This window comes from Staurois parvus, unplaced genomic scaffold (assembly GCF_062004578.1).
Source record: "Staurois parvus isolate SC_StPar_1 unplaced genomic scaffold, SC_StPar_1.0 ptg000538l, whole genome shotgun sequence".
Classification (NCBI taxonomy): domain Eukaryota; kingdom Metazoa; phylum Chordata; class Amphibia; order Anura; family Ranidae; genus Staurois; species Staurois parvus.
The window spans coordinates 9,486,365-9,612,500 of NW_028318334.1; the positions used below are offsets into that span (position 1 = coordinate 9,486,365).

General features: G+C 42.0%; 1 protein-coding gene across 1 annotated transcript; it reads right to left on the reverse strand.

Moving 5' to 3' along the window:
• Nucleotides 1-33,836: 33,836 nt before the first annotated feature.
• On the reverse strand, nt 33,837-110,084 carry RNF157 (ring finger protein 157; the record flags this gene model as incomplete). The annotated part of the gene is made up of 17 exons (XM_089690620.1): nt 33,837-34,440; nt 53,013-53,108; nt 53,996-54,041; nt 64,549-64,602; nt 64,679-64,875; nt 67,282-67,393; nt 74,790-74,895; nt 75,020-75,252; nt 78,053-78,165; nt 78,598-78,757; nt 82,257-82,328; nt 82,407-82,454; nt 90,219-90,262; nt 92,443-92,509; nt 105,386-105,503; nt 108,670-108,816; nt 109,996-110,084. Coding segments are annotated over 17 exons (1,824 nt in total), but the record flags the coding sequence as incomplete, so codon positions are not given.
• Nucleotides 110,085-126,136: the final 16,052 nt, after the last annotated feature.

Sequence of the window (126,136 nt, forward strand, 5' to 3'; positions counted from 1 at the left end):
GGGATGCTGACAGCAGAGATGACAGGCTGGCAGGTCACTGGCAGACAGATAGCAGGCACTTGGCAGACTGAGGGGTAGCTGAGCACAGATGATAGCCACAGGTTCAGAATACAGAGCAGAGTCAGGCAAGCCGGATGAGTAACTGGCAGGCAGGTCAGAATCAAAACAGCAAACAGGAGAGTAGTCAGAGTTTAGGCCAGGGTCAGTAACGTTAAGGAAGGTAGGCAGAGGTAACCTGACCCCTGCATTAACCCTAACTGTAACCTGACCCCCACACTAACCCTCCCTGCAACCTGACCCCCACACAAACCCTCCCTGTATTCTGACCCCCTACACTTACCCTCCCGTTACCATACCCCTCATTAACCCTCTGTTATCCTATCCCCTCACCATCCCTGTAACCTGACCCCCACACTAAGCTTTCCTGTAACCTAGGCCCAACACTAACCCTCCCTGTAACCTGACCTCTGCATTCACTCTCCCTGTAACCTGACCCCTGCATTCGCCCTCCCTGTAACCTGACCCCTGCATTCTCTCTCCCTGTAACCTGACCCCTGCATTCGCTCTCCCTGTAACTTGACCCCTGCATTCGCCCTCCCTGTAACCTGACCCCTGCATTCACTCTCCCTGTAACCTGACCCCCTGCATTCGCCCTCCCTGTAACCGGACCCCTGCATTCTCTCTCACTGTAACCTGACCCCTGCATTCGCTCTCCCTGTAACCTGACCCCCTGCATTCGCCCTCCCTGTAACCTGACCCCTGCATTCTCTCTTCATGTAACCTGACCCCTGCATTCGCTCTCCCTGTAACCTGACCCCTGCATTTGCCCTCCCTGTAACCTGACCCCTGCATTCGCCCTCAATGTAACCTGACCCCCTGCATTCGCCCTCCCTGTAACCTGACCCCCTGCATTCGCCCTCCCTGTAACCTGACCCCTGCATTTGCCCTCCCTGTAACCTGACCCCTGCATTCGCCCTCCCAGTAACCTGACCCCTGCATTCGCCCTCCCTGTAACCTGACCCCTGCATTCACTCTCCTTGTAACCTGACCCCTGCATTATCCCTCCTGCAACCTAACACCCATACTAACCCTCTCTGTAATCTGACCCCTATGCCAACCCTCCGTGTTACCAAATCTCCTCACTAGCCCTGCCTGTTACCCAATCCGCTCGCCATCCCTGTAACCTGACCCCCACACTAACCCTCCATGTAACCCAACCCTACACTAATCCTTACTGTAGATGTGACCCTCACATTAACCCTCCCTGTAACCAGACCCTCACATGAACCCTCCCTGTAACCAGACCCTCACATGAACCCTCCCTGTAACCAGACCCTCACATTAACCCTCCCTGTAACCAGACCCTCACATGAACCCTCCCTGTTAGCCGACATCCCACACTAACCTTCCCTGTAACCCAGCCCCCACAGTAACCCTACTTGCCACCCAGTCATCATAGTAATCCTCCCTGTAACTAACTCTTACTCTTAATCTTATAAGTAAACCAAGATACTGTGTGACCGGCCCACTCACTATTATATGGACACAAAAACAATAAACAGATATCAGCAAAAATGACAGCGCTATACAAGTACCTGAAATAAATAAATATAAAATAAATAAATGTGTTCAGCTGTCTCTTTAAAGTATAAATTCAGAAGATATACATCAAAAATATCCATATTTTAAGCACCAGCAGCAAAGTGTACTGAAAAATGCAAACTAGTAAAGCAAAATACTGCTCTCAAAGTGCGCAAACTCTGAAAAAAATAATTCTGTGAGACAGCTGTTGAATAAATGATAATAATAGGAATAATACCAGTGTTTCCTCAACCTTTTTTCAGTCATGGCTGCATTTAAAAGTATACAAAATCTTGAGGCACACCAGTCTAAAATGTAAAAAATGTAAATGTTACTTATCAATACTAAACCTGAGCCTGGAATGATGCACACAACTGCCCTCTTCTGGCAGGGTTGGACGAGAAGCCGATGTGAAGCTTTCGGTCCACAGTCTTCATCTACTTCATGTACTTATTCTTGATTAGAGATGGGCTACATGTTCAAGTCGAACATAATTCAACTCGAATATTATTATTATCATTATACAGGATTTATATAGCGCCAACAGTTTGCACAGCACTTTACAAAATGAAGGTAGACATTACAGTTACAATACAATTTGGTAGAAGAGGACACAGAGGGCCCTGCTCGTTAGAGCTTACAATCTAGGAGGAAGGGTTGAGTGATATAAAAGGTAATAGCTATGGGGGGGATGAGCTGATGGAGGAAATAAATGGCGGTTTACTAGGTAGAAACAGGACAGGCTTCTTTAAAGAGAATGGTTTTCAGGGATCGTCTAAAGGTGGATAGATTAGGAGACAGCTGGACAGATTGGGGTAGGGACTTCCATAGGATGGGAGAAGCTCGGGAGAAGTCCTGGAGGCAAGCATGGGAGGAGGTGACACAGGAACTAGAGAGCAGAAGGTCTTGGGAGGATCGAAGAGAGCGGTTTGGTTGATATTTTGAGACCAGGTTGGTGAACATTGGTCGTTCATGAACATTGGTCGAACACATGAACAGTAAGGCGGGCTGTTCACCAGTCGCACCCCACAATACACTGCACCCTGACAGTGCATTGTGATTGGATAAAGCAATGCACCTAATCACAGGTCAGGTGCAATGCTTTGGCCAATCAAAGTTCATGATGACGTCACAAGGGGGAAGGCATGAGCCCACCCCTTGTGACGTCATCACAGTATTTAAGAACTTGCATCCCGGTGCAGCTGTCAGACAGCGAGCGCCAGTGTGGAGAGCGGAGTGGGGGTTTTTTCTGGTGGTGGCGGGTATCGTGATTGATGTTGGATCTACTTTCTTTTTAATAAAGGACTTTTCAAAGACTGTCTCCTGTCATTTTTACACTACACTTTTTTTTTTCTGTGAATGGGTAGCGGTATCATGTACCCCATACTCATTCACATGGGGGGGGATCTGGGGGCAAGCAAGCTGATAATATTCCCCCCCCCCCCGCCCATGCCCCTCTCCATGACGTTTCCATCAAGATCAATAATACAACTATCAGTCCCTCCCCTCATTTCAAGATACTAAGTGTAATCCTAGACTCTGACCTATCCTTTCAGCCCCAAATCCAATTGCTCTCCAAAGCTTGTAGACCTCTCGTTCGTAACATCTCTAACATTTGAACAGTGCTCTAACGCCAACAGGGCAAAAGGTACGCCCACGCAGGGGCTATCGATGGCACATAAGTTACAATAAGATTAATGTAACTCTGACTATAACAGCTAAAGGCAGCTGTCCACTGTCATACCAAAAACAAACAGAGAAAGAGAGAAAGGAAAAAAAAAAACAAAAAAAACCCCCAAAGAGCAGGGGTCCAAGAGCGCCATTACATCCCCAGACTAGCCAGGGAGAGCATGGGAAAGGCATATTGCAACCACGGCTCCCATATTTTCAAAAATTTACATTGGGAGTCGTTGCAGATACTCGACATCTGTTTGTTGAGCATCATAGTGGTCATACGATCCCGCACCCCCTGAAGAGGGACAAACGGACTCTTCCAGGCCTGAGCAATTGTTTTAGTGGCCGATAAAAACAAATAGTAAGCCAACTTCTGCTGGTGAGCCAAGATGCCCGGTATGGGGCAATGAAGCACGGCATACTGAGCATCCCGGCATATGGAGAGATGGAACAAGGTGAAAAGGAGGCCAAACACACGAGACCAAAAACGAAACAGTCTTGGGCATGACCACCAGATATGCAATACATCGCCACGATGGCCTCAACCCCGTAAATATCAATCACTACAGGCAGGGTTAGCCTGGGCTAAACGAGCCGGAACCCAATGCCAACGAAACAATACCTTGTAGGCAGCCTCCAGCGTGGTTGTATTGAATGAGCATTTAGCTATGAGTGACCAGGCCTTATTCCAGTCCTCCGGATCTACAGCCACTCCCAGGTCGCGCTCCCACTGAACAACATATGAAAGAGAAGTATGCGACGAGCGTCTGTTCAGAACTGCATAAAGAAGGGAGATAAGGCCCATAGCGCCCCGATGCTGTTGGCAAAGCTGTTCAAAGGCAGATTTCTGGTACGGGAAAGCAGAAGTGCCCCACAGCGAGAGCAGCCAGTACCGCAATTGAAGGTATCGAAAAGATTCCGCCGGGGGAACATCCCGGGACTCCCGAAGAGAATTCCAGGTGGGGAAGGACCGAAAGATCAAAAAGTGTCGTATTTGTCCCATTTTAACTGATGAAACCACCAAGCTACTCATTCGCCCCCTTGTTATTTCTCGCCTTGACTATTTCAACCCACTCTTCGTAGCCCTACCTCTCCATAGGCTATCCCCTCTTGAGTCTACCATGAATGCTGCTGCCAAACTCATCTACCTTACCAACCACTCAGTGTCTGCCACCCCTCTCTACCAATCCCTCCACTGGTTTCCGGTGGCGCAGAGAATTACATTCAAAATACATACAACATACAAAGCCAATCACAACTGCCCCAAGACCTCCTGCTCCCAAGTTCGTCTCCAGGAATTCTCCAGAGCTTCTCCATCCTCTAGAACTCTCTACCTCAGTCGATCTCCTACTCTGGCTGCCTTTAGGAGATCCCTGAAAACTCATCTCTTCAGGGAAGCCTATCACGCCTCCAACCAAACTTTTATCACTTTCATCAGCTCATCCTCCACAATTACAACCTTTTGTACCACTTGCCCCATCCTGTTAGATTGTAAGCTCTTATTAAGCCCTCTTAACCCTCTTGTGTTTTGATGTATTGTATCTGTATTGTCTCCATACCAGTTCTTCCAGTTTAATCCCCCTGTTCAAGATACTCAGTTGACACACACTAAGAATTCTCTTGTTTTGTTAAGCATTGATATGCAAAATAAAAAATTCTGGCTGATATGGTACCCATCCAAGAAACGCAAATTTGCTAAGAGCTGAGTGCGCCCATTGACACTGGTTGCCTTGCTAACTTCAAAGAACAACTTCCCACTAGATCTCATTTTTTCAAAAACCACATCTTCAGTATCTGCAGGTATGTCAGTGATTTATGTTGAGCATTTTGTTGACCATTGCTGTCCATGCTGGCAATACAATAAGTAAATATTTGGCGCTGGAGGGGTATAATAGAACTTACTAAAAAGTCCACCAATCTAAAAAGTAAGTCCAACTGGTAAGGGAAGGAGGAAGGGGAGAGAGGGGGAACAGGCTGTAAGTGTTCCCAAAAGGCAGTGGACAACAGACAGCAGCATCAGTGACAGCACCGTCAGAGTAAAGCTGGACTCTGTAAGCAAGGAGAGAGAAGAGAGGGGCACCAGACTAAGTGCAGCAATAATCGCAGCAATTTATTGCAAGATAAACAATTGGCAACTCACTAGAAGTATGAACAATATAAGCATGTCACCTGTGACGCGGTCCAAAAATAATCCCAGGAGCCGGTGGAGGAGAAGGGGGGTTCTAGGATCTGACTGGTAGCTGGAACGGATCTCTTGGAGTGGCCGGCCACTGTAGGGAAACCAGCTAGGAATGCAAATGGCGGACGTGACATCAGACATTTGAGCGTGGTGATGTGAATGGGCGGTAACGCGTTTCGAAGTGGAGCTTCTTCCTCAGACCTGATTGGCCAGTGGCGATGGCCATCTAAATAGGGGACGTGAGGGGCAGGGATAGTGTCCCCTCACCCCCCACGTCACCGTTGCTATCCCCGCCTCTCACATCCCCTATTTAGATGGCCACCAGCACTGGCCAATCAGGTCTGAGAAAGAAGCTCCGCTTCGAAACGCGTTACCGCCCATTCACATCACCACGCTGGAACGTCTGATGTCACGTCCGCCCCAGCGCCATTTGTGTTCCAAGCTGGTTTCAGCTACCAGTCAGATGCTATGACTCCCTTTGTCCTCCACCAGCTCCCAGGCTTCTTTTTGGAGCACGTCATGGGTGACATGCTCATATTGTTCATACTTCTAGTGAGCTGCCAATTGTTTATCTTTCAATAAATTGCTACGATTAATGCTGCACTTAGTCTGGCGCTCCTCTTCTCTCTCCATGCTGGCAATCAGCATACTGTCTCAGCAATCGCGTGTGACCTCTAGCCTTGTCTACTATAAAGCCACTAGATGGCTAACCTCCAATACTTTCTGTAACACTTTTGTACATTTCATCGACACTTGCTCGTGTTGACTTTTCAAGAAAAAAAAATGTATTCTAGTAACAGATTTGCTGTTAGGTGTCTTTTAACCACTTCCCACCCTTAGGATGTACCTATATGTCCTCAGGTTGGAGTGGTTATACAAGGATCAAAGTTGCAGCCATGATCCCGGTATCAAAATTTTGGGAGGCAAAAAGGCTTACCTGTAGAAATGGTCTGAGCGGCTCCATAGCCTCTGGATCACTTCTACGGGTGTAAAGTGCCCCCCCCCTGTGCTGCTGTTTTGGGGCTCTCTGGTGCGATCGGGAAGCCTGTGACCTGTCTGTCTGGCTGTCCAAAAGAGAAAAGGCAGGTACATCTATACCTGCCCATGCTCTTCAGCATCAGAAACTTTTGTCAATTCTAGTTTCAGTTTGATATTTAAAGACATTTTTTTAAAGCGCCCCCATCAGTGTGATTGGGGGTGCCTGTGACTGCTAACACCTGTCGGGTCCGGTAAACATACCAACCCCCATCCCCCTGCCCCCAATGACGTAAGAAACTGGAAACGACGAGGATCTTTTCTTCTGGTTTTGGTTTATTGTGTGCAAGCCGTTACTGGCTTGTAAAGCATCTGATGAAACCAACCTTGGTTTCATCAAATGCTTCTGTGGGCAGAGGAGAATAAAAGACCCCAAATCTCTCAGTAAAGAGTACCTGTAACTACCCATGCTATCACAAGGGATGTTGTTCATCCCTTGTGATAGGAATAAAGTTTTTTCAAAAATAAATAAAGTGTAAAAAAACCTAACTAAACCATAAAATCTAAAAACTATTTAAAGTGCCCCCACACTGCCATGCTCACTCACAAATGCAAACGCATATGTAGGTCCCGCATGCATGTGTAAACGGTGATCGCATCACACATGAGGTATCGTCATAAACATCAGAGTGAAAGCATTAATTCTAGCACTGGTAACCTGTAAAGGCTTTTAAAGTGTCACCTATGGATAATTTAATGTACCATAGTTTGTCATCATTCCACGGGCGTGTACAATTGTAAACTGTAACATGTTAGATATCAATGTACTTGGTGTAACATCATCTTTTATATTTTCCATAAATATTGGGTATTATATTGTATTTGTGTGCACTACAATTCCCCAAATTGTTTGCATTTGATAAACCTCTGTGCAAATATTGTATGACAACAAAATTTGCAACAGTCACCATTTTATTCTTTCAAGCAATGTATAATGTTTGGGGGTTATAAGTAACTTTGTAGCAAAAATTCACTGTTGGAAATTCATTTGAGAAAAATGTTTTCATAATGAATTTTCTCATCACTGCAGTCAAAAACAAACATTAACTTGACCCCACTAAGAATTAGAAAATTGAATGAGCGTTCTTAAAACAAAAAATTTAGAGTGAAATTCTACGAGTGTATGGCCAGCTTAACTGGCAGAATTAGTGGGTAAAAGGACTGGTAAGGTATAATATATACAATTTTTGATTTTGTGTTTAGATATACTTTGGATTTTTAAAGATTCGCTTTATTACAAAATATCAAACTAAACTTTGTACAAATAATTATTTGTAGAAAAGTCCATATGGCCAATATGGAAAAAGGAAAAAAGACTCCTTCTGTCATGTTCGATAAGTGAGCTCAGGCTCCTGTAATGTCTGTGCAGCAATTACTATACTTTGATACATGTATGTTCATCTCAAATATCACATAGAGAAACTCTAAAGTCTGCTTTGTATAAAGGATATGCAGCTTTTGTGACAATGTAAAGGCTAATGATTTCCTTGAGCAAGTAGATCTTAGAGTCCTATACTTACGTTGCACCTGCAAAGCTGGCAGAACAGGTCTGACCTTAATGGGCTAAATGGGGACAATGACGTCCAGCAATGGGTGGAGAACCAGGCCTTTAGCCAAGTTTATTGCTGCTATTTACACTGTATATCTGTAATAATGTAAATTGTTACCATTGTAAGGCTAAAATTGATGACAGTTGTCTGCCACCCACAGAAGCCATTTTACAGAACAATAGAACAGAAAAACACATAGCAATTGTAGTTCATGCAACCTGTACCAATGGGGCTTTTTGTATAGGAACTGGCAGCATCTAGCCCAGGGGCGTATTTGCTACAAGGCATTTGCCTAGACCGGCATTTCTCTGGGGGGGGGGCGGCACCTCCCCCTGGCAGAAGTGGCACAGTGGCAGCTGATGACTAGGGAGCAGTGGAGGTAGAAGAACAGCAGGAGATGGCTGGTGTCAGACTCTCCTTCCCGATCCGCCTCATGGTTTGAGTGGTGCCCAGCAGATGTCATTCTGCAAGCTGTGCCGGTGAGTGCTGGAACGGAAGAGGATGTGACAGGCTGGGGGCTGCTGGAGGGTGTCCGATTGCCCTGCAGGACGGTGTCTGATTGCCGCTTTTTGTGTTGCCTAGGGCAGCCAAAAACCAAACACACCACTGATCCAGCCACTCCTAGGCCTAGACATAAATATGAGCGTTTTTCTATGCTATGTTTACCTGTTGGCAGTTGGGCTGGTTGTGTGGTACCTGTTTGCAGGAGGACTGGTTGTGTGGTACCTGTTAGGTGGACTGGTTGTGTGGTACCTGTTGTTAGGTGGAATGGTTGTGTGGTACCTGTTGGCAGGTGGGCTGGTTGCGTGGTACCTGTGGGCAGTTGGACTGGTTGCATGGTACCTATTGATAGGTGGAATGGTTGCGTGCTACCTGTTGGCAGGCGGGCTGGTTGTGTGGTATCTGTTGGCAGGTGAACTGGTTGCATGGTACCTGTTGGCAGTTGGACTGGTTGCATGGTACCTGTTGGCAGTTGGACTAGTTGCATGGTACCTGTTGCCAGGTAGAATGGTTGCATGGTACCTGTTGGCAGGTGGACTGGTTGCAAGGTACCTGTTGGCAGTTGGACTGGTTGCATGGTACCTGTTGGCAGTTGGACTAGTTGCATGGTACCTGTTGCCAGGTGGAATGGTTGCATGGTACCTGTTGGCAGGTGGACTGGTTGCATGGTACCTGTTGGAGGTTGGACTGGTTGCATGGTACCTGTTGCCAGGTGGAATGGTTGCATGGTACTTGTTGGCAGGTGGACTGGTTGTGTGGTGCCCGTTGGCATTTGGACTGGTTGTGTGGTACATGTAAGCAGGTAGACTGCCCTTTATGGGCATCTTAGGGCTAGTTTGCACTAGCAGTTTGGGGCGGAGGTAAAATTCTGCATTGCTGCACTTTTACCATCTATAACTGCTGTGCTACCCCCTTTAGCTGCAGAATCAGTGGCTGTAGATATACTGCTTCATGGCCAAGGCAGGAATTTCTCCCCATTGTTTTCAATGGGTATAGTGCCCACTGAACACGAATCATTTAAGTGAATGATGATGCTCTGCAAGCAGAGGGCTAGTGTGAGGATTAAGGGATTAAAGCAGGCAGGGAGGAGGCGATCCAGCGGGCATGTCAAATGCTCTTTGAAGAGCAATCTGATTGCAGATCATTGTTCAGGGAGTATTGCAGATATGAATAAGCCTCAAAGGCACAATCATTGAGCATCACTGCTAAGCAGGAAGCACTGCCTGCATATTCATTAAGCAAATATCAATGTCCCAACAGCTAGGTAATATATCATGTTCATATAATTATGTTTAAAAAACAAACCAAGATTTCCTGTAAGCTGTGAAGCAGTGGTCAGACAAAACCAATCCATATCCTTCATCATGAATGAATGAGTGTTGACCATTTTGACCATATACAGTTGTGTTCAAAATAATAGCAGTCAGACATCACTAACCTGATCAATCACTGTTTTTGGTAGAAATGATATTTCTACATGGCAAATAATTTACTAGCAGGTGTAGTAGAGTAATAGAAATCCTACAGACCCAACAGTCATGACATGCATGCTGCGGATTCTGTGTAATTGAAATTGAATCACTAATTGAAAGGGGCATGTTCAAATAATAGCAGTGTGGAGTTCTATTAGTGAGGTCATTCATTCTTTGAAAAACAGGTGGCAATTATTGCCCTTATTTAAGGAAGGAAGGCAGCAAATGTTGTACATGCTGGTTACAGTGCATTTCTCTCTGAAATTCTGAGGAAAATGGGTCGTTCCAGACATTGTTCATAAGAACAGCGTACCTTGATTAAAAAGTTGATTGGAGAGGGGAAAACATATAAAAGAAGTGCAGAAAATGATAGGCTGCTCAGCTAAAATGATCGCAAATGCTTTAAAATGGCAACCAAAACCTAAAAGACGTGGAAGAAAGTGAAAAACTACCATTCGAATGGATAGAAGAATAGCCAAAATGGCAAGGACTCAGCCACCAATCAGCTCCAGGAAGATCAAAGAAGGTGTAAAGTTACCTGTGAGGACTGTTACAATTAGAAGACGCCTATCTGAAGCCAAGCTATCTGCAAGAAGCCCCCGCAAAGTCCCACTGTTGAAAAAAGACGTGCTGAAGAGGTTACAATTTGCCAAAGAGCACATTGACTGGCCTAAAGAGAAATGGCGCAACATTTTGTGGACTGATGAAAGTAAGATTGTTCTTTTTGGGTCTAGTGGCCGGAGACAGTTTGTCAGATGACCCCCAAACACTGAATTCAAGCCATAGTACACTGTGAAGACAGTGAAGCATGGTGGTGCAAGCATCATGATATGGGGATGTTTCTCATACTACGGTGTTGGGCCTATTTATCGCATACCAGGGATGATGGATCAGTTTGAATACATCAGAATACTTGAAGAGGTTATGCTGTCTTATGCTGAAGAGGAAATGCTCTTGAAATGGGTGTTCCAACAAGACAACGACCCCAAACACACCAGTAAACGTGCAACATCTTGGTTCCAGACCTACAAGATTGACGTTATGGAGTGGCCAGCCCAATCCCCAGATCTTAATCCCATAGAAAACTTGTGGGGTGACATCAAAAATGCAGTTTCTGAGGCAAAACCAAGAAATAGAGAAGAACTGTGGAATGTAGTTCAATCATCCTGGGCTGGAATACCTGTTCACAGGTGCCAGACGTTGGTTGACTCCATGCAACACAGATGTACAGCAGTTCTCAGAAACAGTGCTTATACAACTAAATATTCATTAAGTGATTCAAAGGAAAGCAAAATCTTCAAACATTTTTCAGTTTATATAGTGAATGTTTGAGTTTGTAAAGAATACAAACACTGCTATTTTTTTGAACAGTCTAATATTCACTTTTCTTCAATTTTTTTTAGAGGAACAACACAAATGTGATCTATTTTTCTTCATGTTTTGATTTGGAATAGAATGTGTAGTGTTCCCAATGCATTTGTACAGTGGGGCAAAAAAGTATTTAGTCAGCCACCAATTGTGCAATTTCTCCCACTTACAAAAGATGAGAGAGGCCTGTAATTGGCATCATAGGTAGACTTCAACTATGAGAGACAAAATGAGAAACAAAATCCAGACAATCACATTGGCTGATTTGGAAAGAATTTATTTGCAAATTATGGTGGAAAATAAGTATTTGGTCACCTACAAACAAGCAAGATTTCTGGCTCTCACAGACCTGTACCTTCTTCTTTAAGAGGCTCCTCTGTCCTGCACTCATTACCTGTATCAATGGCACCTGTTTGAACTTGTTATCAGTATAAAAGACACCTGTCCACAACCTCAAACAGTCACACTCCAAACTCCACTATGGTGAAGACTAAAGACCTGTCGAAGGACACCAGAAACAAAATTGTAGACCTACACCAGGCTGGGAAGACTGAATCTGCAATAGGCAAGTAGCTTGGTGTGAACAAATCAACTGTGGGAGCAATAATTAGAAAATGGAAGACATACAAGACCACTGATAATCTCCCTCGATCAGGGGCTCCACGCAAGATCTCACCCCGTGGGGTCAAAATGATCACAAGAACGGTGAGCAAAAATCCCAGGAACACACGGGGGGACCTAGTGAATGACCTGCACAGAGCTGGGACCAATGTTAGAAAGGCTACCATCAGTAACACACTACGCTGCCAGGGACTCAGATCCTGCAGTGCCAGACATGTCCCCCTGCTTAAGCCAGTACATGTCCGGGCCCGTCTGAAGTTTGCTAGAGAGCATTTGGATGATCCAGAAGAGGATTGGGAGAATGTCATATGGTCAGATGAAACCAAAATAGAACTGTTTGGTAGAAACACAACTCGTCGTGTTTGGAGGAGAGAGAATGCGGAGTTGCATCCAAAGAACACCATACCTACTGTGAAGCATGGGGGTGGCAACATCATGCTTTGGGGCTGTTTCTCCGCAAAGGGACCAGGACGACTGATCCATGTACAGGACAGAATAAATGGGGCCATGTATTGTGAGATTTTGAGTGCAAACCTCCTTCCATCAGCAAGGGCATTGAAGATGAAACGTGGCTGGGTGTTCCAACATGACAATGATCCCAAATATACCGCCCGGGCAATGAAGGAGTGGCTTCGTAAGAAGCATTTCAAGGTCCTGGAGTGGCCTAGCCAGTCTCCAGATCTCAACCCCATAGAAAACCTTTGGAGGGAGTTGAAAGTCCATGTTGCCCAGCGACAGCCCCAAAACATCACTGCTCTAGAGGAGAGCTGCATGGAGGAATGGGCCAACATACCAGCAACAGTGTGTGCCAACCTTGTGAAGACTTACAGGAAACGTTTGACCTCTGTCATTGCCAACAAAGGATATATAACAAAGTATTGAGATGAACTTTTGATTTTGACCAAATACTTATTTTCCACCATAATTTGCAAATAAATTATTTCCAAATCGGCCAATGTGATTGTCTGGATTTTTTTTCTCATTTTGTCTCTCATAGTTGAGGTCTACCTATGATGCCAATTATAGGCTTCTCTCATCTTTTTAGGTGGGAGAACTTGCACAATTGGTGGCTGACTAAATACTTTTTTGCCCCACTGTATGTATGGAAATAAAAGTTATTAGAAGGATTTTGAACTGTATTCACTTTTTTCAACACACTGCTATTATTTTGAACACCACTGTAAATTTAGTTATTTTCAAAATGCAACTCCAAATAGATCCAGTAGGTTGGTACTGATGATGTATGTTCATGGCACACTTTCCTGTGTATCCATCCTTTATTTGAGAGTTTATGACATAATGACTTCTCTTTCCCGTTTTGCTGGCCATAGGTCAGTAGAATTTTGTTTGAAAGTTCGTATGGAAGTTCTGAGAATTTGTTCTTCAATTTATCTTGCCATCGAGTTAATTAAATTAATTTGAAAGACCTTACATTTTTATCCAAACCTGCACATTGCAATCACTTGTTTGACCCCACTAACCAGTAGAAAATGTAATAAACATGCTGGAAATGTTTTGAATGCAATGCTAATGTATGGCCAGCCTTAATGTGCAGCTGGATTTCTCTGCACAAAGTTTTGGATTCTGAGGATCAGAAGATATGAAATTAGTTTGTGGTCTACACTTACCTCTGCCTGCTCTCCATTGATCCCTGCTTGGAGGGTGGCCTGGGGAATGGAGCAGGGGTAAATTTAAGAATACAAAAGTAAGGTATGCCTTGATGTAAGTGGGTCCACAAAAAGCTTGGTAACTAGCATTTGCCAAATGATAAATCAGTACTATCATTTTCATATCCAGAAAAGGGTTTCTTTCAGTTTCTTGAGACTTTCAGCCCAGTTTTATTTAACTTAACTTAATTTATAGGCCTTCAGCAAAATCTCTCTCTACAGCTCTGTGCTGTAGGCTCTACCATTCATGGTGGAGGCTCTCATTCTCCTTTTATTTTGATTTACGTAACAGAGATTACAGCAGAATGAAAATGTATGGGAGTGAAGATAAAAGTTGGTAGAACATTTTGCTGGAGAATCTGAAAAGTATAAGATGCTTGGAAGTCATTTAGTCCAAGTGTCCATCTTAGCTGGAAATTTACTTTTGGCTAGACTAGGTCTAGTCTTAAACCAGCCACCAGTAGAATTTTCTTAGAATTTTTTTGTTTTAAGAACGTTTGATTTTCTAGTCATAAGTGGGGTCCAATCAAGATTCATTTTTGACCATATTGATGAGAAAATTCAAAGGAGCAGGATTAAAAATTATTCTCCAACAAACTAATTTTTAACAGTGCATGTGGTTTTTATTTTGGAAAGTCAATTTGTTCCAAAATTGAATGACAAAGGCTAATGAGATTTGGAAGTACTTTGAAGTCATGGAATGTACTAAGAATTTTTGTACTAATTCTTGTTAATTCAAAAATACAGCTTTAGGGATGGTCCCAGTCCATAGGTGCTGTGGCATCGGTTATTACACAGGTGAGGATCTCTGACCTGAAAGCCACACGTACAGAACCACCTAGAGGCACAAACCGCACGTGGAATGAGATCTAGCCTTAGGCAGCAACAGCAGATAATTACATGTGGTGCAGAAAACTGATCCTTCCAGTTATGTCCTCTAATTAAGTAGATTTAATTTTATCAGATATTTTATCTATTATAAAGATTGTATGTTGTATTTAGAATCCCTGGATACATAAGTAGCAGCTATAAAAGCTTTGCTGCACAGACAGCTCTGGACTATTCAACTCAGGAATTGCATGCTCCCCAGTACTGGTTCTGGTTGGTAATATAACAACATTTAAATACACCATGTGGTTGATTCACTTTTGACTTTGTAAGGGAATTTCACATACCTTAATGAATATTGTGAAAATTCAGTTTGAAAACAATTCACGTGCAAGGAAAATAAAGAAAAACTGCATTTTTGCTTGCACGTGATTTGATGAAGGTGCAATTTCATCTCATTCGCCAAGTGAAAATTCACTTTCCAAAGTGGACAGGCTTTTCCCCTTTAGTACATCACCTACTATATGTCAAAAAGTTGTGGACACCTGGCCTCCACACCTACACTGCTTTGAAAAGTATTTGCCTCCTTCCTGATTTTTTGTTTTACATATTTGTCACAATTAAAGGATTCAGATCAAACAAATTTGATTATTACTCAAAGATAATCCAAGTAAATACAAAATGCAGCTTTTAAATGATGATTTAATTTATTAGGGGAAAAAAGCTGTCCAAACCCGCCTGGTTCTATGTAAAAAACGAATTGCCCCCTAAACCTAATAACTGGTTGTGCCACTCTCGGCAGCAACAACTGAAATCAAGCGTTTGTGATAACTGGCAATGAGTTTTCACATTACTGCGGAGGAATTTTGGCCCACACTTCTCTGCAGATTTGTTTTAATTCAGCCATGTTGGAGGGTTTTTGAGCATGAACGGCCTGTTGAAGGTCATGCCACAGCATTTCAATCAGATTTAGACTTTGAGTAGGTCACTCCAAAACCTTAATTTAGTTTTCTTTTTTTTAGCCATTCAGAGGTGGACTTGCTGGTGTGTTTCGGATCATTGTCCTGCTGCATAACCCAAGTGCGCTTGAGGTCACGAACTGATGGTCAGACATTCTGCTTCAGGATATTCGGGTAGAGCGCAGAATTCATGTTTCCATCCATTAAAGCAAGTTGTCCATGTCCTGAAGATGCAAACCAGCCCCAGACTATCACACTACCCCCACGTTTGACTGTTGGTACGATGTTCTTTTTATGAAATGCTGTGTTGGTTTTACGCCAGAGGTAACGAGGTGAACAGCTTCCAAAAAGTTTAACTTTTGTCTCATCAGTCAACAGAATATTTGCCCAAAAGTCTTGGGGATAATCAAGATTTTTTTTTTAGCAAATGTGAGAGGAACACTTGTGCTCTTTTTGGTCAGCAGTGGCTTTTGCCTTGGAACTCTCCCATGGAAGCTATTTTTGCCTAATCTCTTTCTTATTGTTGAATCATGAACACCGACCTTAACTGAGGAAAGTGAGGCCTGCAGCTCTTTAGATGTTGTTTGTCAGTTCTTTTATGACCTCCTGGATGAGTTGTTGTGCTCTTGAGGTAATTTTGGTAGGCCGGCCACTCCTGAGAAGGCTCCTCACTGTTCAAAGTTTTTTACATTTGTAGATAATGGCTTTCACAATGGTTCGCTGGAGTCGCAAAGCCTTTGAAATGGTTTTGTAACCCTTTCCAGACTGATACATGTAAATTACTCTATTCCTCATCTTTTCTTGAATTTCTTTCGATCACAGCATGATGTTACATAGTTAGTCTGGCTAAAAAAATACAAAAGTCCATCCAGTTCAACCATATTAAAAAAAAAAAAAAAAAAAAAGTTTAAAATCCTATACCCACAGTTGAACCAGAGGAAGGCAAAAAACCCAGCAAAGCATGATCTAATTTGCTCCAGGGGAAAAAATTCCTTCCTGAACCCCAGAGAGGCAGTTGGATATTCCCTGGATCAACTTTACCTATAAATGTTAGTATCCAGTTATATTCTGTGTATCTAAGAAAGAATCCAGGCCTATAAAGCAATCCACTGAGCTGGCCAGAACCAACTCTTAAGGGAGTCTATTCCATATTTTCACAGCTCTCACTGTGAAGAAACCTTTCCATATTTGGAGATTAAATTTCTTTTCTTCCAGACGTAAAGTGTGCCCCCTTGTCCTCTGTGATGACCTCAGGGTGAATAGCTCTACATCGAGTTCACTATATAAACACTGATGTATTTATACATGTTGATCATATCCCCCTTAATCTCCTCTTCTCATGAGAGAATAAATTCAGTTCCTTTAATCTTTCCTCATAGCTGAGCTCCTCCATGCCTCTTATCAGTTTGGTTACCCTTCTCTGTACTTTCTCCAGTTCCCCAATGTTATTTTTGTGAATTGGTGCCCAAAACTGAACTGCATATTCCAGATGAGGTGTTACTAATGATTTGTACCGGGGTAATATGATATCTCTCTCTCTGGAATCTATACCTCTTTTAATACGAGAGGATTTTGCTCGCTTTAGAAACCTCAGCTTGGCATTGCATGCCATTATTAAGCTTGTGATCTACCAGAATCCCCATATCCTTCTCCACCATTGATTCCCCCAGTTGTACTCCCCCCAGTATGTATGATGCATATTCTTAGCCCCCAATTGCAGAACCTTACATTTATCAACATTAAACCTCATTTGCCACATAGTTGCCCAATTACACAGAGCATTGAGGTCAGCTTGTAAATTGGAGACATCCTGTAAGGACGTTATTCCACTGCACAGCTTGGTGTCATCTGCAAAGACTGAAATGGGATTTTTATTCCCAGACCCTATATCGTTTATAAATATTAAAAAGTAAGGGTCCCAACACTGAACCTTGGGGTACACCACTGATGACCGTAGACCATTCAGAGTATGAATCATTGACCACTACTCTCTGAATACAATCTTTTAGCCAGTTTTCTATTTACATACGGATTTTGCCAAGCCTGTAGACTTTACCTTACACATTAGCCATGTGTGGGGAACTGTGTCAAACGTTTTCGCAAAATCCAAGTATACCACGTCCACCGCCACCCCTCTGTCCAATTATACCACGTCCACCGCCACCCCTCTGTCCAAGTATACCACCAGATTTGTTTGACAACTTCTGTCTTTCATGAATCCACGCTGTCTGTTGCTTCAAATATTTTTTTCCATGTGTTGCTTTTGAGATCTTTTAGCTTGCTTCATTTTGTCATACAGCTTCTATTTAAAGAATAAGTTCAAATTTTAGAAAAAAAAATTATAAAACGCATTTTTTTGCAGGTAAAAAAAATGTGCATTTATTATTTTTGTCTATAGGAGCCTGGAAAGCATTGCACCAGTGATCAGTAGATCACTGGTGCCATGCAGGTCTCCTGCAGATCTGTCAGAATATCTGCTTGCCGTACAGGATGTACGAGCAAGCAGATATTCTGACAGGAAGAATGAATGAACTATCACAGCACCTTGGTAGTTCATTGAGGACTACAAGCTGACAGCTGCTAAGGCTGTCGGGACTTGTAGTCTCTTATTCACAGATGACTGTGAATTAGTGATGCGGCCATGTGGGCGAAGCCCCAAACAGTCATGTTTTTTTTTTAAATTTGAAAGCTAGCAAGGGGGAGAAGATGCGCCGCTAGCTGTCAAAGCAGGGATTGGGGGGGGGGGGGGAACTGTCTGAACGTAACATGTTACACCCTAAATATGGGTGTAACATGTTACAAAAGGTAAACTTATCCTTTAAGTGATTTCTTGATTCTATAGGTCTGGCAGTAATCAGGCCTAGGTGTGGCACGTGAAATTTAACTCAGCTCAAAAAATGTGGTTAATCACAGTTCATTCATGATTTAGCAAGGAGGGGGTGTAATGACTTTTTCATATAGGGACAGGCAGGTTTGGACAGCTTTTTTGCTACGTGTTTCCTCTAGAAACCCACTACTTTTGGGCTTTTTTTTCCAGCCAAAAAATGCTGATTACAGTCTATGTGTGCATGGACACATAGGATAACATGCTGGGGAGTTTATTGGCTGTAGGAAAAAAACACCAAAAGCCAAAAACAGCCGCTGTAAAAATGTCCAGTGTGCATGAAAACTTAAAGGCAGAGATGTTGTACAGCCTAAACTTCTCTTTTAAAGTGATCCTGTGCTCAGATTATGCAAACTAAAGTATTTACATATTCTGAAGCACTAAAAGCAGTTTAAAACAAGTCCTCATTCACCTCTGCAGCTACAAGCATTATGAAAAAGTCAGTTATCTTTGAGAATGAATTACTCCACAGTACATGCAGCTAGGGAGATCAGATTTTCTTTTTAAAAAAACTCTTTTAGTGCTTTGTAGGAATATGTAAATATGTTAATGCCTAGTCTGTGCACAGGTGCAGTGCATGCAACCACTTCAGCACATGTAGAAGATAGGTTCTAAAAAAAACTTCAATAAAGTTTCTAGGATATATCCTCTTTGTCTTGTTCCTTAACCATAGCTTAGCTCGTTTGATGTCTTAAGTGATGACAAAATTAGTGAAAAAGTAAAAACTGTTCCAGTCTATAAGGTGTATAAAAAGGTACAAAAGCTGGAGTACAACAAATGGCCACTGCCCCAAACTATAACTGGTCTTCACAGCAAGGAGCACATGGACGCATGTCAAAAAATAAAAGGGAAAAATTCCCAGCTCAACTTACCAACCAGCTTGCAAGCAAACCGAATTAGCCTGTCTAACAGTATGCGTTAAAAACAGGGGTTTAGTTAGCACACATTTGCAAATACATACGTAAGCTACAGAGCCTCGTCACGGCACCCCAATATTCTGTAGTTCCTGACTCTACACATTTGAGAGCCCTCATAGTGAAGGCACAGGTATTTAATGGATAGACCAAGGGCAGGTGGACTTGAGGGAGCCCACCCCTCATTAAAGGTATAGGAGCGCACTGGACACCCAGTATGTAGTACAATGGCAGCCAAGGTGTCCAGTGCGCCCCCTCGACCAACAATTCAACAGTACAAAAAAATGGCCACTGCCCCAGTCTATAAATGGCCTGCACATCAAGGAGCACTTGGAAGGGCAACGCATGTCAAACAGTAAGAGAAAAATTCCCAGCTCCTTACCAGCTGGCAAACAAACTGAATTAGCCTGTCTAACAGTATGCATTAAAAAAAAAGGGGGTTTAGTAAGCACAAAAGCTAGAGTGGTTGAATAGGCATTGCTAAAAATGCATCAGTATCAGAGGGAAGAAAAAAGTGCCCCAGCATTGATGGGAAGAAAAAATTCCTGGGCATTGGTGATCAACCCTCGAACCTTGACCTTTAATTAGCTTGGCCAAGCAACTGCTCATTCATTTCTATGGTGGACAGCTTGACTCAACAGTAGCCCGTCCCCTTCTATGGTGTGGCATGTCCCGGACGCCCTGAAGTCTGTTCCAACACTGGGCCAATCCTGTGGGATCTGGAATAGTTGAGGGGCATGTCAAGAACTGGTTTAGAACGATAAAATGTACAGCCTTTATGAAAAAAAATCTATAGTATGGCTTCCATTTAGACATACTATATTTTTTTTTCATAAAGGCTGTACATTTTATCGTTATAAACTAGTTCTTGACATGCCCCTCAAAATTCCTGGGGATTGGTGATCAACCCTCGAACCTTGACCTTTGATTAGCTTGGCCAAGCAACTGCTCATTGATTTCTATGGTGGAAAGCTTGACTCTACAGTAGCCCGTTCCCTTCTATGGTGTGGCATGTCCTGGACACCCCAGAGTCTATTCCAACACTGGGCCAATCCTGTGGGATCCGGAATAGTTGAGGGGCATGTCAAGAACTGGTTTATAATGAAAAAATCTATAGTATGTCTAAATGGAAGCCATACTGTAGAAACCTTGTACCTATATTAGCCTGCCCCCTGCTGTTCGTACAACACAATTGCAAGAAACCACACTTGAGTAGAACAGAAGGAAGTTCAAGGTTTATTCATTTGTGTTCATGCAGGGATCTAAATACACATATACATATTGCATTGATACAAATTAGAAGAGCGGAGGGCAAGTATTATCCCCATCTGGAAATGTTTTGAATCCTCCTATAGTCTGAGGTTGCAGCAAAGGTAAAACTAGCAGGGCATTCTCCGTAGTGGGCTGATCGTGATTTCACCTATGCATAGAAAGGCAGGACACGCCACCTGTTCTCTATAGTACACAGATGTGCAATGCCCTGCAGTTACATACATGTATTATTACATATTGCTCTATTTCACATACATAGGTACAAATGTACAACTGACAGGGTGTTATACAGAATTGGGTATACACAGTGAGGGACAACATTGGTGATTAAATCTGGCATTGGATGTGGCCAGCCTCGTGTGTTGTAGGAGCACGGTGATGTGATTTGGTGTATGCATACAGACATGTGCAGGGTCTATGGCTTAAGCATTGCAGTTTTCGGTTCCTAGCACAAAACATAAAGGTGATCTAGCATTCTTCAGTGGTTTGCTCAGCTGTATTCCTGTTGGCTGGGAGTTCACATACCTAATGCCTTTTATTCTGCGCTTACACCAAAACAGACATTTCATTAATTAATAGGCTCCTCCAATGCCCCTATGTATTTTGAATTTAGCAGCAAGATCTTCTCCCCGAACAACCTCCACTCCCTGCGGTCATTGTTATTACCTTGTTAAGCTTCAGGCAAAACGACAAAGTCAACAAATGACTCTTTCCAATGCCTAAAGCTGGACAAGATCTTATCGGAGACAGTAAGGAGTTGTGAAGTCCAGTTGAAAGATCTTCCAGCGGGATTCTTTCAGAAAAACAAAGCAACATAAAGATTGTTTTATCTTCCAAATCTTCATTTAAGACCAGAACATTAAGGAACAGTCAGATAGTTTTAAACTGGCCATACACTAAGTCCTCATGCACACTGGATGTTTTTACAGCGGCTGTTTTTGGCTTTTGACGTTTTTTTCCACAGCTAGTAAACTCCCTAGCAGTAAAAGTTTAAAAAAAAAAAACCTTTGATCTCTTTAGCTGTATGTACTCTGGAGTAATTCATTCTCAAAGATAACTGACTTTTTCATAATGCCTGTAGCTGCAGAGGTGAATGAGGGCTTGTTTTAAACTGCTTTTAGTGCTTGTTCAGAATATGTAAATACTTTAGTTTGTGTAATCTGGGCACAGGATCACTTTAAAAGAGAAGCTTAGGCTGTACAACATCGCTGCCTTTAAGTCCTCATGCATACGGGATGTTTTACAGCTGTTGTTTTTGGCTTTTGATTTTTTTTTCTACAGCCAGTAAACTCCCCAGCAGTAAGAGTTTTAAAAAAAACATCTCTGATCTCTCTAGCTGCATGCACTTTGGAGTAATTCTCAAAGATAACCAACTTTTAACTCCCCAGCAGTAAAAGAGTATAAAAAAAATCTCTGATCTCTCTAGCCGCATGTACTGTGGAGTAATTCATTCTCAAAGATAATGGACTTTTTCATAATGCCTGTAGTTGCAGAGGTGAATGAGGGCTTGTTTTAAACTGCTTTTAGTGCTTGTTCAGAATATGTATGTACTTTAGTATGCATAATCTGGGCACAGGATCACTTTAAAAGAGAAGTTTAGGCTGTACAACATTGCTGCCTTTAAGTCCTCATGCACACTGGATGGTTTTACAGCGGCGGTTTTTGGCTTTTGGTGGTTTTTTTTCTAGTTAGTAAACCCCCCAGCATGTTATCCTATGTGTCCATGCACATATAGGCTGTGATCAATGTTTTTTGTCAGGGGCGTTTTTTGGCTGGAAAAAAACCCCAGGACTATAGGGTTATTAGAGGAATTTTTTTTAGCTGTAAAAACGCTCTAACTCTGTAAAACGCAATAAACCAGCTTTTTTTGAGCAAAAATTTGTTTTTTTTAAACAAAAACAATACAAAAAAGGCAGGCGCAAACACGGAAAAACATGGCAAAAACACTAAAAACTGCTGATAAACTTGCATTTTTAACATGAATTTACACAGCTAACGCTACCATTATTATTAAAACGCCCGGTGTGCATGGAGCCTCAGGTTCTTGATGAACTACACAAAATTTGCCCCATCAGCATGCTCTCACCCAGCTTTCTTCAATTAAAAAAATAGAAGGAACAAGATGGAAATCCAAGAGCAAACATCCAATCAGATGCAACCACTGTCTGGGTATTCCAACAGCCACCACTGTCAGAATACAATAGCCTAGCAGATAGGCTCATCTATCTGCAGTGTATAGCAGGATGAAAGACCCAGTTACATTTTTTTTTTTAATCTGGTAGTGTATGGCCAGCTTAACACCATTTCTTTCTACATCGGTGCCATGATGCAGCTCTGTAATGATGCAGCTGTGTATCTGGCTTCCTGAGAGTTAACCCAATTCAAGGTGTAAATGATATCTTAGAGTGGAATTAGGAAATCTTAACATGACCCTATTAGTAAGTGCACAGAAGTAAACAAAGCCAGCATGGAAGATGATGTATACTTGCCTTTCTGGTGGCCCATGTCTTACAGCAGTGGTCTCCAAACTGCAGCCCTTTGCTTTCCTTTATCTGGTCCTTGTGGCACTATTTAATCCACTGACACCAACAAATTCCTCCCAATGATACCAACGATGGGGGCCCAACTCCCAACAATGACACCAAGAATGGGGCAGAGTTCATCCCAAAAGACACCAAGAATGGGGCACAGTTCATCCCAAAGACACCAAGAATGGGGCCCAATGACACCAATGATGGGGCACAATTTCTCCTAATGACACCATTGATGGGGGCACAATTCCTCTCATTAACACCAAAGACAGGGCATTACTCCCACTGATGCCAGGACATTTTCCGGTCCGGCCCCCCTAAAGTCTGAAGGACAGTAAACTGGCCTTTTACTTAGAAAGTTTGGAGACTCCTGTCTTAGAGTATGTAAACCCTCACCTTGTAAAACAACCAACTCAGTTTAAATAGAAATAAAAAAGCAAAACATTTCTGTATACATAAAATAAAAAAAAAAAAAGGAGAATTAAGGTATCTATAATTGTTTTTATAAGTGATCGCATACTTTCTGTTCTTAGCTGGATAAGGAGCTTAGAGAACTGATGGAGGAGAAACAGCAGTACAACGATCTTCCTGGTGAATGGCTGTGTGGGGAGGGGAGGAATCAGCACAGGTCTGATCATTGGAGGGGAGCAGGCCAAGTGTGCCCAGTCTTGAATGGGAAAGCAGAGGGACTGGCAGGAACACCAGGGATGTCACACAAAGGAAGCAATACAAAGAGAACAGGATACTTTTTCATACAAGGACATGGTACAGCGCATATCAGGAATATGAAATTCTGGGTTGACGTTTTCTTTGTATACATCTACAGGACATAGAGGCATCCAGAGTGTGGTGTGGGGGGGGGACAGATTCAGACCACCTGAAAATATCAGAATGGAGAGCAATGACATCAGAGATTTACAACAGTGTTACAGTTACAAAAATAACCTTACCTCTTGCACACTTGTACAGCCTATATTGAAATTACTTACTCCGATTTCACTGCACACTGAGTTTCTCACAGTGTGCATTAGAAGCTGAAGCAAAACATCCTGCCTCATTATCTCCTGAACTTTAAAAATGTAACTAGCATGTTGGTGGGGGGGGAGGGGAAATCGAGGAGGCAAAATATAAACAGGTTAAACTTGAATTTTTAGAAAGTTAAGTATACATTATATATTTTTTTTACAAGCTGCCTAATTTTTCTGTGCACTTACTGACAAGGTCACTTAAAGATGTCATGTATTGTCGAACTGAGTTATTCATGTATGTCTAAGAAATATATTATCCATACACACGACAATACAACCATTCAATATAACAGATTACATTTTCCAGAAATCAAGCGCAGTAAAACAAAAAAAAAAAAAAAAAACCTCAATCTACAGTCAACAAAAGGGACAATCCATCCTGCGTGAAAATCCAATCTATTACCAAAAAACTGTGGGATAAAAGAATGATCGATCACAGATTCAATGATTTCAATCAAGTTTGCGTGTCAAGATGAACTGAAGTCCTCTAATCTGTGATAATTGGTTCTTCCATCAGTATGTGTATAGCCAGCATTAGGCTTCCATTAGGTTTCCATGACCCTATAACCCTAGGTTCACACCTATGCCTTTTCCACAGCATTTTGCAGAAACGCACAGCAGTCCATTTAACATGATTTCCTATGGGACAGGTTCACATCTCCGCGTATTTACGCAGTGAGTTTATTGGAAAGGGTCAGGGACTTTTTTTTAAATGCAAAAAGTTGTGTTTTTGGTTCTATAGACTTCAATGGAGATGCTGCAGGAAAGTATGTAGTGTGTTTTTCCTGCACTTTTGACGCAGTTTGCGATTTAATCTGCCCAGCAGCAAGAAAAAAAAACCACATGTGCAAAACGCCTCTCTGACCAAATCTGTTGCTTCCATTGGATCTATCATAATTCACTGCAGACTTGTTGAGCCAGCATCCCTATAGTTTATTATTTATGTCAGGTACTTATATAGTGCCATCAATTTACACAGTACTTTACATATATATCTATATCTATATAGTACATTCATATCACTCCCTAACCCTCAAGGGGAGTACAATCTAAGGTCCCTAACTCACATCCATACATACACATATTAGGGACAATTTAGACAGGAGCCAATTAACCTACCAGCATGTCTTTGGCGTGTGGGAGGAAACCGAAGTACCCAAAGGAAACACGCACAGGCACAGGTAGAACATGCAAACTCCAGGCAGGTGGTGCCGTGGTTGAGATTCGAACCAATGACCCTAGTACTGCCAGGCGGAAGTGCTAACCATTTAGCCACTGTGCTGCCCATATTCAGCCACTGTGCTTTCCTGCATAGGTGTGAACCTAGCCTTAGAGAGATTTCTTCTCCCTTTCTGTACCAGTGACAGCAATAAACATCCTACAGGGGCACTAATCTTTCCCGCGCTATCTAAAAAATAAACCAAAAATGTTTTGTCTGGACATTCACTTTAAATATTAGTGGACTGACCCTTTAAAAAAAAAAAAAAGCAAACAAATAAATATTGAAGGGAACGATGACAGGTCAGAGCGAAGCAGGGAACAACAAACCAGACAACCATGAAAATTGTATAGAACCAATATTATAACAGCTCTTTGCCCTGAAATAAATAGAACGATTATTTAAAAAAATATATACACATTAAAAGTCTGCAGTATCTACATATAGAGCATGTAAACATTGCATATATTTCAATTTCTTTCTCCATTTCCCGTCTCTTGTGAAGATCCGGCCATCCAGGGTTTCCTCCATCAATCTCTTGCTGCTGTTCAACATTAGCTCCATTGTCTTTAATAGGAAAACAGAAGGGTTTGGTGATGGAAGCAGTGAGGGGAGAACACCGGCTGGGGAACTTCACAGCGAGGCCACTCTAAGCATGCATGAGCCAAATGTTATGGGTAGAGATCGCACAGAAACAGCCGCCCGTCTTATTTAAGCGTCTATTTTGCGTATTTTAATGCTCCCATGGTCTGGAGCAGTCTGTACTGTACACATAAGAGATATAGTCTGGAATGAGGGTTGACCCATATGTTGGGAGTTTGGCGATTGAGCGATTCTTGCTTACTCCATATTAACATTGGATTTACACAGATATATAATAAAAGTATAGAGTGCAATCTGTACATTAAAGCAGTGAGTAGAAGATAAAACTTGTGCAATCGTTCTTGTAGAAGGGGTTTTGTTGAAGGTCATTGTATGAAATCTGACAATTTGGGCCAATTCCGACCATTGCGCTGTGATAGAGCATGTTTTACCGTGTGTTACTGCAAAGCATGAAACGGTCTCTGTGCATTGCCATTTATTTTAAATGGCACCCACACAGCGCAACACAATGCATTAGTGTGTGTCAACCATCTGTATGCATGGCGTTAAAAAAAATAAATAAACAATTTGTGCATGTCAGTTGCATTGCAATGCGTTGGCAGTCCAATTATTTAATCATTTGAAAACAACAACTGCCTTAAAGTGCAATAAACCCTACCATCCTTTACAACCGAGGAAGCTGCCATTTTGGCCTCTATATCAGGGGTGTCAAACTGGTGGTTCTCCAGTTGTTGCCAAGTCCCATCAGGCATTGGACGATTGACAGTCACAGGCATGACTCCCAAAGGCAGAGTCATGATGGGACTTGTAATTTCGCAACAGCTAGAGGGCCACCAGTTTACAACCAAGGAAGCTGCCATCTTGGCCTCTATATCAGGGGTGTCAAACTGGTGGCCCTCCAGTTGTTGCCAAGTCCCATCAAGCATGACTCCCAAAGGCAGAGGCATGATGGGACTTGTAATTTCGCAACAGCTGGAGGGCCACCAGTTTACAACCAAGGAAGCTGCCATCTTGGCCTCTAAATCAGGGGTGTCAAACTGGTGGCCCTCCAGTTGTTAGCAAGTCCCATCAGGCATTGGAAGATTGACAGTTACAAGCACGTCTCCCAAAGGTAGAGGCATGATGGGACTTGTAGTTTCGCAACAACTGGAAGGCTACCAGTTGACACCCTTGATATAGAGGCTAAGATGGCAGCTTCCTTGGTTGTAAACTGGTGGTCCTCCAGTTGTTGCGAAACTACAAGCCCCATCATGCCTCTGCCTTTGGGAGTCATGCTTGTAACTGTCAATCTTGCAATGCCTCATGGGACTAGTTTGGCAACAGCTGGAGGGCCGCCACTTTGACACCCGTGCTCTATATGGTCTGCAGTTGCCATGGTGTTGCACATGTGATCTGTTATGACAACAGACATTTGATGGCTTGACTGTTCAGTTCAGAGCACATGCAACTGTGAAAATGATCATTCACAGCATACACTGGATGTAACCGTTTTAGGAAGCCATTAAATTGATGGGTTTAGTTCCGATTTAAAGGAAGTGTGGTAACGCAGTCTGAATGGGCCCTATGGCAATGTTTGTATATATGATGCCAAAGTCAAGATGATTTTGGTAAGAAATTTGATTTTGGAAATGACTTTGGTTTACACTTCTCACACCTCTTTGCGTAGGCTATTCCAAAGCCTTTGGGGCCTGGATTTCTAGAGAAGGAATTGATCCATTTAAAAAAAAGTATTTTGAAGTATGATTATACTTTTTTTTTTTAATTTTACTTACCTGTCTCCACCTCCCCGAGAGCTGCTCAGCTGAACAGATCTTGCTCCAACAATGGCTGACCTCGTACTGCATATGCGCACTGCAGACCCATGTCGCTTAGATGCCAGCTTTCACATAGAAATGAATGGTGTTGTAAATGTGCATGCGCAGTACAAGACCACTTTCAGAGAAAAAGTTGTGCAGCTCAGAGCAGGGCCACACTGTGAAGATTGGTGCATCGTGGATGAAAGCATGTATAAGATCAGGGGAGACCGAGGCAACCAAGTAATAGAAAAAAAAAAAATTAAGTTCTTCCCAGAATGCAGTGACCTTCTCTGGCTCCCAGATCTCCACCTACCCTTGAAGAACTATAGCAGAATACGTGCAGCTTTTTAACCACGGTCACATTTTTTCCTACACACCACCATAGTCTACATGTCCTCCATACACCTCTATGTAAGGTCCACAGGACTTTCGGTAGACTCTCCATAGGAATACATGGAAAATATACCTTGGCTGGCGAGTCTAGCTTTTTGGCTATAAAGTCAAACTTGGCTCTCCAATGCCATACTTGTGGGTGATCGTCCTTCCAGGGTTCCACCCAAAATGCAGAAAAAAAAAAAAAGCTACAAATAGCCACTGCCTTCTTTACTATCCTCCTAGCAGTTTTTTTTTTTTTTGTTAAAGCATTTCTCTGCATTGCACCACACAATGAATCTGGTGATGCACTCAGTGTGTATAAGGGCTCATGTAGATGGACGTACTTGTCAAATGCAGCCTTTCATTCCAACACAGTGCTGCTCAAATACATACATCCAAATTAAAAAACACAAGATAAGAATGCACCACAATAGTTCATGTGGCTTCCAAAGAGCCGCAACACTAAGCAATGCCAAAAAAAGGTTAAACACATCATCGGAACAGTCATCTACTCTACTGAAGTCAATGGGGATCTGCGGACCAAAGTTTCAAACCCAGTTTAAATGTGGAGTAAAAAAAAAAAGAAAAAGAAAAAGCCTGTCCACAGAAACCCCAACATTGTTATTCGAAAAGTACAGATAAATTTAATAGTGTCAGTATCTGTAGATATAAAACCGCTGTATCCTGCAAGAATTGTATATGAGATGCCTAAAATACAGTTACGGAGATAAATTGGCAGAAAGACTGAAATACTGCCATATTAAGGCCTGAAGGATTTTAAAACGTGATCCTCATTTGTAGGCTGTTTTTTTGGGACGAAAGTAAGCATTCACCTTAAAACGGAACTAAAAAAGGCAAGGATACTAAACTATGCTCCAACAGTCCAATGCCCACAACCCACAAGGAAGAAAAATATATTTTAAATATATTTTAAAAATATTTTTCCCAAATAAATATACACACATACCTAATATATATATACATACACACACTGTATGTTGAAATTCTTTGATATATTACAAAATATATGAAAAATATTTGTAAAAATATATATATTTTTTTAAAATATATTCTTCAGATTTTTTTTAACATATAAAAAGTCATTTTAACATATATTTTTACATATACTTGTAAATGCGTTCCAAAAATGTAGATTAAATGTATTTTTAAAGACATACAATATATTTGAAAACGTATTTTTAAAAATATTTTTCATATATTTTGTAATATATCAAAAAAGCATTTCAACATACAGTGTGTGTGTGTAATATATACATACATATATATATATATATATATATATATATATATACACACACACACACACACACACACACACACACATATATATATATACACACACACACATATATATATATTTTTTTTTTTTTCTAGAGAGAGAGAGAGGGGGGGGGGAGATGGGGGGGGAGAGGTAGATGGGGGGAGAGAGGGAGATGGGGGGGAGAGAGGGAGAGGGGGGGAGAGAGGGAGAGGGGGGGAGAGGGAGGGGAGAGGGAGAGAGAGGGAGGGAGAGAGAGAGAGGGGGAAGGAGAGAGAGAGGGGGGAAGGAGAGAGAGAGAGAGGGAGAGAGAATACGGCCAACATTTCATTATTTCACATATATGTCAATATATTTGGGAAGAATATTTTTAAAGTTTCAAATATTTTTTTCTTCCATGAGGGAAGGCCCTGGCATCTTCTTCCAGATGCCAATCTTCGTCCATCTTGATTGGCTGGTACAGGCTGACGTCACTCCGGAGCACTCCCATGCATGGATGGCACACTGGTACTGTGTCAGACTTTGTGGGGTTGATTTACTAAAACTGGAGAGTGCAAAATCTGGTGCAGCTGTGCATAGAAACCAATCAGCTTCCAATTTTTTTTGTCAAAGCTTAACTAAACAAGCTGAAGTTAGAAGCTGATTGGCTGCCATGCTGGGCTGCACCAGAATTTGCACTCTCCAGCTGTAGTAAATCAACTCCTGTATGTCTCATCGGCAAGAGCCTGCCTGCTCACAATGGATTAGTTCTTGCCTTTCATTCCTTTAGTTTAAATACCAGTACTGAATAGGAACTAATCTACAACTTGATGATAGTGTGTCAAAGCAGTGTGTATCATAAATAACGGTCATGTTTGGTTTTCATAAAATACTGCTTTTATCTTGTGTATATGCTTTTTTGTATCAGTCCAGCCTCTTTCAGCTACTTCCTATCTAGCTACACATCATTTCTCAGGACCGGCATCCTGATAATGACAATATTGGACCATACCTGTGCAATGTGTGTCAGCACAGCCTCTTGTAATCTCCTCCAGGGGAGCATGTGAAAGTGTGACAACACAGAAGCACAACTGGGAAACAGTTGTCACCTCCATGAAAGAAAGTCCCTGAACAAGGAACTTACTGGCAGGATCACCAGGAAACATTTTAAATGAAAAGCTACAGATCTAAAAAAAAATTGTAATTAATTTTAAAAATTACATTAACATGTTAAAATACATAGGAGAATTTTATTGGTTAGGTTTAGATCTACTTAAGAACTGTATATACTCTCAATCCCAAAAATACAGTGCAAACCAATTTATGATGTACAGTCCATTATTCTGCATTATTCAAATTTACATTTGACGTAGGATAACATATAGACCTCGTGATCCTGCCAGTAACCCGTCGGTGTCAGCGCCAAATGGGCTACATGTAAAGTTGTCAGCATCGCCACCTATGCTGAGGAGGAGGGTTATCAGCGTTGTCACCAATCATCACAGAGCTGGCATCCAATAGTCCACCCTGATGAAGTTTGGTCTGGCACTGGTGCTTCATTAAGGAATAACTAACCCAAGAACAAAATGTATTATAGTGTAACTTACAGCCCTCAAATACAGTGGCTGCATTAGTTTTCTTTTTTCAAGCTAGGAAGATTTTCAGCAAATATACATAATGTTTGTTGATCCTGCTTGAAATACTGTATCCTCGTCACTTCCTGTCAGTTGCACAGAAGACGATTGTTTTTCCTAGCGGTCTTCTGTAAACTACCAATTGCCATGTCCCCCATATAATGGAGATAAAGAGATATGGAGATGGTTGTAGTCCATATCAAGAAAGCAGCCTAGGGTGACAACTATAACTCCCTTTATAGATACAGTGGAGGGATGTTGTAGCCACCCAGAGAATGGAAATGTGTTATTTGCAGCATCACCAGGTGAAAAACACACAAAAGAAAAACTTGAAAAAAGTAAAAGGAATGCAACCACCACACCAAGGACTAGTAAGCTGCAATATATTACAATGTTGGTTTTGGGTTTAGATATACTTTAAACAACGAAGAACTTTCCTATACACATTGATTGTATCTAAGCACTCTACACAAAGCGCTTCATCTTGGCTTTAAAGGACAACTACACTTCTAGAGAAGCTGTACTTGGCGAATGGCTCTTCTTTTGGCATATAAACATGGACTGAATGAGGATTGCCAAACACATGTGCAGTAGGCTGGGACTATTTTGAAGTGAAGATCTCACAAGCAGGGCTCAGATAAAAAAAAGCCCCATGTTGGCAAAACTAGCAGGCACATTTCACATGAAACGTGGCTAGTAGGGCTCATGTACACTGCACCTCCTAAATTGACGTTCAGGAGCTGTTCAGCATTTTTCTCAGCAGCCCCTGAACTCTCCCTAATGTTTTCCTATGTGTCCATGTGCACATAGTCGTTTACAGGCAGTTGAGTTTATAGTCGTTTTTTTGAATGCACCAAACTTGTGTTCAGAAGTAGATTTTTACCGTTGTTTCAAACGCTTGGAAACGCTTTTAAACACGATTACAAGCGTTTGCATTTAGAAGCGTTTAACTGTTCATTGTCCAGAGCCTTTTTTCATTATCAGAAATGCATGCAAAGCATTTTCTGTGTATTCAAATGGACCCGGTACACCAGCGCAGTCAGTTCCAGGTTTTGCGTGAAGGAAAAAATGGTAGAACATGCCGCATTATGCTCTTGATGGGATCCATAGTGAATACAACCAGAAAAGACAGGTCATCTCAACAAATACTGCTCTCTCTGCTTCTGCTCTCTCTATTTCTCTCAAAATGTCTGAAATAGTTAATTTTTTACTATTTTTCAGTGCATTCTGGACATTTTGGAAGGTCTCCTGAGGTTATCTTTTAAAAACACTTCTAAACGCAAACACAGCTAAACTGACGTTTTTAACCTACGTTTTCCAGCAGTCAGTTTCCATCGTTCAGAAGAGTTTTCCAAATGCCCCGTGTACATGAGCCCTTACTGCCAAAAAGAATACAAAAAAATCACCATGTCATTGTGGTTCACTGACGTGAACACAAAAGGTAATCAGGACCTAACAGCCAGATCAGACCAGAACATAAAAGCCAACATTGCTTGCTACTGATAATGGCGTTTGTTCCTTGGCTCCAATTTCTATTAATGATCCAGTTGATGGATTTGATGCAGAATGGGTTCAGATCAGAGAAGAAAAAAACAACACCCCGGTCGCACTGGATGCGACTTGGCATGTGATTTGCATGCCATGCGACTTGCAAATCGTATGCCAAGTCGCACCTTATTGTCTGCATTTACAGCGGTCAAATAGGTGCGGTTCTGACTTCGTTAGAAATGCACAGATTTCTAAAGTAGTACACGCACTACGTTTGGTGCAATGTGCATAGACATCTGTGCCAGATGTCTTGCAAATCGCACCTGAAATCGGCATCTCACACGACTTTGAAATCGTGCGACTTCACTGCAAGTCGCACAATTTCAAAGTCAGATTTGATGTAACCGGACTCGAATGGTATAATATGGGCGTACTAACAGTGCTATGCTCTTCACATGAAAGTACTGGCACTCCTAGACCATACACAACGTGTGAAAAGGCCCATGCTCCTAATATCCATGGCTCCGCTCAGATTTCTGGCCTTATGTCACAATCCGTGAATCTCACTCATATCAACAACACTGGATCAGCCAATCTACGCTCAAGTCATATGATTAAAGGAAAACTCCAGTTCAGCAAAACAATAAAAAATAAATTAATTAAAATGTAGCCATGTTCATGTTAAATGTAGCCGCTTCTATTCATCCTTCTGTTACTTGTTCAATGCCTTTCCCAGAAAGCTGCACAGAACCCGACGTCAGTTAGGTACCACTTGTCATGTCCTTAGGTCAACTGCTGTAGAAAACATCATCTTTGGTGAGATACATTTACATGATGCTGTACGCCTACAGGAACTCTGGGATGCAATGATCATTATTACAAAACTGAGCAAAATCAAGGGATTTATGCTTGGTTCATATATGTGGTGCGGCTGCGGATCTGCACAAAAATCCGAGCAGCCGCACAGAAAAATGAGGACCCGCGGGCAGGTGACATTAACGCTAATGGCACGCCGCCTGCACTGGAAAACGCAACCGTACTAGGAACCGAGGTTCCCTAAGTGCAGAGACTTTTTCCCTGTGTGTCACGGGGCATAGGAGTCCATTCAAATGAATGGGCTCTTGTGCCCGCGCAAAACGTGGCCCACAAGGCCACATAGATGTGAACCAGGGCTAAATCAAAGTAAAAATTTTCCGCTTAGAGTTCATTTAGAAAGATGTGAGCAAGTGCACTGGCACAGCATATCTGATGCTAAAGAACAAAAAAAAGTAAGGATGTGCAATAAAAATTGCTGAAATTAGTGAATCTAAAAGTGGGTTTCCATAAAAACTGTAGTTTCGCTTTAAGTAAATCATTCTTCTCTCTTAATTCCTTCACCCCCCCCCCCCCCCCCCCCCCCCCCCCCCCATGGACATTAGGCTGCTGCATTAAGCTGCACAGCAGTTGATAACTCCAGTGCCACCCTTTACAGTAGCGAGCAATGACAGGCACTGCTATTTACTGAGTGTACAGCAGGTGGCGCTGTATTAGCGTGGAGATATTCACCATACACCTTTCAATGAACAATGGCCACCGATCTCTACTGGAACAGATTCAGCAATGTCACAGCTTATATAATGTAGTGCATGTTTCGGCATTGCCAGTGCCAGGCTTCACTAGTCCAGGGTTCAAACACAAAACATGAAGTGGCCAGGAACCACCGTCCTGCAAAGGCAGTGGGTGAAAATGTCGACCTGCTTAAAGCTGGAGCGTGAAACAAAGTAGGAGATGAAAGCTGGCACGGGGTAGTCATTGGTGAGTCCTGAGCGACTTAATGGGCGTGGGAGCCTCTCTGTGAGAGGTGTCTATGGGGCAAGCAGCAAGACTTAGAGAGAAGAGACATCACACATCTTGAGCACCCAGCCGACCTTGTCTGTCTCCCACCTCCTGAAGAGAGATACAAGTGTCCGACACGTGGTATGGATGCCTCCTCTTCTGCACAGGAACCCCAGGGTAACAGCCATCTAAGGAAAAAGACACTATATATAAACCAGACAGAAAGAAATCAATGAGATGCAGAATTGACAAGCAAATAACAGCATAAAATGCTTTGAGCTGGGTAAGAGAAAACAATACAAACCTTTCAAAAAAAAGAAAGAAACACCAATTCGACAAACCTAGATATTGAGCCTTTGTATGAAAGTGGACCAAGAACCACCACAGCCAATAAGACTCTCCCTTTCATTTTGTAAGCTAGCCTAGAAACATGTAAAGGAAGGATCTGATTGGTTGCTAGAGGCAACATACAATAAAGGATCTCTCATTCATAAGGCCCATTCTATTCACTACAGCGTGACCTGATGAACACAGAAATGCAAAATAGAGTCTATAGACATGTGCGGTTCATTTAGCTCTGAATCGAAATTTCCGTTAGTCAGAAATTCTGATGTATCTGAATTTGCGAATTAAAACGAATCTGAAATAAAAAGAAATTTCGACCAAAATTCAAAAACTAAATCACATTCGAAAACAAATTGGAACTATATACATATTGCTGACTATTGCCGATTTCCTTCAAAGACTGTGTGTATTAGAGTCAGAATATAGAATTAAAATAAAAACCTGCGTCCTTCTATGGATCAAAATTGTTATATGGTTGATTTTATTTTTTTAATGATCACTTTTTTTTTTGCACATTTCTTGATTTATAGTGCTGCATTGTTTACACTATTTGAGTGTCAGAATATAGCCATCTTCCGAAATATGAATTTCGAAAATAATAGAACGGATTATAAAAAAAAAAAAAAAAAAAATAGAGCGTAAAACAGAACAGAATAGAAAATAAAAAAGTAATAAAATGTAATAAAAATGGAAAATAAAGGAATAGAATAGAAAAGAATAGATTAGCATAGAATAGAATGGAAAATAAAAGAATAGAATAGAAAAAAATAGAATACAATAAATACAGCCATCTTCCAAAATTTGCATTTCAAAAAGAATAGAATATAGTAAAACAGAATAGAAAATAAAAGAATCCAATAAAATAAAATGGAAAATGAAGGGATAGAGTAAAACAGAACAGAATAGAATAGAAAATAATAGATTAGAAAACAGTAGAATAGAAAAAAATAGAATAAAACAGAAACAATATAACCATCTGCCGAAATTCGAATTTTGAATAGACTAGAACCAGCTATTCTTCACAGTGAATTTAAATCTATTCGATATCTTTGATTCAAATTTAATTAGAATACTTCAAATCAATTGGAAAAATTCAAATCCAGTTGCAAACTAATCTAAACACATTTTGTTACGAATGCAACAAAACAAAAATTAGTAACGAATCTATCCGAAACTAAACCAATTTTTCCGTTCTGCACATGTGTAATAGTCTGTAATCGAAACATGAGCATCACACAATAAAAGACATTCCAGCAAATCAAAAAGAAACCTTTTCCACATCTTTTAAAACTGTAAGCCTGACATATATGGGCCGATTTCAAGAAGATTCAATGGCAAGTACATGAAAATGTGATATTGGAATGTCTAGAAGTTATTGATCAATAGCTATTAATATCCTGTTAATCATTTTATGCGACTTAACATTTATTACGGTTTCCAGACATTTGCGCTTTAAACAACTACAGATATCTGCCTCGTACTCCAAACAAACAATCTGCTCTGTATTGATAGCAATTCTCAAAAAGAATTCATCTGCAGAGAATGTCTACCCAACATATTGGAACATCATTGCTATTATTGTCTCTATTGTCTTTAAAATTTTCATGGAATCTTTTGAAAAATTGCCATTCCCATCTCCAGCCTAAGGCTGTACACATATTCTAAATGTATATACACAGACAATATATAATGGGTTAAAATAATGGGAGAAGTGTGAAGTTTCGAGGCTCTTTAATAATGACCAGCATGTAAACTTTTTTTATTCAAACCATCAAACTATGTCCTACCTAATCTCCAATCGGAATGGGCTGGGGGTCCGGTACAGCAACTGCAGATGGGCAGAAGAGAAAGAAACAAGACAGTGGTAGAGAAGAGACTGAAGTAGAAGTAAGCAGATAGCAGCATGGACAACAGAGGTGAAGAAAGCACATATTTAAGCAGACAATTGGGGCAGAAGCCTTAAAGCTGAACTCCAAGAAAACTAAAACTCCTGCCTTAAAGTGGGGCTGCACCCACACTGCAAGGGTAACGACTCATTTCGGTCTAGGGGATTTGGAAAAGTGCTTTTACTACCCGACCGGTTCCTGCAGCTTCTTCTCCCCTACATTCCAGCAGTCTAAAGTCCTCGGACATCAAGGCGGATGCAGGGTCCTGCATTGGATGGAGAACACCAAGGAACAGTCCACTGCCAGAGCGTAGTGGAGCTCCAGCCAGCGGGGGAGAAGAGGATCAGTTTAGTAAAAATAGAAATTTTAACATACCTGTCAAGTCCACATCTTAGAGAACGGTAAAAGAGTTAATTTTCAGACCATGGGTTACATGCCTCAACTTTCAGATTACAGGACACTGCCAAAAGCTTTGATAGGAACCCCCCCAGTGTACCCATATAACCCCTAAGTAAACCATCTGAGCACAAAGAGAGGGCATTGTACGGGAAAGAGCACCTGGTGGAGGCCATAGATTGGCATAGAAGATCGCAACGGCTAGATTTTTTTTTTTTTTTTAGATTCCAAACAGAAGTTGCAACATGATAAATAGGAACAGGTTTTAGAATGGGGTTCCCTGTTATCACACTAGGTGAGAACAACCTCACATGACAAGTTGTAGAGTGTGGGGGAAACCATCTGCATGCCCCTGAAAAGAGTGGGGCACCCAACCCAGAGGTTGGAATGTGACTAAATCGGGGAATATCAAGGAATTTAGACTGCTGGAAGGTATCTTGGTGAGAGTCTGTAGGGAAGGCACATCCTTAAATATGTATGGTGAGATGGGCAGACAAGTGCCCATATGTGCCGCATATGTGAGGGTAAACCAGCACATAACGAGGTTAAGAGAACAAGGGCATAAAAATAAGAAAAGATTGCCATACTAATAGATGTAGTTCTATATCCTTGTAATATCTCCGACTCACTTACAGTGAAGTGTGGATTGTAAATCGGGTAATACTTGGAGAAACAAAGTGGCAGTTGACTAGTGCAAACCCGCCTAAAGATGGTTAATGAAATCCTATGCGGAGTAATATATCACTACATTAGTGAATGCAATAATGAATTTATTAGATCGCATGGATCATGAAAAAGGTGGACATAGACATGGTGACGCCGAACGGTTTTTTATTTTAATTCTTTGATTTTAACATGTTCACCATGTCTATGTCCACCTTTTTCATGATCCATGTGATCTAATAAATTCATTATTGCATTCACTAATGTAGTGATATATTACTCATATATTACTGGGGCAGCACGGTGGCTAAGTGGTTAGCACTTCTGCCTGGCAGTACTAGGGTCGCCGGTTCAAATCCCAACCAGAGCACCACCTGCCTGGAGTTTGCATGTTCTCCCTGTGCCTGCGTGGGTTTCCTCCAGGTACTCCGGTTTCCTCCCATACTCCAAAGACAAACTGGTAGGTTAATTGGCTCCTGTCTAAATTGGCCCTAGTATGTGTATGTATGAATGTGAGTTAAGGACCTTAGATTGTACACCCCTTGAGGGTTAGGGACTGATGTGAATGTACAATATATATGTAAAGCGCTGCGTAAATTGATGGCGCTATATAAGTACCTGAAATAAATAAAATAAATAAATTACTCCGCATAGGATTTAATTAACCATCTTTAGGCGGGTTTGCACTAGTCAACTGCCACTTTGTTTTTTTTAAGAGAACAAGGGCCTGTAACCTTTCTAGTACTAGATCAGCAAAGAAGTCGACCAATGTCAAGGCCAGTTCCTTTTGAGGACGTGAGAGCAGAAGGACCTCTCAGCTCCTCGTAAAATAGGTAATCTGGTAATCCTTGACTCTGATACAGGGAGAGAGGGCATATCAAAACTAAGGGCAGAGTCTAATGGTTGTAGGTCAGGCCTGTGTAGAAAAGGGAATCCATGTAATCAGGCTATCCTCAATAGTAAGGAGTAGAGATCCCATGACCTTGAGAGGGGATGCTAAGGTCCCTGAGGAAGTCATGTGGATAAGTGATGTAATACGTAGGGCAGAGCTTGGTGATATCACTTTCGGTACAGAGCCCTAACCGGAAGTGTATGTATTTTTCAATGCTAGTAATGAGTATCTCAAATTCATTATGTGAGTGAGCTGTATTGGGGTTTTATATTCTGAGACATTACTAAAACTACTGCACTATTGGAGGCCTCTTCTTTCCTAATTACATTTAGAGAAGTGGAAGGGTGCCTTTGATTTAAAGGGGGACCTGCTAGGTAATGGTTAGGCAGCTCCCCTTTAAGTCACTATTGAAGTTACTGATGCCGGAGGCATTACCAGATGACTGGATAAAGGGCATTGTGACCTGTACATCTAAATAAGTCCACTGGCCATGTGAGAAAATATTCCCACTGGTGGTGGAGCACTACACTTTTTGGGTGGAACACGGAATCTGATACAATGAACTTAAGAATTATGGATTAATTTTTTTAATTGGACTTAAAATGTCAGTAAAAGTTAGTGACAAAAGTAAGAAAGTTGGTTTATTTGCATAATCATGGAGTTGGAATTAATGTTTGGTGTCACATATGTTTAAATGAGAATTTATGTAAAATGTAATGTATGGTACCTATATGGAAATTCATTATATTTTATTGTAGTAGCGCTTTACTGTTTTTAAGTACTTGACTTAGGAGGGAATACTAATATTGGAAACAGTAGATTGATAATTCAAGAATGGCCATGTTCACAGTTGGAACAGTCCAACTCTTCTTAAAATCCTCTTCCATAGTGTACAAGGCATCAAAATTAAAAAAAAAAAAAAAAAAAAGAGGAGGGTATATCCTCTCCGAGTTGGGCCAATCATCATATAAGGCCCAGTCAACTTGATCAATAAGTAAATAATTTCTAGGAATAGCCTTTTTTGTGTTTGGAAGAATATGTGGGAAATGAGCAGCACTAGATGATTCTATCCAGAGACTTGAAAGCTCTGCTTCAGCCAATGAGTCCACAGTAACCAGCAAGTGGCAAGAAGATGAAGAGATTCTGGTGGTGAAAAAAAATCACCCACGGACTAAAAAGTCAGCGTGCCCCTTATATTCTGCAAATGGAAGTGCACTAGGTATCTGTAAAGGAACCCAATTTAGGGGTCTAGCGAGGTGACAGTTTCCTCAGGGCCTGCAGCAGAAACTCTGCTGTTTGTCCCATGTACTCCCGCTCCTACGTGTCTGCAGCCCTCCATTGTTGAGGATCTTCCCCTGTGGGGTACTCACAGAATGGATGCTAAATGAATAACTCAGGCGCTAGCAGAGTTCCTGTGGCTCTGAGATATCAGACAACGGGTGAGACGGCAAATGATCAGCTCATGCGGTCAACAGCAATGGCAGCTGGAAGTGTGCAGTTAGGAGTCTTATAAGCACTGATTTACTAGCCAGAGAGGAACTTCCGGTAGTGAGATGGAAGAAAAGACTACCAGTTTTAAATAGGTAAATGTTATAACAGTACCTAAAAAGACAGATTAAAGAAGACAAGAATAATCATCATAAAAAACCCATAATCTGTGCCTTCAAAAAACTACTTGTGTGCTTGGAAGTGCGGTATGTCTTGTAGGATAGAGTGTACTATCTACTACCTATCTTGTTGGATTATTACATGTATATCTGTAGCCAAGAACTGGTATGTAAAGGTACAGGGAAACCCTGTCTTGTCTTATCCACGGTGCTGGTCCCATTCGTGCTTTGCCTATTGCAGTACGCAAACCCCCAATGGGGTCTTCAGGGGGTGCCACAGAAATGGACCACAGCCCTGGACCTGTATAGCAACCTTCAGCTAACTACACTCCTTTCACTCAGTGGCAAGAAGAGCGCCCAAGCAGGAACCAGTGCCCAATACAGACCTGGTACAGTTGCAAAAGGCAGTCTGTCAGAGAATGAAAGAAAAATGGAAAAAACATTTAAGAACACTAGCAAAAAACTGGAACTTCATAGAGTAGGTGGGGTTAAATGGGTATACTGGGGGCAATTCATAACAAAATGTTTGGCAGTGTCCAAACACCTGAAAGTAGCGTTATATAATCCATGGTCTAGGAATCAACTCCCATATATTGTACTGTACGATTAAGTTATGCATTTACTGTTCCCTAGACAGAAAAAAGTCTATGACCCTTACAGTGCAGGCTCAGCCCCACTGCAAGAAGGGTGTTTAAGTTTTACTGGAGTTGGAATTTTAAATGAACCTGTGTCCAGGGTATGGACATTCAAGTATTTGAATATTTGTAAGAGGGAATAAAAGCACTTTAACACAAGTCACTTTACGGACTTCTGTAGCTGTGGGTACTGGAGAGCAATTCATCTCTAAAATTCACAGCCAAAGTACTAAAGACCTTTAAGTCATTCTCTCAGCAGCTCAGATCCACCCTTCTCCCCTCCTAGCAGCCTCTCGGCTACTGTCTAATCCCTAATGTAAACCCAGAGACTTAAGCCAGCCATACATTGATCAAAATTCGTTCAGTTTGGCAGAGGCCAGCTGAATTTTTATCCATGCATGGTCAGGCTGGCTAAGCAGAAGATGATCTACTTTCGCACAACCACCTTGCTGGGTTTTTCCCAATCAATCAGTTTTGCCTGCTATAGCTGGCAGCACTGATCACTATAATCTGATGGAGGGGAAGTCTCCCCACTGTCAAAACGCAGTTGCTTAGAGGGAAGCATTCCCCAATCCACATTGAGTGTGTAGATGGGGGAATCGGGTCATTTTTTTTTTTTAAATTCAATTCCCTGGTTGAACTAAATATGGCTAATATGTGGCCTGCCTTAGACAACAACAGTGCTTCTGCTGTGAACTTTGAGAATGAACTGCACCACAGCTATGCAGCTACAGAGATCAGTGAGGTCTGTAGAGAACATTAAGAATATACAAATACTGGAATGTCCATAGCCTGGCCACAGGTCCCAATTCAACTGTACTGTGCAATTTCTTGAAGATTTCCGAACAACTGCACAAGGCAATTATAAAAGAAACAAATCAATTAAAACCCACTCAGGTAGGCCTTGCACTACACAAATGTAGATAAATAAAAAGGAAATCATACACTCAGAGTGTAACTTGAATAGCCAGCTTTAAGAAATTCCTCTTCGTTCATTTTTAATTTTCCATTAATTTACCTATTTCTTCTGCTACATACAGTGCTAGAAAGGACCACAAGGCAGTTAGGTCAGAATTCCAGATGGATAATATATTGTTGAATTTTACAGTATTAAGTGAATTTGAGCTGCAAAAGCCATCCAACCGCAACCAGTTATATCTTTTATGAATAGTTGGCAGCAAAAGCCATCCAACAACTGCTTGCTGTAGAAATAGTATCTTTAGCGTCATAAATGTGCCAGGCCGAACACGAAGATGAGGAAGCTCTGAAATACCCACTGTAGTCACCATTAACCATACACTGAATCTCTATTAAATCCAGCTTCAGGATGCCCCATCATTCCGACCAGGCACTGCGGGCAACTCCTGAATACCAAAGGACCAGTAGAGATGCAACCTATTATGTAACAGGTAAGAGAGGTCTTATGTTAAAAGACAACATGCAAAGATATGACGGTCTGCTAATTTTGGATAGATCAGGTGACCACTGCTCTGTCTATAGTTGACTTGCAGGGCACATCTACTTTTTTTTGGGGGTACTGGGGCACTTCATAGGCTTAATTTAGCTGTGGCATAGCTCTATGCCCCAGAGTGGATCTCACAAAATACTATTAATAACTAAATGTCTGTACCAGTAGAATTGTCCTGTGTATTCATCTCTGTATTGTATGCAAGCTAATAAAAGTCTTCTGTTAATACCGCTCCCCCCTAGCAACACATTACTTTTCTTTGCTCTCCTGTTGTTCTGTTCAGCCGCTGACGCAATGGGAGAAACCCCATGTAAGCTATGAGCCACTCTAGTTGGAGCTTACACCACACTCCCGCCCTCATGTGACAGTGCAGGGCCAATCCCCATGCATCGCCTTGGTCACACAATAAGACAGGTGAAATATTTGCCCCATAACTGGAAGTACAGGGGGATTTATCAAAACTGGAGTAGCATGGAACCAATCAGTTTCTATCCTCACCTTGTTAAATTAAACTTTAAAATAAAAGCTAGAAGCAGATTGGTTGCCATGCAATGCTGCTCCGGTTATGGTAAATGCCATTCCAGGTATTTTCTTTGCTCCCAGCTAAAACCGCTATATTGGTGGGCCTAGTGTGCGAAGGAAAGGCTAATATGTGATAGGGAGGAAGAAGAAATTCAAGTGAACCTGCACATTGCCCTACATTGGCAAATCACTGGTAAGTGTTAAAAGTGGAACTCAACCCTTTCATTTAATGGTTTTTCAAAATAGTTACATTCAAAGCATGCCGTGGCTGATAACTACTCAACTGAAATGTTGTAGAATAAAACAAGAATTAACGAGCAAATGGAAAAACAAAAATACAGTGAAAGAAGCAGCAGCAGCACATAAAAAGGTACAGGGCATAACCTACATTCACAAAGCCATATAATACATATGTGAATACAAATATGCAAAATTAAAGCGAAGTTCCAGCTGAAAAAAAAAAGTCAGCAGCTACAAAAACTGTAGCTGTTGACTTTTAAAATACAGCCACTTACCTGTCCCTCGGTCCAGCAGTGTACTCCCCACCGCTAGTTTCACCGGCCGTCTTCTCTCCCTGGTGCCAGCACCTTTAGTGGTGTGGGTGGCTGTGACAGCTTGCGGCTTCACAGCCAGGTGCCCACTGCGCACGCGCAAGAAGCGCTGCGCTTTGTGAATGGCCCTGTAGTCTTCTGGGACCTGTCACGTGTCCCACAAGACTATGGGGAGGGAAGGAGGACAACTTCCGATCGTCTAGGCGATCGCAGCGGAAGTGGGAGCAGGTACCTGTCAAATACTGGTACCCGCTCCCCAAAGGTGCCAATCCTAAATGGGAAGCGGGGGGCAAAGCATTAAAGCGGAACTTCTCCTTTTGGGTGGAACTCTGCTTTAAATAAAGTCCAACATAAATGAAGTGTCCGTGCAAAAAAAAAAAAAAAAATCCCAAAAAAACTGTATATTACCCTTTAAAGCAGTGTTTCTCAAACTTTTTTCAGTAAAGGCACCCTTTAAAATCCTGCACAAATCTCGAGGCACCCCATTCTAAAATGTAAAAAACTATTCTACTAGTGTTACATTAACATCCAAACACGTAGGACACCCACTGTTAGAGTGAAGTTATTCTTGCAAAGTAAATATACCTTTGCACACTGGTACTGACTAGAAATCCAATGTTTCTCCCCCAATTTCTCTCCCCCACTCAGCTTATGTGACCCCAGTGCTGATGGGGAGGGGCAAAAAACTTCCCCCTCATCAATTGCTGACATCTTTGAGTGTTCGAATGTCGGCAGCTAGAAGGTCATAGGAGTGCACAATGAAAATCTATGGCACCCTGGTTGAAAAAGGCTGCTTTAAAGGATGGTGCTCTTCAACATATGTGAAACACTCGATTGCTCCTTCCTCCAAGGCACATCTATGCACTTACCCTAATATGTGTGACTCTCAACCTTAGAGAAGTCAAAACACGTTCTATCAGCAGGTCATGTGATCCAGAGCCTCGCATGGATGGACAACTCAGCATTCCTCAACCAGCTTCCCAAATGACTAATAAATGATCAGAAAGATATAAAAAAAATCCCACACTATTTGTAGTGTGAATAGCATCGTCACCACCGGTATGCTAGGAATTGTAGTATTTAATGGTGTTTTTTTCCTCCTAGGAGAATGTGAGTGTTTTTAACCATTTGAATAAACCTTTTTCATACAGATTCCCACTATGAGAGTTTGTTGCTCCCGTTTGTGAAGTGTCCATGTGAGGCTCTGGATCACATAAGCTGCTGATAGAACATGTTTTGACTTCTCTAAGGTTCAGAGTCAATATATTGGGGTAAGCGCATAGATGTGCCTTGGTGGAAGAAGCACTTGGCTGTTTCACGCATGTTGAAGAGCACCATCCTTTAAAGAAGACTACACAGTGGTAGACACAGTTTTTTTTTTTTTCTTGGACACAGAGTTTATGTTGGACTTTAACCACTTGCCCTCCTGAGGATTTACCCCCCTTCCTGACCAGGCCATTTTTTTGCGTTACAGCGCAGTGTTATTTTAATTGACAATTTTGCAGTCATTCAACTCTGCACCCAAATTAAATTTACGTATTTTTCCCATGAATTGAGCTTTCTTTCAGTGGTATTTGATCACCTGTGCATTTTTTATTTTTTTGCGCTATAAAAAAAAAATTTTTTTTGAGAAAAAAAAACAATATTTTTGACTTTTTGTTATTAAACATGTCCAGTAAAAAAGAAATTTAAAAAAATAAAATTTTGTCATAAATTTACACCAAAATGTATTCTGCTAAAATGTCTTTGCTAAAATAGAATCCCAATATATGTAAATTAACTGATTTATGTGAAAGTAATAGCGTTTAAAAATGGCGGTATTTATATATTGGGATTTATTTGAATTTTTACTAGTAATGGCGGCGATCAGCGACTTATAGCGGGACTGCGGCGGACATTCTGACACTGGGGAGGGGGGGGGACTGACTTGGTGTCACTGACATCCCCAGTGCCACCAATACAGTGATCAATGCTAAAAAAGAAAAAAAAAAAAAAAAAAGCACTGACACTGTACTAATGGCACTGGGTAGGAAGGTGTTAATATGAAGGGCGATCAAAGGGTTAACTGTGTGCTGGGAGTGTTTTACTAGGGGGCCATGTCAGTGTGCTTCACTGTAAGCACACTGCTTTGGATGGCTGTGCACAGCTATCCAAAGCAGTGTGCTTGAGCTGACGGTAAAACAAAACCGTTCTCCTCCCCATCGGAGATCCTCAGAAATCACCAGGCGCCGGCAAGTAATCACCGGCTGGGACCCGGTGATTGACAGCCACGGCCGCGAACGGCGGAGCGCATAGGGCACACGCCCCCTACCTGGAAATGCAAAATCCCATATATGTACACATGTGATTTTGCGCACCCATGACACCCTGTAGCAGTATTTCTGTTATAGGGTGATTGGGAAGCGGTTAAAGAGGACTACACAGTGGTGAACAGAGTCTTTTTTTTTTGCATGGACACGCGTTTATGTTGGACTTTATTTCATATTGCATATTTGTATTAGCAGAACATATGTTTTATATGGTTTTGTCATAACTGATTACATGGGCAGCACAGTGGCTAAATGGTTAGCACTTCCGCCTGGCAGTACTAGGATCGTTGGCTCGAATCCCAACCACGGCACCACTTGCCTGGAGTTTGCATGTTCTCCCTGTGCCTGCGTGGGTTTCCTCTGGGTACTCTGGTTTCCTCCCACACTCCAAAGACATGCTGGCAGGTTAATTGGATCCTGTCCAAATTGGCCCTAGTATGTGTATGTTTGAATGTGAGTTAGGGACCTTAGATTGTACGCCCCTTGAGGCTTAGGGACTGATGTGAATGTACGATATATAGGGACCTTAGATTGTACGCTCCTTGAGGGTTAGGGACTGAGGTGAATGTACAATATATAGGGACCTTAGATTGTACGCCCCTTGAGGGTTAGGACTGATATGAATGTGCAATATATAGGGACCTTAGATTGTACGCCCCTTGAGGGTTAGGGACTGATGTGAATGTACAATATATATGTAAAGCGCTGCATAAATTGACGGAGCTATATAAGTACCTGTAATAAATAAAGTACAACATCAGGGCAACTGCAGATCAAACAGAGGCTAAGTTGGCAGCTTCCTTGGATATAAAGGATAGGAGGGTTTAGTTCCACTTTAAGCACCTTTTATCTCAATGTATCAGTGTGAATTAAGAACTGCCTTTACAACCCGTAACATTCAAATTTTCATCCCCCATCTCTCATGTCCCACTGCAGGTTAGAATCTGATATGAGGCTCAATTCAGCAAGTTATAACACAAGTGTTATCTGTCATAATCAGAATTTTCAGGACAAACAACAGTCGTTTATAAGTGAAATGAGTCAGCTATCTTTGCAGCACCATAAGTAGTAGTCCCGCCATGTCTTGCCTCATGCAGTGGAAGCCTTTAACAGGTCCTATGCTTTAAAGCCCCAGTAGCGCAGAAAGCCCAGAGGGTGCTGCAGTATTATTGTAGGGACATGCCAAGGTACACATGGGCTGCCGCAGAGAGCAGATGGGTAGCAGGGTCAGGCCGAGCAGGAAGCAGTGAGCACAGCTGACACATAGTGAACATGAACTTTTACAGCTGTTAAGTGACACGTGAGATACAGAGACAGGAAAAGCAAATATAGAATAAAATACACAAATTGTGAAAAAGAGAAGAGAAAAGGACTAGATGAGGAAAACTGGAAAGAAAGCAACTTAAAAATGCAAAGATCAGAAAAAAAGTGGAAATAGCATGGCCTGGACTAAGGGTAGGAAGGACTATTCTTTTTCCCTCAACAACCATATTCTCTCATTCTGCACTAGACGCAGGAAAGAAAAAAAATCAGAAAGGATGGAATGAACAGTAAGAAGCGTCCTTCTTTAGGACACTTTTTATAATGCCTACAAGGTTTAGGAAATGCAGAGTGGGAAGTTGCCATTGATGACTTGTCCCTAAAGCAGTATTCTACTCCCCCCAACCCCCCAAGGTTTTTTTTTTTTAACCTATATTCCTAGGTTCTCTTTAAAATGGTTTCTCACCGTATGAACGTTTATAGAGCAGTATACATCAAGCAGTCGGATTCTGTCCCTGGATGGCCCACCTGTGACCTCTGCCCACGGCAAAACCCCGGGGCTAAATTCCCAGTGTGCCTGCGTCCCACAAAGACCTATGGGGAATTGCTGCGAGATAGGAAGTACAAGTGTGCCCATCTGAGTACTTCAGTATGAGACAAATACAAGGGGTAGAAGTAGATGCACTCAGAGTATAACATAAGTAAATACGAAGCAGACAGGAGGCTAATAGTTCATGTAGGAGACTAAAAGTGATCCGAGTGCTCTGCTGTTTAAAGGAGACATGTCATAAAAAGAAAATCGAGGAAGCCATTGCTGATCTCTTGGGCTGCTCAACTGTCATGCTCATCCATTAACTTTAAAAGTACAGTTTAAAGATAAGCCTTGAGATGCAAAAGTAGACACGGCCTTTGGTTTGTATCCAATGCTCCAATTCACCCTGCCCATTTTGTCGGTGGTCAATGATCTGGGAACCCTACTTGCTTACCAGTTTGAAATGCAAGAGCAGTATTATCAAACACACTCATTCAGATGCCTTCCGGGTCACGCATCTGTCCCTAACTGCAAGTAACCACTGAGTGTGCAGATATACAGTGGGGAAAATAATTATTCGATCCCCTGCAGATTTTGTAAGTTTGCCCACTTACAAAAAAATGATGGATCTATAAAATTCTTATCATAGGTGTATTTTAAATGATAGAAATCAGAATATCAACCAGAAATCCAAAAAAAACACATGATACAAATGTTATAAATTGAGTTGCAGTTCAGGGAGTAAAATAAGTATTTAATCTCCCTCCAACCAATAATAATTCTGGCTCCCAGTGACTGGATATGTGCTCATGTGATACACAAATTAGTCCTGTCAATTTAAGAAGGTGCTCCTATCGAAAACTCATTATTTGTATAAAAAGACACCTGTGCACAGAATCTCTTTCTTGGGCACCACCATGGGCAAGACCAAAGAGCTGTCAGAGGATGTCTGGGACAAGATTGTAGACCTGCACAAGGCTGGAATGGGCTACAAGACCATCAGCAAGAAGCTTGGTGAGAAGGAGACAACTGTTGGAGTGGTTATTCACAAATGGAAGAAATACAAAAAATAACCATTAATCATCCTTGGTCTGGAGCTCAATGCAAGATTTTGCCCTTGGGGTAAGGGTGATCATGAGAAAAGTGAGGGATCAGCCCACGGGAGGAGCTTGTAAATAATCTCAAGGCAGTTGGGACCACAGTCACCAAACAAACCATTGGTAACATATTACGCCACCATGGATTGAAATGCTGCCGTGCCTGCAAGGTCCTCGCTCCTCAAGAAGGCACATGTACAGGCCCATCTGAAGTTTGCCAATGAACATCTAAATGATTCAGAGAAGTATTCTGAGAAAGTGCTGAGGTCAGATGACACCAAAATTGAGCTCTTTGGCATTAACTCGGCTCGTCGTGTTTGGAGGAAGAAAAATGCTGACTATGACCCTAAGAAAACCATCCCTACAGTCAAGCACGGAGGTGGAAACATTATGCTTTGGGGCTGTTTCTCTGCTACAGAAACAGGCCGACTTGCTGCATTGTGGGGCCAATGGATGGGGCTATGTATTGTAAAATCTTGGATGAGAACCTTCTTCCCTCAGCCAGAACACTGAAGATGGGTCGTGGATGGGTCTTACAGCATGACAATGACCCAAAACATACCACCAAGGTAACAAAGGAGTGGCTCAAGAAGTAGTGGCCTAGCCAGTCTCCAGACCTTAGTCTTATAAAAAATTTACGGAGGGAGCTGAAACTTTAAGCTGCCAAGTGACAGCCAAGAAATCTTAAGGATTTAGATAAGATCTGTAAAGAAGAGTGGACCAAAATCCCACCTGAGATGTGTGCAAACCTGGTAACCAACTACAAATGTCTTACCTCTGTGCTTGCCAACAAGGGTTTCTCCACCAAGTACTAAGTCATGTTTTGCTTGGGGATCAAATCCTTATTTTACTCACTGAACTGCAATTCAATTTACACCATTTGTACCGTGTGTTTTTCCTGGATTTTTGGTTGATAGTCTGGTCTCTATCATTTAAAATACACCTATGATAAAAATGATAGACCCTTCATTACTTTGTAAGTGGGCAAACGTACAAAATCTGCAGGGGATCAAATAATTATTTTCCCCTCTGTATACAAACAGTGATGGCCCTTCTCAGCCTGTCATTTCATTGTACAAGCTGAGCCACCGCAGTAGATCACATTCACCTGTAATCACAGTCACAAGAGTCTACTGATTCTTGCTGCTGGAATCTGCTGTAGTGAAGGAGGCCGAACTGTTATTCATATACAGCATACAAAAACAGTGCTAGCGGGTGTCACAAAGCCCCTGGTCACATTCAAACCTGCTTTGGAAGTTTGAATGTGATAGGTGAAACACCAAATAGAGAGAAAAAGTTACAGGTGTCAGGAAACAGACCCACCCATATGTGAGATCTTTGGAATCTGATTGCAGTGGATGAATTGGAACTAATAATAATATTAATAATAATAATATCAAGGGGCTGTTGCAGAGACAGGATTTAACAGGCCAGCAATTGTCAGTCTTTATCAGACCGCTGACCCTCTAAGTTCAGGTTATGTAAAGAAAATCAGCACAAGGGATGATAATTATATTTAATGATAAGTGTCCTTTGTGCTGTTGCCGACTGTCCTAGTTGAAATCTAAAGTACTCTGCACCCCCATAACCCTGCAGTCATTAATAGAAAAAAACAAAAAAAAAAACAAAAAACACTGGACCTGTCATATGCATCATCAAGAGTGCCGACTATGACCTTTCCACCCCCCTCCTCTATTCTTGGAAGCTGTACTATAGCTTACATGAATGAAAAGCACTCCATGAATTTGGAAGACGGACCTCATTTATCTGCCTGTTTTCCATTCACAGATCACTTTTCTTTTGATAAGATAAAGGAGGGGTCGGAAAGGGCAGGCATAGTCAGCACTCTTGGTGGGTGCCTCTGACAGGTCTAGTGCTCGTATTAACCCCCAAAGCACCAGAAGATTATGGCTGCGGGGGAATAAGGGGACAGAGGAACCATCTGGCCAGCAGCAGCACAATGGTCAGTGCCACAAGTACTGTCCCTTGTGCTGATTTTATTTTAATTTTCCTATACTTAGGGGAAGATTTACCAAAACTGGAGCACTCTGGCTACCATGCACAGCTGCACCAGATTCAGAGTGCTCCAGTTTTGGTAAATCTTCCCCTAAGTATAGGAAAATTAAAATAAAATCAGCACAAGGGACAGCTGATTGGCTACCATGCACAGCTGCACCAGATTCAATCAGCTGTCCCTTGTGCTGATTTTATTTTAATTTACCTATACTTAGGGGAAGATTTACCAAAACTGGAGCACTCTGAATCTGGTGCAACTGTGCATGGTAGCCAATCAGCTCCTAACTTCAGCTTGTTCAATTAAGCTTTGGTATTAATACCTGGTTTCTATGCAGAGCTACACCAAATTTTGCACTCTCCAGTTTAGTAAATAACCCCATAAGCCTTTAACTACTAAACCTCATACTTGGTCTCCTATCTTCTGAGGTTGCAGGCAACTGAAAAACCTAAAAATTTCAACCTCTGACTGCATGAGCTACCAGCTTTCATGAGCTCCTGAACCTTTCCTTTTCCTCCTAACATCCATTTTGTTTTGAACAAGCAATGCACATTAGTTGTGGTCATGTGCACTGCTCTATGCACACTACAAATCCCATAGTCCCTAAGTAGTCTTAGGAGCGAGCAAGAGAGGGTGGCTACGTTCCTACATACAGTGGGGCCATGGAGAACAAATGTAGCCACCCTCTAAGAGGAAGTCAGACCTCAGCAGAAAATTTTTTTTTTTAAAATAAATAAATTTGGAGGTTTGGAGGAGGCAGAGAGCAATAGAAGGGACCTTTTTGAGTTAAGGTGTTACTAAACCCACAACAGTAAAATCAGTCTGTATATGCAGTAAAGCATGCTTGTTATACTCACTTTGGAACCTAAGGGGTTAATCCTCTGCATTGTGTAAAAAGGCTGTTTGATCCTGACTTCTCTGATTATCCCCTTCATTTACTGTCCCCAATCCATCTGCCATAGTTAGAGCATGTGCAGACGTGCCACTGCTGCTCTATTTGGTGTGTATTGCCAGAGAGTTTTTCTTTTTTTGGGGAGGAGGGTGCATGTGATCAGCACAGGGCCAATCAGCGCTGTCCAGACAGAGGGTCAGGGGTTATGCAGCCTCAAAAGACAGTCAGAGGAGAATGAAAACTCCTCCTACAAGATTAACCAGTGCTCAGCCAGACACTGATAGAAGTCACAAGACTGCTCTAACTGCTGATGAGAAAAGGCATTTAGCAGTTTATATTTACTAAAATAATTGCACTTCCATGTTGTGTACTTTGGGAGACCAGATATAGTGAATGCAGGGTCCGGGGTTTAGTAACACTTTATATAATACATACTTGAATAGAAATTTTTTTTAACCAGCGTTTAGTGTCACTTTACTGTTCATTAGGTGGATGTTTTTGACACAATTGCAGTGTATACATGTTCACGGACTTTCACTTTTACTTTGGAACTGCTCTATAATTCTTCTAATTCACTCTCCTATGCAGATTAACAGCCCTAATTTCACTTGCAGCATGCTAGTTGTAGGTCAGTAACTCAGAAAGTATTGATGTCTGGGACAGCTCAGAAACTAGAATTTTCAAAAGGAGATAAGTAATGATAGTTCATATATTTTTCTGATACTATGCGTGCTTTAAAGGGGAAAATTGTCAACTGCATAGAGGATACTTTTGCAAACGCTCTCAATTTCTGTAGGATAGCCAATGCATTGTTTTTTTTGTTTTTTTCTTAAGGAAAGCATGTCTCATCCTCAGGAATATCACCATCAGTGGTTCATATAGTGAATTCGGTGTAGAGCTATTCACCCTGAGGTCATCCCAGAGGACAAGGGGGCACTCTTTACGTCTGGAGGAAAAGAAATGTAATCTCCAAACACGGAAAGGTTTCTTCACAGTAAGAGCTGTGAAAATGTGGAATAAGCTCCCTCAAGAGTTGGTTCTGGCCAGCTCAGTGGATTGCTTCAAAAAAGTCCTGGATTCTTTCCTATATACACAGAATATAACTGGATATTAACATTTATGGGGAAAGTTGATCCAGGGAGTATCTGATTGCCTCTCAGGGGATCAGGAAGGAATATTTTTCCCCTGCAGGAGCAAATTGGATCATGGTTTGCTGTTTTTTTTTGCCTTCCTCTGGATCAACTGTGGGTATAGGATTATATCTTTTTTTATGGTTGAACTGGATGGACTTTTGTCTTTTTTCAGCCAGACTAACTATGTAACCTATAACTTGGTTTGATTATACCACAGGTGCTTTTATGGGCAGCACTGCAATGAACTCAGCCAACTTAAAAAGGACATAGATGACATGATGGTATAAAATAAAGCAGCAAGAAATGGAAAAGAAAACTTCATGTAGGAGCTAAAGAAAGAAAAGACATCCAGCAGAGTTAAAAGGAAAGAATGAGGAGAAGAATAGGAGAGGACAGACAGGGAAGAGTGAAACACCTACAGTTACTGGAGGGATAAATGAGCAGGCTTTTCCCCCACTCACAGCTAATCGGACACTGTTCAGGTTTGTTTGGTGCGAGAAATCATTATTAGGGTTGGGGTGAAGAGGGAGAGTTCATGTTCAGGAGGCAGCCACTCACCGGCCAGGCAGCCATCAGAGCCCCGCACATTGTCCAGAGCGTCCAGTGTGACATGAGCTGCATTGTTATTGTCACACTCTCTGCCAGTCCTCTGCCCTGCAACAGAGTTAAGGAAGTTAGAGGTGGGCACAATTTTGTACAGACAGACTGCCCAACATATATTAGCCTGGGAATCTTGTGTGCACAGTAAGAAGAGGAAGAGAGTTGTTGACTGCAATAATGATGCCATGCAGGAGTGTCTGTACATGCATATTAGGGATTACCAGCAAGATATTAACAAGAACCAGTCCAGAATGGGCATTTGTGAATTTGAGTCTCTAGGTTATAACGGTGCCACCATACCTTTCAGATGGGTGTGAGTTATTCACTTGTATACTCTCCCTGTCAGAGCAGAATTGCCATCCCAGTGTCATTTCTGTAAGGCCACCATGGAGGATGACTGGTCGCCTCCCTAAGTCTGTTTTGATAACTAACACTTTGTCTGGCCTGCAGGAGGAGGGTGAAACTGTCATTTCTTTGCTAATTGACAGTTTCCCCCTCCTCCTGCAGGCTCATGCAATCCTGAGAGCACTTTTGTTATAGGACAGTTTTAAAAAAAAGACAGGTCTTATGGCCTGGGTCAAATGGCCTTGGTCTTGTGTAGAAGGCATCAGGTTAGCATCAGTTTGAGATGCTTCCAAGATAATTCAGAATTCAATGACAGGCCAACTCCATCTGCAAATTGACCTGAAAAGGTAAGGTAATGCTGCACGATTGTCACAAATCAGTAGAAATTCATAGAATTACAAATGCCTTTTTACTGACTGCTCCTCTTTAATATTCTGCAGGTTGCATGGGGTCGTAGCATTCCTTACCAGGTGTCTAAATAAATGCTAGACCCACAATGGATTAGTGAAACATTCAACAACACATAAGCGGTGGCACCATGAAGACTAAAGCAGTACATGGAATATAATCAATGGGGTAAATACTGAGAGTGTTACCATCATCCTCTTCTGGAGATGCAAATTCTTCTTCTGTGACATTTCCCTTGAAAAGCAGAAAAAGACAACATGACATTAATGAGCCCATGTGATTATACCACTTTATAAACAAAAAAAAAAATCTCCTGGAGCTGCCAACTGCAGATAAGCCCTACAGTCCAAAATAGGCAGGGGTAGGCATGCTGGTGACTTTTTGGACTGCAGGACTTAAGCTGGCCATAGATGGACCAAAATTTGGCTGGTTAAGCAGGGACCGGCTGAATTTTGATCTAATGATGGCCGTTCCCATTCAAGAGGAGTCAACCAATGGGTCTACTGGAAAATTTCTGTTCAATCAACACATGCAGCCAATCAGCTGCAGCGCTGATCAATATATTCTGGCAAAGGAGTAATCCCGCTGTCAGAATACGATAACCCAACAGGGAGGATTTCCTCAACCACTTCAAATGTGTGGATGGGGAAATCCATTTTTTCTTTTATCAGCTGGCTGGCTGATCAAAAAATAAAAACTGAATCACCTATGGCCAGCTTTATCTGCAGTTGGTGATCGGTTGTGGACAATCTTAGGAATCCTGTAGGAGTGGATTTACATCCATCCATAGTATGTATACCAGTATAATAAGAAGTCCCCCTTACAAAGATATTCTTTAGGAACATTATGAGTGTTTCCCATTGGATCCCCTGCCATTGGCACCTTCATTGTTTCTGCTCTGAGAGCGTCCTGTCCTGCCATCTGAATAATAGGGTAGATGTACTGTTTTTAGTGATCACCTCCTTTCACAATCTTGAAGCTGATGGTTGCCAGTAGGCAACCTTGGAAAGATAGTATCAGGTAAGCAAGACATGACAGAATGTTGGAAGTACAGGTCTCCTTATGTACAAAAACATATTGATGGGGAGACCAAGTGCCAGGAAGAGGAAGCTTACTTTACTGTAAGTGTATGATACCCATTTGTAATATTAAAGTTTATGTAAACCCTAAACTTCTTTTATTTAGTCCTTTTTGGATTGTTCAAAACACTAAGTACCAATAAAAATACTTTTTTGATCTATCCTATTGTTTTTAAATTTCAGTTAAGTTAAGACTCATATAACATGTATAGTTTGCTTTTTTTGAAATATGCCTTTTTAATTTCCTGAGCCATCACTTCCTGTTTGCAGGGGTTTCCTTAAGGCTAGGTTCACATCTGTGTGAGTGGTGCCACTTCGGATCCGGACAAAAATACGTGCAGGTGACCACCCGCACAGAAGAATGCGGACCAGCGTGCGGGTTCCATTAATTCTAATGGCACACCACCCGTACTGGAAATCGCAACCGTACTGGGAACCGATGTTTCCCGTGCAGGCTGCGTTTTCAGAAGAAGTGCAGGGACTTCTTCCCTACGTGTCCTGGGGCACGGGAGTCCATCCAAATGAATGGGCTCTCATGCCCACGCAAAACGCGGACCGCAGGAGCGCACATATGTGAACCAGGGCTTACTTCACACCTGTGAATGCACCCTGCCTCCAATTAAATGTTAGAACCCCAGCTGGGGTTCCCGCATTCAGCTGAGATAGGCAGCCCCATTGAAAGCAATGGGAGGATGTAAGCTCCCACAGCTAATTGCAGCTACAGCATGTAATACCTCATGCAGCGATCAGATGCAAGTAATCAGCCCCATATGCAGACTGCAGATCACTCGCATGTAATGTCATTACCTGCTCTATACAGTTGAAGAAAAAAAAAAAAGGGGTCTTTAGATATATAGGAAAATAGTGTTAGTTTTGGAAAATAATGATATTTTAGCTTGGTGAATTGCTCCTTTATTTCTCCCTGGGATGTGAAGCCACTGCAATAGCTAGTTAGTAGTTACTTTCAGGAAAATAACTGCATTAGCAAAAGATGATCACATTATGTAGTACTAAAGTTTAAGAAGACGTCAAAATTAGATTAACTGGCCGCATTGATCAGCGTTAACAATAAGCACTGTCTGTTTTGCATACTAAATGCCAGATCCTCCTTTCCTGCAGCCATCACTGTTGGGATCCATATGAGTTTTATGCAGTGACACAGACTGTTCTTATTTCATGATAGGGATTGAGGGACTTTTTTTGTATTTGAAGTCTGCAACATTTTGCAATGTTTTTTTTTTTTAAAAATGCTGGATTCACACACTAGTCACTGGATTCACACACTAGTGCTGCGTTACTGCATGTGCGTTGTGCTAAGGTGGTCCATTTATTCTGAACGGCCAGCCAATGCACCACAGCAAGCTCAACAATGCACATGGCCCTTTTTCTTTATTGTACATCACAGGACACAGAACAGGCTATTCATGACTATGTGGGTTAAACGCCACCTATAGGTGAATGGACACTGGGCGACCAGAGAGGATGTCCTCCCCTATATAACCCTTCCTACACAGGATGTACTTCAGTTTTTTCGCCAGTGTCTGTAAGGTGGATGGTCACTGAAATTGTTGCTTGTGCTCTAAAGGAGAATACCTAAAGGTATGGATGGGTTCCCTGGGGAATCATGGACTTTAAATCGGATCCATTCGGAAAGCTGCTTAGCTAAAATGGATGGTACCTTAGTCTCGCTGGATAAAGAGAAGAATCTTTGGGGTTTTGCCTGTAATTCAGCCTTACGGCGCTGGACCCTGCATAACAGAACCCTGTGCAGTAGAACCTGACAGTCGTTTTTCCAGTAGGGTGCTGTACAGGTCAGAGGCAAAGGCCCCATTTCATGGAGACTGAGTCCTTGAGGGTCTATATGACAAAGCCCGCCAAGATGGGTGAAAGTTGGTACCTGACGGAAGGTACCAACCTGCGGTGGGACTGGTAAGCTGCCTCTGCATTTTGCTAAAATCAAATTGTAGTTTTGGAGGGAAAGGAGGGGTATAATTCTGCTGCAATGGTCCATGATACCACTTGGGGGAGTGCTCGCTGTGAAGATGCCTCTAGGTCTGCCTGTGTTGGTTGGAGGCCACCAGAGGGAGTAGAGTGTGCTTGGAAGTGCGGCCAACCGCTTGCCACAGTGCGCGCATGTACAAGGTTTACGGGTGCATGTGCAGTCGGCCATATTTATCTGGCATCCTGAACACTCGTGGCTGGGATGCTCCTGCTGCTGGATGTTGTGGCTGGGACACAAAGCAAGCTTCGGAGGGGCATGCGAGTATTCTCCTTGGTGGAGACAGTAGGCCAGTCAGTTAGAAGGCTGCCCAGGGAGCAGAGGTCACAGAGAATATTTGTTTACCACACTACTTGCATGGCTGTATTTGTCCCTGTGTTGCTGTTCTTGGTACACAGGGTAAAAGTGCTTAGCAAAGTAATGTCTTCCAGAAAGCGGAGTGGGGGAGGCATGACAGGAAGGGTCACTAATGCACCGCTGCCGAGCCCTGAGGAGCCTAATCCAAGTTCTGCTGTTATATCCTCTCCTGAAAGGCCAGAGGCAACTGGGCAATCTGAGCCACTGTGGTTGTCTGGCATTGTGACTATTATTGGTGCTTCTTCCTCAGCGGATGTAACCAAAGACTATCTTGCTTCTGCCTTAGCAGGGTTAGATCAGTGTTTCTCAACCCTTTTTTCAGTCAAGGCAGCCCTTAAAATTATGGACAATCCCGAGGCACCCTTTAAAATTATGGACAGTCCCAAGGCACCCCCATTCTAAAATGCGGTGCCTCAAGACTGTCCATAATTTTAAAGAGGCACCCCATTCAAAATTGGAAAAAACTATTCAAATGGTTTTATATAATGCCGCAACATCCACACATGTAGGATACCCTACATTAGAGGTGATTTATGCTTTCAAAGCAAATACGCTTTTGCACACTGGTACTGAGTAGTATTCCAGTGTTTCTCTTCTCCCTCAGTTTTTCTCCATCACTGAGCTATTGTGACCTGAGCATTGACAGCGAGGGGTGGGGGAGGGCCAAACTAGGATGCTGTGCAGGCAACCAACATCCTTCTTTTTGACTGATGTCATTGGTTGTCAGGCCACCGGTGGCTAGAAGGTTGTAATGGTGCACAATGAAAACCTGCGTAACTAAAAGGCAGGCTTGTTTCATCTGCTGGCTTGTATACAAGTTTTGGGTAGTTTTTCTTTTTTTTGTTTTTTTGACATTTTGCCAAGGCACCCCTGAAGAAACCTCAAGGCACCCTAGTTTGAGAAAGGCTGGGTTAGAGGCTGGGTTAGAGTATAAGATTACTGGGATGATTGCTTGTGTTTCACAAGGGGCTAAAAAGCAAGAGAGGCTCCCGTCACTAGAGCCATCAATCCTGGAACAGGAATGAGTGGAACCTGAGGATGAGGAACTGGAGAAAGGTCAGCCAATGGAATATCTATCTGAGGGGTCACAGCCTGAAGAGAAGCAGGCAATTTTTTCATCTCAATCTCAGAGGTTATTGGTGCAAGACCTCACTGATATGGTACACTCTGGTTTCAGGCTACCTTCAGTAGAAACCTCTGAGGTTACGTATTTCTTTTTGGGCTCTTTGAAACCTCAGCAGAATGTTCAGACAATTCCAGTACATCCTCTTCTGGAACAGATTATGTATGCTGATTGGGATCACCCAGGCAGGGTTTTTGTTTCGCTAAAAAGCTTTTCCTTTTTGTATCCCTTGGAAGAGAAGTTAAGAAATGGGGTATGCCTGTAGTGGATGCAGCTGTTTCATCCCTGGATAAGTCTTTAATATGTCCTGTAGAGAATGTCAAGAATCCTTCAAAGGATTCAGCAGAAACAGTGCCTTGAAAAAAAGTATTCATACCCCTTGAAATTTTCCACATTTTGTCATGTTACAACTAAAAAGGTAAATGTATTTTATTGGGATTTTATGTGATAGACCAACACAAAGTAGCACATAATTGTGAAGTGGAAGAAAAATGGATGAATGGTCTTCAAAACATTTACAAAATAAATATCGGAGTGTGGCGTGCACTTGTATTCAGCCCCCTTTACTCTGATGCCCCCAACTAAAATAAAGTGGAACCAAAAGCCTTCAAAAGTCACCTAATTAGTAAATAGAATCCACCTGTGTGTAATTTAATCTCAGTATAAATACAGCTGTTCTGTGAAGCCCTCAGAGGTTAGTTAGATAACATTAGCGAACAAACTGCAGCATGAAGGCCAAGGAACACACCAGACATGTCAGGGATAAAGTCGTGGAGAAGTTTAAAGCAGGGTTAGATTATAAAGAAATATCCCAAGCTCTGAACACTGTCCAATCCATCATCTGAAAATGGAAAGAGTATGGCACAACTGCAAACCTACCGAGAAATGGCCGTCCACCTAAACTGACAGGCCGAGCAAGGAGAGCATTAATCAGAGAAGCAGCCAAGAGGCCCATGGTAACGCTGGAGGAGCTGTAGAGATCCACAGCTCAGGTGGGAGAATCTGTCCACAGGACAAATATTAGTTGTGCACTCCACAAATCTGGCCTTTATGGAAGAATGGCAAGAAGAAAGCCATTGTTGAAAGAAAGTCATAAGAAGTCCCGTTTGCAGTTTGTGAAAAGCAATGTGAGGGACAAAGCAAACATGTGGAAGAAGGTGCTCTGGTCAGATGAGACCAAAATTTAACTTTTTGGCCTAAAAGCAAAATGCTACATGTGGCAGAAAACTAACACTGCATATCACCCTGAAGACACCAACCCCACCATGAAACATGGTGGTGGCAGCATTATGTTGTGGGGACACTTCTCTTCAGCAGGGACAGGGAAGCTGTTCAGAGTTGATGGGAAGATGGATGGAGCCAAATACAAGGCAATCTTAGAAGAAACCTGCTAAGTCTGCAAAAGGCTTGAGACTGGGGCGGAGGTTCACCTTCCAGCAGGACAACGACCCTAAACATACAGCCAGAGATACAATGGAATGGTTTAGATCAAAGCATATTCATGTGCCAGAATGGCCAGGGGTGTAGATGGGGGGAGGGTCCAACCCCCTCCCCCCCCAGAACCCCCTACCAAAATGCCCAGTCAATGTCCCTGTTGCCCCACCTAAGCAACAGCGCAGCAGAAGTAATGAGAGCTGCAGTGATCTATCAGCTAAAGGACTGTTGATAAGCTGTTACATGGCACCCCCAGAGACATGAAACTCTAGCTCCAGGCATCTACCCGCCATCTACTGCTAGGTGCTCGGAATGCACAGATACCGGGAACGGTATACACTATATTGCCCAAAGTATTGGGCCAGCCCTCCAAATCATTGGATTCAGGTGTCCCAATCACCTCCATGGCCACAGGTGTATAAAATCAAGCACCTAGGCATGCAGACTGCTTCTACAAACATTTGTGAAAGAATGGGTCGCTCTCAGGAGCTCAGTGAATTCAAGCGTGGTACTGTGATAGGTTGCCACCTGTGCAATAAGTCCATCCGTGAAATTTCCTTGATACTAAATATTCCACAGTCAACTGTTAGTGGGATAATAACAAAGTGGAAGCAACTGGGAACAACAGCAACTCAGCCACCAAGTGGTAGGCCAGATAAAATGACAGACCAGGGTTGGCGCATGCTGAAGTGCACAGAAGTCGTCAACTGTCTGCAGAGTCAATAGCTAAAAGACCTACAAACTTCATGTGGCCTTCAGATTAGCACAACAACAGTGCATAGAGACCTTCAAGGAATGGGTTTCCATGGCTGAGCAGCTGCATCCAAGCCTTACATCACCAAGTGCAATGCAAAGCGTCGGGTGCAGTGGTGTAAAGCACGCTGCCACTGGAATTTAGAAGTGGAGATGTGTCCTGATCTCAACCCAATAGAACACATGGCATGAAGTAGAACGGAAGCTGCAAGCCAGGCCTTCTCATCCGACATCAGTGCCTGAGCTCACAAATGCGCTTCTGGAAGAATGGTCAAACATGCCCATAGACACACTCCTTGTAGACAGCCTTCCCAGAAGAGTTGAAGCTGTTATAGCTGCAAAGGGTGGGCCAACTCAATATTGAACCCTATGGACTAAGACTGGGATGCCATTAAAGTTCATGTGCGTGGAAAGGCAGCCAGCCCAATACTTTTGGCAATATAGTGTATATACCATATTTTGTAGATGCTATAACATTCACGCAAACCAATCAATACACACCCTTTTGGGATTTTTTAAAATCAAAAATATGTAGCAAAATATATTTTGGCAAAAAATTTATGAAGAGATGTATTTCTTTTATTTTGTCTATTGGATATGTTTTATTGCAGAAAGTAAGAAATACTGTTTTTTTTTTCAATTTTATTCGTTAATATTGTAAAAAATAAGAAGCCCAGTGGTGATCAAATATCTCCAAAAGAAAGCTCTATTTGTGTGAAAAAAGGATATAAATTTTGTTTGGGTATAGCTTTGCATGACCGTGCAATTGTCAGTTAAAGCTAAACAGTGCTGAATTGCAAAAAATGGCCTGGTCAGGAAGGGGGGTAAATCTCCTGAAGGGCAAATGGTTAGTTAAGCCTGATCTCTGTATTCTAGTTTTCTCTGATTTATGCTTTTCCTCTGATTCAGCTGTTGCCATGTCTCTTATGCAGGATTCAGGTGGAATCCGTTCCAGTGATACGGATTGCCACAGCCTGGCCCAGGAGGGCCTGGTATGCAGACATAATGAAACTGGTAGTGGACAGTCCATGGTCTCTGCCATGCTGGCCAGACCTGCTGGCTCAAGGACCTATATTGGACCCAACTTTACAGTCACTAATAGCATGGCTGAGACCCAGGTCCTGAAGGACAGGGGAGTATTGGATTCCGTCATCCCCATTATGTTGAGCACCAGAAAGGGATACTTATTACAGAACTCAGAAGGCTTACATTTCCTGGTGTGAGGTCCAGAAATGGTACGCACGAAAATATGTGATTGGTAGGATTCTGATGCTTCTTCAATCAGGATTGGAGAAGAAATTGGCTGTTGGTACCATTAAGGGCCAGGTTTCAGCATTAGCTGTTCTTTCCAGAGGCCCACTGCATCTCACTCTTTGTTTGGCACTTTTTTAAAGGAGTAATGCGTATTGCTCCTCCTGTCAAGTGACACCTTTGGGACCTGAACTTTGTTTTGAACGCTTTGCAAAAACCACAGTTTGAACCCATTAAGGGGATTCCACTGATCCTGTTGACTCGTAGGGTTTTGTTTCTAGTGGCAATTACTTTTGCGATAAGAGTGTCGGAGCTGAAAGCCCTTTCTTGCAGAGAACTATTCTGGTTTTGCATCAAGATAAGGTGGTGTTGCAACCTCAACTGACTTTTTTGCCAAAGGTGGTTTCTAGTTTTCATCTCAATCAGGACATCGTTCTGGCTTCATCCTTTCCTAGGCCTCAGTCAGCAAGAGAAAGATCTCTGCATACCTTGGATGTGGTATGTGCTGTAAGGGTCTTCTTGAAGGGGACGGCACAAGTTAAGAGGTTGGATGCTCTGTTCGTGCTGCCTGAGGGGCCTGGGAAAGGGCAGGTGACATCCAAGGTGACTATATCACTTTGGATCCACCAATTGATCATTCAAGTTTATGGTTTGAAAGGTAAAGTCCCACCTTTTCGGGTGAATGTACACTCTACCTGGAGTGTGGGGGCATCTTGGGCAATCCGCCATCAGGCGTCAGTGGTTAAAGTTTGCAAGGCCACTACATGATCTTCAGTTCACACATTCACAAGGTTCTATCAGGTGGATGTCAGAGCCCCAAAGGATTCTGCCTTTGACTGCAATGTTTTACAGAGTGGCTATCTTGTTGTCACCTGTGACGAACGCGGCGTCAGACCCCTGACCTTCTCACCAAACTCGTGACCGAAGGACTAGCCAATCTAAAACCACGATGTCACATGCGTAACAATGCCATGCCCAGCTGCACCCTGCACAACAATTTTCCAGCTAAATGGACCACAATCTATGTACCGGCAGCCTGGGAGCGATTGTTACTGGGTCAGCTTAATTACGCAATTAACCCTTCACACTGCCACCACCTCTTTTTTGTACAGAGAAAGAGGAAACTCGGCAATATCAGCTATAACAATATAATGGTTGAGATAATTGCCTGTATAACACGGTCACCGCAGGCCGGTTATACAGAGGGTAAACAAACACAGTAGCGCTCTTTTAGAGGCAGGAATTCGTAAATTGCAATAAGGAGCTTTAGTAACAGTTCAACACTTTCAGAAGGAAAGATTTATTACTGAAAGGTCAAAAGGGGTACAATAAAAATATTTACAGAAAAAAGTAAACCAATGTATATATAAATATACAGAGAACAACAGCACAGCAAAGAGATAACAGAGAGGAGTTAGAGGGTTAAAGTACTTGCCAAAGACCTGGGTTAGCAGATCAAGTTTCAGAGCGAAAGGGTATAGGTCTCCCCAGGTGGTTCTGATGTTAAAAGGGAGAATTCTTCAACTTAACTCTTAGGCCTGACAACCCATTTTGTAGTTCCGCAGCAGGTGGTGTCTCTGAAGTCAAGGACCAATACCCCGTTTAGGGAGTGATCGTCTGGGCTTGGCCTAAACTAGAGCCAAAATCTCTTATAGTTCATATTTTGGCTCATAACTTTCCATATGCACAAGTGACATTCCACCTGCGGGTAGATTATTATGCAGACATATCTGAGGAATGATTAGATATAAAATATGAAATTATACACTCAATGGTTTAAAAGATCTACTTTTCTGCTTTCCTATGTATTCCAGCCAAGGAGTGTGACCTATCAAAATGTTTGTCTCCTTGTGGCCAATCTGAAGATATGCCTGTTTTTTGTGTAAGTCTCTCATATTCCAAGATATGAGACATAGGGGAAAAATGGATTTTAAAAGTGTTATCTGGTTTGTGCTTCTTTGGAATGTCTTTGAACTCCTGGGAAGGCTTGCGTTATCTTTTACAATGTGTTAGATTGCACAGCTCTCTTAGACAACCAGGCACTTTGGGGCTCCCTTCTGGGCTCTGGCCTGTGACACTTTTTAACACACAGGCCATATGGCAATGTGTATGAACAGAGGAAGGGGGGAGAATGAGGGGACAAAATGGAGATTTCTTAACAAAATGGAGGGCTGCGTCCTTCACTGTGTGTACGCTTGTTACAGCACCTTCCCCTCAAATTCCTTTATTGCTTTTGGACATCCCACATGTGTCCCATGATGTACGTTAAAGAAAACTGGATTTTCTTCTACATACTTACCTGTAAAATCAATTTCTTGGAGTACATTATGGGACACAGAGGCCCCGCCACTCTTTCTGGAATTTCATTGCTTGCTACAAAAACTAAAATACTTTCTGAGTAGGAGGGGTTATATAGGGGAGGACTTCCTCTCTTATTGGTCGGCCAGTGTCCATTCACTTATAGATGGTGTATAACCCACATAGTCATAAATAGCCTGCTCTGTGTCCCATGATATAGTCCAAAAAATAGATTTTACAGGTAAGTATGTAGAAAAAAATCAATTTTTTTTAACACAGTGTACAATGGATAATGTGCAATGTGATGCCTTGGCTTCTACTGTATAATATGTTTGGAATGGCATTCACATTCATTGGACACACATTGCAGGACCCAAGAAGAGCTTGGATCCTGCCTTCTGTCTATCCACACCCTCCGTTTTCCACCCAAGCAGTATGGGGATATACCTCTGCATCCATTTCATCTGCAGACACAGTCACAAAGTGCCCCTCTGGTGATAGCTGTAAGAGAGGCATGTAAATAGTTAGTATATATTGAGCCATCAATGAATGGTACTGAAAGCAATGAAAGACTTACCTCTCCCTCTTCTGACGGTGAACCGCTGGCTGCTACTGGAGGTGATGGCGTGATCCCGTCTTCCTCCTCCTCCTCCATCACGCCAGCTGTGTAGGAGCCAGACATGGAGGACACTGTGTCTGTGCTGAGCTGGGACTGCTGGCTGTGGGACGAGGCCATGGACATTACGGACTGTGCCAGGCTACTGCTCAAAGGGTCTGCGCAAGAAATGAGGGTGGAATGGGGCAATGGAGCAATAGTGACAACGAAGGATAAGACGGAAGAGGGAAAACAAGATAAACAGGTGAAAAAGATGAGAGTGAGGATTACAGTACAGGGTAAAGAGAAGAGCGAGGCACAGAGCAAGAAATGGTAAGCAGGGGTACGGGAGTAAACCAGTATATGGCAGGGTGGGAGATGGGCAGAAAAAGGACGGGTGAGGAGTACAGTTAAATGGTTACAGAAGCATAAAGCAACAGAATTCTCAAAGCTGGTGTAAGAAATGTTTCAGTCATAGCAACAAACAAGGCAAAACAGAAAGAGATCCAACAACTCAACCAAAAAGAAAAAGAAACCCACAATCTAAATATACATAAGAAATAAAAAAAATCAGCATTCATCAGGTTATTTTTTCCAGAAACGATGAATGATATCCATTTTGATAAGAATATTCGTGTAAAAAAAAAAATCCCTAAAAATAAGAGCAATAAATCATAAATGCAACTGGCCTATCAGTTATACTTTCATTTCGGATAGAGGAGGGAAGGGTTACAATTTGGGAATATTTTCCTCTAACCCTGTCCTGGTGACTACCATCACAGTTAACCACTTCAATTCTGGGCACTTTCACCCCATTCCTGTCCAGGCCAATTTTCAGCTTTCAGCACTGTCAGAATTTGGGTGGGGGTGGGGGTGTGCACCTTTTTATTGTTTCTGGAAAAAGTGAACAAACAAATCCTCCAACTTAATCTTCCATTTAAACATAAATACTCCTTTTTGGTCTATTAAATATACAGTACCTTTTGATCCTGCCAGATATTCAGAGCTATTGTATGCACAGTGTATAATCTACCAGCTTTACTCTTGTACTACAAAACACCTCCCCTAGGTCCTGGATGAAATATTTAGTAGTTCAGCAGAAGACAAGGCTAACACCTATCCTTGCAATTTTAGTCTAGCAAACACTAGGTTGTCTGCCATCCATTGACAATTAGGAGTTTAGGGCCTTTAACTAGTTGTGGATACTGGACAGACTATACACATCCAAAAAAACTTTATCAAAGTGCACAGGACATGTGTAATACTTCCTGTTCCTCTGTCCCTTTGCTGCTCCCCACTTGCACTTGTCAGTGATTCCTGATTGTTAAAATGACAGTTAGGTCCTAAAGTTTCAATACAACCACTATAATAGCTACTGCTGTCTAGCAACAGTGTTTATAAACCCTGTTAAGATGTCAGACAGTATCATTGTTACTTTTGTATCTACTCTCTCTCATCTGCAGATCACAGGGATAAGCATCGATCTGCAAATGTTGTCAGGTAAAGCTAATCTCCACTTTTCAATATACTTTACATAGTTCTTTGGGCCAGCTTGAGCCAAGCTAATTATGTCCCCCACTAACCTGTGCGGCCGCTGGATATGAAACAGTTTAAACTGTATGTAGCTGTGACTACATAGAGCACAGTGTTCCAGCTTTGAGACGAGACTTCCAGTCTTAAACCTGGAACACAGAGTCTATCACAGCAGCGCTCAGCCATTCAGAGTAAGCTTTGTAATCTATCAATTAATACAACGTTACTTTCTATCTCTCTCTCTGGTGTCTTAACATGTTTTATAAACACTGTCAGTCAGTCCATTTTTTATTCAACTCCATCTTCCTTTTCAACCCTTAAAGTGTTACTAAACCAAAAACAGTAAACTCAGTCTGTATATGCAATAAATCATGCTTGTTACACTCACTGTGGGTAATTTCTATGCATTGTGTAAAAAAAGAGGTTTGAGCCGGTCTTCTCTGATCTTCCCCTTCATCTACTGTCCCCAATCCATCTGCTGATAGAACAGAGCCTTGGGGGCAAGCTGCACATGCTAAGTTTGATGTGTATTGCAAGAGAGGTTTTTTTTCTTGGGAGAATGCATCTGTTCAGCACAGGGCCAATCAGCACTGGTCAGGGGTCCTGCAGCCTCACAGGACAATCAGAGAATTAAAACTCCTCCTATAAGCTTTAACCAGTGCTCTGCTGGACACTGATAGAAGTCACAAGACTGCTCTAACTGCTGATGAGAAAAGGTATTTAGCAGTTTTTATATTTAGTAAAATAATTACACTTCCATGTTGTGTGTACTGTGGGAGACCAGATATAGTGAATGCAGGGTCCTGGGTTTAGTAACACTTTAACTATTTTTTCTTGCTACTTTATTAACTTTGTCATTTTTTCCCCCCATTTTGTTCTTCCATTTTATCAGTGTTGCATTAAAAAAAAAAAAAAACACAAAAATTTAGAAAAGCCTATATTTCATTTTTACGTAGCTGACTTTAGCAGATAATAGGTTAGTGTCATTTTAAATGGGACAAATGATAAAACATACATATTTTAAATATAAGGATTAGTACAGAGTCCCTGACCTTCAGGAGAGGTGATGGTGGAGGAAAGGGGCGTCCCTGTACAGGAAGACTGGTCAATGGCTCCGGAAGAAGACAAAGTCAGGTTCTCACTCTCTGGGGTAGCTCCAGACTCCTGGGGCAAAACACAAACAATGGATATGAACTTTGTTCAATAGTCCTTTAAACTTTAGCAGGGCTCAAGGCTATTTTTTTTCTTCCTTTCAAGTCTTTATTTTGCAGTTTATCACAGTATAGCTTTCTAAATCTACAAATGATGAGCCTCATAAGGTTTTTTTTTTTCCCCAGAACTGGCATTTTATTTCACTGCCTCCACTATTGCTGATAGAAAATGTTACCAGGGTAGGTTTAGTACCTGGGATTTTAAAATGGTGGCTGCAAGAATGATTGTCATAGGCTGAAGATACATTCATGGTTTTTGGTAAATCTTAATAAAATGGGTTACTGTATAGCATTCATTTTAAACATCACTCAAAATGAACATGTACAGTACAAAAAACAATGATATATTTTGAAGAACAAGGCTGGTGAAGACAAAATCCATTGTGAGCAGGCCAGAGTCTACACTATAAATGGTGTGAAGCCAGCCATACATGGGTCAAAATTTGTCCAGTTCAGCAGGGACTGGCCTAATTTCGATCCATGTATGGGCAGGTTGACTGTATACACATTGATCTATCAATGGATTTGTGTACAGCCAGTCTGTTGGAAATTGTTTTCTCTATCAGCGCCATTAGATATAGACGATGGTGCTGATCAGTGTATTCTAATGGCGGGAAAGTTTCCACATTGTCAGAATGCAATAGCTCAGCAGGACGGATTCCCCCAAGCACCTAGAATGTGTGGATGTGGAGACTGATTTTTTTTGTTCAACCTGCTGGTTGAGCACAAAAAAAAACCAAAGAAAACAAAACATTGCTCATTCATGGCCTGCCTAAATGGTAGGGTACCAGAAGGCTTGATAAAGTGCTAGCAGACTAGCCTATGCAGATCTCTGCTCCCACCTCCATTTCTTTCTTTGGTATTGTAAATACCTAATTCTGACCTCCAAAAATGGATTTTGTGGTTTAGATGCGAATTACTTTTTGCAGAGACAAAAAAACAGAACTGTGCAAGATCCTAGATTGTAAGCTCCAAGGATCAGGCCCTCCTATCCCTCTTGTATTGAACTGTATTGTTGCTGTATTGTCTCCCATTATATTGTAAAGCGCTGAGCAAACTGTTGGCGCTATATAAATCCTGTATAACAATAATAATTTGGCATGTGGATGGGTAACTTTATAGAGCGCCGTCAATTTACGCAGCGCTTTACATATATATTGTACATTCACATCAGTCCCTAACCTTAAAGGGGTGTACAATCTAAGGTCCCCAACTCACATTCATACATACACATACTAGGGCCAATTTAGACAGAATCCATTTAACCTACCAGCATGTCTTTGGAGTGTGGGAGGAAACCAGAGAACCCGGAGGAAACCCATGTAGGCACAGGGAGAACATGCCAATCCAGGCAGGTGGTGCCATGGTTGGGATTCGAACCAACGACTATTTAGCCATTGTGCTGCCCCAAAACTCTTTGCTTTACTGCTTACCATCCTCTGCAAGTATTTGACCTATTGGATAAGTCAAATATCTGTTTTCCCCACCACTCGCTGTGGTTCCTCCCACCAGTTTGTATATTCTGTAGTGACATACGAGACAGTGGATGAAGCCACACTGGGCAGTGGGGGAGCAGGTTATTCCCACACCCCAAAAGTATGTACATGCTTTCAGGAGGTAGTGAGCAGCGAATCGCCATCTTTTCAAGAAAAAGGCCAGCCAGAGCATGAGCACAAGCAGTCATTTTTTGCAGGTATGTTTTACAATCAAGTGATGCTGTGCTGAAAGGGTCACTTTAAATATTAGGAGGAACCACAGATAATTATATACAACACAACTAAAAACAGGTTTTGCATGTCCAACGAATCTAAGTGCAGACAAGATGACAATATTTAAATTTGTCAGTTTTACTGTATTGGCTCTGTATCTGCTAATAACTGCATCAGCAATCCAGATGTTCTGATTTCTGGCACTGCCTTAATCCAACATTGGTCACACACACATTACAATTAGTTTTCAAATTACTTGTCATATTTATTTACAATTTAGAATTTTTGACTTGAAATACATATTCCTTTTTCACTTGAAATACATATTCCTTGTTTTAATTAATCACTTCAAAAATTAGATATAAAAACTGACCATTGAACCCAAACTCTAAATCACAAGGATCATATTGGCATGTTACAGAAAACAGGATTTTTGTACTCACAATTAAATTTTTTTTTTTTTTTTTAAGAGTTCATGGAGTGACACAGGAAGTCTTTCATCTTCAGGTTATACTGCCTTCTACAAGAGGTTTGGACCCTGGCAAACAAAAACTGTAGGCCAGCCCAGCATGGCTTCTCTTACTATCAGCAGTCCTCAGTTTAATGGCAAAGCAGAACCCAGCACATGATCATAAACATAAATGCGTGAGACCACTGTCCCTCACTGGGCCCCAAAAGAAAAAGGATTTTATGGGGAGTATAAAAAAAAAAAAAAAAAGAACAAACGGTTTCCTCTCACTTCTGTTGAAGGACACAGAAAGACTAAATTTTGGGATGCCTAAAAAAAAACAACAAAAAACAAAAAAAAAACCTGGTGTCAGGGAATCCCTGTGAGATTGCTGGTCAATAGGAATGTGCATGGCAATCTCTGCAGAATAGTAACCAGACGTGCGCATGTGCACAAGAATGCACATGGGCATGCGCACACAGTGCATGATGGTGCTAGATGGACTCTCTAAGGATGATCCTACCAGTGCTCAAGTTCTGACTGGTCTTCAGCTGTTCTCTGTGTCCTGTGTTGTCCAGTAAAATTCCCTTGTTGCTGACCAGGCCTGTTCCTGACTTTGGATCTGCTCAGGATTTGGTACCTCGCGGCCCATCTTTTGAGGACCATGGCTATTCCTGTGACCATGCTCCTGTCTCCGATCCTGGCTTTCTGTCCTGTTCAATTGTCTGCCTGCCTGTCTTCTGTACAAGCTCTGTGCACCACTTGTTCCTGCCTCAAGTCTGCTGAAAGCTCTGACAAGCCACTCACCCTGAACCTGCAGAGCAAGCAGAGTGCCCCTTTAACCTGGGCTGGACTCCTGAGCACAGCTACCGTTCCTAAACCAATGGTCCACCAGTCTCCTTGGACATGCATCTCCTTCTGCAAGTTCTCCTATCAACATCAGCCTGCACTCTTGTTCCTCCTGTTCCTCAGTACCCACTGTTTCACTTCCAGTGGGGCCTAGGCTAAGAATACAAGTGAGGCCGACCTCATCATTTCAGTCTCCTATCAGGTACGTGACAGTACCAGTCAGCCAGTGATGGAGTCTGAAAGGGAGGCCTCTGCATTGGAGGATGTTTGTTGATCAATCTCTGCCTTTTTCTACCTTGTACAGAGTTTAAAAAATACCCTTAATCACATGGAAGATAACAGATGTTTCATCATTCCTGGGTCCCACTGCAGTCACAGATATAACCACCCAAATGGAGTCCAGCATGTTTTATGGGGCTATTACCCCACCAGAATCCCGGATGCCAGTACTTGAACGTTTCTCTGGAGACTGAAGAAAATTTTGGACTTTTCATAACTCCTGTGAACTGTATTTCTCTTAGCTTCCCAGAACACTAAGGTGGGGTTCATTATCTCACTTCTTCAGAATGAGCCCCAAATTCCCAGCCCATAACCTTCGGGAGCAACTTGATCCTAGTCTGACAACTACGGACTCTTTTCCCAGCTATGTCTCTATTCAATCCATCGTCCGATTAATGGAAAGCGTATGGCACAACTGCAAACCTACCAAGACATGGCCATCCACCTAAACTGGCAGGCCAGGCAAAGAGAGCGTTAATCAGAGAAGCAGTCAAGAGGCCCATGGTAACTCTGGAGAAGCTGTAGAGATCCACAGCTCAGGTTGGAGAATCTGTCCACAGGACAACTATTAGTCATGCACCCCACAAATCGGCATTTATGAAAGAGTAGCAAGAAGAAAGCCATAAGAAATCCCAAACATGTGGAAGAAGGTTCTCTGGTCAGATGAGACCAAAATTGAACTTTCTGGCCTAAAAGCAAGACGCAATGTGTGGTGGAAAACTAACACTGCACATCACCCTGAACACACCCTCCCCACCGTGAAACATGGTGGTGGCAGCATCATGTTGTGGGGATGCTTTTCTTCAGCAGGGACAGGGAAGCTGGTCAGAGTTGATGGGAAGATGGATGGAACCAAATACAAGGCAATCTTAGAAGAAAACCTGTTAAAAGTCTGCAAAAGACTTGAGACTGGGGCGAAGGTTCACCTTCCAGCAGGACAACGACCCTAAACATACAGCCAGAGCTACAATGGAATGGTTTAGATCAAAGCATATTTGTGGGTTAGAATGGCCCAGTCAAAGACCAGACCTAAATCCAACAGAATCTGTGGCAAGACAGGAGAGGAGCAGTGTATACAGTGACTGGCTATCACTATATGTCACTGCCGGTTTTAAAATGTAATTACCGGCTTGTTTTTCTTCACTATAGCTCAGAGAATGAGCTGTGACTTTCCATGGAGAAACAAAAAGGGGTGGGGTCACCCAGTGACATTACCCAGTGACCCTGCCCCTTTGTTTCCTTTAGCTCTGGGGAAAGTGACAGCAAAGAAGAAGAAGAAGAAAAAAAAAGCTGGTAATTACATTTAAAAAAATGACAGAGACATATAGGGGTTTATTTACTAAACCTGGTTGACTCAGAATCTTGGCCACCTGTGCATGGTAGCCAATCAGCTTCTAACCTCAGCATGTTCAGTTAAGCTTCAGCAATAAAACCTGGAAGCTGATTGGTTTTTATGCAGAAGTGGACAAGATTCTGAGTCAACCAGGTTTAGTAAATAAACCCCACAGTGACAGCCAGTGAGGGAGCCTCTCTGTATACACTGCACCCTCACTCTATACACTTCTCTCTCCTGCCCCCTCCTTGCGCACACTGCCCCCCCATACAAAGAGGCCCTGTCACTTATCTGCTATCACATAGAGGACTAAGTTAAAAAAAAATAATATACATGAAAGTAGAAAAAAAAAAAAATACAAAATAAAAATTGGAGCCTCCCCACCCCCACATACGCAGACATTTCGGTTCAGTTTTCGGCCACATGCACTCTGAATTTTCGGTATCAGTTTCGGCACCAGCATTTTCACATATTTATTTGTAAAAAATTTTGAAAACCATTCATCATTTTCCTTCCACTTCACAATTATGTACCACTTTGTGCTGGTCGATCATATAAAATCCCAAAAAAATACATTTACGTTTTTGGATGTAACATGACCAAATGTGGAAACTTTCAAGGGGTATGAATACTTTTTCAAAGGCACTGTACTTCATACAATGAGATGGTTCCAGCAATTACTTCTGAAGGTTTAGGATCCATTCAAACTGCAGTAATGTTTGGACAGCCAAGGTCATGTTGACCGACAGAGCCTGCGCTGACTGTTTCCTCAAAAATAGGTCATCTAAGCATCCCACAAAGGGGATGCCATGACAACACAGCAGGGCTATTACTAGGTCTAGCACCTTGGTGAAATAGTAAGTAGGGGCTCCACAGCAAAGTGTAAGAAACGCCGATGTGCTGGAAAGATGGGGACATAAAGAAATATACCTTTGATGTCCAACTGAAACTAGAAAATCTCCCTGGATAAAGGAGGTGATAACGATAACACATCTTGCGAATTCTTTGCAGACTGACTGAGCTTGAATGAAGACATTCAGTGGTTTTGGATCCAAGCTGAGGTGAATTCCCCATTTGGGTTTAGGAACTGTGAGCAGTTTGGAGTAAACCCCTCTGAAAACATTCTACCACAGGAACTAGGGCAATGACAAATTGATTCAGAAGACACCCCTCTGAAAACATTCTACCACAGGAACTAGGGCAATGATCAAATTGATTCAGAAGACGCAAAGGCAATCAAAGTAGATGTGCTAATTTTTGCAGTGACACTGGAAGGTTGGAGGCGAGAAACCAAAGAGGGAGGCAGGGAGTGAAATCCAATATGTAACTCTTGAATACCACCTCTCAAAGGTTAAACTCTGAAAAATGGAGATACACCTTCATGCTAAGGAAGGTATTTTAGATGATTTGGCAGATTGTGAGCCCCAAAACCTGTGGGTAGACTTGGAGTCAAGTTTGGTGGGCCTGGACATGCTGCTGGAGTAGGGAAACAGTATCAATAGTGAAGGGGGAAGACTGCAAGTCTGTTTCTTAGGCCTCTTCCACTGAGGAAAATGGGTGTCCTTACCACATGTAGCATGCTTGATAATGGTATAGAGAGTAGATCTAAAGAGACGTCTCTTGATGGCCATGTGAATCAGATGCCAAAGTGTCCTCTGCATGTGTATGGACCAATGTGAAGGATGAGTTAGGAAACCGTCAGCAACCAAACACAAGTGAAGGTCTAATGGCCAGAGGTGACCAAAGTCACTGTAGACAGACAGCAGGAATGGATTGAATACCTGATATATTTGGTATCCACTCTGCAAAATCTCATAATTTATACCTTGCAAAATATGATAGTCTTTGTGTACTAAAATAAAGTTTAATTAATTTTTTACTAAAAATATAAGTTTTATAAACAGTTGCACAAATATACGACATAAAAATGTTTAACTACCATCTTTTTGTGTAACAGGTTCAAGACTTCAGAAAATATATAATGTTTTGAGAAATGTAGGTATTCATCAGGCCAAAAATGTACATTTTGATTAAAAAAATAAGCCACGTAACAGGATTGAGGCTAGGTTCACTTCTGTGCGGGTGGTGCAGCTGCAGATCCGCATGAAAATCCGTGCAGCCGCACCACCCGCACAAAGGAATGCGGACCCGAGAGCGGGTGCCATTAGTACTAATGGCATGCCGCCCGCACTGAAAACCGCAGCCGTACTGGGAACAAGGGTTCCCGTGTGGGCTGCGTTTTCAGAAGAAGTGCAGGGACTTCTTCCCTGTGTGTCACGGGGCATGGGAGTCCCAGGGTCAGACTGACCATTCAGGCACTGCCCGAGGGCCCTGGGTCAGTAAGGGGCCCCATGAGATGCCCCTGGTACCTTTCATAGGTTATTTTGTGTGTGGTTTGAGTGTGGACGAGGACACAGGGGCCCCGTGATCCCCTATTGCCCGGAGGCCCCATGAGTTGTCAGTCCACCCCTGGGGAGTCCATTCAAATGAATGGGCTCTCGTGCCCACACAAAATGTGGCCAGCACAGCCGCATATATGTGAATCTAGGGTAAGAATGCTGTGATTCACTTGTTCAATGACGTTTATATGCAACATTTGCTGTATATGCAACGCATCTCAGGTCTTGCATGTCAACCGTAATATCCCACCAATTCACAGAGATGGGTAAATTATTTGACACATACATATAAAATGTGGTGAATATGAACAATCTGAAAAACTTTTGCTGACCTCAGCAAGTTGAGGTGTTTTTTTCCTAGGACTTCGAATCTCAGCTTCACTAAATGATTTCTCCATTTCATCTTCTTGTAACACAGAAGAATTCTGGGAAATTGACCTGGAAAAGAAAGGCATATCTAAATTCCAATGAGACTGAACAGTGACAGAATGCATACGGTTCAATAAACAAGCCGAAGCATTTTTATGGAACATACTATTCCAAACAATGCACATTTACCTACCTGGAAATACTTTTCTTCAGCTTTAGAGCCTGGCTGCCACATAGGTGCTGCAGAGGTGAGTGCATCCGTAGGTGAGGGAGCTGAATATCGCTGCCATAGGACTGGAGCACACCAGGCCGCCGGGACTCCCCCAGAGCCCTCAATGGAGGGGCAGATGGTGATGGCGTCAGGGGTCCGTTCAAAGCTTCCAGGAGGGAAACCACCTCATACCCAGGAGGAACGTGTTCAGCCGACTAATACAGGGAAGATAATAAGAGAAATGGGAGTAAGAATAATGATAATAAAATGGAACAGAGGAGTTGTAGGAAATGTAGAGGCAGATTAATGACAATGGTAAGAAGCGTATAACAAAAAATCAGGGATATACTCAAGTACCCCCCGTCCCCTCCAGGATTTTTCTATCTTTGAGGTCTGACCTACCTTAATATATTTAAATAAGAGAGCACATACAAATCTTTTATAAATAAGAATGAAAAGTAACAAATCAGAGCACCCATTTTGCCCACTAACAGAGTAAAGTAACAGGTTAATTTTAATGTCCCCTTCTCCGCAACATATTTCCACTGCACCCCAGCCACTACGTTCACCTGCTAAAGCATAAAAACAGAGCCCTGTATAAGCTCGGAATCACTCCAACGATTGACTTTCCCTGCCCTCCTGTGACAGCACTGGGCAAATCTCCATGCACCAATGCTGGTCACATGACACACCCAGCAGTTGAATGGAGCAGTGAGGAGTAGAAAAAAAAAAAAAAGACAGTATGTGCTAAGAGGGGGCATTCAAATATGCCAAATGCTTTGTCCTGCCTGGCCAAAGCACATATTACAGGAGTCCAGTCTTGATTGCTTCTCTTTAAAATGTTGAAGTCCTGTTTATTCAATACTAGTCCTCAGCCACAAAGTATATCAGTCCACTTTGTGCACCAAATGCCTTTGTAAACCCAGATATTTAATTTATAAATGTAGTGGTGACATCAACATTGTGCTCATTGTTCTGTACATAGCCTATGCAGAGACAAAGTTGGGAGGAGCCAGAACATTTGATGTTAGCACATACTGGTGCGTGGCGGCCATTTTATTGGTTTGAAACATACCATTCTTATCTATGGTGACATGCTGTTTTTTCTTTATTTTGAGGTTTGTTTTATACTACGCTTTGAGGCAATAAATCTTTTTGGAATTACTACACTATGAGGATTTTTCTGTTCTCTGAATGAAATTGTCCTCTATGAGGATAATTCATTTTTACAGGTTCACCTTTCAGCCCAATTTCTGAAGTACAAGTATTAGTGTCCAGACCACGGCTTGCCTTTGGAATCAGTCTAACGGGTGTTTATCCATCCACAACTGGGGGCCAGTTTTGTTCCTTTGGAGCCATAAAGTGTCCAGGTCCATAGCCTACTTTTGGAATTTGCACTGCGCATTTTGACTTGTCCATATCTGGGGGTCCTTTTGGTCTGGTAAGAGGCAGAACATTTTGGGTGTTGGTGATAGTGGATCCCCTTTATCTCCCTGACCAGATTGAAGCATTTATGACATTATTGATGTCCCAATGAAGATGGGCTTATTTCATCTTTATCATAGCTGAATTGGATCTTTATTCCATCTACTTATTTGCTATAGTTATTTGAAGTGCCGCACCATTATGTTTTGTGTATTGTTGCCTGCAATGCTGTGGTGGCTGTTCATGCTTTTATTGATCTATTTATGTTAGACAGTTAAACAATTATGCGCTATGATGTATAATGTAAGTAATTTTTAAAGAGACAAAGTTGTGCAAGGGATCCAGCAGTTCCACCCACCACAGGCTGTCTGGAGAAAACTACAGGAGGGGGTGCAGACAGGACCAGTCACCCAGCACAAGAAGAGAGAGAGGCAGTGACCGGTCTTTATTATAGCAATCTCCTGCACAGAGAAGAAGTGCAGGTGCCTTTTTCATGATTACTGCACAAATGTGGAAACAACACACAAAGGCACCAAAATCCAAAAAAGAATACACATGAATCTGGTATTTGGAAAATATTCCTTTACCCGTGGAATTCAGCTTTCAGATACCAAGGGGAAAGCTGGAGATCTGGATGTTCTAGCTCCCAGGCACCTAACACATACAATGAGCCAGTGTCCGATCCAGTACCCCAACATGGTTGTGGGTGGTTTTTACCCATAAAGAATAAGTTTACCTTTAGAACATGTTACATGCTACACCCATACTTCGGGTGTAACATGTAATATGTTCTAGCCTCCCCCCCTCACCCCCAGAGATCCCCCCCTATGACAATGGGTAGGGGTTCCTCTCTATCACAGCTGCTGTCACATTTAAAATCGATGAAGCTGTGCCCCACATCCACAAAGCTGCGTCATTCCCTCACAGGGATCTGTGAATGAATATACTACAAGTTCCACCTGTCCCGCAGCCGACGGACCTGTGGTTCTCAACAGACTACGGTGAGCAGTGCACATTTAGTTCATTGAAACTTCCTGCCGCTTCCTAACTGAAAGCCTGTACAGAGGTACAGCACGCAGAAAGCTGGAGGATGTGTCTTCAAGAGCCTGACATTGCACCCCCAAATTCACTGATTGTGGGTACAATGCTTTGCAGGCTCCTCTGGGAAAAAAAAAATAAATGCAAATGTTTTGTACATTTATAATTGTTTCCCTAAGGCCCTTTCCACACAGGGCAGGCTCCGTTGGAGTCTGCTCACTCAAGAGGGGGATCTGTCCATTGATCCCAGCTTATGTAGAGTGGACACAGACACAGCCCACTCTCCTTTATGGGCAGTCGGAAGTAAACAGCTCACCTATCCATTTACCCCCTACTACCATCTGATCCGTTCCGCCAGACGGATGGGGAATGGATCCCCATCTGTCTTTTAGTGGATAGGATCAGATCGGATGTAGGCGGGTGAAAACGGACACGTCTCTTTATACTCACCACTCCATAGAGGAGACTGGAGAGTCAGCTTAGGCCCACCTGAAAAACTGACAGGTGGACCTCATGGGTCCGCTAGTGTGAAAGGGGCCTAAAAGTACTCACCGTATGCTCTTCAGAGTCTGAGGTTGGGGCAGCAATTATTGGACTGAATCCAGCAGGCGAATGAGGACCAGGGAGCTTTCTCATTGCCCGAATCTGAAGAAGGGCTCGGAAAGCTAAAGAAAAGAATAGGAAGATTAACATGATATAAACAAGGACAGAAAGTTATAGGAATATCTGCAGCAAGGACACCAACAGCAATAAAAAACATTTTTTCTGAAGGGTTAGACAGGGTTATAAAGAAACAGAATTTATTCTGAAGGTTTAGTTCCACTATCAAGGTAAAGCAAGACATAAGAAGCCCAAATTCACTCAAAGACCCGGTGTGTGTCTGCACCAAAAGTTCAACAAAAAAAGAAAACGGTGGGAGGAAGTAATTAAAGGGCATGTTTGCACTAACATTCAAAATCTGCATAGATTAATGGAAAACATGTCATGCTTTTTACAGATCAGAGGAAAAATAATGTTACAGTAATGTCTAATAAAAGAAAAAAAAAAAACCTGTACAGGAGCAGCCTCTGCAGATATAAAGCAGTTCTGCTACTCACGCAGTCGGCAGATAGGGCAGTTGCTGGCCTGGTAACGTAGAGTATCCGCACATGTATTGCACAGGCAGAGGTGCCTGCATGGCAGAATAAGTGTATCACGGACATCGGACAGACAAACCACGCACTCAGCACTGTTGTCACTGACTTCATCTTCTGTCACCTGGTGCAGAAAAAAAAAAAAAAAAAAGACATCTATCATCCGTGCACATTCTCCAGGTTCAGTAACATTCCACAATATCCATTCAAGAAGAGACTGTTATTTACTGCATTATTTGCTCTAACCATGTAAATGTCACATTCACTTCAACCAAGAGTGATAGCATCAGTAATGTGGCAGGGAGCCACAGGGAGATACCTCCTAGGAGTCCCCTGTGTGCTTGCAGAGAAAGCAACAGGTTTGTTTTAATGCCCCTCACCAGCAGTGTATGCTTACCTCTCCTTCACTCCCCACCACTTTGTTCAGGTGCTGGGAGCAATAACAAATATGGGGAACATTTATCAACCCTGTTCCAATGCGAATAAGGAGGAGTAGTGAGATACACTGACACAGGTTTATTACTCCTTTGGCAGCTCTAAAGTCTGCCCTTTGCATCTTAATGAAGCCTGACCCTGACAACTTAGTTTTGCATCTCATGTCTGTAGAGTTAACCATTAGCCGCCCGGCCAATGGCCGTTTGGTGGCTTCAAAAGTGCTTCTGCACTCCGGATGCACGCCATTTGGCGTGCTCCCGCACATGCGCAGTTTGCGCTAATGCAGAGCGGCACAGCGGCGCGATCTGTCACCGGCCGTGTACCTCGGACACGGCCGATGACAGATCTGAGTACCGGCCCCCGTTGCAGGTACCATGTGACCTGCTGTGACCAATCACAGCAGGTCACATGACAGTTGTCAATGGATGGCTTCATTCATGATGCCATCCATTGTATACTAGTGCCTAGCTGTGAATGGTCCCAGCTAATCACATGCACATGTCATGTGATTAGCTGTGACCAAATCACAGCTAAGCACAAAAAAAAAAAAAAGCTGAATGAATCCATTTCATTCAAGGTAAATGCTTGCTTATAGCAAAGTAATTCTTTGCTATAAGCAAATTGTGTAAAAAAAAAAAAATACTGATCACTTCCCCAAAGTAGTACAATGTTACTATGGTAACATTGTACTACTTTGGTCATAGTAAAATATGAAAAAAAAAAATCTTAAAACAAAATAAAAAAAGTAATAAAAAATTAAAAATAAAAAAAATATATATATATATATTTTTTTTTTTTCATACTGTCACCAGTCAATGTCCCTGTTCACCACCATGCCAGTTATATGATGACGCTGTACTGCACTGGTGACAGTATGTAAAAAAAATAAATAGTGAAAATAATTTTTTTAATTTTTTCATTTTCCGAAAAATTATGACAAAAAAAATACAACTTCAAAAAACTCGCCATGCCTCTTATGAAGTACGTTGGACTGTCTACTCTGCAAAAAGGGGTCATTTGGGGATATCTGTACTGTTCTGACATTCTTAGACCTCAAGAAATTAGATTGGCTGTCAGTACTTCAGGATTGATCAATAATCAGATCTATACCATAGTTTGTGAACTCTATAACTTTCCTACAAACTAAATAATACATCCTAATTTGGGTTATTTTCACCAAAGACATGTAGCAGAATACATCTCGGCCTAAATTTATGAAGAACAATTATTTATTTGTAAACTTTTATAACAGAAACAAAGAAAAACGTGTTTTTTTTTCAACATTTTTGGTCTTTTTTTGTTAATTTAGCAAAAAATAAAAACCCCAGCGGTGATTAAATACCACCAAAAGAAAGCTCTAGTTGTGTGAAGAAAATGATAAAATTTTAGTTTGGGTACAATGTTGTATGACCGCGCAATTGTCAAAGTGTGAGAGCGCTGAAACATGAAAAATGGCCTGGGCAGGAAGGTGTAAAATTGCACGGTATTGAAATGGTTAAACTCTGTCATATCTTTAGAAATATATCTGTCTTTGAAAGTTTGCAAGTTGTCACACCTGGCTGTCCAGAAATACAGATGCAAAGGTCCGTAAACCAGTCACAGAGACTTTGTTGAAGCAGACACAGTTTGATTGGCGACTAATGGTCTCACTTCTTTACTAGATAAATGTCCCTGATGGTACTTTCAGGTACGGAAGAGCACATGATTCACTCCATGTGACATCACTGAGCAAATTACCAAGCACCAATACTGTCACAGTGAGAGTCCATAGTCCTGTGTAAGCTATACTTGAGTGACTTGCTCAGAATGGATTCTCCTGCTCCTGGTGGATCAGAAAAGCAAAGGTGAGTATATGCAGCAGAAGAAAAGGGATTACAGTAAAATTGTTGCTTTGTCCACCATTTTCCATCTAGGGTCCATTTCAGTTATTCAAAAGCTGAGAGGAGTAAAGCAGGAAACCTTAAAAAGGTAGGCAGAAGAAGAGGGCATCCATTGCGGATGTTGCTAGTGATATGTATGTTAAAGAATATAAATAAAAAAATTTATATTATTCCGACTTTTTATACCATTTGCATTTGTAATTGTATAAGGAGTTTGCCTGTTGCCTCCTTGCTATGGGGATGGATAAAGGGCAATTGTAGTCCATGGACAGGCTTAGTCAATGATCTACCTTGACCTAATCCAATTGGCTACTAATGCTAACCATTTATGCCAGCTATGGTACCTGGACTTGCTTGTGGCTTATGTTATATGCCCCTTAGAGTGCTTTTCTACATACAAATAAAGTCTAAAAGCCAATGTATGTGGCAGCTACAGCTGTCGATCACTGGGTTCCAGCCGGAGATTCCCCGCTGGCACCTGGTGATTGCCAAGGAACAGTGACAGGGGAGAGGTCTGTATGTAAACAATACAGGTCTCTCCCTGGTGAGCACCAGCATGTTGCTGTGTATTGCTCTACATAGCAGAGCAATACAAAGCAGCGTGCTTACATAGCAAAGCACACACAAACAACACAGTACAACAGCACACAGATAACCCTTTGATTGCCCCAGATGTTAACCCCTTCCTGCCCAGTGTCATTAGTACAGTGTCAGTGCATTTTATTAGCACTGATCACTGTATTAGTGTCAGTGGGGAAGTCAGTGGCAGGTAGTCAGTTCCCACCCAGTGTCAGAATGCCCGCCACCATTACTAATATATATATATATATATATATATATATATATATATATATATTATACATACATACATATGCTATAACTTTCATGTAAAGCAATTAATTTACAAGTATTGGGATTTTTTTTTAGCAAAGATGTTACAGAATACACTTTGGCCTAAATTTATGATGAAATTAGTTTTTTTTTTAATTTTTTGTACTGGGTATGTTTAATAGCAAAAAGTCAAAAATATTGTTTGTTTTTTTTTTTAAAAATTGTCGTTTTTTTTTTGTTTATAGCACAAAAAATAACAAAAAAAAAAGGCACAGGTGATCAAATACCACTGTAAGAAAGCTCCATTTGTGAGAAAAAAGGATGTAAATTTCATTTGGGTGCAGCGTTGCACGATAGCGCAATTGTCAGTTAAAGTAACACAGCGCCATATTGCAAAAAATGGTCTGGTCAGGAAGGGGGGTAATTCCTCTGGAGGGCAAGTGGATAAAATGCTACAAGAATCAAGTATGTAGATACCTTGGAGTCCTGTGAATTGTATTTATTTTCGATGCCGTAGATTTCCTGTAAGAGATAACTGACCCCATCCACCTAAAAGAAGGACAAAAATAAGTATCTGCTAAAGAAAACACAGCTCGGAAAAATCTCTCATATTTATTCTTGTCTCACCACTTGTTTCTGCTTCAGAGGCTTTACACAGTAGCTGCCATCTGCATGCTGCAAGAAAAGAACGACATTGGTTACAAAAGGAGGGAGACTGCAATGTCCCTGCAGATACAAGTAGACCTGCCCATTGAAAGGAGGGTCCACTAGCCACAACTTAGGGAACTCTGCATTCTGTCTGGTGGGGGAATGTTAACACACCTACACTCTCTATACCAGGGAAGACAACCTTGGCATTCCAGCTCTGGTGCAACTACAAATCTCATCATTCCCCTGCCTTTGGGTGTTATGCTTGTGGCTATCTTGCAAAGCCTTGTGGGACTTGTAGTTCCATAACAGCTGGAGTGTTGAAGTTGCCTACCCCTGCTCTATACTGCGTTGATGTATTTTTCTATTTTATGCATTTTCTGAATTATCTTCCATAATTTTTTATTTTAAAATAATGTATAAAAATCTGTCCAAGACAATTGATTACACAAAAATGGTTAAAAAAAAAAAACTTTGCTCGGAAAAAAAAAAGGCCAGGCTGTTAGCATTTTTATAAGAGGTCAGTAATGTCCTACATATTATTATTATTATACAGAATTTATATAGCGCCAAAAGGTTTGTTCAGCACTGTACATTATAGTAGGGGACAGAACATGAGACAATACAGTAACAAAACAATACACGAGGGGTTAGAGGGTCCTGCTCTTTCGAGCTTATAGTCTAGGAGGGAGGGGATAGTGGTACAGGAGGAAATGGCTGTGGGGGATGGAGTGGTAGGAGGAGTGGAGGAGATCGGCGTTAGGTGAGGGTGGGGTAGGCTTCCCTGAAGAGATGGGTTTTCAGGGTGCGCCTAAAGGTGAGGAGTGTAGGTGACAGTCTGACAGATTGGTGTAGTGAATTCTAGAGGATGGGGGAAGTCCTGGAGAAGTCCTGCAGTCGGGCGTAGGAGGTGCAGACCAGGGAGCTAGAAAGTAGGTGGTCTTGTGAGGAGCGAAGATTACGGGTTGGGTGGTATTTGGGTATCAGGTCGGTGAGGTAGTTTGGGGCAGCGTTATGAATGGCTTTGTATGTCAATGTTAGTAGTTTGAATTTAATGCGTTGGGCAATCGGAAGCTAGTGGAGGGAATGACAGAGGGGGGTTATGATAGACATGTTATGAGGGAAACCTGTTCTGAGAGACTATCATGAGAGAAACACAGGCCCTGTTATTACTGGCCTTCTTCTGAAAATGCTAGTTGTCTGGCTATGTTCATCTTCAAATGTTTTCTGGTCCAGGAACAAGCATACGACAAGTCAGAAATCCCTATATCTATGCTCGTTTCAGGACAGTGATTTAAACGATTGACCAAAGCATCATTATAACAGTCAGACAGCAGGCATTTTCAGAAGGAGAGATCAGCCATGGCAGCCTAGAATTTGTTTATTATGACAGACAGGGCTGATGCTTCCACTAGGCAGCCGCCTTGGGCGCACTGTGACTTAGGGGAGCCTGGGTGCAGCACAGACCGGCACTCCCTCTGTGTGGCTTATGTACCTCTTGTATGAATTGTCCACTTCTCTGCAGAGTCCCCCTCTCCTTATACACAGGGAATAATGATATCTTTACTCTGTACAATTGTATCACAGCCTGTCCACACTTATGACCATTTAGTGTGTAATATATATATATTTATTACACACACATATATATACACACACACACACATATATACATACATACATATACACACACACATACATACATATACATACACATACATACACACATATATACATACATACATACACACACAAAACAATATTCCCGTTTGTTTTGTTTTTTTTGTTTCTCTGTCTGGTTGGTTAATATATATTTTGTCTTCATTTTGGTGCCAGTAGCATCTTATCGCACATTTTTGCAAATTTAAAGAAATTTAGTAGTTTCATGCTTTGTTGATTTTATATATTCTACTGTTTTAAAATTGTATTTATTTATTTTGGGGGGGGGGGGGGTCCTCGCACAAGTAGCTGGTCTTGCCTAGGGCACAAAATAGTCTAGCACTGGCCCTGATGACAGATCCCCAACAAACAGAATATGTTGCTTTTCTCATTCAGAGCAAAGTGACAGAGGGGTGGATTTACTAACAGCAAATAGACTTGTGCACTTTTGTAAGTGCAGTTGTTTCAAAGCTTAGCAAATGAGGTAAAGCTTCACTTTGCAAAGAATACCCAATCACAAGTAAGGACATTTAAACAAAAAAAAACAGATTTTTTTGCTTGCACATGATTGAATAATGGAAGTCAGAAGAGACGCCCCTCCTTTACTAGGCTCTGGAGCAACTGCACTTTGTAAAGTGCACAGTCTATTTGCCTTTAGCAAATCAACACTAGAGCCTCTTACAAGCCAAACCCACTTATACTCCAATGGCTGCACTCTTTTGCGGCTCTGCTGCTGTTGTCACAAATATCCAGCACATCTAGATGTTTGTACACACGGCCTGCTCCCAAGATGCAGTGCTTAGGACTGTGCCAATCCCTTACACAGGACTGCAGAGCAACATGGCAAGACGAGGGAGATGAGGATAAGGAGGTCAGGGCTGGGCTAGTAAGATATTCTGTCACTCTGTCTTAAAGGGGCAAAGTGTTAGATTCTTCTTAAAACATATCTAAATCAGAAACAAGCATTTCATATTTTGCAGATTACCAATCCTTAGATGTGGTGGCTGCATTAGTTTTCTTTTTAAGCTTCCAGTTCTGCTCAGAAGAAGTTTCACCACTTCTGAGCTGAACTGGAAGCTTAAAAAAGAAAACTAATGCAGCCACCAGATCTAAGTATTGGGCATTGCGTTTCTGGCAGGATCATCAGATGTTTTCTGTACTTGCTGAAAATGTTATGTTATAAGTCTAGACAAAGAAAACTAATGCAGCCACCACATCTAAAGACTAATACGCTGCAATATTTTACGTGTTTGTTCTTGGACTTAGTTATCTATTAAGGTCACTAGAAAAAATAGTTCAAGTGTATCTCAAGGCAGTGTTTTATTTTAGGTTTGGATGGAGTTGGGAATGAGTTTGATTGTCAAGTTCTTATTGCTGCCAGTGTCTCCATTGGGAAGATTCACCTCTCTATTTATACTGGTGACCACTGTCAGCAAAAACAGGAAAATGCTAAATGTTAGATTTGAGAGGAGGGGAAAATGTTTCAGAGGGGAATCCCCCACAGTTTGGGAGTCCCCCAACTTCCTGTTGGATCTCTAGGACACAAAGTGAAGAGAAATGTCTTCAATGGTACAAAGATAGCAAAAAATAAATTAGCAGATGTTTTAACCCTTCCTACTTCATCCAAAACTAAAAAAAAATGTTGTTGGCTATCCTTACACTTTATCCTGCAAGCTGCTCTGTAAAAACTATTTTCCTGATGGCCGCTAGGTGTCACCATGGTCCATCTTCTATACAGCCAGTTCTAGGATGTGTTCTCCCTGCCTGGCACCTTTTGCTGGTTCTAAATGCAGGCACAGGACATGTATATGGGAAAACACCTTGTTTCTGTTAGGTCACATTATTATAAATTAAAAAGAGGACACCTGCGCTCAGACCATATAAATAATGCTCAAGAAATGTGTTAAGCCAGCATTATCTATCTAATAGTACACAAATAAATTATGCAATAAGAAAAAAAATATATAGTCCAAAATAAGTTTTAATAATCAATTAAAAGAGCTCAGGTGCTCTTCCCATCAACATAAAAAGTTCATAAATAGTTGCCAGGTGCCACAATTCCTCATAGGTCTGCTATGTCCATGCAGATCACCCTGTGCCCTTGAGTGACTCCCCACCACACACTACTCAGATGGTATGCAACTCCTTGTTTGCACAAGAAAATCAATGAGAATTTTATTATGCCCATTGTAGTTCAAAGGAATGCCCAAAAACCCTCTGCTCATCCAGATCCTTTCCCGAGATGTTTTGCACCTTCGGGAACACTTTACTCATCCAATATGTTCATATGGATTGACAGTGCAAAACCCGAACTATGGCAAGGTAAAGCAAGGGAACGTTCACAGTGTTTACCATTTATTTAAAGGTGACAGAATAAAAGCAATCTTGTGCACTCACCAAAGAACAGCTCCTGTAGATGACGCGCGTTGGTAATGAAACGCGTATGTAAGGACTTCTGGGACGTCACTCCGCTTTGCCTGGAATGCACAGCAACGTTCTGCAGCTCATTAACTGCTTTTCCGCTGCCCTATAGCAAAAATACTGCTACAAGGCGGCAGGGGTGTGCAAAATCATATATATATATATCCTAGATTGTAAGCTCGAAAGAGCAGGGCCCTCGAACCCCTCGTGTATTGTATTGTTACTGTCTTGTCTCATGTTATGTCCCCCTTGCTACTGTACAGCGCTGAGCATACCCTTTGGCGCTATATAAATACTGTATAATAATATTATGTATATATATATATATATATATATATATATATATATATATATATATATACACATACACACACACACACACATCACATATACACGCACACACACATATATATATATATATACACACACACACACACACACGTGATTTTACATTTCCGCCCTACTCGAGCCGGCATTCGTGGCCTCGCTGTTAATCACCAGGTACAAGTCGGCGGCCAGTGATTGCCAAGCATCTCCAACAGGGGAGGGAGAACTGTTTGTAAACAATACAGTTCTCTCCTGTCAGTTCCTGCACACTGCTTTTCATGGCTCTGCGTAGCAGAGCCATACAAAGCAGTGTGCTTACAGTTGAAAGCTCACACACAGCCTCATAGTAAAACACACACAGTTAACCCTTTGAGCGCCCCAGATGTTAACCCCTTCCTGCCCAGTGCCATTAGGACTGTGTCAGTGCTTTTTATTAGCACTGATCACTGTATTGGGGTCACTGGGGATGCCAGTGACACCAAGTCAGTTCCCCCAGTGTCAGAGTTCCTGCAGCAGTCCCGCTATAAGTCGCTGATCGCCGACATTACTAGTAAAAAAAATAAAAATAAAAAAATTCCATTTTGTATAATAATAGATGCTATAACGTTCAGGTAAACCAATTAATTTACACGTATTGGGATTTGTTTTTAGCAAAGACATGTAGCAGAATTAATCTTGGCCTAAATTTATGACGAAATTTGATCTTTTACATTTTTTTTATTGGATATGTTTAATAGCAAAAAGTCAAAAATATTGTTTTTATTTCTCAAATTTGTCGGTATTTTTTTTGTATATAGCGCAAAAAATAAAAAAAAAAAAAACCACCGAAAGAAAGCTCTATTTGTGGGAGAAAAAAAAGGATGTAAATTTCATTTGGGTGCAGCGTTGCATGACTGCACAATTGTCACTTAAAGTAACACAGCGCCGTAAAGCAAAAAATGGCATGGTCAGGAGGGGGGGATCCTCTGGAGGGCAAGTGGTTAAAACGTACGATTTTATAACACTGTTCCTTTGCTCATGTAGAAGATTGCTATTATTCTGTCACGCTTACTGTACTGGACCCAATAATTAAAAGGACAAAAGAAAACATTTCAATCTTCACAGTGTGAAAACCTGAGAGGAGTTTTGGCTTTTAGTACGCTTTAAAGGAGACTTAAGGGCTCATGGCCATGAACAAAACAAAAACACACATATATAAATCACAGCCCTGTGCTGTACAAATGTGCTCTATCCTCTATAGGTGAAGGAATGCAACAAACTGATTTAAAAAAAAAAAAAAAAAAAAAAAAAAAAAGAGGAAACCAACTCCACTTACCTTTATCCTCACCCTTGAACCCCTTTTATGTACACTTCAGGCCATTGCGGACATTAAAGTTTAACTAAAGGCAAAACGGTTTTCAGTTTTGGACGGAGTGGAGAGGGCTTAGAACACCGGTCTGGTCATTATTGCTGTCTGCGCACCCATTAGGGAGAGTCACCCTGTCTATTTGTCCTGTTTACCAGCATCACTTTTTTTTTTTTTTTTAATTATTATTATACAAAATTAAAAAAAAAAAAAAAAAAGTTTTGCCTATAGTTCTACTTTAAGGAATATTTCAAACCTTCAAGAACTCCTAAACATTGCTGCTTTTGCAGATCTTATATTTTTCATAGTGGACCCTCTTTTAACGTCCTGCAGGCCTTGTGTGATTATGACTCTTTGTCACCCTTCATACAGCCTGTCATATGACAGTTCTCATCCAATCACATAGCTCTCTCTGCTGCAATATGCAGAAAGAACTCCATGGGGCTCTACCGACTACACACTGAATGGGCCATTATTTATTTTCAAGCGTGCCTACTTCCAGCAAGCCCAGGGTGCAAACAGATGGGGGTGGGGGGGGGTTAGTAAGCGTTGGTGGAAGTGCGAGATATGAGTATAGGTGTGACAGTAGGGGGGGGGTAGAGAAGGGGGCCACAGGTTTTTTTTTTTGGGTTTTTTTGGGCAAGGGTTGATAGATAGGCCTACTGACGAGTGGTGGTAATAAAGGCGCATTGCCAAGAGGAGGAATAAAGAGGAGGTGAGCGCGTACTGTGCTGTGTTGTGGGAGGGGGCTTGTGCAGGCATGGAGTTAAAGTGAGAAGCATGCGGAGGTGCCATTGTCAGATGGGGTATAGGCACATTGGCGAGAGCAGGGGAGCAAGCCCGGTGAAGAAATGGGTGTGGTCTTGACAGCATTGGAATGCAGTGGACGATGTGGATGGGAGAAGGTGGCCTGTAGGAACAGTGGTGGTAAGCTGCCATTGTGCTACATGCTGGGTGTCCAGTGCACTCCTGTACATTTAAGGAGGGGTGGGCTCCCTCAGGTCTACCTGCCATTGGTCTATCCATTAAATACATGTGTCTCTACTATGGGGGCTCTTAAATTTGTAGAGTTAGGACTACAGAATACTGGGGTGCCGTGACGAGGCCCTGCAGCTTACGTATGTATTTGAAAATGTGTGCTAATTAAACCCGTTTCTAACGCATACTGCTAGACAGGCTAATTTGGTTTGTTTGCAGGCTTGTTGGCATGCTGAGCTGCAAATTTTTCTTTTTTTTGTTTGACATGTGTCACTCGTCCATGTGCTACTTGCTGTGAAGGCCACTTATAGACTGGGGCAGTGGTCATTTTTTGTACTGTTGAATTGTTGGTGAGGGGGCGCACTGGACACCCAAGCTGCCATTGTGCTACATGCTGGGTGTCCAGTGCGCTCCTGTACCTTTTAAGGAGGAGTGGGCTCCCTCAGGTCCACCTGCCCTTGGTCTATCCATTACATACATGTGCCTCTACTATGGGGGTTCTTAAATTTGTAGACTTAGGAACCACAGAATACTGGGGTGCCGTGATGAGGCCCTGCAGCTTACGCATGTATTTGCAAATGTGTGCTAACAAAACCCCGATTTTTAATGCATACTGCTAGACAGGTAAATTTGGTTTGTTTGCAGCTGGTTGGCAGGTTAGCTGGGAATTTTTCTTTTGTTTTTTTGGTTTGACATGCGTTGCCCGTCCCTGTGCTACTTGCTGGGAAGGCCAGTTATAGACTGAGGCAGTGACCGTTTTTTTTGTAGTAGTAAGGGTATTGGCCTGGTATTGATAGAAAGGGGGAAGTGTAGGTACAAAGGTGGGAGCATGCATGCAGGCATTAGGTTCCAGGCTGAGAAACATACCCGTCCCCTGTATTTTGTAAATCCCTTCTCCCCACCTTGAACCATCTTCTCAAGGTAGAAGAACCAAGTGCCAATAAGTAAAGAGGGTGCTATTTAGAAGGAGAAATCTACATCTGAAGTACCTGCCCAATGCTGATGGGCACACAGGCTAGTACTACCAACACATACTGGAGACACAAACCACAATCACCCACCCTTTCAAATGTTGCCATTAGTACATGGGAGTGACCGATATGTTCTGCAGAAAGAAAGAAACAAGTTAGATCATACACGATCAATACAGATTTTTTTTTCTTTTATTGCCAATCCTTTTTTTCGGTATCTGTACACATTCAGGTAAGGGATCTGTTCCTTATTTCACCCTTATACATGGATGTGTGGATCATTGACAGATGTAAGCAATACAAAGATATTAGCACTCTGAGGAAGGCAGGGGATCTGTTTAAAAACCAAAATGTATTGCCCAGCAGTAGTAACCATGAAAAAAAGCCGTTTTTGCTGCAAAATTCACAACTCCTCTGGTGCGGTCTCATGCAGACTCACCAATACTACATGATAGAAGCAGGCTTCTGGGCCCAATGCCAACCAGCTGCACTTCCACACAGTACAAACATGGGGTCACTCAGTGAATGCCTTGTATTTTTTTCAGTGAACACAAGGCATTTTTTAGTTGGACAAGGTAGAGAGCCAGGGTGATGACATCACAACCTCTACCTCATCCAATCGGAGAAGGCCTTGTATTCACTGAAAAAAGGGACCACCTGTGGTTTCTACACAGAAGGGCAGCTACTCATCAGATCTGGAGACTGCTGCCATCAGTGTAGTAGCAGGGACTACTACAGTGAACTGCAGCTTCTACAGGTTTCAGGTATGAAATATGTATGCTTATTTTGATCCGAGCGGGAACAGTACAATCATGTATGAAAAATCATACCTAAACCTCAGGCCGCAATTAAATCTAGCGTTTTGGAATCGCTGGGTAGAATCGCCGCAATTCTGCCTGCAATTACAAATCGCACTGCAATGCCTGCAAAACATACGAGTGTTTGTGTGCAATTCATTTTTAATGCTACAGCTATAGAGGTTAGTGAGGGCATTTTTTTTTTTTTTTGTAATTCTGCCTGCAATTACAAATCGCACTGCAATGCTGGCAAAACATACGAGTGTTTGTGTGCAATTCATTTTTAATGCTACAGCTATAGAGGTCAGTGAGGGCTTTTTTTTTTTTTTTTAGTACATTTACTGCTTGTTAAGACGTATTTGTCCACAGCCTGTCCACAGGTTCAAACGTTTCAGCAAGCGTGATCGGGGTGGAAAGGATACTCAAGAGGATGGTTTGAGGGATGTCTGTGAAGGATGACCATTATTCATTACAAGCTTTCCTATGCAGCTCTCTTCTAACATCTCCCACTCCTAACAACTATACACACACACCTTACTAAGGAGTGTGCTAGCTGCCCCTGCTTAAGATGTAAATGCTCTGCAGACATTGTTCAGGCTAGGCAGTTGAAACAAGAACTAAGCAGTTTGGCAGATATTAACTGCATATTTACTGAGCTGCATTTTTAAATAAATGTAAATTTATCCTTTTGGTAAGAAAAAAAACTCTGGGATAGGCAAAAAAAAAAAAAAAAAAAATCACTCATTAGTACACCCCCTACACAAAACACTAAACAGTCAATCCAATTTTGAAAGCCCTTACCATTTAGGAGAAAATTCTACTAAAATAAAACAGCATCTGCTCTGGCAAGGAAGAGGTGTAACAACAGGGATTACATCATATCCTCTCCTCTCTCTCTCTCTGCAGAAAAAAGGAAACTACAGTTCCCATAAACCACAGGGAGTTGTAGTGAATGTGGATGGGTACACTAGGCCTGTACATGTTGAACATGTCTCAGCGTCTCGGTCTGCCCAGCACTGCATGTGGGGCAGAATTACATCACTGCTTCCTGGAGACAGAACTACAGAAGGGATGTGCCATGACCAGTGTCTGGGGGAATAAGAGGCATAGCAGCCACTGGTCTTACAAACTGAAAACCAAAGAGAAATAACAGTTTGATTTGAAAATGAACAGGCTATTTCAGAGCAACTACTGAGTGATCCAGAAGATGGATGACATATCAGTAGGTAAGAGATCAGCAACAAGGACATGTAAAGAAGTTATTACCTGGAGTTTTGCTTTAGGTAAAACAGGCATTTTGCAAAGTGCAGTTGCTCCAGAGCTTAGTACATGAGGTATAGCTTCACTTTGCAAAGAATATCCAATCACATGCAAGGAAAATGTTTTAAAAAACAGCATTTTGGCTTGCACATGATTGGATGATATAAGTTAGCAGAGCTTCCGCTCATTTACTAAGCTTTGGAGCAACTGTTTTGCACAGTCTATTTGACTTTAGTAGATTAACCCCTGTGTCCCACCTTCACCTTCTTCCACCACTGCGTGAACCACCACTGGATACACCTCTCGATCCAGGTCAAACGTTAGCTGAAATACAGAAAAGGGATACATTTATGTGAATCAAGCATTTTAGAAACATTATATCATGTGTATTGACTCCATCTAGTGTAGCAGCTATCAGTGCCAGAATGCTGGGCTGTTCTGATTAGGCAAAGCTTTGGCATTTCCTAGACTTGCAGAAGCTTGTCCACACCCTCCTACTTTCCTTGTATTCCAATTGACCAGTAAGACATCCCATAATAGTGATGGGCCTATGCTGGTAAGAGGAAGCAGAAGGTAGTTCAAGAGTTCTAATCTCTAATGTAAGCACAAAGCAGAACCCTTGGGAGGCAGAGCAGGATTATGAGATGCTAAAAAAGCCCAAATGACTTCAGGAGTTCTTTGAAAATGAATTTCTCCTTGTTGCCTATACCTAGAGAGGTCATTGAGGGTTTGCTTTAAAGCACATTTTACAACTTAAAGCTTAACTACACTATCTGAGCACCACAAACCAAAAACGCTATTTAAAGTGTTACTAAACCCACAATAGTAAAATCAGTCTGTATATGCAGTAATGCATGCTTGTTATACTCACTATGGATCCTAAGGGGTTAATCCTTTGCATTGTGTAAAAATGATGTTTGATCCTGTCTTCTCTGATCCTCCCCTTCTTCTAATGTCCCCAATCCATCTGCTGATAGAACAGAGCCTTGGAAAGGCAAGCTGCACATGCTCAGTTTGGTATGTATTGCTAGTTTTTTCTTTTTTTCCTGGGAGGGTGCATGTGATCGGCACAGGGCAATCAGCACTGTCCAGACAGTGGGTCAGGGGTTATGCAGCCTCAAAGGACAATCAGGGGAGAATGAAAACTCCTCTTCCAACCTTCAACTAGTGCTCGGCTGGACACCGATAGACCTCACAAGACTGCTCTAACTGCTGATGAGATAATTTATTTAGCAGTTTATATTCACTAACATTAATGCATCTCTATGTTCTGTGTAATGTGGGATACAAGATATAGTATTTTTTCCTGGGTTTAGTAACACATTAATTCATTTTTGTTATTCAAAACAAACTCCCCTATCCATCCATGTCTCCTTGCTTTATTTTGCTGAAAAACCACTTTGAAAAAGTTAAAAGGCCAGTTCACACTACATCCGTTTCAGTTGCTTTTTTTTCTGCATCCAAAATGCACAGAAAGTATGTTATATGGTTGTCAATGTCATAGTCCACATCAGTGCTTGCAGACTGATGAGGGAGCACGCATGCTCCGAACGTGCGCCACCCCCCACAATCACAAGTGACATCCTCTCCGTTCAGTGGGAATTTCAGAACCTGGAAGCCACCAGCATCACCGTCCAACACCGGATCTCCCCACATGTTCAGAGGCTCGAGTCCCTTCACAAAGCGGATGCCTACCTATATAACAGATTACAAGCGCATTCCACCATACTTTTGTGAGTGGCCTGTATTATTCATTTTTAGCTATATTAAAATGTTTTATGCTGCACTTAGAGGGCGCAGTTTTTCTTTCCTGATCTCCCACAGGGCTCTCTCTAGCTCATTACTGGCTGCCTCCTTGTTCAGCGGTGCATCAGGACGTTCACAAGGACTATCTATATATAGATATTTATATTGTGTCTCCCATTTATACATACATAAATACACACACATATACACATATACACATATACACACATTATATATATATATATATATATATATATATATACACACACACACACACACACATACTTTTTATTTCTTTTTTTGGTCTCATTTTTATTTTCATCCTTGGTTTCCATTTTTAGTCATTTCCGCATATACCACTTTCAGCCCTTCTTGGAGTGCGCCAAATACCCATTCCACTTTTATCTACTGTATATTAGTCTTTTTAAAAATACATTTTAAATGAGCCAACTGAATATATAGCCTGTAAGAAATAAGAAAAACACTTTCAAAATTTTTGGTCTTTTTAGTTTACATAGCAAAAAAAAAATCCCTGTTGTGAATAAATACCAACAAAAGAAAGTTTTATCGGTCTAAAAAATGCTAACAATTTCATTTAGGTACAGTGTTGCATGACCGCGCAATTGTCAAAGTGTGATAGCTCTGAAAGCTGAAAATTGGCCTGGGCAGGAAGGGAGTAAAAGTGTCCGGACTGGAAGTGGTTAAATAGCGATTCTGTACATCTGCAGCTTTATTATCAGCAGAAATACTCACTATAAAACTTTTTTTATTGGCAAGTGATTCTACATGGCACACGGACATTGTAAGGCAATCTGACCTACGGCCAGCTTCTCCTCCCAACTACTTGATATGGATGCTCATGTCCTTGGTAGCCTGGGAGATGTGCCAGTCAATTGGTAGCCTAGGGCTAGCCCAACGCTCAGGAATCTAATCATTTAGAAACAAAGACCTCAGCTGATCCCGTATTCATTTTACATGCAAAGCCTCTATTCAGTGTATCGCTGCCTACTAGGCAGAACACTATTATCAGCCATATAGTAAGATATGAATTGTATAGTCTACTCTGACCAAGGAACCTCTCTTCTGAGGATCTGTATCAATCATTCCTTACACGTCACAGCTACTGCGAACATTTGTACAGTTACAACGCTTTCTATGTGTATCTAGCTTTAAAGTGACCCTGGGTGAGATTTACTAAAACTGGAGCACGCAGATTCAGGTGCAGCTGTGCATGGTAACCAGTCAGGTTCTAACTTCTGCTTGTTCAAAAGCTTTGACAATAAAACCTGTAAACTGATAGAATCTGGTGCAGCTAGTAACCAATTTTTAGTAAATCCCCCCTCCCCCCAGTGAATGGCAAGCATTGTATATTTGTGACTCCCTGCAGCTTGACTTGTAAGATTTTTTTCGTTCAGCCAACCAGCCATGCAAACAAGATGGATGGAGGAATCCCCCTCTTCTCCAGGACATTATTTTCTGACAAAGTCACCCACTGCTGTCAATTACATTAGTCAGTGGCTGCAGCTTATCGGCCGCAGACGCTGATCATCAAAAAAAAAAACATTAGGTAATATGCTGAAGAAGGTTCTAATTGGCTTTAAGAGAATATATTGTGGTTTTGCATATTTTTTACAATTATGGTTGTGACTAAAAGTACATTTAAAAATTGTATTTCTTTTTTGTCTACAAACATTTTTATTTATTAAGACATAGGCTGCAAAAACAGCTTAACAGAAGAAGGTATAACATACAACAGAAAAAAAGGCACATCTGTAATATTCATTCCAATAAGGTACAGTTATGTAGAACATAATAGTGAAGTACATGAGCATGGTAGGCAGGAAGGTAGGCAGAGCAATAAAGCCGCCAACAGAAAGACACCATCAATTAAATCATGAATATTCATTGGTCAGGCAGTAAATGTCTATGAGTTTTCCAAACATCCCATTTTTTGTCAAATAAGTGTATCCTATCCAGTAATGTATAATGAATACGTTCCATGAGCATCACCGAATCGACTCTTTGTAAAACCAAGGCCAATGGTACCGTAGGCAATTTCCAGTGAAGGGCAATGGCCCATAGGGCTTAGACACAGATAGTGTGAATCAGCCTCATAGCCTCAGTCCGTATTCCCGAGATATGGGCTCCCAGTAGGCAAGTCTGCATAGACAATTACATCGGGGCATCAGACATTGCAGAGATCTTACGCCATATCAATGAAAGGCCTGGACAGGCCCAAAATGTATGTACAAGGGTGCCAGTTAGGCCACAACCCCGCAAGCAAAGATAGGATGTCTCTGGGAACATGATGTGTAGTCTAGAGGGGGTATAATACCAGCGGGTTAATAATTTAACCACTTGAGCTACAGAGGATTTACCCCCCTTAATGACCAGGCCTCTTTTTGCTACTCGGCGCTGCTCAAAGTTGGTTATAAATTTAGGCCAAAATGTATTCTGCTACATGTTTTTGGTAAAAAAAAATCCCAATAAGTGTATATTGATTGCTTTGTGTGGAAGTTATAGCGTCTACAAACTATGGTATAGATACTGCAATTTACGGCATTTTTCTGCTATACAGCGCTGCGCTAGTTTAACGGATAATTGCGCGGTCATGCAATACGGTACATAAATGAAATTTACATCCTTTTTTTACCACAAACTGAGCTTTCTTTCGGTGGCATTTGATCGCCTGTGCGGTTTTTATTTTTTGCGCTATAAAAAAAAAGGCTGACAATTTTGAGGAAAAAAAACAATATTTTGGACTTTTTGCTATAAAACATGTCCAGTAAAAAAAAAAAATGCAAAAACCTAATTTAGTCATAAATTTCTGCCAAAATGCATTCTGCGACATGTCTTTGCTAAAAAAAAACCCCAATACGTGTAAATTAATTGGTTTACGTGAAAGTTATAGCGTTTACAAATGGCGGGAAAGATACTGGGATTTTTAGGGTTATTTTTATACTAATAATGGCGGCGATCAGCAAATTATGGCGGCGATCAGGGACTTATGACAGCGACCAGCGACTTATGGCGGGACTGCGGCGGACATTCTGACATTGGGGGGTACTGACTTGGGGTCACTGACATCCCCAAAAACACTAATACAGTGATCGGTGCAAAAAAAAAACAAAAACACTGACACTGTACTAATGGCAATGGGGAGGAAGGGATTAACTTTATTTTGCAGGGAAGGGTTATAGGAGTGAGGGGAGTGTTTTACTAGGGGGCGGGGGTGTGTACTGGACGGGACAAGGCTGATTGAGAAAGAGAAACTGTTCTTTCTCGATCAGCTCATCCTCGAGCTGACAGGGAAGTGACAGACAGCACAGCTACTGCAGCTGTGCTGTCTGTCACTGTTTGCCGCCGATCGCCGGGACATAGCCGCTAAGGACCGGCTGTGACCCGGCGACTCACATCTGCGGCGGTGCGCCTCGCGCGCCCCCTATTTGTTCACAAAACACACGTTTTAAAATGTGGTTTTGCCTGCGAGTGCCGCCCTGCCGCCGTATATCTACATTGGCTGGGCGGCAAGCCGTTAAGGGCCGTCTCACGGACATAAAGAGATCTAGAGCTCTTATGTATGTTATCTACCATGGGGTCCCAGTCCTCCATTGAGAAGGTGACACCACTATCAGTTTCCATTTCTGTCTATATAAAAGGGGGTGAGGGAAAAATAGTTACCAAAAAAAGACGGTACAAATCTGAGATAAGACCCCTACCCCTAGGAGAGTCACAGCTTATACGTTCAAAAAACGTAATCAGGGACGAAGGTATCAAACCAAAATGGGAGTTGAAAAAATAAAGCAAAAGGTGGGACGTCTCAGGGAACATGACGTGTAGTCTAGAGGGGGTATATTATCAGCAGGTTAATACTTTAAGGGCCGTCTCACGGACAGAGAGAAATCTAGAGTTCTTATGTATGTTATCCACCATGGAGTCCCAGCCTAAAAATTGTATTTCAAGCAGTAAAATGTGAAATATGAAATATTATGTTCTTACTTTTAACCAGCAGGTGGAGCGTTATTTCCTTTTTCACATGATTACCTATCTACTCATTCCTACTCTGCTGGAAGAAAAATCAACTGTTTACATAACTCAGTAACTCAAGCTGAAATTTATACACACAAAATGAATAAGTCACTGCTCACATTCTCTTCTCTCCTGCTGTCAATTGTGCAGTTTGCCATCAAGCTTTTTTTTTTTTTGTTTTAAATGAAACGTGGGACAAACAGCTTCTGCTGAGCTTTTTCTAAAGAAATCCTGTAGTGCTCTGTGTTTCCTGCATCATGAGTTTAACCTACAGGATGTAATGTGTATTTCTCAAACAGAGATTTTATATAAATAGTAGTATAAACTAATGTAAAGTAAGCAACAAATTGTTGACTTTTAGCATATTTGAATAGGCAAACATTAGATCTTCATTTGTAGGGAGTCTACAGAACGGTGAAATGACTTCTAAAACTAGCACAAGTGTAGTCATTCTCATATTCTATGCAAATATGTCACGTGATGAACATAAGCACACATCTACATTTAACACCACTTCAAATCCACAAAATCAGAAACAGGCATTGCAGATTAGATACCAGTGATGAGAACCTCATTAGGGAGGTATGCATTTGGAACCTGTCCTATTAAACCGCTTCCATACCGGGCACTTTTACCCCCTTCCTGCCCAGGCCAATTTTCAGGTTTCAGCACTCTCACACTTTGAATGACAATTGCAGGGTCATGCAACACTGTACCCAAACTAAATTGTTATCATTTTGTTCACACAACTAGAGCTTTCTTTTGGTTGTATTTAATCACCACTGGGGTTTTTATTTTTAAAATTTAAATTAACAAAAAAAAAAAGACTGAAAATTTTGAAAAAAAAAAGTTTTTCTTTGTTTCTGTTATAAAAGTTTGTAAATAAATAATTACTGTATCTATAGCTCTTGGTACATTAGTGTGATGGTCAAGGAGAGGAGTGCTCCTTACTTTGCCGTCATTGAGAAGAAGAGAAGAGAGAAAGCAGCAATTATAATTGTTCTTCATAAATTTAGGCCAAGATATATTCTACTACATGTCTTTGGTGAAAATAACCCAAATCATTATTTATTGTATAGTCTGTAGGAAAGTTATAGAGTTCACAAACTATGGGATATATCTGAAAATTGATCAATCCTGAAGTACTGACAGCCAATCTAATTACTTGTGGGACAAATATCAGAACAGTACAGATATCCCTCAAATGAGCCCTTTTTACAAAGTAGACAGTCTGACATATTTCATAAGAGGCATGGCAAGTTTTTTGAAGTTGTAATTTTTTTGTCATAATTTTTTGGAAAATGAAGAAATTAAAAAAAAAAAAATATTTTCACAAATTTTTTTTTTACATACTGTCACCAGTGCAGTACAGCGTCGTCGTATAACTGGTGTGGCGGTGATTAGGGACTCTGACTGGTGATCGTACGAAAAAAGTTATTTTATATTTTATTTATTTTTTATTAAATTTTTTTTCTCTTTTTTCATATTACACTATGACCAAAGTAGGGGAAGTGATCAATATTTTTTTTTTTTTTTTACACAATTTGATTGCTTATAGCAATAGAATTTTTATAGCAAAGCAAGCACTTAACTGAATGAAATCAATGCATTCAGGTTTTTTTGTTGTGATTAGCTGTGATTGGCCACGGCTAATCACATGACACAGACGGGCTGTGATTGGCCCAGCCTGTGCATGTGATCACTGTGACCATTCACAGCTAGACACACTTGTATACAATGGACTGTATGAAAGGAAGCCATCCATTGTTTACAACTGTCATGTGACCTGCTGTGTTTGGTCTCATCGGGTCATATGGTACTGGCAATGGGGCTGAGTACACAGATCTGTCATCGCAAGGCGCGATCCGGAAAGAACGTCATATGACGCTCACTTAGAGGGACGAGAAGCTCACTCAGCCATCATTTTACTATAGGCCGGGCGGGAAGTGGTTAAACATCTGATTTCTGTGGTCTGGTGTTTTCCTTGCTATTGGTGGGTTTCATGCCAAGATCAAAGTGTCTAAGGCCTTCGGAAAGTAGGTTGGGTCTGGCAATGGATTTAAAAAGATTGCAAAATTATTTGAAATTAAAGTGGAACTTCACTCTCTCAATTAACATGGATTATTTTTAATCCTTATACTGCTAGCATTAGTGAATAGATAGGAAAGTATATTGTATTTACTGGTTTTAAACTTTTTTATTTTTCAGTTACTTCCTGATTTCTATGCCTAGGCAAATGATGTCATACATCCCAGGAGTCTTTATAAGGGAAAGAGGGGTTTTCTCAGCTAAGCACACCCCTCCTGCCTGCATGAGCTAAGGGCAGATGGATTCCAGGAAGTGAATGCTACATGAATCATCTGTTCTTATGCAAGATATCTACTGCCAGAGATGCTAGGATGTGTTTTTCAAAGTGACTTCTCAGCAAAATAAAGCATGGAGACATGGATGGATGGGTTTGTTTTGAATATTAAAAATTATTAACCACTTGCCCTCCAGAGGATTTACCCCCCCCCCCCCCCCCCCCCTCCCCTTCCTCACCAAGCCATTTTTTCATTACGGGGCTGCGTTACTTTAACTGACAATTGAGCAGTCATGCAATGCTGTGAAGTCCTGCAATGCTGCACCCAAATGAAATTTATGTCCTTTTTTTCCCATGAATAGAGCTTTCTTTTGGTGGTATGTGATCTCCTGTGCGTTTTTAATTCATTGCTCTATTTAAATATAAAAAATTTAAAAAAAAGACAATTTTGAGAAAAAAAAACAATATTTTTGACTTTTTGCTATTAAACATGTCCAGTAAAAAAGTTTTAAAAAAATCAAACTTTTGTCATACATTTAAGCCAAAATGTATTCTGCTACATGTCTTTGCTAAAAATAAATCCCAATACGTGTAAATTAATTGGTTTAAGTGAAAGTTATAGCGTTTAAAAATGGCGGGATTTTTTTTTCTTCTACTATTAATGGTAGTGATCAGCGACTTATAGCGGGACTGCGGTGGGCATTCTGACATCACCAGTGACACCAATACATTGATCAGTGCTAATGAAAAGCACTGACACTGTACTAATGACACTGGACAGGAAGGGGTTAACATCTGGGGCGATCAAATTGTTAACTGTGTGCTGTTTTGCATACTGAGCAGTGTGTGTGCTTCACGGTAAGCACACTTCTTTGCATGGCTGTGCTAGCCATTCAAAGTAGTGTGCAGGAGCAGACAGGGGAGAGAACTGTTTTGTTTACAAACCGTTCTCCCCCCCCCAAGAGATGCTTGGCAATCGCTGGCAGGGACCCGGTGATTGACAGCCGAGGTTGCGAATGGCAGTGGAGTAGTGCGCGCGCCCCCTACCCGGAAATGCAAAATTATATATATTATATATACACACACACACACATACATACACACACACACACACACACACACACATTTGATTTTGCATACCCGTAGCAGTACTTCTGCTATAGGGCAGACAGGAAGCGGTTAAATAGCGTTTTTGGTTTGTGGTGCTTGGATGCAGTGTAGTTCTGCTTTAGGCTTGGTTCACACTGATCCCGTGCGAATTGATGCAATTTCACAGTGCAATTTGTGTTTTGACAGGTGCAAATTTAATGCGATTTCACAGCTGGAGAGAACATTCACACCACACCTGCACTAAACTAGCACAGGACCCTTTTTTAACCAGATCAAAATTACATTGCATAGTTGTGAATGGCCTTCAGAGAAAACAATGTATTTTCAGGTGATATGCAAATCTATGCCTTTCAGATCGCATCTAATCTGCGTCAGTGTGAATCGGGACTCAATCGTTCTATATATAGTAAGTATATGGGGCAGCACAGTGGCTAAATGGCAGTACTAGGGTTGTTGGTTCGAATCCCAACCACGCACCACCTGCCTGGTGTTTGCATGTTCTCCTTGTGCCTGTGTGGTTTCCTCCCACACTCCAAAAGACATGCTGGCCGGCTGTTATTTGGCTCCTGTCTAAATTGGCCCTAGTGTGTGCATGTATGAATGTGAGTTAGGGACCTTAGATTGTACACCCTTTGAGGGTTAGGGGCTGATGTGAATATATAATATAGATGTAAAGCGCTGCGTAAATTTAAGGCACTATATAAGTATCTGTAATTAATAAATAAATATTCATCTAAATGTAGTGTAGATTTAAAATGACGAATTTGTCCTGGACTGACCAGCCCAGCAAATTTAGCCTAACAGCTAACTGACTGATGCTCAAAGAAGTCTCCAGTTGGTGTCAAAGTGCATGCATCTACAATTGGATAGAAATTGCACCAATGTAACCAGCGTGAGAAGTGCGCTATCCAAAAACAACAGTAGAATATACACAATATAATATATATATATATATATATATATATATACACATACACACACACAGTAGAATATATATATATATATTTTGCGTACCCGTACTTCTGCTATAGGGCAGACAGGAAGCAGTTAAAATAGAGTTTTTGGTTTGTGGTGCTCGGATGCAGCGTAGTTCTGTTTTATGCTAGGTTCACACTGATGCAGTTTGCCATGGAACAGACAAAGCCTTCTGGAACAATGTGCAGTGAACTGAAGAGTTGTTTGGCCACAGTAACAGTAGACATGTTTGGCACAAAAGGCAGCATTTCAGAAGAAACTCATACCAACTGTAAAGCATGTTGGTGAAAATGTTATGATGTTATGACTTGGGGTATGATTAACTGCTTCAGGGCTTGGACAGCGATCAGTAATCAGGAGAGAATTCTGCATCATAGCAAAGTGTGCTTGTTAAGAATGTGAGGCCATTTGTTTCAAAAGATGAAGCTGGATCAGAAATGGGTCACACTAACAAATCAAGGACTGCGTAAAAAGGTAGAAGCGGAGGATTATGGATTGGCCTAGGCATAAATTGAATTCCACTGAAATGTTGTAGGAGAAAGGGGTGGGAGTTAAAACTGGCAGTTCACACAAGGGAACCCAAAAACATCTTGCAACTGAAGGAAAATAGCATGTAGTAGTGGTCAAAAATGTGTGCAAACTTAGGAGGAGACAAATTTGCCCAGATACAGGTGAACAGCAACAGCTCCTCTTAGCCTGTCAATGTTTTATAAAGGCTGGTTGTCCGCCACTGTTTGCATACATGTCATGCCAGCTGCAAGAATCCATTGATTCTTGTTGCTGGAATCCGATGTACGCAAATAATCACCCATATGAAGCAGGCCTATAAAAAAAAACACTGCACATTGTGCAAGAAGGCCTGGTCTGTTCAATGGCAAATTGTAGTCTTGCTTGAAAAAAAAACAAAAAACAAAAAAAACCTTCCTGGCAGTACCACAGGTAAAATAAAAGAAAACTGCAAATTTAAATTATTATTATATATTAAAAAAATATAATAATGCCACCTTTGCTATCCCACATGAAAGAGAAATATATTTCCAATATAATAAAAAAAAATTATATGACATATATTTACAATATATTGGTCTATGCTAATATATTTTAAAAGAATTAAATGTAAATATATTTTCTAAAGGCATATATTTAAAAATATATATCGTTTTTTTTTTATATATATATTCTTCAGTGTATGTTGAAAGATATATATTTGAAAATGTTTTTCTAAAAATATTTTTCATATATTTTTTGATATAAAAAAAAAAAAAAACACACATTTCAACACACACACACACACTTTTTTTATTTAAATATATTAAATACGGTCAAAATTGTAGTATTTCAAATATATGTCAATATACTTGGGAAGAATATTTTTAAAATATATATAAAAAATATATTTTTCTCCCACGAGGGATATGAGACCAGCTGGGAAATTTAGTTTATGCTAGAGTTAAAGCGGAGTTCCACGCCAAAGTGGAAGCTCTGCTCATTTGCCTCCTCCCCCCCTCCACTGCCATATTTGGCACCTTTTTGGGAGGGAGTGGGTACCTGGTTTTGACAAGTACCCGCTCCCACTTCCGGCCGAGTTTGCTGCGACGAAGTGACCCAGACGTTTGGCCCCCTCCTCCCTCCCGCAGTCTCCTGGTAACTTTCACAGGTCCCAGGAGACTGCTGGACCAATTAGGAGGCAAAGCACGACTCACGCATGCGCAGTGGGCATCAGGCTGTGAAGCTGCAAGCTGTCACAGCCTGGGGCCTACAGCTGAGATGCCAGCCCTGTGGAGAGAAGGAGAGAAGGGACGGCGCGGGTGAGCACATCGCTGGACTCCGGGACAGATAAGTGTGTTTATTAAAAGTCAGCAGCTACAGTTTTTGTAGCTGCTGCCTTTTAATAAACACAAAAACGGCTGGAACTCCACTTTAAAGCAGTATTAAATCAAAAAATTATATAAATATAATATATTGCAGCTAGCCAATCATTAGATGTGGTGGCTGTTAGTTTTTTTTTTAAAGTTTTTTTTCCCCGTTTTCAACTTGTAATCTGACACACCTCCTATATTAGCGTGCCTCCACTCTGGATGAAGGTGCACAGGGGGAACCACTGGACCGCAGCATTGTCAGTCAGGTGGGGAGGGGAGTGTTAGATGTACTAGCAGATTTAGACACACTAACAAATGGAAGCCAAACTCCAGCTAATACTTTATAGGTTTTTTTCCTTTTGGGGTAAAGTTTTTTCTTTTTATAAATAAATAAAAGCTGATCATTGTAAGCACCTTTGTCAGTGGTAAATGGTTTGTCTCAACCCTCTAACTGTCACATCTGCAGGACAACTTGTTCTGTTGAAAAACAACAGACTTACTGGCAGGATCACCAAGTAAAATTGAAAGAAAGACTTAAAGTGATACTAAACCCAGGACCCTGCATTCACTATATCTGGTCTCCCACAGTACACAGAACATGGAAATTCAATTAGTTTAGTAAATATAAACTGATAAAATACTTCTTATCATCATCAGGTAGAGCAGTCTTGTGACTTCAGCAGAGCACTGGTTATAGCTTATAAGAGGAGTTTTCTTTCTGCTCTAAGAGGATGTGAAACCCCTGGCCTCAGTCTTGACAGTGCTGATTGGCCCTGTGCTGATCACATGCACTCACCCAAGAAAAGAAAAAAAAAAAAAAAAAAAACCTCTCTAGCAATACACACTAAATTGAGCATGTGACTACGGATTCAGTCTGTATCAGGTGGTCATTTCAACAAGAGGAGGGGCAGAGAAGAATGGGTCAAACAGCCTTCTTGCAGAGGATTAACCCCTTAGGGTCCATAGCAAGCATGCTTTACTGCATATACAGACTGATTGTACTGCTGTGTGTTTAGTAACACTTTGAAAAGAAAACAAATGCAACCATCACATCTAAAAATTGATAACATGTGATATATTAAAAATGGTTGCCTTTGGGTTTAAATACCGCTCTAAAAAAAGGAGAACAATTTTAATATGTACGTAAAACACACAAATGTAACAAAGTCTTTCTCTTACCTCCTCCTCCCTCCATTCAGATGGGTCTACAGTATGTGATGGAAGGCAAAATTGTTGGCTGACACCTTTCTTGAAGTACACAGTTTCTGACTGCAGGTTGCTAGCCTTAGGAATGTAACTGATGGGAGAAATAGCACTGTTAACAATTGTTTCAGCAGAAAGAGGCCAAGGCTGAATAAAAAAAATAAAATAAAATAATAATAATAATATATATATATATATATATATATATATATCTCCACGGTCTATATATAACCACACAGATAGAAAATGACCCTATACAAGGATTAATCTATGTATCTAGCAGCTACCGTGCTTACCTGCAAGGCCTGACCCAAATGCATATTTCTCAACGTATCTCTAAGGAGCTAAACGCACCTCTGCAGCTATGTCTAAACCACCAGCAATTGTTCCAACCACATGCTCCCCAGACTGGAGGCAGGCAGCGGTCTGTCAATAGTCTGCGCTCGCAGCCAGACACAGACTGAAATGATTTCAGGGTAACTATAAATATATTATTTTTGTGCCTTATTTAATAACCTCAATATTCACAATATCCAGAACAACTTCTTATTTTTTTGATCTTTGTATAACATTCCGCAAGAAAACTGCCAGGTTGTCCCTGGTGTAAAAAAGACAGCACGCAACCGCATAAATGCCCAACCCTGGGAAAATTTTAAATATAAAAATTACATGTGGCTGTGCCGGAACTGCCAGAGTTATTAGCTCATTCTGTCTAAGGGAGAGGAGAAACAGGTATACTTACCTGATATTCTGCTCCTGCAGGAAACGGCGTTCCCCTCACGCTCAAGTAGTGGACTGTCCCTTGGTGTCATCACAGGCTGTGGACTCTGTTTTGGTGTTGATCAGTGGTCTCCAAACTGTGGCGCTTTGTTTGCTTTTATCCGGCCCTTGGGCTATTATTCCCCCACTGTCAGCAACAGTGGGGCATAGTTCCTGCCAACCATGGGGCACTATTCCTCCCACCGACACCAACAAGGGGGCACAATCCCCCACCGACACCAACGATAGGGCACCATTCTACCCACCGACACCAACGATGGGGCACCATTCCTCCCACTGACACCACCAATGGGGCACTATTCCTCCCACAGACACAAACAATGGGGCACCATTCCTCCCACCGACACAAACAATGGGGCACCATTCCTCCCACCGACACCAACGATGGGGCACCATTCCTCCCACAGACACCAACGATGGGGCACCATTCCTCCCACAGACACCAATGATGGGGCACCATTCCTCCCACAGACACCAACGATGGGGCACCATTCCTCCCACAGACACCAACGATGGGGCACCATTCCTCCCACAGACACCAACGATGGGGCACCATTCCTCCCACAGACACCAACGATGGGGCACCATTCCTCCCACAGACACCAACGATGGGGCACCATTCCTCCCACAGACACCAACGATGGGGCACCATTCCTCCCACAGACACCAACGATGGGGCACCATTCCTCCCACAGACACCAACGATGGGGCACCATTCCTCCCACAGACACCAACGATGGGGCACCATTCCTCCCACAGACACCAACGATGGGGCACCATTCCTCCCACAGACACCAACGATGGGGCACCATTCCTCCCACAGACACCAACGATGGGGCACCATTCCTCCCACAGACACCAACGATGGGGCACTATTCCTCCCACAGACACCAACAATGGGGCACCATTCCTCCCACAGACACCAACGATGGGGCACTATTCCTCCCACAGACACCAACGATGGGGCACTATTCCTCCCACAGACACCAACGATAGGGCACTATTCCTCCCACAGACACCAATGATGGGGCACTATTCCTCCCACAGACACCAATGATTGGACACTATTCCTCCCACAGACACCAATGATTGGACACTATTCCTCCCACAGACACCAATGATGGGGCACGATTCCTCCCACAGACACCAATGATTGGACACTATTCCACCCACTGACACCAATGATTGGACACTATTCCTCCCACAGACACCAATGATGGGGCACTATTCCACCCACAGACACCAACAATGGGGCACTATCCCTCCCACAGACAGCAACAATGGGGCACTATTTCTCCAACGGTCACCATTGATGAGACACTATTTCTCCCACTGACACTAAAAGAATGGAACACTGTCAACTCCCACTGACACCAACATTTTCTACTTCTGCTGGCCACAGTTCGGCCCTCCTAAAGTTCAAAAGGACTGTATACTGGCCCTTCATTTAGAAAGTTTGGAGACCCCTGGCCTTGATGATGTCAGGATCATAGACCACTGGAGCAATGGGGGAGAAGAAGCTGCAGGGTCCAGTCTAGCAGTAGTTATATTTTCCCTAGACCTAAATGAGCGCTTAACCTTTGCGGTGCAGGTCCAGCCCCACAGCAAGGGATCATTTTTTAGCTGCCCAGAGTTGTGCTTTAAGTTGGCCATAGACAGATCAATAATTGTCCGATTCCGGCTGGAATACGTTCTATGGATGGCTCTGTCAACACCACCCAACTTAAAAAAGGATGATTTTTCAATTGTCTTCTGTCAAAGGAGCTAGACAAAAAATTCTTGGACAAACAGAAGCTGCATAATCAGATGGGGTCATTGTTCAAGTATTGCAGGTGCCAGCTGTCAGAATACAATACCCAACACTGCAGAATCGAGTGATTTCTCTAGTTTAGCCTACGAGGTTAAATTGATGAGCGTATCCTTTTTATTTCCTGATGGCGGGGGCTTTACCTTTAAATTAACAAGATAAAAAAAAAAAAACACTGGCAGGTAGTGTTTTTTTAAGGGAGAGATCTTATTGGTTTCCTCAATTATAAACTCTTCTTCCTGCTTGTCAACATTTGTGCACACTGAGCCATGCATGCGCAGCACAGCATACATTTACAGCATGCCTCTGCACGCGATGCCCAGGTGCATGCACGGGAGTGATGTTATTGCGGCAAAGCCAACCAAGAGGCTGAGGAATCTTAATGGAGACCAGCAGAAGAGGACATGCAGCACTGGAAAGAACAACCGGCCAGGCAAATTTGGCAAAATATGCGAATATGCTGTGCATGCTAGCACATTACTAAACGCTCCTGGGGTCCAATAAAAAGAAGAAAAAAAAATTATAATTTGGGGAAGATTAATTCCTAGCAGTGCCTGGTTCCTTCTGCAAGAATAAACATCAGCAATCAGAAGCCAGTGAGAGCTTGCCTATCATTATTTCTTTATAACCGGTACCCCTCATTTCCACTCAGCTTCAGTCATCGAATATTCACCTGGCAATTCCCCCTTGGAACTCTTCAGTTGCTTGGTAATAGATAGTAATTGCCACTCGTGCGTCGGTATCAAATGTAAATTCCACATTATAATGTACTTTGGGACGGCTGCCCTCCACGCTGCTGGCCTTCAATTCTTCTGTACACCTGAAATGATGCCATGTTACTAGGCCTGCTATTCACACACAATACTATTCAAACAGGAAAACATGTTATGAAGAGCATACCAATGAAAGGAGCAGGACTGCCTGATTGAAGAAGAAACAGTTCTACGCCTCCAGCTCAGGCTCTAGAGATTCTCCAATATCCACATCCCAGGCTCTAGAGCTGCTTCAACACCTCTAGTGCGGGGTTTAGAGCTGCTCCAACACCTCTAGCCCGGGGTCTAGAGCTGCTCCAACACCTCTAGCCTGGGGTCTACAGCTGCTCCAACACCTCTAGCACGGGGTTTAGAGCTGCTCCAACACCTCTAGCGCGGGGTCTAGAGCTGCTCCAACACCTCTAGCGCGGGGTTTAGAGCTGTGCCAACACCTCTAGCCCGGGGTCTAGAACTGCTCCAACACCCCCACCTCAGGCTCTAGAGCTTCTCCAATACCCCCAGCTCAGACCCCATAGCTGCTCTAACACCCCCAAAGTAGGCTCTGGAGCTGCTTCGACACCCCCAGTTCTAGACCAGTGTTTCTCAACCTTTTCTCAGTCAAAGTATCCAGCTCAGGCTCTAGAGCTGCTACATGACCTCCAGCTCAGACTCTAGAGCTGGTCCAACACCCCAATGTCAAGCTCTAGAGCTGCTCCAGCACCTTCAGCTCAGGTTCTAGAGCTGCTCCTACACCCCCAAACTCAAGCTCTAGAGCTTCTACAACACCCCCAGCTCAGACTCCATAGCTGCTCCAACACCGCCAAGGTAGGCTCTGGAGCTGCTTCTACACCCCCACCTCAGGCTCAGAAGCTTCTCCAAAACCTACAGCTCAGGATCTAGAGCTTCTCCAACACCCCCAGCTCACACTCCATAGCTGCTTCAACATCCCCCAAGGTATACTCTGGAGCTGCTTCAACACCCCCAGCTCTAGACCAGTGTTTCTCAGTCAAATTATATAATGTGAAAAATGCTATAAAAAGTTGAAAAATAAATAAATTTCTCAGTCAAAGCTTCCTTAAAAATTCAGCACAAATCTCGAGGCACCCCATTCTAAAATGTAAAAAAACTAAAACTAATAGTTTTACATAACACATCAACATCCACACACTCAGCACACCCAAAGTTAGAGGGGATTTATTCTTCCATACACATACACCTTTGCACACTAGAATTTATTGTCCAGTCACCTTACTAAACGCAGCGTGTCCTTGCGGATGTTGATCAGACTGCGCAGTGTTTTCACTGGCTCCTGTGGAGAGGGTGCAGCATACGGGAACTAAAAGGGAAGACAGAAAATGACTCTCAGTAATCTCAACCACAAAGTACATGACAGGCAGTCATCAGGAAAACAATGACGTGGATGTCAACATGGAGCACACATACAACCATGCATATGCCGGTATTATAATGAAGGTTACATTGTGTACAGTCTCCTCATACCGGTGTTACACGTTCCAAGCATGTCACCGGGCACAGGATGGCAAAGTTTTACTTTGATGGAGATTTATACTTTTACCCCCCTCCCCTTGTTGTTCTTACTCACCATTCCTTTGGTAACCCTCCACTCCGCTCAGCAGCTGAAGGGGCAAAAAAGCCCTCACATGTACCCAGTTAAGTGACTGGCCTCATGGGATGCACAGCGATGAAACAAATCACCCTACATACGTTGTATCTGTTTATCGACAGTCCTCCCTTCTCTACAGCCAAAGTGCATCATTTATCTAGTTTGTCTGAGCTTTCAGAAAGCAAGGGGATCTGAAGTTACACTCTGCAGAGCTCAGTGGGAGCTGAATGAAGGGAAGAGACACCACACACACACACACAGCACCCAGGAACAGAGCTGAGGGTGTCAATCACAGGCTGTGTGCTGGAACTTCCTCCCCTAGCTACTTTTTTTTCCTCTTGGTGTCAGGAAAAACATGTCAGAAGTGACTCATACAGATAGCAGAGGAAGGAGGCAGGAGACAGAAATGACACTTAGTGCTCTATATGGAGTTCACACCAAGCTTGTTTAATATTTCATGTCTGAGGTTAACAACTACTTTAAAGGTCTAAGTTAACTATGGGCTCCCTCAGATAATATCAGCAGAGTGGGCACCTTCTTCCCCACCAAATCTTCCCATATCTCTGCTTCCTCTACTACCTCCTCACCTTGGTGCCAGTCATTTGCACATACAGTGGATATAAAAAGTCTACACACCCCTGTTAAAATGTCAGGTTTCCGTGATATAAATAATTAGACAAAGATAAATAATTTCAGAACTTTTTCCACCTTTAATGTGACTTATAAACTGCACAACTCAATTGAAAAACAAACTGATTTTTTTTTTTTTGGGGGGGGGGTAAACATATAAAACTAAAACAATGTGTACACTTATGCAACCACACTCTCTTATAACTGGGGATGTAGCTGTGTTCTGAATTAAGCAATCACATTCAAAATCATGTTAAATAGGAGTCAGTACACACCTGCCATCACATAAAGTGCCTCTGATTAACCCCAAATAAAGTTCAGCTGTTCTAGTAGGTCTTTCCTGACATTTTCTTAGTCGCATCCTACAGCAAAAGCCATGGTCCGCAGAGAGCTTCCAAATCAGAGGGATCTCATTGTTAAAAGGTATCAGTAAGGAGAAGGGTACAAAAGAATTTCCAAGGCATTAGATATACCATGAAATACAGTGAAGACAGTCATCAAGTGGAGAAAATATGGCACAACAGTGACATTACCATGAACTGGACGTCCCTCCAAACTTGGTGAAAAGATGAGAATAAAACTGGTCTGGGAAGCTGCCAAGAGGCCTACAGCAACATTAAGGAGCTGCAGGAATATCTGGTAAGTACTGGCTGTGTGGTACATGTGACAACAATCTCCTGTATTCTTCATATGTCTGGGATATGGAGCAGAGTGGCAAGATGGAAGCCTTTTCTTACAAAGAAAAACATCCAAGCCCGGCTAAATTTTGCAAAAACACATCTAAAGTCTCCCAAAAAGCATGTGGGAAAAGGTTTTATGGTGTAATGAAACCAAGGTTGAACTATTTGGGCAAAATTCCAAAAGATATGTTTGGCGCAAAAACAAAACTGCACATCACCAAAAGAACACCATACCCACAGTGAAGCATGGTGGTGGCAGCATAGTGCTTTGGGCTGTTTTTCTTTAGCTGGATCTGGGGCCTTAGTCAAGGTAGAGGGAATTATGAACAGTTCCAAATACCAGTCAATATTGGCACAAAACCTTCAGGCTTCTGCTAGAAAGGTGAACATGAAGAGGAGCTTCATCTTTCAGTATGACAACAACCCAAAGCATACATCCAAATCAACAAAGGAATGGCTTCACCAGAAGTGGATTAAAGATTTGGAATGGCCCATTCAGAGCCCAGACCTGAATCCGATGGAAAATCTGTGGGGTGATCTGAAGAGGGCTGTGCACAGGAGATGTCCTCACAATCTGACAGATTTGGAGTGTTTTTGCAAGGAAGAGTGGGCAAATATTGCCAAGTCAAGATGTGCCATGCTGATAGACTCATACCCAAAAGCACTGAGTGCTGGAATCATATCAAAAGATGCTTCAACAAAAGTATTAGTTTAAGGGTGTGCTCACTTATGCAACCATATTTAGTTTTTTATTTTTACTTCCCTTCACCTAAAAGATTTTAGTTTGTTGTTCAACTGAATTGTACAGTTTACCCGCATGGAAGAAAAATATATTTTAAACATATTTTAAAAATAATCTTCCCAAATATATTGACATATATTTGAAATCGGGGCAGACTGACCATTTAGAAACGCCCAGGGTCAGTAGGGGGCCCCATGAGATGCCCCTGGTACCTTTTTCATAGGCTTTTTTGAGTTTGGGCAAGGACACAGGGGCCCCATGATCCCCTATTACCCAGGGGCCCCATGAGTTGTCAGTCCGCCCCTTTGAAATACTACAATTTTGGCCATACTCAATATTATATATACAGATATATTCTGTATGTTGAAATGCGTTTTTATTACAAAATATATGAAAAATATTTTTAAAAGTACATTTTCAAAATATACTGTATGTCTTTAAAAATACATTTAAATCTACATTTTCGGAATACATTTACAAATATATGTAAAAATATATGTTAAAATTACTTTTTTTTTTATATATATGTTAAGAAAAAAATCTGCGGAATATATTTAAAAAAATATATATTTAAAAATATTTTTCATATATTTTGTAATATATAAAAAACAAATTTCAACATGATATATATGTATATAGAATACGGCCAAAATTGTAGTATTTCAACTATATGTCAATATATTTGGGAAGAAAACTTTTAAAATATATTTCAAATATAGTTACATTAAAGGCAGAAAAACTTCTGAAATGATTTATCTTTTGTCTCATTGTTTTACATCACAGAAACCTGACATTTTAACAGGGGTGTGTAGACTTTTTATATCCACTGTACACACCATAGCATAATGTAATGAAGTGGGAGGAGAGGTTGGGAGATGCCTCTTATAGGTACCTAATGATGTGCGGTCAGTGAGGGGGAACTTCGCCAAGGCCTGTTACATTATGCAATGGGGTAAACTGTGTACAGGCAGGCACTGGATCTGCTGGGATCCTTGGGTGGATGGCTAGCCTGGCCCAATGTAAATCTGCCACCGGACACACAACTTTAAAGATCTGTGTGAAATGCAAAAATAGAGGCATAGATACTCATCAGTTTCGCAGTCGTGCGACAAATGACGCAACTTGCCACTGGTTCAGAATTTTGTCTGCAACAAAATACTTACACACAACAACAATTTACCCCGGTGTGGAAGAGGCCTTAATTACCTCTACGTTCCTGATCACGGACATGGTGGGATCCTTTTATGAACTTATAGCAACAACAGCGAAGGACAAAAAAAGTGTTACAAATAAAAACGGCGTGAATTTGTCGCACACGTCCATACCAACAATGACAATATCACACAGGTTCCATCAACTTGACGCAAGGCTTTTAACTACATTCACACCACCAGAAATGTGTTGACAATGAATGAATGAATGAATCACCACCTCCACATCGTCACCCCTCAGCAATAAAGTCTGATTGGCCTACAGTGCTGACCTAACCAAGTAGTAGTGCACAAGGTGCTATGAGAAGCTAATATGACCTCATTAATTCATAAAATTCTGGTATATTTTCCCAGAATACAAAAATGTCCTGTGATGAGAGGTGGTGGATCCTTTCATTCATCCTCCTGTCCTCCATTCATACAGTGCTTTACATTCTGGGAAAGAATAGTACACGTTCTATGAATGAAGAAGGCGAGCAGTGCTACTCTTTCACACTCACAGTAGCTGATGTGACCCCCCAGCAGCACCGGAAGATCAGTACTGCGGGGAGTGGGATTTCTACACAGTGCAGCAGCCAATTGGACATGGGACATACTTCACTGAAGGTAGATTATTATTACTAAATTTCATTAATTTGGGTCTTCTATCTGCCTGGAGTTTAGCTTTAAATCCCAACTCCAGGAAACTTAAAAAATATCCCTTGTGTTCTGGTCCAGGATTTTTGGAATACTCCAAACCCTATTTCACCTTAGAGTCCCTAAAGATGAAAAAACTAGCTCTCTTGCATTAATGTGTTACTAAACACACAACAGTAAAATCAGTCTGGATATGCAGTAAAGCATGCTTGTTATACTCACTGTGGAACCTAAGGGGTTAATCATCCATATTGTGTAAAAAGGTTGTTTGATCCTGTCTTCTCTGATCCTCCCCCTGTCCTCAATCCATATACTGATAGTACAGAGCTCTAGGAGTCACTCTACACATGCTCAGTTTACGGTGTGTGTGTATAGAGAGGTTTTTTTTTTCTTGGGAGAGTGCATGTGATCAGCAAAGAGCCAAACAGCACTGTCCAGACAGAGGTCGGGGTCCTGCATCCTCCTAGAGCAGAATGAAAACTCCTCCTACAAGCTTTAATCAGTCATCAGCTGGACACTGACAGAAGACTGCTGTATGTTGCTAAGAAAAGGTATTTAGAAGTTTATATTTACTAAAATAATTGCATTTCCAGGTTCTGTGTACTGTGGGAGACCAGATATAGTGAATGCAGAATCCTGGGTTTAGTAACACTTAAATCGATTTCTGGCCTTTTCTAAATCAATAGAAACTAGCCACAGATCTGGTTATAGCTTCTAATCAGACCATATCAAGAGCGATAAGAAACCTTTTATCCCCTTTCATGCAGTTAAGCACCATATGAAGACATTGTTGGTCAATGAGAAAATGAACAATCTTCTTAAAGTAGATGTAAACCCCCACCTTGTAACACAACCCACTGAGTTTAAAACAGAAATGAAAGACAAAACATGTGTATAGATATAAAACAAGACACACACTTCCTTTTTTTTTTTAATTTATAAGTGATCATATTCCCTCTGTTCTCAGCATCATAAGAAGCACAGGGGGGAGAAACACCAGCACACTGACCATCCCAATGATTGGCTGTGGGGGGGGAATGAGCAGAAGTCTGATCATTGGAAGAGAGCAGACTGAGTTCCCAGCACACTGACCACATTGTGCTCTCATGCCTAGTGTGTTCAGTTTTTAATAGGAAAGCAGAGGGACTGGCAGGAACACCAGGCATTTCACACAAAGGAAGCAATACAAAGAGAACAGGATACTTTTTCCATACATGTATATGGTACAGCAGGCACACATCAGGAATAGGAAAATGTTGGGTTTACATACTCTAAAACAGGGCTTGAAAAAGCCGCTTGGTCGCTCGCCAAATGCGAGGAGAAATTCTCTAGTGACGAGCACAGATGATGGAGCGGCTGCACTCTAAGCCTCATTGTGAAGCCGAGTTCCGGTTTGGGGAGGGGGGATATACATTACTGTATACACGTCATATCACTATAATGGGGTACAGGGGAGGGGGGGATATACATTACTGTATACACGTCATATCACTATAATGGAGTACAGGGGAGGGGGGATATACATTACTGTATACATGTCATATCACTATAATGGAGTACAGGGGAGGGGGGATATACATTACTGTATACATGTCATATCACTATAATGGAGTACAGGGGAAGGGGATATACATTACTGTATACGTGTCATATCACTATAATGGAGTACAGGGGAAGGGGGATATACATTACTGTATACATGTCATATCACTATAATGGGGTACAGGGGAGGGGGGATATACATTACTGTATACACGTCATATCACTATAATGGAGTACAGGGGAGCTGGGATATACATTACTGTATACATGTCATATCACTATAATGGAGTACAGGGGAGCTGGGATATACATTACTGTATACATGTCATATCACTATAATGGAGTACAGGGGAGGGGGATATACATTACTGTATACATGTCATATCACTATAATGGAGTACAGGGGAGCTGGGATATACATTACTGTATACATGTCATATCACTATAATGGAGTACAGGGGAGCTGGGATATACATTACTGTATACATGTCATATCACTATAATGGAGTACAGGGGAGGGGGATATACATTACTGTATACATGTCATATCACTATAATGGAGTACAGGGGAGGGGGGATATACATTACTGTATACATGTCATATCACTATAATGGAGTACAGGGGAGGGGGATATACATTACTGTATACATGTCATATCACTATAATGGAGTACAGGGGAGCTGGGATATACATTACTGTATACATGTCATATCACTATAATGGAGTACAGGGGAGCTGGGATATACATTACTGTATACATGTCATATCACTATAATGGAGTACAGGGGAGCTGGGATATACATTACTGTATACATGTCATATCACTATAATGGAGTACAGGGGAGGGGGATATACATTACTGTATACGTGTCATATCACTATAATGGAGTACAGGGGAGGGGGGATATACATTACTGTATACATGTCATATCACTATAATGGAGTACAGGGGAGGGGGGATATACATTACTGTATACATGTCATATCACTATAATGGAGTACAGGGGAGGGGGATATACATTACTGTATACATGTCATATCACTATAATGGAGTACAGGGGAGCTGGGATATACATTACTGTATACAGTTTTATATTTTGGACTCTTTATTCTAAAGAAAAATGTAATTTCATAAGTTTAAGGGGGCGTGGTTGGGGGCAGGGTTGGGGCAGGTCAGGGGTGGGGTTGGAGACGGACCTGGGCAAGGTTGGGTGGGGCAACTGGTGGAGAGTAAGGTTTGTGCCTGGCTAGTAGGTCTGGACTCGAAATTTTAAGCCCGCTCTAAAGGATACCCAATCCAAACCTTGGCTTGCTTACGGAATGACCCCTATTGATCAGCTGTCCGAATTGTCATCCAAGCCTATGGGGTTTATACCCCCCTATTCCCCGTACCCCCTTTTTTATTTTTCCCTGTGTTTACAACTTGGGTCTTCTCCTGCTTCCTACTTTCTTCCCTCCTGACTGTACTGCTTCAACTACACTTAGGCTGGCCATACATTATACAATTTTCTTGAGAGGTTTGGTTTAGATTTACCAAAAACCATATAATATGAGGTCAAACCTAAACAACACTTTAGGCAGGCCCTTGCACTACATAGTTGAAGGTAAATCTAAAGTAAATTGGGCAGAAATTGGACAGACAATTGTATAGTGTATGGCCAGCCTTAGTCTGTTCCAGCCCCTCATTCTTGGGTTAAATATCAGGAGACTTCTACAAACCCATATGGCTGCCTCTACCCAGGTCATTTGCTTGCAGCTACTTAGATGTCGTAATGCAATTTAATGATACTGTTGCCCCTGCACCAGCATACGTTTTGCTGTTACCTTTTAGAACCCAATAAAAGTTTTAATAAAAAAAAAACAATAAAAAATTATCAGGGGCTGTGCCCGCATTACAAGGGTAAATTGCTCATTTACATCTACTTATCCAATCTTCTGGTCCTCCACATTGCTAGACCTGTCCTTGTATTGTCTTCTCTGTCATACTCCACTAGTCCAAAGTCCTCTGATGCCATCAAGACCAATGCAGGGTGCAAAGCCCTGCAATGGATGTGATGATGCCAAGAGACAGTCCACTGCAGACGTACGGGGAAAAACCGTCTGCTAGGGGAGTGGAGAATCAGGTAACAAAGTGTTTTTTACTCTCCACTCGACCTAAATAAGCAGTTAGCCATCGAAGTGCAACATAGCCCCACTGCAAGGGATCATTTTTATGTTTCCTGGAGCTGGGATTTAAATGTGTTCTTGTTACAGTGTATATCAACTCAAGAACAAGAATGTAATCTATTGCAATTTAGCAGTGCTTAGATGTAGTGGCTGCATTAGTTTTCTTTTTTTTAGGCTGTTTTTCCTTTAGTTTCATTTTATGATCCTGCCAGTAGCACGCTTCCTGCCCTGAGGTTATAACACCCCCTCACCCTACAGTATCTGTGGAGGATCAACACTGTCACAGACAAGACTTATAAAACACCTCCCTCTTCTCTTTTCTGTAAGAGATGGTGGAGGTGTTTTGTAGTCAACATAAAGAGCTGAGAAAAATGAGCATGGATAAGAGCACAGCACAGGCACAGCTCACATGATTTCTGGCAGGATCAACGGTTATCGAACAGATATTACAAAATTGTTATTTGATTTTTTTTTTTTTTTTAGCTGAACCAAAAGTAGCTAATAAGGGACCTGTACTTATACCTTACCCATGTGTAGACAAGTTACTAAGCCCATGAGACCGCAATGTCACATATTGCTCGTGTGTACAGGGAGGGACAGAGCTATATTTATCTGGATATTTTTACATGTGCCCTCCATCTGTGCTGCCAGTTTGGGGTAACCAGAATCGCATCTCCCCTTTGGGAATAAGTGTTTAACCTTGTCACTACCTGACGGGCAGGCTGCTTGTTGGAAAGCATGGACATTATTCATTTATTTCTGATTAAAAAAAAAAAAAAAAAAAACTCTGTATGCTCAGATGAACTGTGACTATTTAATTTGCCCCAAATGTGAAAATATTCCCACCAAAACCACAGGGTATATTAGTGTCAGTTGTAAATTCTCTTTTTACGTACGGCCTTTGGTCGGAAAACACAGTTCTATATTTAATGCTGTATGTCAACCTCAATCAGAACCATGTGCTGATACACGACTGCCCTGCAGGGACGGAGGGGGGCTCTGGAGGAAAAAAAACTAAATGAAAGCGAATCACGCAAATATTCAGGATGATGTATGACAAGGGAAGAGAACAAGCACAAGTGGAACTGTACTCCAAAGAAACTGCACTCAGGGGCCGTTCAAACGGTGTGTGCAGCAACTGCCATTTTTCTGCACTGTGCCAGTCGCTACAAGGGCATAACAACTTTCGTTCCCTGATCATACCCCAGCATTGGTTTGAAGTGCGGTGCAGAAAAATGCAGACATGCTGCATTTTTTCATAGAGCAGTGGATGGCACTGTATGTCACCTCACTGCTAACAAAGAGACACATCAAATTTTAAAAAGGCAAAAAAAAAAAGTACGATCCGCTAAAATGCATATCACCCCACACTCACCCCGCTGGGCAAAACTGACAACTGCTGACACGCTAAAACAGAAGAGGAAGCCCATGTTGGTTTCTACATGGAGTTTTTTTTTTGGTATACCACAAATTTTACAATACTTTAGGGTCACACATGAACAGACCCCCTGGTATATCGGAGCTGATGGGGACAGATATCAGTTATGTGCAGGGGCGGACTGACAACTCATGGGGCCCGTGTCCTTGCCCAAACTCAAAAAAACTTATGAAAAAGGTACCAGGGGCATCTCATGGGGCCCCCTACTGACCCCGGGCCCTCGGGCAGTGCCCGAGTTTCCAAATGGTCAGTCCGCCCCTGCTGAAAATACATCTGAAGACACGCTCTCTTTTTTCTCCCTTTCACAAGGACACTTTGGTATTATTTATATGTTTATATGACATTTTATGTTTATTTTCATATATATATATATATATATATATATATATATATCCGTGGGGTTGTATTGCCCGAGTTTCCAAATGGTCAGTCTGCCCCTGGTTATGTGCCCACTCAGTCTCAGTTTGCATTTTGATAGAGGGCTGTGGTGGACCAGTGTTGGTTCTATATGGCTCTATATGAATGGACTTGCCGTTTACATCAGGCTACCTTCGATCCATCATGTTTAGATTTGGAAAAACAGAAAAGGATGCAGTCCTTTCCTGATTTAAATTTTTGCCCAACAATGGGCAAACTACGGCCCGGCGGACCTTTTAATCCGGCCCGCGGAGCTAGGCTCCCGCTAGGCTCCTCTCACAGTCCGCCCTGAAGACCGGTGTAGCATGAAAATCTGTCTCCTATGAGGATCTGTCCCCCTCGACGTATCTGCGCATGTGCCGGAGATCGCCGATCGGCTGCTAATGCCTGAAACTGGCACATGCGCAGATACGTCGAGGGGGACAGATCCTCATAGGAGACAGATTTTCATACTACACCAGAACGGCGCAGGAACACGGCGAGAGGAACGCGCGGAGCAAAGGTAAGTGAATTGACACAGGGGGGACTTGGGGACTTAATATGGGGGATGAATTAATATGGGGAATTAATTACTATAGGGGGGGTGAATTACTATATGGGGGATGAATTACTATAGGGGGGATGAATTACTATATGGGGGATGAATTACTATATGGGGGATGAATTACTGTATGGGGGATGAATTACTGTATGGGGGATGAATTACTATATGGGGGATGAATTACTATATGGGGGATGAATTACTATGGGGGATGAATTACTATGGGGGATGAATTACTATGGGGGATGAATTACTATATGGGGGATGAATTACTATATGGGGGATGAATTACTATATGGGGGATGAATTACTATGGGGGATGAATTACTATATGGGGGATGAATTACTATATGGGGGATTAATTACTATGCTTACTATGGGGGAATATTACTATACTTACTATGGATGACACATACACATCATTCATCTACTCTTGGTCCGGCCCCCGGGTCCAATATATGAACCCATTGCGGCCCTCAAGTCAAAAAGTTTGCCCACCCCTGGACTAGAAGATAGGTGGATGTACAAGCCTGACTACATACAGCCACTCCTAGAGCTTCTGATCAGGCTTGCCTGAAAAACCTTACATCAATGTGTCGCAGGTTGCATCATTCCTTGCAGGGTCAGAAGACAGGTCCTCTTTATGAATCCCAGGGAGTGTCCCCATTCCTTTTCATTATAACTCTACTGAGCGGTTAAACAAAACTACATGAAAACAAAAGTAGAAACGGTGTCAGAAGAAAGTCACCCGGTTTTAGTTTTCATTCTTACACAGGAGAAATGAAACTTGGATCCTGGTTACTACACACATTTCTTTTAATAATCATGTATCTACTGTATATCAGAAGTCGTTCCAGGAAATGTGCTGTTCCATGTACTTCAGGAAACTCATCCAGAAATTCGAGTGGAAACCAGCAGTCCCCAAACTATGGCCCACGGGCCAGTTAAGGCCCATTGGTTGCAGATTACCGATCCCTCCAATTAGAAGGTCCTCCATGCAGGGCTTTCTTACTGTACATCAGAGGACGTCACTGTAGAGAGTGGTATCAGGAACATAGAGCATTCTCGGCCCTGGAAATCTTCTACAGAACGTTCTTTCGCTGCATGTATGGTCCTGGCCATCGTAGGACTTGGTCCACTATCTTCAGTGGTCTCTATGTAGGCTCCATTACACTAACGTATGACTGGCACAGGGACACTTTACTTACCACTACTGACACCCTGCCATATATTAATTCCACTGATGCCAGGCTATTTTTGACTTTCACCACCACCAAAGGGGCATTTATTTCTCCCACTGACCATCAACACAGGGCACCTATTCCTCCCACTGACCACCAACACAGGGCATCTATTCCTCCCACTGACCACCAACACAGGGCACCTATTCCTCCCACTGACCACCAACACAGGGCACCTATTCCTCCCACTGACCACCAACACAGGGCACCTATTCCTCCCACTGACCACCAACACAGGGCACCTATTCCTCCCACTGACCACCAACACAGGGCACCTATTCCTCCCACTGACCACCAACACAGGGCACTTATTCCTCCCACTGACCACCAACACAGGGCACTTATTCCTCCCACTGACCACCAACACAGAGCACTTATTCCTCCCACTGACCACCAACACAGGGCACCTATTCCTCCCACTGACCACCAACACAGGGCACTTATTCCTCCCACTGACCACCAACACAGGGCACTTATTCCTCCCACTGACCACCAACACAGAGCACTTATTCCTCCCACTGACCACCAACACAGGGCACCTATTCCTCCCACTGACCACCAACACAGGGCATTTATTCCTCCCGCTGACCACCAACACAGCGGATTTATTCCTCCTAATGACCACCAACACAGGGGATTTATTATTCCCACTGACCAAAAACAAAGGGGATCTATTACTCCTAATGACCACAAACACTGGGGATTTTGCTACTCCCAATGACATCCAATTAAGGTCATTTATTCCTCCCACTGACCATCAACACAGGACATTTATTCCTTCCACTGAGCACCAACATAGAGGCATTTATTCCTCCCACTGACCACTAACATAGGGCACTTATTCCTTCCACTTACCATCAACACAGGGAATTTATTCCTCCCACTGACCACCAACATAGGGCACTTATTCCTCCCACTGACCACCAAAACAGGGCACCTATTCCTCCCACTGACCATCAACACAGGGCACTTATTCCTCCCACTGACCACCAAAACAGGGCACCTATTCCTCCCACTGACCATCAACACAGGGCACTTATTCCTCCCACTGACCACCAAAACAGGGCATTTATTCCTTCCACTGACCACCAACATGGGGGAAATTATTACTCCCACTGACTATTTCTCGCACGGACATTAGACAGGCCCTCTTTATGAATCCCAGGGAGTGTCCCCATTTCTTTTCATTATAACTCTACTGAGCTGTTCTTAATCTAAGCTAAATGAAAACAAAAAAGTAGAAACTGTGTCCGAACCAAGTCACCCGGTTTTAGTTTCCATTCTTACACAGGAGAAATGAAACTTGGATCCTGGTCACTACACACCTCTTTTCATAAATCGTATACGTATATAAGCAGTGGTTTCAGGAAATGTGACATTCCACGTATGTCAGCCCATTTGAATAGGCTGAACTTGCACAAAAAGTGCATGCACTAGTTTTGAAAAATGCACCACAACAAATCGTTTGGTACTGTGGTACCAAGTGATCTGCTGCCTGCAAATGCACTTCATTTGAGATCTGGGCTTGGGGTGCCATTACCTGCACCAGCAGAGGATCACAAAGGCAGTGCGTTTTGAATGCCGTGCAGGAAACGTGCATGGAACATGCCTTTCGCGCACAGCTTTCTGGTGTGCGCCGACCCTGAAAAATTCAAGGCATTCTGGGAATGGTGGCAATGCCGATTGAGCGTGTGTGGTGCAGTTTAGGCTTACATACTCGCCCTATGTGGTGCACTTGAATTAAAGGGTTCATTTTTTATAATATCAGGGCTTTTTTTTTTCTGTGGGAACGTGGGGGAACGCAGTTCCAGCACCTCCAGCACTGAATGTATGCAATGGAAAGGTGTGCTGGAAGGCCTGTTGATGCTGGCTGCTGGGGGATCTATTGTCACTGGTGGAGGTCTATTTTTGCATGGCGGTCTATTGTTGCCAGGGAGGATTTTTGCAGGAAGGGTTCTACTGTTGCGTAAGGGGTCTACAATTGCTTGCTACTGAAGAGTCCATTGATCCTGGCTGCTGGAAGTCTGTTGTTGCTGCTTGGGGGTCTATTGTTACTGGCTGCAGGGGATTTATTTTACTGCTTTTCTTGTTATTAAAAAAATCCATACATATTACTTGGCACCACAAAATTATACTTAGATCTGTATTCTGTAAAAGAAGAAGTACTTCGAGGTGGGTAGGTGGTAGAATCAAGGGACAGTGCCTGGAGGTGGCTGGGGGGGGGCAGAGACAAGAAGTGACTCAGAAGAGGGGAGTTCCTGCACCTATTCTGAGGGAAAAAAAAAAGCCCTGTACTGTATATATATATATATATATATATATATATATATATATATATATATATATATATATACATACATATACATACACATACATACACACACATACACACACACACACACACACACACACACCTCCGCCTGTAAATTTTACAGCAGTTCCAGGAGGAACAGGACAGTCTGAACCACAGCGGGTGCCACACCTGCAGAGCCCCATAAAAGTCATCAAACAGCTCTAGAGCCACCTGACTTTTTCCAAAAGCCTTTCACCGGCTGTTAATATCGAATATCGATACCAAGCTGCAGCCATGAGCTTACTTTAACCCCCTGTATACAATGCCGTTAAGCGGGAGAGGCTGGGTGGCAGTAAAAAAAAAAAGAAAAATCAGGACCTCCCCCCAACCACAAGTTTAAACCTATCCTTTGGCCCCTTTCACATGAGCGTTCCGTTTCTCCATTTTTCATCCATCCGGAGATGGATGAAAAACAGACATCAATGCATCTCTATGGAAAAACAGATGAAAACGAATGATCATCCATTTACATCCGTTGTCATGTTTCACATGACTGTCATATGCCTTTAAGAGTTTTCTATATCTTGTCTCTGCCCCTCTTTCCTTTGGTTTAGCTAATGCTGTATAGATATCCCACCCCTTTTCCCAGTAAGGCATTGCAACAAGCCTCATGGCATGGAGCAGAAACATTATGATCTTTTGACCTATGAAATGTTCATTGTTGTAAGATTCTCTCAGTTTATGGAATAAACGTCACATGATCTGCAAGATATCATTCTGATTGAGTCACTGACTGTGGTATCCAACTGAGGTTGAAGTTATCGCTATCTCATCACAACTATAAGTTACAGAGATCACACTATCAATGCTTAGATTGGGGAGACAGAACATCCGTCAACATCCATTTTTTGGAACGGATCAAAGCCCTATTTTTATTCTGTTAAAATAACCAAAAGCGGAGGAAAAATGGATGTAAACAAACAGTTCATTTTTGCATCGGTTTTTGTATTTGTAGTGGACGTAAAAAACTGATGTAACCACTAGTGATGCACCTATATATCAGCAGCCAAAAATTATTGGCCGAAAATAGGGTTATTGGCTTTTTGCCAATAAAAAAAAGAAAAGTGCCTAGAATTATAAATTTTCAATGCAAAACTGCCCCCCATTGACTTCAATGTAAAAATCGCATTCCATTGACTTCAAGGCCTCATGCACACTGCTGCTCATGAATGTGAGTTCAACTCAATAAAAGCCTATGTGTCCACACATAGAATTTTATTAGGAGTTTAACAGCAGCAGCGTTTAGGGCCAGTGAAATGTCCCTCTCCTGAACGCAGAAGAATCACGTTTAGGAGAGGAACGTTTTGGCCAAAAAAAACACTAAATGCAGCAAAAACGCGTGTAAACTCACCTAAACATGCCTAAGTGCTATTCATTTCAATGTTAAGTACTCTGGCCAATGAAATTAATAAATGTCTTAGCGCGAAATGCGGGTGAAAGCAGCTAAACGCGGTGCCGCATTTAGCGGTTTTCTGCTGCCAGCAGAAAAATGTTCCAGTGTGCATGAGGCCTAATGCAACATCGTGTCCCACTGACTCTAATGCAAAATTGCATCTCATTGACTATGCAAAAGCACCCCCTACTGACTTCAATGCAAAAATGCCTCTATTTAGGGTTTTTTTCAATTTTATATACATTTCATTTTATCTTCTGTTAAATTTTTGTGTGTTACTTTCAATAAAAGTTATTTTACGTCACTGGATTGTATTGTTTGCATTCATATTCAAATTCATAATATTAATTAGAAAGTCGAATATAATACAATCATTTAAAAAAAAAAAATGTTTTTTTTTTGTATAATTGTCCGTTTCGGTCCAGAGTTTTCATTTAGGTGCACCACTATTAAAAACTGATGCAAACTAATGAAAAACTGATCCGTTTTGTGCAAGTTGGCTGTATAGCATATACATCTGCTGCATATTTGCCTGCCTGACAGTGACGGGTAGGTCATACAGCCAACATGTACAAATCTAAAACAGGCTGACTGTACAGGTATATACACAAATCCTGTTTGCATGTGTACCAGGACATTGCCCTCTGTATCTGGGTCAGTGCGCAAGTCCCAGGACACATGTAAACAACAGGATTGGAACATACAGTTATCAGCCAAAAGATTATGACAACTGACAGGTAAAGTGAATAACATTGGTAGAGAAGAGAGACAGC